This window comes from Callospermophilus lateralis, chromosome 9 (genome assembly GCF_048772815.1).
Source record: "Callospermophilus lateralis isolate mCalLat2 chromosome 9, mCalLat2.hap1, whole genome shotgun sequence".
NCBI lineage: Eukaryota > Metazoa > Chordata > Mammalia > Rodentia > Sciuridae > Callospermophilus > Callospermophilus lateralis.
In genome coordinates this window covers 3,141,871-3,281,985 of record NC_135313.1, presented here as the reverse complement: position 1 = coordinate 3,281,985, position 140,115 = coordinate 3,141,871, and the positions used below count along the sequence as shown (strand labels likewise).

General features: G+C 56.7%; 2 protein-coding genes and 1 non-coding gene across 4 annotated transcripts; 2 read left to right on the top strand and 1 right to left on the bottom strand.

Moving 5' to 3' along the window:
- Window positions 1–59,963: 59,963 nt before the first annotated feature.
- Mlph (melanophilin) lies at window positions 59,964–101,270 on the top strand. The gene is made up of 13 exons (XM_076866308.2): window positions 59,964–60,045; window positions 62,430–62,563; window positions 76,694–76,912; window positions 77,053–77,165; window positions 80,802–80,905; window positions 83,035–83,239; window positions 85,090–85,229; window positions 93,170–93,355; window positions 95,193–95,285; window positions 96,160–96,237; window positions 96,609–96,623; window positions 98,791–98,952; window positions 101,195–101,270. The coding sequence occupies exons 2-13, from the start codon at window positions 62,454–62,456 to the stop codon at window positions 101,219–101,221; spliced, it is 1,452 nt and encodes a 483-aa protein (XP_076722423.2). The 5' UTR covers window positions 59,964–60,045; window positions 62,430–62,453; the 3' UTR covers window positions 101,222–101,270.
- A 15,546-nt stretch (window positions 101,271–116,816) lies between these two features.
- Rab17 (RAB17, member RAS oncogene family) lies at window positions 116,817–133,664 on the bottom strand. Of its 2 annotated transcripts, XM_076866130.2 has the most exons (7): window positions 133,472–133,664; window positions 133,216–133,352; window positions 129,460–129,619; window positions 122,374–122,525; window positions 121,433–121,558; window positions 117,838–117,931; window positions 116,817–117,586 (listed from the first exon to the last, which is right to left on the bottom strand). In XM_076866130.2, exons 3-7 carry the CDS (start codon window positions 129,614–129,616, stop codon window positions 117,477–117,479), a joined length of 639 nt encoding a protein of 212 aa, XP_076722245.1. In that variant the 5' UTR covers window positions 129,617–129,619; window positions 133,216–133,352; window positions 133,472–133,664; the 3' UTR covers window positions 116,817–117,476. The 2 variants fall into 2 exon arrangements, with proteins under 2 accessions (XP_076722245.1, XP_076722244.1); XM_076866129.2 differs by lacking the exon at window positions 133,472–133,664 and having other exon boundaries at window positions 133,216–133,440.
- Trnaa-agc (transfer RNA alanine (anticodon AGC)) lies at window positions 125,489–125,561 on the top strand. The gene has a single exon. It is a non-coding gene; the product is annotated as a tRNA-Ala (tRNA).
- Window positions 133,665–140,115: the final 6,451 nt, after the last annotated feature.

The window sequence follows — 140,115 nt, the reverse complement described above, 5'->3', positions numbered from 1 at the left end:
CACAATTCCATCCAGAACACCCTTCTAGCAGAAATGGAAGAGTTGTCCAGTGCAGGAAACGGACTGGACCTGAAGAAAAGGCAGAAGGTGCTAATAGATAGTCTGCAGAAAAATCTAGGCATGTCCTCACCTGACTGCAATCCTGCTCATCAGCAGATGATTCCACATGACGAGCCTCCAGTGATCGTTTTGGTGCCTCATTCCTAAATATGAGAAGCCAATCAATTCATCCAATAAAATCCTTAAATCCCTAAACAAGAGAAGAAGGAAAATCAAGAAAAGAAGGGAGGGAGGAAGGGAGAGAAGAACTCAGAGGAAACGCAAGGCGGGAGAATCGAGGGACACTCACCAGGGACCCAAGGAAGGTACTGCATACGGGAACAAGAGAAGGGACTTTAACAAGAATGAGAAATTTTACATATTAAACTCGCCACAGCAAAAGGTGAAATCAATAGCAGTTTATGCAAGATTTACTAAAACAAAAAAAAAAATATATCCCTAAGAAAGAATAGTAAGAAGTCAAAGAGAAATAATAAAGCAGGAAATAGAGGAAACTACATCAGGAGATGAGCGGCTGAGAACCAGGAGACACAGAAAGGAGAACAGAAAACACACCGCAGAAATCACAGGCAAATAATATGAAAAGAAATACCAGGAATTGAGAGGAGGGCGTGAGTTTCCAACCAAACAGTGGAACACTGAGAGGAGAACCCCCAACAGGACACACCACCGTGGCACGTCACAATACTGAGAGCAAGACAGAACACTGAAATTCTACTGAATGTTAACAAGAAAGACAAACAACCTTGGGCATGAGGAATAGGCTCATCCTGAGTGACTCCACAGTGTGTGGAACTGCAGTCCTCAGGCTGCGCCTGCCCTGGTGACTCCATGGTGTGTAGAACAGCAGTCCTCAGGCTGTGCCTGCCCTGGTGACTCCATGGTGTGCAGAACAGCAGTCCTCAGCCTGCACCTGCCCTGGTGACTCCATGGTGTGCAGAACAGCAGTCCTCAGGCTGTGCCTGCCCTGGTGACTCCATGGTGTGTAGAACAGCAGTCCTCAGGCTGCACCTGCCTTGGTGACTCCATGGTGTGTAGAACAGCAGTCCTCAGGCTGTGCCTGCCCTGGTGACTCCATGGTGTGTAGAACAGCAGTCCTCAGGCTGTGCCTGCCCTGGTGACTCCATGGTGTGTAGAACAGCAGTCCTCAGGCTGCACCTGCCTTGGTGACTCCATGGTGTGTAGAACAGCAGTCCTCAGGCTGTGCCTGCCCTGGTGACTCCATGGTGTGTGGAACAGCAGTCCTCAGGCTGTGCCTGCCTTGGTGACTCCATGGTGTGTAGAACAGCAGTCCTCAGGCTGTGCCTGCCCTGGTGACTCCATGGAGTGTAGAACAGCAGTCCTCAGCCTGCACCTGCCCTGGTGACTCCATGGTGTGTGGAACAGCAGTCCTCAGGCTGTTCCTGCCCTAGTGACTCCATGGTGTGTGAAACAGCGGTCCTCAGGCTGTGCCTGCCCTGGTGACTCCATGGTGTGTGGAACAGCGGTCCTCAGGCTGCACCTGCCTTGGTGACTCCATGGTGTGTAGAACAGCAGTCCTCAGGCTGTGCCTGCCCTGGTGACTCCATGGTGTGCAGAACAGCAGTCCTCAGGCTGTGCCTGCCCTGGTGACTCCATGGTGTGTGGAACAGCGGTCCTCAGGCTGCACCTGCCTTGGTGACTCCATGGTGTGCAGAACAGCAGTCCTCAGGCTGTGCCTGCCCTGGTGACTCCATGGTGTGTGGAACAGCGGTCCTCAGGCTGCGCCTGCCCTGGTGACTCCATGGTGTGTAGAACAGCGGTCCTCAGGCTGCGCCTGCCCTGGTGACTCCATGGTGTGTAGAACAGCGGTCCTCAGGCTGTGCCTGCCCTGGTGACTCCATGGTGTGTAGAACAGCGGTCCTCAGGCTGTGCCTGCCCTGGTGACTCCATGGTGTGTAGAACAGCGGTCCTCAGGCTGCGCCTGCCCTAGTGACTCCATGGTGTGTAGGACAGCAGTCCTCAGGCTGTGCCTGCCCTGGTGACTCCATGGTGTGTGGAACAGCAGTCCTCAGGCTGTGCCCGCCCTAGTGACTCCATGGTGTGTGGAACAGCAGTCCTCAGGCTGTACCTGCCCTGGTGACTCCATGGTGTGTGGAACAGCGGTCCTCAGGCTGTGCCTGCCCTGGTGACTCCATGGTGTGTGGAACAGCAGTCCTCAGGCTGTGCCCGCCCTAGTGACTCCATGGTGTGTAGAACAGCAGACCTCAGGCTGTGCCTGCCCTAGTGACTCCATGGTGTGTGGAACAGCAGTCCTCAGGCTGTGCCTGCCCTGGTGACTCCATGGTGTGTAGAACAGCAGTCCTCAGGCTGTGCCTGCCCTGGTGACTCCATGGTGTGTAGAACAGCAGTCCTCAGGCTGTGCCTGCCCTGGTGACTCCATGGTGTGTGGAACAGCGGTCCTCAGGCTGTGCCTGCCCTGGTGACTCCATGGTGTGTGGAACAGCAGTCCTCAGGCTGTGCCCGCCCTAGTGACTCCATGGTGTGTAGAACAGCAGACCTCAGGCTGTGCCTGCCCTAGTGACTCCATGGTGTGTGGAACAGCAGTCCTCAGGCTGTGCCCGCCCTAGTGACTCCATGGTGTGTAGAACAGCAGACCTCAGGCTGTGCCTGCCCTAGTGACTCCATGGTGTGTGGAACAGCAGTCCTCAGGCTGTGCCCGCCCTAGTGACTCCATGGTGTGTGGAACAGCAGTCCTCAGGCTGTGCCTGCCCTAGTGACTCCATGGTGTGTGGAACAGCGGTCCTCATGCTGTGCCTGCCCTGGTGACTCCATGGTGTGTGGAACAGCAGTCCTCAGGCTGTGCCCGCCCTAGTGACTCCATGGTGTGTAGAACAGCAGACCTCAGGCTGTGCCTGCCCTAGTGACTCCATGGTGTGTGGAACAGCAGTCCTCAGGCTGTGCCCGCCCTAGTGACTCCATGGTGTGTGGAACAGCAGTCCTCAGGCTGTACCTGCCCTGGTGACTCCATGGTGTGTAGAACAGAAGTCCTCAGGCTGTGCCTGCCCTAGTGACTCCATGGTGTGTAGAACAGCAGACCTCAGGCTGTGCCTGCCCTGAGTGACTCCATGGTGTGTAGAACAGCAGACCTCAGGCTGTGCCTGCCCTAGTGACTCCATGGTGTGTGGAACAGCAGTCCTCAGGCTGTGCCTGCCCTGGTGACTCCATGGTGTGTAGAACAGCATTCCTCAGGCTGTGCCTGCCCTGGTGACTCCATGGTGTGTGGAACAGCAGTCCTCAGGCTGTGCCTGCCCTGGTGACTCCATGGTGTGTGGAACAGCAGTCCTCAGGCTGTGCCTGCCTTGGTGACTCCATGGTGTGTAGAACAGCAGTCCTCAGGCTGTGCCTGCCCTGGTGACTCCATGGTGTGTAGAACAGCATTCCTCAGGCTGTGCCTGCCCTAGTGACTCCATGGTGTGTGGAACAGCAGTCCTCAGGCTGTGCCTGCCTTGGTGACTCCATGGTGTGTGGAACAGCAGTCCTCAGGCTGTGCCTGCCCTGGTGACTCCATGGTGTGTGGAACAGCAGTCCTCAGGCTGTGCCTGCCCTGGTGACTCCATGGTGTGTGGAACAGCAGTCCTCAGGCTGTGCCTGCCTTGGTGACTCCATGGTGTGTAGAACAGCAGTCCTCAGGCTGTGCCTGCCCTGGTGACTCCATGGTGTGTAGAACAGCATTCCTCAGGCTGTGCCTGCCCTGGTGACTCCATGGTGTGTGGAACAGCAGTCCTCAGGCTGTGCCTGCCCTGGTCACTCCATGGTGTGTGGAACAGCAGTCCTCAGGCTGTGCCTGCCTTGGTGACTCCATGGTGTGTAGAACAGCAGTCCTCAGGCTGTGCCTGCCCTGGTGACTCCATGGTGTGTAGAACAGCATTCCTCAGGCTGTGCCTGCCCTAGTGACTCCATGGTGTGTGGAACAGCAGTCCTCAGGCTGTGCCTGCCCTAGTGACTCCATGGTGTGTAGAACAGCAGTCCTCAGGCTGTGCCTGCCCTGGTGACTCCATGGTGTGCAGAACAGCAGTCCTCAGGCTGTGCCTGCCCTGGTGACTCCATGGTGTGCAGGACAGCAGTCCTCAGGCTGTACCTGTCCTGGTGACTCCATGGTGTGTAGAACAGCAGTCCTCAGGCTGTGCCTGCCCTGGTGACTCCATGGTGTGCAGAACAGCAGTCCTCAGGCTGTGCCTGCCCTGGTGACTCCATGGTGTGCAGGACAGCAGTCCTCAGGCTGTACCTGTCCTGGTGACTCCATGGTGTGTAGAACAGCAGTCCTCAGGCTGCGCCTGCCCTGGTGACTCCATGGTGTGTGGAACAGCGGTCCTCAGGCTGCACCTGCCTTGGTGACTCCATGGTGTGTAGAACAGCAGTCCTCAGGCTGTGCCTGCCCTGGTGACTCCATGGTGTGTGGAACAGCGGTCCTCAGGCTGTGCCTGCCCTGGTGACTCCATGGTGTGTAGAACAGCGGTCCTCAGGCTGCACCTGCCCTGGTGACTCCATGGTGTGTAGAACAGCAGTCCTCAGGCTGTGCCTGCCCTGGTGACTCCATGGTATGTGGAACAGCAGTCCTCAGGCTGGGCCTAATTCTGAGCTCCTCCATCTCATAAAGCAATAGTTTGCCATGAGCTACTTCGAGTCCAGGTGCTGAGGTAGATGACACCACACCTTGTTTGTACAAGTGAACAACCACCCTCTGCCCCACACCACCATAGGCGTGAATTGGTAATTAACTTCTATGTACCAACTTTTCAAACTAAACCAAGGAGCACCTGGTCTACCACATTGGGAACACCCAGCACTGGAGCTCATCAACCTCACCAGTTCCAGCCTCCTCACTAGAGACCCACAAAAAGAAGAGCCCCCAAAACAGGACACTGCCACCCTCTTACCCCGTCATCTGGTCCCTCATCACGAGCCTTGCCCAGGAAAATCACCACAGCAAAAGCCCCCTATCCTTCTGGGCTTCCACAGAGCGTGGTCTCTCCTGCTTGTGAAGGCCTCACGTGGCCCATTACAAGCTGACACCTGAGCTGACACTGAAACTAGTGTCCATCTGGACCTCCTGCCTTGGCAACTCTGCAGAACTGATGGGTTAAAACTCCATCTGACCCCCTGCGGTGGCGCTGACTCTGCCTTCTCTCTGCCTGTGCTCTTGGTCAGCATCCTGTGACCCTGCGGCCACTTTAAATTTCCCTTAGTTTTTCGGTGGCCTCTTAACATGCCATTGTGTGCAGGACGATGTGTTACTTGAGTGTTGCGGATATTAGAAATTAAGATTGGAATAAAAAATCTTGTGTTTGACGGGTTTATGGCCCTCAGATGCCCCATGAGTACTCAGTAGTTGTAGCTGCTGAAGTGGCTCAGCCTGTCCATTCATTGTCACTTGATAAATTCTGACATTGTGGAAGGGCAGGAAGTGTGTGGCCTCCCTCACTGGCACCCCTCGTTCATAGCAGGGGCACATACAGGATAAGAAGTCAGAAAGCCTAGGAGCCAGAGGCAGCACCAGAGGCAAGGAGATGCCCGGACAGTGCCTCCGAGAGCCTGGTGATATCCCCAACTGGACGCAGAGATGGAATGAAGACACTGTTGGTGAGGGGCCCAGAAAGTTCCTAGCCGTCACATTCCAGGAGTCCACTAAAGGATGCATCCCACCAAACTGAGGGAGAAACCAGGGAGGAGGAAACCACTCCAGGAGCTGGGCTCCACAGGAAGTGCAGAAAGAGGCTTCCAGGCAGATGCTAAGACCACAGCACCTTCAGGAGCGTCAAGATCAAGGTCAAAGTCCAGCTCAGCAGGCCTGGGCCAGAACAAGAGGGCAGGGTTTCCAAAGGGAGGCTGGGGAGTTCAGGAAACAGGTTAGAGCTGTGCTTGACAGTGAGGGAAAGGAGTCTGGGGATCATGCAGAGCATGGACGCAAGGCCAAGCCCCGGAGGGGTCCTTGTTCACACTCACAATGGTGAACACAGAAGGTTATTTAACCAAAGCTCAGTTATGAAGGAGCGGGAGGGGCTGGCCTAAGTCAGAAGCCCTCATGTCCACAGAAGGATGTCAGAACATGCTCATAACAGAGGCAGAACGGAAGAGGCGCGCATTCCACAAGATAGATGGAGACCAAAAACTCAGAAGGAGCTAGAAGCCTGGAAGTGGCTGGAAGTGGCCTGGGAAGGCGGGCGGAATTGCTGGATGTGGGTTTGCATATATGAAACAGAGTATCCCTTTCTGAAAAGGAAGAAAGCCAAACTCACTAAAATCAAATAATGGAGCTCCTGGTTTCACTGTCATTTTCAATTTTCTGAAGATGATTAAAGGGTGGAAAGTGAAAAGGGGGTTCCAGTGACGGCACCAAGTTTATCTGTCCCAAAGTCCTACTTTCACTTTGGAGAAATAGATTTTTTGGGGGCTTAAAATTTTTCAGGCATCAATTTGTATATGCATGCCTGCTCCATTTTTATCCTTTGAAGGAGAAAAGAAAAGCCCGGCATGTTCTCCAAATCCACAGCACCCTTCAAAGCTGCCACAGAGGGTGACAGTGCGGGTGGCCAGGCAGAGTCACTGTCTGGCTGTGGGTCCCCAGGGCTTGCCCTGAGGGAGCCTGCTGCGAGGAGAGCCTCATGGAAAACGCTTTCTTCTCTTATTCCACAGCTGAGTGTCGCGGTGGGAACACACAGACTGTGTTTTGCCAAACAGATTTCACAAACAGGTAGGTGAGCCTGGCCCTCGGTGACTTGCGCATGCTGGGGGGTGGCTTGGGGTGCTGCACAGCATACACGCGAGTGCTCACCATGGAGACCCATCGTACCTCAGGGTGGCCTGTGCCATGCCACAACGCCTTCAGGGCTGTTTCAACCATTCTGAGACAGGGGCCTTAATGAAGGAAGGGTTCCAGAAACTTCTAAATATCACAGTTAATACCTGCTTGATCAGTTCTAAATGAACTGCCATTTTATGTTCTCTGGAATTTTTTCTGTTTAGAATAGTCCAAAAGATCATTTCAAGAGTTGCTCCAAAATGTCCTCTATTTTTTCAACGAAACCCACTGCAGCTTTGGCGTCTTCAAATACTGGAGCTGACACCCATCAAACAGCCCCAAAGAAGGTGTTGTGTGGTGGTCTCAGGAACACCTCCGTCCTGCCGATCTCTGACCCTGCACAAACCGCAGAGAGCAGGAGGTGCCCTGCTGACGAGGCGTGTCCAGGGCAGCGGTGCCCCATGGCTCTCTGCAGCGTGCAGCACTCCCGGCTCGCCCACTGACGGGAGAGAGCCTCCAACCATCACTGACAGATTCCAGGCCCAGCCCCATCCTGCCTGAGAGCACAGAGCCTGACCAGGAACCAGGAAGGACAGCTGGAAGGGAGGCATCGCCCACCTCTGAACCAGCGCGTTCAGGACAGGGGCTCTTCCCAGGCTGTGCACGTGTGGGGTCCAGCTGCCCCGACGACCCACGACCACTTGCCCGCAGCAGGAGGAGGAAGTGGACGCTCCAGGGTCAGAGCTGTCGGATTCAGGGATGGCTTGTGGTCACGCAGGGCTGACTCCTGGTCCAGCGGGCGCTGGGTCTGAAGCAGTTGTGCGAGATCATCCCTAACACAGGGGCTTCTGCACCACATCTGTCTTTTCCTAAACGGTCTATTTTTGTGCTTCTCTGGGTCAAATCTTACTCTTATATCTGCACCCCAGAGTCTGAATTAAAATTTTTGAAACTCATAGCAAAAAATACAACATACTGATAAAATGAGTCTACACTGCTGATACCAAGGCCTACCAGTGCCGGGTGCTAGGCCCAGGACTAGGCCCAGGAGTGCTGGTGGGACAGTGGGACGGTGGGACATGTGATGGCCCAAAGGTGGGACACAGGTGGCTGAAGGGGCAAGGGCAGGATGGGGCAGCCCAGAACACATGAATTAACCTCCTTCTGGCTCCCTGTAGGCAGGGGCAGTTCCTGGGACAGGTCACCTTGGCCACAGGCTGGAGCAAGTTCTTGGTCAGGGAGGAGGAAGGGCTCTGAGGAGCTCACCTTTCAGTCCCGCAGGGGACAGTCTCCAACTTCCAGGAATTCACTCAAAATTGGCCTCCTTGATCCACCTGACTGGATTTACCTGTCTACACTGCCTGCCTGTCTCATTCTGGCTTCACTGTTATCTAATGTATCACCTGCCTCTACTTGATAATAATTTTTTAAAGAATCTTAATATTACAGTACGGTGCTGGTTCTTTATTTGTCATGTTAAAAATATATATGTGTTGGGCTGGGGTTGTGACTCAGAGGTAGAGCGCTCGTCTGGCACGCGTGAGGCACTGCAGTCAATCCTCAGCACCACATAAAAATAAAAAAATAAAGATACTGTGTCTACCTTTAACTAGAAAATTATATATATATATATGGCCAAGAAAAGGTATAATGAAGAAATCTTCTGAAGCTGTTGATAAAATTCAAGAGGTTCAAAGTAGAAGTTCAGAGAATTCAAAAGTCACAGCCACCCATGTGGAAAGGGAGGGGCACAGGCCACAGCTGGCCAGCCCACGCTGCCTGCAGGGATGGACGTCGGGAGGAGCTTCAGGGTCCCCAGAGTCAGGCCAGTCAAGGGACCATCGCATTGCCACCACCACTTGTCAAACATCCACAGAGCAGCTCCGAGGGCCCGGGACTCAGCTGTTAAAGACTGACTGGACTCGTGTCTGGGCAGCCTCAAGGCCAGTCCCCACGTTTGATCTTGGAGATGCAAGTGAGGTTGGGCCAACCAGCCCCTCCCTCCAGCCCTGTCACTAGGCTCGGGTGACATTGTGACTTAGGCTGTTACAGAGCCAGTAGCCACAGCACAATGGTCCGTCCCAGCCGGGACAGGCTGGTTTCTGTTCATCCCCTAGACATGAGGTCCTTCCCTCATTTCTCCAAGGTGCCGCCATCCCAGGCCCTAAAGCGTCTGTGACTGGGAGTCTCCTACCTGCTTCGAGCTGCTCGGCCAGTGGAGAGACAGCAGGCCTGCCCAGCTTCCAGTCGCTTCTGGGTTGGGCTTGGCTCTGGTGTTCCTCACTACAGCAGTGCCGCCTGCCGCCCAGGAGCCTCCCCGCCTCATCCTCATGTTCCCAGTCTCTGTGTCACTGTGGAGAGGCCTGGTCTCTGGAAAGAGGGCCCCAGGTCAGGAAGCCTCATTGGCTATAGGCTCTGAGCACCCTGGGTTGGGGATAACCTGTGACCCCCATGAAGCAACAACGGCCAGCAGCGTGGGCCAGCCCAGTGCTACACCACCTCCTGCTTGGCCTCACCCGACCAGGAGAACTGCACGAGAGCCTGCCCTCCCCGCCTTCCGCAGTGAGGAGCCTGAGCTCCAACAGGGAGCAGCTTGCCCACCTTCACCTTCTAACAGTGGTGAAGCTGAGATGTGCCCACAGGAGGCCCAGCCCTGCACACCGTCCCCCAGAGGGGACAGGAAGAGAGATTGCCCTGGACAGAGGCCAGCCCTGAGGTGCTCAGCCCAGGCACAGCTCCAGGCTGGCCTCTCCATCCCTCCTGCATGCTGAACCTTCTAACACCCCCCATACACACACACACACACACACACACACACACACACTCCTCTCAACACTATCACACTGGCTGACAAGAACGGGAAGAAAATCAAGTTCCCCGTTCCTACCATGAGCCAAGGTGCTGCCAACCAAAACCATTTCCCTCAACTCAGCTGGACATTGTTGGGTGGCAGAGGAGGCCCACTTGGCCAGATCTGTTTGAAGGACTGCGGTGGACCTCTGCTGCCCAGGGTCAGTCCGAACCACGGTGCATTGGGAGGAGAGCGTCCAGCCACACCAGCCCGTGTGCCTCCACAAACCTGGAGGACTTGGTCATCGAGGCAAGAAAACATCAGGACTCTCCAGGCCACAGGAAGATGTGGCTGCAGAGCCACATGGAGCCTCAGCCCCAAATCCCAGCCCTGCGAGCCCTGGCGTCCACGGCCTCACTGTCCTGTGGTTCTCCCCGAGGGCTGCTCCGTCCTCTCTCCTCACCAGCATTTTCAGCCTCGAGGTGTGGACAGCCTTCTCCTCTCTAGACCTCTGTCAGAAGGCCCGTGACAGGGAGACCTGCCTGTCACAGAGCAAACCAACCTCGGGTGTTCCCTCATGTCATCCACACCGTCTCAGGGACTCTGAGTCACAACCCTGCCACGCTCGCTGGCTGCAGCCCTCGGCTTACATCTGATCTGTGGTAAGCCATTGTTGTAGATTGTGGCCGCCATTAGAAGATGGCGCCGGCTTCCACTGTGGCCTGTGGTAAACAACTCCTTTTATAGAGAGTTGGCACGCTATCCCTTGCCACCCTATGAGAAAGATCCACGTGGTGGCTTAAGATTGGTACGTGGGAGGCTTTATTAGGCTGTGCTTGGGCACTCGGGAGTAGGGGGGGGTCACTAGAAGATACTTTAATCAAGGCCTGAATAAACTGCTGAAAGAAGATTCCTGAGTTGCATCTTCCTTGCGGGCAAGGGGTCACGACACTGATCAGAACCTCTGGAGCTCCTCTGCGGGCCCTCAGAGAGCCACCGGGATCACCAGCCTCGAGAGAAGGAGCATGGGCCCGATTCAGGCTTGATGTACAAAGTTAAAGGCAGAGCAAGCACAGGGTTGGCAGCAGAATTTTCTTCCCCACTAGTCCCAAAAACATGTTGTCCCCAGCTTAGTGGAAACTTCCAGCACAGGACGTTGAGTATCCCTGCTAGACTCTGGGGTGCTGATGCCCTAATCCACCCCAGTTGCAGGACGGAGGCGCCCAACCCAAGCAAGCCTGCCCCTGGCACCACTGCAGCCTGTCGCCCGGTCGCTCCCCCCGGCCGGCCCTTGCTCTCCACTCTGTCTCCACAGCATCTGACTTCCTTGGTGCTTCCTCCACTGCCAGCCCGCACTTATCCCCCAGGCTTGAGAAGACCAGGATATCAGAAACCCGGACCCGCATCAAGAAGGAAGACTGACTTCAAGGCAGAAATTGACGAGCTGATTCCAAAACCCATAAGAATTGACAAGGGACCCAGATATCTTGAAAAAGCAGAACAAGCTCTTCCTGGTTTCCAAACTTACAGTAATCAGTAGCCGCCAAGGCAGTGAGGGGCTTGCCTTCCAAGGGACACTTGGATTAATGGACTCCAACGGGGACCAGGAAAAAACCTTACATTTGTGTTGGGCAAGGGTTCCAAACCATTCCAAGATGAAAAATGTCTTTCCGATCAATATTGCCGAGACAACTAGACATCCAAAGGCAAATGGAAGCCAAATAGAAATAAACTCAAAATGGACCAAAGACCTAAGTGTAAAGGTTAAAACTATAAGATGCTGAGGAAAAAAATAAGGGGTGATCGTCACAACCGAGACAACTGAAGAAAAAAATAGATAAACTGAATTTCATCAAATTTAAAAATCATGTTTCACAAACCATTTTCATAAAAGTGAGGAGACACCCATAACAGGAGAAAATATTTGCAAATCATAGATCTGATAAAGGATTTGTAGCTAGAATATACAACTAGCTTTTACAATTCAACAATAAAAAGATAACCTGATTTAAGACATGGGAAGAGTGCCAGAAGATATGCAGATGGCCAATAAGTGCAGGAAAAGACCCTGAGCATCACCAGCCACAGGGAAAGGCAGATCAAAGCCCCAGGGACACCACGGAACCTCCCCTGGGACAATGACATGGTGAGTACTGGCGGGAAGATGAGCTAAAATCCTCACACTCTGCTGGGGGAACAGGAAGCAGTAGTGCACCTCTCCAAACAGTGAGCTCCTCACAAGTTCAAACAGAGACTTACTGAGTGCCTCAGCCTTTCCTAGGTAGATACATTCCCAAGAGAATTGAAAATGCGTGTTCACACAAAAGCTTCCACGCACATGTTCATAGAGGTATTATTAACAAGTAGCCCAAGAGTGGGAACAGCCAACGCCCGTCGAGCCCTGAGGAGGCACAGGGCACGTGATGGCTGCGCAGAGGGTCAGCAGGGCAGTGACACGGAACAGCACAATGAACCCGAAACCACCACGTGCGGTGAGTGCTCGCTACACACATGGCTGAGAAGGCCACTCGACAGAGGCAGAAAGACTAGAGACGGCTCGGAGCTGGGGCAGGGGGTGGGAGAACGAGGTGGGACGGATGGGAAGGGAGGAGAGAGAAGGTGACAAAGTGGTGCAGATTTTGTCTATCCACCAGACAGCAGAGAAGCACAGGGCAGGTGCAAGGCAGGGGCTGCCCCTGGCCTGAGGAGGGGACTGGATTGTACACACGGCTCTTCAGAGACTAGCCGTGGGACTTTGGGTTGGTCACTCCATCTGAGGCCCAATTTTCTCTACAATGAAATAACACCCCAACTTTCTGGACTCAGGTTGTCACAGAGATTGGTTCAAAGGCGTAAGCAGAAGAGTTCTGGAGGCCACAGAATGTTCAAGCAGGTGCCCCACGTAGGAAGCCTTGGAATTTCTCCTAGTCCTGCCTTCTTTGCCTGGAACTCTCTACACAATCGCCTCCCGGGTGTTCTGGACAGAGCAGACCCTCTGCCAGTCAGCAGGTCTGGGCTCTATGCTCATGCGTGGCCCCCTCTGTGCACTGTGGGGAGACTCTGAGCCCCTCGTGGGCAGGACAGTAGCTCCTGCAACCTTGTGCAGAACAGGGGAGGGGACGCCGAGGTGGGGAGGGGACGCTGAGGTGGGGAGGGGACGCTGAGTGGGAATGACAGGGACAGACAGAGCCGGCTCCTGGAGGCTACAGACAGGAATGTGGGCTCTCTGCAGTGACTGCGTGGGACAGGGAGTCCATCCACAGGTGGGTGGGGACAAGCCCGGGTAGATGACACAGCACTGAGTAACTGCCCGGGAAGCAAGCCGAGGAGGGCCAGGTTCCGTCCCACCCGGCCACCACAGCCAGACAGGAGGGGCAGGAGCGCAGGGCGGAGACGAGCAGGCATGGTGCAGTGAGCACTCGGAGGAACTGGCACAGATGCACCTTGTTCCAACTGCTGCCGCAGCCCCGCCTCCAGCCGCGAGGTGAATGATGGCCACGGGAGAGGCGCCAGCAAGGGCGGCCACTGAGTCAGGATTTATAAGCAACGGTGAAGTTCTTTTTCCACTGGCCACAGTCATGAATGGCCACGACACTGTAAACAGTGACCGTAACCATGAGCGAGCGTCCCCACCTCAACGTCTCCTTGGCACCCCTCTCCCGCCCTGGGCAGGCACCCCGCTGACTTCTCACCTGCAGTTCCCACCCCCAGGAAGCAAACAGGATCACCTGGAAAGACACACAGACGTGCAGTGCACCTGCCACACACCCCTGTCTGCAGCCTGTCTCCGGGACAGACTGAGGAGGAGCAGGTAGGGAGCCTGGTGCCCCCGCAGGACTTCTGGGCAGCAGCATGGCTGGGGGCCTGGCGGCAGCTTGGTTTCCTTCATTCATCACTCACTTGCTCAGACACCTGAGTCCTCCCTGAGGGCACCGCGTGCGGACTTGCAGGGCAAAGGATACAAACCTGCACAACTGCACGTCGTCCTCGATGTGGAAGAGGGGCTTTTGGAGCCTCAGGATCCCTTGCCCCCTTTATCACCTTCAAAGTCCCAAGGAGTACCCTCACAGAAACATGCCTGTAATCATGCCCATCCATGCCTACCTGTCGGAGTCGGCAACACAGAAGCCTCCCCTGGGAGGGCTGCCTAGGCTAGGCTCAGAGCTGTTGGGACAGGTCATAGCTCTGCACTGTGGTTACCACACCACTGGGCCACCCCAGACCTTGGGGTCCATTTCAGGTCAGGAGAGCCCGTCTCCAAGCTGCTGCGGGCGCTAGTGGTAAAGGCTCACATCTGCAGCCTCCCCTTGGGGGATGCTCCATAGCAATAAGAGCCACCTCCCCAGAAGAGCCAGGAAGTTATGTCCCCTGCAGAGGGGAGGCCCAAGGCAAAGGCTGGCAGAGGCATAGGGCAGAGCGCTACAAGGCTCTGAGCCACGTGCAAGCCCTCGTGGCTGCTCTCCCCCTGAACCCCTAGCTGCCGTCCTGGTCCTGCCCTTTCCTTGACTGTGGCCCTCACTCCCTTGCCAATGTCGCCCAGGGCACAGGTGGACTGGCATCAAAGTGCCTGAAGATGCAAGTGATCACAGGTGGTCGGCCCTGAGCTGCTATCAGACCTGCAGTCCCCACCCACTCATCCTTCCAGAGGCCACTGTGGTCAGACCGCGCCAAGCTCCTACTCTCTTACCTTAGGGGCAGGAGTGCAGGTTCACTGTGGGGTGCCTTCTCCAGGATCTGGGGCTGAAGGGTCCCAGTAGGAAGAACAGAGGAAGAACTGAAGGAGCCTGCAAAATTCAAGGGACAGCGAAGCAGGCCTTTGCAAAAGGCTCTGAGCAGAGCGAGGGCCGCAAGCCCGGGCCTCCCCCTGCACCACCTGGGGGCTTACTGAAACCCTGCTCCCGCCGTCCCAGTCCACCTCCCCACCCCGATTCAGCCAGGCAGGTCTGGTGGACCCTGAAAGGCTCCCTGGGGAGGAGACACCTAGGAGTCCTCCGAGTGGAGAGGCAGTTCTGGGGCCTTGGCAGAGGTGACTGTGTGAGTGAAGACGTGGCCCTGAGGAGCCATGTGGTAGGTATGGAGAACCCTGTGCTCTGGGGGCAGCTGGGACAGGAGGCTGGTGGCAGGTCCTGATTGAGACGGAACGGGTGGAAGGTGAGTGGATGCCCACGATGGACGTCTGCTACACAGCCACACTGGTAGGTTCCAGAGGGCCCTGTGAGCGGTCCCCAGCTCTCCAGGGGTCTCTCCTCTGCCTGGGGTCCCCCCGTACCACCCTGGGAGATAATGAGTGAGCCCTCCGCGTAGCATGGGACCACTGGGACGTCACAAGTCTTCCCAAGACTCAGAGTGCCTTCTAGAAGCTTCCCTCACTGCCCTCTGTCCACCCCAACATGTCTGTGGGGTAAAACGCAGATTGACAAAGAGAGGGCTGCTTTCCTGTATGATCCTGGGACTCACGTCCCTAGGGTCCCCAGGGCAGGTCTCCGGGCTGTCACATGCCACAGGGCAGTGGGGCCCACCCTGGGGGACAGTGCTGCAGGCCTCTCTTCCCTGGCCCTCCAGATGGAGTGGCATGTGCCTCCACCTCTGGGGGATGCAACCCGGGCAGTTTTGACAGCTGGGCGTCCCCAGAGGGGCAGCCCTCACGTGCTCCAGAGGGCTCTCCAGCTGGGAAGGAGCTGCCCGTCCTGAGTTCTTGAACATTCCCTGAGCATTTACCATTAACCAGCACAGGCCAGGAGCCGACGGCACCAGGGAGCCACACACGTGGCCCCAGCGCTGGTGGAACTCAGAACCGAACACAGGATGGACAGAGGAGGTGCGGTGTGGAGCTTGGGGCCTTTTCTCCTACGTCCACATGTACCATGACGGGAAGCGACACGCCCAGCAGAATCCGTAGGAATGCAAAGCCACCCCTAGAAAAGGGAGGAGGCAGATGGGGCGGGCTGCAGTCCTCATTCAGGGACTGCGCTCTGTGCCGTCAGCCAAGGCTGCCCCTGCCAGGGTGGCTGACTGTTAAAAGATGGAGGGGACAACGTCTGCAGACTTCTAGCCACTCTCAGCTGATCAGGCAACTGAAGGTTTCCTCTCCTCTATTGCTGGGACACACAGACCCAGCTTCCCCTGGACAGCACGCTGCCCAGACCGTCCAGTCTGCCCCACCTGACGATCCTTTCAGGAGAAGGTGCTTTAATGGGTAGTTCACCAAAAAGTATCCGGAAGAGCACAGAGCCGTTAGGTCTGCCCTCAGAGATGCACCTGTGTAAGACAAACGCACTTTTTAAAAAAATTTACTTTTAATATCCCAAACTGATAGGAGAATTTTAAAAATCATAGTAAGCTCCTGTCTTCCAATTCTTCAGGATGGGGGCTTTCAGAGGTACCCCCTCAGGGCAGCTGCACTCCTGTGGCCCCCCAGGCACCTCAAACAAAGGGACTCCCTGGCTTCCCCGTGGAGGTGTGTTCCTTGCCAAGTTCTCAGCCCCCAGCTCAGGGCCAAGTGACAAAAGTAGGTAAGGAAGCTCCTGTCTACAGACACATCCAAACCAAGCTTTGTCTCAGATGCCCTGTGAGAATTCTTCCTATAACCAACTTTCAAGATGTCACCTCTCCGTTCAGAGACCCATCATGTGACATTCTGCCCAGCGGATTTCTCATCTCCCCTAATTCCAATGACTGTTTGGAAGAAGTGTGTATGTGCATAGTGAGGAATCCCAGGTCACTTTAGAAAAGAAAGTCTGCTATGAAATATGTCTTAATCAATTAGCCATCTAATTAGCACAGTGTGTGGACACTCAGATTCCAGCTCTCAACTGACTCCGCTGGGCCGTTTCCTCCCTAAGGGACTGAGGTCCGGCATCTCATAGCTTTCTGGAACCTGGAGGAGTTCAGGGGCGCGTCTAAGGCCTGACATTCAGAGCTGGCCAGGTCCTAACTCCCTTCCCCACAGCTTGGACATCTGGCAGATCTGGGGAGCCAAGGAGGCCCGCTCCTGCTCTCCTGGCCCCTGAGGATCCACACGGCATCCAAGCCCAGGCAGCCGGGCTGATGGGTCACATGCTTCACGTCCCAGTCTTCGGCATCCACACCTGGTATGTGTCGGGGGGCGGGGGTGTTTATACCCATGTCTCCCAGGGCAGGTCTGGGGCTCCTCAGCTGGCCTCCCCCTCCAGAACCCTCTCCCTTCCCACGTGGCTATGGTGCGGGAAGAACTCGGAGGACCTAGAGAGAACACCCTGTCACCCTGCAGAGAACAGGCAGGATCGCCAGCACTTCAGAAGGAGCCAGAAACCTCACTCGTTGTGTGAAATCTGAATTTTAAGACGTTGGAGAAAGTTTCGTTTGAAACAAAACACGTTTCATGGGCCTTGTAACCTCCGCTGGGGAAGGGAAGGCTCAATCCTGTCACCTGCTTGCTGGCAAGGAAGGGCCCGAGGGTCTTAGTTCCTCCTGGCCCTATGTTTCTGATCTCTCTGCTTCTCCTCACTCCCCACCCCACCCCAAAAAAATCCTGAGTTAAAATTTGTGAACTCCTTACAGTGTAAATTTATTAGAGCATTAACTAAATTATAAATGTGTCTATTCAAACAAGGGCCTGGCCAGTGAAATTTTAACCAACTACCAGATTTCCAACTGTTTTCCATTGACCCATATATTAAAATAGTAGAAGGCTTTGGTCTCATGAGATTTTTGGAAAAGTCTGAATCCAGTAGGAATGACGCTCCGGTTGTGGAATTTCCCTAGGCAACAGGCCCCAAACAGAAAACGCTAGCGCTCCTGAAGACCAAGGCAGAGCTGCCAGTGCCCCCCAACCCCTTTCCTCAGCCACTGTCTTTGCTGCTTTAGTTTTACTATTGCTTTGAGACAGTCCTGTGCATTTTATTACTATGATTTAAGTAGCATCCCAACCCCTTTGCCTAATGTCAGCATGCTGGGCCCTTCTTTGGCATAGGGCTGTGCCCTATAGAAATGCCCACCTTAGAGGAGCAAGCATCCTGCTTCAACACCAGGGTCTGGGCAGTCAAGGGACAGCCCATGGGTCAGCTGTAGCAGGAGGTCAGAACAGACAACAGGTCAACCCCATAAGACTGACCCAGGAGGGGATCGAGGTCAGCATCAGGGTCCAGCCAAGGGTTCACCAGCCTGGAGACTGTCTCCAACACCATCACCCAAAGGGAGGTGGAGACGTGTGTCCAAAAGAAGCTTCCCCGTCACCACGACACTCCACATGGCGCAGAGTGAGTTCCTCGACCGACAGCAGGGTCGCAGGCAGCCAGCTCAAGTTGGAAACACAGCATGCAGAAAGCGCGTCTAATACCCTCCCCTGCAGAAGGTCCTGGCCCAGCCACACAGCGCTCTGTGGTTGAACCCCTCGTGGTGGCAGGGCTGCCTGGGAGCTGCGCTTGCTGCCACTGCCTGGCATCACAGGAGAATCAGACCACGTACTGCTAGGCTGGAGAAGACAGCGTCAGAATTCAAAGTTTGTATCACTTTCAGCGTGCGTCTGAGTGTGTGTCTCTTCATCATCATAAAGTTAAAAAAACTTAAGTCAAACTCAGCAGGGACCCTCTGTGCCTACTAAATGAATACAGAGTAAGAGACGGTCCCTCCTTCGACAGTTTATTACCCCTCCTTTTAGTGTCATGGAGCATGGAAGTCCCTGGAGACCCAACATGGTGGCTGCTCCCTTCGTCTTCATCCACCAGGCTCTGTGGAACACCACTCCACGGGGATTTAGGTGGAAAGAGGAGATTTTCCAGGAGCTTAGGGAGTGTGGTGGGCCAAACAATAGCACCCCACAAATATATGTCCATATTCTGATCCCCTCATCTCAGAATGCAACCTCACTTGGAAAAGGGGCTTTTGCAAATCTTGAGACAAGATTATCCTGGATTACCTAGGAAGACCCTCAATGCAATAAGCATTGTCCTCATAAGAGATCAAAGAGCCTGCGAGTGTGGTGGTGCACACCTATAATTCCAGCCACTCAGGAGGCTGAGGCAGGAGGACCGAGAGTGAGGCCAGATTCAGCCATTTAGCAAAGACCTCAGCAATTTAGCAAGACCCTGTGTCAAAATAAAAAACAAAAAGTGCTGGGAATGTGGTTCAGTGGTAAAGCACCCAAGGATTCAATTCCCAGTACCAAAAAAGAAAGAGAAAACAAAGAGTGAGAACACCGGCACTGGAAGAGCAATCATGTGGAAATGGAAGAGAGATTGGAGTGCTGTGGCTAGAGGTCCAGGAACACTGGTCCGTAAGAAATAGTCAGGAAGGATTCTCTCCTGGACCCTCTGGAAGGAGCACAGCCCTTCCCGTACCTTAATTTCAGACTTCTGGACCCTGAACTCTGGAGGAACTTTGCCAAGTTTGCAGTGGTTGGTTCTGACAGCCACAGGATACTTATAGAGTAGGGTACAGAGGGCCAGAGGAGGGACTTTGGGCTGGGGGTGATTTAGACCCCTGAGCCCATCCCTGGAAGCATCCCCAGAATCAAAGTTGGTGAATCAGAAAAGGGCCCCTACACAGAGCAGTTTTTGAGGACCTAGGACCCTGGTGGACACTGTCCATGACCCAGACTGGCTTGCTGGGTCTTTGGTCGTCATGGGAGTGGATGCGCAGACTGCCAGCCCCAGACGTCGTCTGCCAACTGTGCAGCCATCAGGAGCTGATCAGCCTCGTGGGCTGAGTCCTCACGGAGCAGACATTCAGCCAGCCCTGGGGGCGGCCCCACATCGCAGGCGTTCACCTGCCCAGATCCAGGAAGGAAGGAGCTGCTCTACTTGAACTTCAAGACCAGACTGGAACACGGTAGACCCCCTCCAAGCAGGGAGGATTCCAGGGGAATCCTAGTTTAAATTTTAAACTAAAAAAAAAAAGAAGAAGGAGAAGAAGATGATGAAGAAGAAGAAGAGCTTCAGTTTTAAGCTCCTGAGCAGAAACTTTCCATTTCCATCTTCTCCCCAAAATCACCTTTTAGCAAGGAGAGCAGGGATATAGGGACCCCAAAACGTACTTCCAGTGAAGCCAGGAAAGATTTCTAACCAGATCACAAGATGAAGGCAGGAAGCAGGGAGAGCAAGGAAGGGGGGGTGAGAGAAGCTGGAACTGGAGGCCCTGTGGGAGGGAGGCCCAGGAGGGAGGCCCAGGAGCGGAGGGCTGGCTACTGCAGGACCCAGGGAGGCCACAGAACTGGAGGTGCGGGGCCAAAGACTGTGGGTCCTGCACCAGGCCAGGGCTGGGGTGCCTGCCACTAGGGCATGGTTCCAAACCTGCACACGGAGCCCCCCGCCAGGCTGCACACCCACCCACCCTGGGAGATGGGAGGTTTATTCCCAGGACAAAATAGACCACAGGATCCAAAGCTGCAAGGACATGGGCAGAGAGAGACGCAAGAGAGGCCAGACTGAAGCCAGCCAGTAAGGACTCGGTGCACTGGACAGGAAGACGCTCCAGTCCTGCCCTCTTGCCCCGAACCCCAGCAGCACCCACCCCAGCCAAGGAGGCAGGGCATGTCCCTTCTCTAGAGAGACCAACCTGCCCTGGAGGAAGTGGCCTCAGAAACCCACAGCTGGGGATTCCAAGGAACACACCAGCTGGCTTCCAGGTCACCCCTCAGTAGAACCCAAGTCAGCCACCTTTAGGGACTCTCCCGCCACCATCCTGAGGCCCCAGTTTAGATGTGTACATAATGTAAAAGTCAAAGCCCAAATCACGGGGGAGGACTGTGAATTAAAGCCAACGATGAAGACAGCACAATCAACCTTCAGAGAAGCAACCAAGAGCCATTTCAAAGATTTTTAAAGCAAGATATTTAATTGTAACTTGGTTGTTAAAAATACAAAAGTCTTAACATCAGCAAAAACGTAGCAAAGGGAATAGACAGTAAAGCCAACAAACCTCCAAGAAAGAACAAAACTAAAAGGAATTGACAATGGAAAATAAAGATATCACCATCAAAGCACCAGTCAGCCCCAGAAGCCGAGAGGAGACATTAAGAAATCAATAACGCATGTCAGCTTCCTGGAATCAAAGGGCTTGAGTTAGCAAATTGAATGGGACTGAAAACAACTAAGCTGCTACCTTTAGCCCATGTCCCCTCGCCAGGCCTCCTTAATGCCCATTTTGGGAGAGGACACTCTCATGTTCCCAACCACCTCCCTCCCTCTGTTGATAAAGTTGACATTCTTGTCTCATGGTTTTAAAAGATTTGGTAATATTGACATCTGATGCTGTTTCCACATTGGGTAAAACTTCCAAAAGTTGAATCTAAGAGTTAGAAGCCCACAGTTAGAAGCCCACATCTCTTCTAACCAGAGATGCACCCCCACCACCCGCTCAGTGAAAGTTTGTGTCTCAGGAGGGCAGTGGGAGCCCCGTACTGCTCTGCCACACTGCGCAGCCCAGGGGGACTGGGAGTGCAGTACTGCTCTGCCACACTGTGCAGCCCGGGGCGGGGGGGGGGGGGACTGGGAGTGCAGTACTGCTCTGCCACACTGTGCAGCCCGGGGCGGTGGGGGGGGACTGGGAGCCCCGTACTGCTCTGCCACACTGCACAGCCCGGGGAGGACTGGGAGTGCCATACTGCTCTGCCACACTGTGCAGCCCGGGGCGGGGGGGGGGGGGGACTGGGAGCCCCATACTGCTCTGCCACACTGCACAGCCCGGGGGGGACTGGGAGCGCCATACTGCTCTGAGAGCCAAGAGTCCAACTAGAAAGAAACTGCCTCTGGACACGGGTCCTTTACAACTGCACCAAGTGCCTTACCATCTGACATTCTCCAGATTCCCAGTGGCTCCTTCTGCTTCCGCCTGTCCTCGTCCCCCAGCCTTGCCCAGGCCTGTCCCACCAGCAGCCCCCACGGAGGGCCTTGTGCTCCTGCTGTTGAGCACACGGTCCTGTAGAATCCAGGCAGGCTCTTTCTGGTGTTTCTTTCCTTTGAGGGAATGTCCTCCAAGCACTTCTCTGTGCACTAGAGGTCAACTTCCAGAGCCCTCCCCTGTGTGAAGTGTCTTACAGCTCCAGCAATAGCCTGTGGGTGCAGGGTGCAGGGTGCAGGGTGCAGGGTGCAGATGGACATCGCTTTCCCTCAGAGCTCAGGCACCCAGGGCTGCTCATGCGAAGTCTGGAGCCAGCCTAGGGGTGCTGTCTTTGCCGATGGTCTGTCTTCTCGTTGTCTCCCTGTCACTGAGCGGCCTTCCCTCCATCTCTCTGTTCTTGACTGTTGTATCCTGGGGCATGGAAGACAAGTTAGGAATAAATTGAGAAATAAGACAAGAAATGCCATAGGGGGGACAAAGTCGTCTTCTACTGGGAGCTGAGTGGAAGGCCGGGCTCACAGGGAAAACTAAATGAGGAACTCTAGAAATGCGGGAGCCCCAGACGCCATGGGGGGACAGGCCAGAAAGGGCAGCTCCATAGCCAGCAAGGCCAGACACCCAGGGTCAGTGGCCCTGGGGTCAGACAGACCTCCTGGTGTGGGAAGAAAGCAGAAAATGCTCCCAGCAGACAGCGCCCTTCCAAGAGAAAGACAGGACTTCCCCTGCCAGCCACCTCCCCCAGTTGGCCAAGCAGAAACGTCACTGTCCCCCCTGGAGAAAGAACAACAAGAGGAGTAGGAGTGCCCCCCCGTGGGGTCCACTGGGGGGCTGCCCTGACCGCAGTCTCTGAACCTGCTGCCGACGGCGCCACGCCCCTGATTCACCCTCCGGCTTTTCCTCCATGTTCTCTGTTTCTGTCTTTTTGTGATATTTCTGCAAGATTTCTCTACTCATCTTCCAGCTCTTGAATTGGAGCTTTCCATATATTTCTAATTTCACAGCACATTCTTCTTATTACTGTTCTAGTCTCATAGCCCTATGTCCCTATTTCGTATCTTTTTAAAAATTAACCTAAGATACTAATCTGGGTCTGGGTTTGAGTTTTTTGTTCCTCTTGCTGGTTTCATGTATGAGAAAGAGAAAGAAAGAGGAGGGGGACATCTGTGAAGCCGATGCCCGGGCATTTGTGCGGTGACTGAGATAAGTTGGCAGTGGACCCTGTGATCACTCAAATCAGAGGCAGAGGAGCCTCCGCAGCTGGCCTCCAGATTCTGAGTGGCCCCCTCTGCAGACCAATCTGGGCTCTTCCCTCCTCCTTCAGAGCCCTGGTGAGACACATCTGCAAGGCCACTCAGGCAAGCTGCGAGGGTGGGGCACTGGCCCGACTACGGGGTGGTATGGCTGGAGCTGGGGCGCGTGCTCCTGCGGCTTGTTCATGTGCTTGCTCCTGCTCAGCTGCACCCTGGGGGTGCCACTTCCGTGTGGGAATGGACCTGTGACTTCACAGGTCATAAAGAGGTGTGAGAAGGACCACCAGCCCATGTTCTCAGACTCTCCAAGCACAGCACGGTCAGTGGTCCCCCGCCCTTTGAGAGTGCGATGTCCTCCAGGGGGGCAGGGAGGCCGTTTTCAGAGGCCTCCTCTCAGTGGTGACCCTGACCCTGGCTGCACACTCCACGAATCCAGCCAAATGCTCTGACCCCCGTCCTGTACTGAACACCCGCAGTATCCAATGCTCCACGTGATGACCAGTCATTCCCACCATCCTCGGGGACCCTGGCCCCTCGGTGTGTCTCAGTGATTGAATCGTCACACTAGTCATGGCTTTCCCTCCAGGGACATTCTTCTGAGTCACCACCATTCCAGTTGTTAACATCTAGGGCCAGAGACCATCTGTAGCCCACATACCAGGCAGGTAGGACCCCCTGCTGGCCAGGGGGTGGCAATCTAGCCCCTGAGCCCAGTCCTTCAGGCCTCTGGGACGTGGAAGCAACGCCAAGCCTGCAGAGATGTAGTTTGGCAAAACTCCTGTGACCACAACGGGACGGAGAAGGGGGGACATCAGGCCACTCTGCAGGTGAGAGGGAGGCAGAGGGAGAGGGGAGCCTCGTTCTGCCCGCCAATCAGGGAGCTCTGCTGCAGAAGCCGCCCCATTCTTTCTGCCCAGGAAACGCAGCTGAGGTACGACACAGTTCCCTGCCACTGGTTGGGGCTGTGGGCGGAACACTTGGCCTCAGCTTGGGAGAAAGGCAGGGCCTCAAGTCCCCCCGCTGGGCTGTCCTGGTGCTGCTCCTCCTGGGAGGGGGGACACCTGGTGGCCTGCCCCCGTCTGCCTGCCCAGCTCTGGGCTTTCTCCATTTTTGGAGTGTTCCTCTCGTTCTTCCCTTACCTTGGCAGCTCTCTGGGAGGCCTGGCATCCCTGCATACCCACTCGTTCCTAGAGCCAGACAGCAGAAGCTGCTCAGGAGAGGGGCTGGGGACTGGCAGGCCCCACTGGCGTGATGGAGTTGGGGTAAAGTGTAGCTCAGGTCCTGGGTGGGACATGGTCAGTAATGTCATCCTGCATAGGCTTGGCTCTGGGTGCCCATGCTAAACTCTAGGCATCACAAAATAACTCCTGATGTTCCCTTAGAGCCAAGCCCTAGTTGGGTGCGTGATTGGTGGATTGGGTGGGTGGTTGGTGGGTTGGTTGGGGGGTGGGTTGGTGGGTTGGTTGGGGGTGGGTTGGCTTGTGGACTGCAGGGGAGGCAGGACAGTCTGAGGGAGAAGAATGGATAAATGCCAGGGCACCGGAGAGGAAAAGGCATTGGGGCGAGCTCTTCTACTGAGGGTCCCGTGTCAGGTCCCACCTTCTCCACACCTGCTACTTTCTTAGTCCCGGGGTCTCCAGGCCCCAGGAGGCTGGCCCTACTCTTGGGCTCTGCAGCTTTACAGACGTCCATAGGGGGCTCCTCTACCAGACACCCCCGTTCCGCTTTCCTATTCCCCAAATCTGTTGAAGCCCCTCAGCCTTCCTCAGATCCCCTCCACTCTCTCTCTGTTTCTGGGTTAGTAACTTTTACTGCTGCTGAATGGGGCTGAAGACTGTGTGAGGGGACAAAGGCCAGTGGCCCCACCCTGTTGACCCGTAAGTCCTCAGCACATGTTAAGCATGGCTGTCAACAGCCGCCCTACACTGGGCTTGGAAGTGAATGAGCACGAGGTTTACCTGCCTCCCGTGCAATGGTGACCCCACAAGGGCTCTGTCCCCACCATGTCCTACCTCTTTACTCTCCACCCATCCCTTGGCTTCATCCTGAAAGCCAGCCCCTGGACACCCCGTCCTCACAGTCAGAGGTGCCCCGACTCTGACACAGGACTGGGAGCCCAGTGGGCTCTGCCCTACACACAGTCCCACCCAAAGAAACGGCCCAGCTAAGAGACCCTGAGAAGCAGGAGAGCCACCATCACTGTGTGTCAAAAGCACCCTGGGAGAAGCCCGACACCCAGCACACAGCCTGGCTCTCCTGCAGCTCCGCCCACACCTCCTGCCCCTGCCCCAGTGCCCTGCTCTTCCTCCCGCTCTGCAGCTCCCCTCACCATGCGGCTGCACTCCTCCTGCCTCCAGCTGGGCCGCCCACACCCACACCACCAGCTGGCCATTCATGACCAAAACCAAAAAGGAGGCTTGGTCCCTGTGCCTCTAGAAAGGCGGTGAACTCAGGGCATCTGAGACTCCTGACATGACCAGAAAGGGACTGCCCCTGAGTGGGAGACAGTGTCCCCTGGAGGCCTCTATACCCACCTGGAGAACAGGGCCATAGGGCCCAGGGGAAGTCTGCTCAGTCTCCCCCCATGCATTCCATGGAGGAATGGGGGCGGGGGGCCTCTGGGGAGAAAGTTGGGGAGGAACTAGTGCGGGGGTGGAGGAGAATCACTGTCGCTGGGGTCCCACTGTTGCCTGGGGAGATGGAGTGTTATTGCACCAAATGCAGCTGTTTCCAAGATGTTCCCAGGGTGTTCCCTGGGGTGCGAATGTCCACCAACACTCCATTAGACTACAAAAAGTGGAGCAAAAACCAAGGCTGTAGCAGCTGAATGAACCACTCAATTAGCATTTATCAAGCACCTACTGAATACTTGGCCTGGGGACAGGCAGAGTGTAAGGTACAGAGATGCAGAAGGCTCCCCTTCCCTCAGGAAGCCACAGCCACCATAGAAAGCTGGATCCATTAGACCCTCTGCATCCAAGGGCTGCAACCTAATATGGTGCAGCATCTACTGCTCTGGTCCCCTGGGCACAAGCAGACATTGAGCGGCACCCTCAGAATGACACTGAATAGCCAAAGGTCTCCAGAAGAGGTTCTTGTCCCTGCTCACATCATTCCTGGCACACACCAGCACCAGCAAGGGGTTGCACCTCCTCATTCGGAAGTGACCTCCAGATCATCACAAGAGCCGTGTGAGCAAGAAGGGGGAGGATTCAGTCCTGAAGAGGCACAGACGCCCGGTGCTGGGCAGAAGCTCTGCGCCCCAACAGTGCACGCCTACCCAGCATCAGTGTAGCTCATTGCAAAATCACAGGTAGCTATGAAGAGACCCCCGGAACTCTGGCCAGCAATAAAAGCCAGCAATAAAAGCTGCAGATGCCACATCCGGGCACTGCCACCAGGGCTTGGTGGGCAGCAGACTTAGGTAGGATGGGAAGAGCTGTTGAGAGGTGGGAGGGCAATCAAAGCCCTTTGACCCGGGTGGGCCTGGACCCCCGGGGAAAGGCAGGTGGGGCAGCTCAGGGAACTGGATGTGGCTCACCCTGGACTTGGATCTGTGGTCTCACAGGCTGCTGCAGCCTCCACTGCCCCGTATGCCAGGCAGCACCCCTGGGCATCAGGTGTCTTGCCAAATGTGACCCTGCCTAACCCCTCCTGCAAAGCCCTGGACCACCCTACCTTACCCTGCAGTGGCGATGATCCTCACACAGGCAAAGGTTCGAAGTGGGCGCACTGGGAGGCCTTTGAGGGGAACCCAGTGGGAAGAGTTAGAGGACAAAACAGACAGATGCCGGCCGGGCCCAGAGCCCACCCGAGGCTCGGTGAATGCCAGGGACCGACCCGACAGCCATGTGGACTGCATCCTTTGGAGAAGAAAACACTGCATTTTTTTCCACTTATTGAGCAACACCCAGCCCTGATTCCCAGGCTGAAATTTCCACAGATGTTCCTTTGGGCTTGGTAGTTACAGTGTTGCAAGGGCGACTGAGAAGGGGCACGGCAGCTGGGGAGCAAGGCTCCCGGAGGACACACCTGGGCGGGGCATTGGAGGAGAGTCTCAGCTGGAAGACAGAGGAGGGAGGGAGCGGAGGGAGGAGGGAGAGGAAGAGAAAGAGGAGAGAGGGACAAAGGGAGGCGAGAACTCAGTGAGGGCGCTGGCCTGACCCATTCCAAGCTGAAGTGGACAAAGGGAGGCGTTCTGCAGCCTGGGTCACCCTCGTGTCCTGCACGAGACATGTGGCAAACGTCCCTGTGTCTCCTAACAGGCTCCTCACTTCAGTCCTTCCGAGAAGCCGAGGCCAGGAAGAGACGAGGTGCAGGGGGCGGGAGAGCCTGCAGGTGCGAGAGCGCCCACCCGGCCAGGGAAGGGCGCCAGGCACGGTGGCATGCCTCTAGTGCAGCTGCTCGGAGGCCGAGGTGAGAGGATGCTTGAGACCATAAGGTCAAGACCAGACCAGGCAACGCCGTGAGCCGCCATCTCTGGAAGTGGAGAGAGAGAAGGAAGGAGCAGAGCAGGGCTGGGCGGGAGGAGCCTGGGACTCAGCACGGATCCCAGAAGAAGAGGCCATGAGCCCAAGTCTCCCATTGGGGTTCCCACGGCTCATAGGAACTGGCTCAGCTGCTGGTCGGGACGGCCTTGGGAACCTTAGAGAGAGCCAGCAGGCATCCCGCGGGCAGCAGTCAGTAAGCAGTGTCCCTGCCCCAGGCAGGGCCTGCACCCCAGCCCCCTGTTAGTTATTAGTTGGTAATAACTAATGGTTATGGCCTCGGGACTCATGGCCCTTATGGCTCTGGACCTTATGGCCTGCCTGCTTCCCGCTTGCCTCTCCCTGCACCCTGTCCTGGCTCCACACCTCCACACCGCGTCTCCAACAGCCCCTCCTTGCAAACCCAGGGGCAGTCCTCCCACCCCAGTTGCCTCTGCACCGCTCCATGGCACTGCTGTCAGAAATGGCCTTCCTGACTCACTCCCTGGCTGGCCAGCTCTCTCTTCCACCAATACCAACGCCCCACGGGTCCAGACCATGGCTGCTGTGTCCACCTCCAGCTCCTAGCACCTGGCCAGACACACAGAGGTACTGAAGGATAAAATAGGAATGGGCTCAGAGGTGGGGTCGGCCTCGCACGCGTGAGGCCCTGCTTCCCTACCCAGCACCACCACCAAAAAAAGAAAAGAATGAGCGGAGTGAGATGCAGAGAGATCTTGTCAATTTATTCTACCAAGACAGCGATTTCAATTTATTAGAACAGGAAATATTCGTATTTTTGTTTGATTGATATCACAAATCATTCATTTGTATTAAAACAATAAAACCGCCATATGCACTCATGGTTAGCGAAGCTATTGTGACCCAGGCTGGGGGACACTGTCAATCTTACTGTGGCATGACTTTCTCACCAGGGGGTTTGCAATACAGAAAATAACTATTATTTCCATGTCTCTGAGAGGCTTTCCAAATAAAAACATTCCTTAATCAGGAGGGGAAAAAGATATTTGGTATCAAGTCATACGGTTTTGTTTTTGGCTAACAACATAGAATTCAGTTACAGTAGATGAAATTTTAGCATCAGTACTCATTAATTGCCAAGTTGCTGAGGAGTAGACAAACTCCACATGGAGCTGCTTTCACTTTACAAAGTTGCACAAACAGAGCCTTACCTCAGCTGCTCAGGCTGCTTCAGAACACTGATAACTAGGAGGTCTGTAAACACAAGCGCTGCTGGTCCTCATCCGGGAGTGCAAGCCCACAGATCTGGCGTCCAGTCAGCCTTGTTCTGCTCACAGCCCTCTCCCCTGTCCTCACGTGGTGGAAGGGGTGACTGAGCCCCCTTGGGACATTTGACAAGGGCACTCATGCCTCTGTGAGGCCTCCACCCCTGTGACCAAAAACCCCCACCTCCTGTGACATCACCTGGGGTTAAGGTTTCAACATAGAGATTTGGGGACACAGGCCATAGCAGCCCTCTTCACACTAGGCCAACTACTAGGACAAACATCTGAAGCTGACTCATGGGGAAAAATCCAAATGTATGTTGCCAAATAATAACTAACAAAGTCCAAAGTCGTCCTCGTGACACTTCATACCTGAATCCCTCCAGAGAGAAACAGCCTTTGGAATTCAAAGTGCACAGAGAGAGGACTAGGCTACCATCCTGGAGGGCCAGGGGACTGGTGAATGGCAGCCCAGCACAGCAGTGGGGTGGGTCCCCTGGACCCCCTCTGCTCTCCTCCAAGGCCTCTCTGGCCCTCTGCTCTTGCCCCTCTTGCTTCACAGCCCTGCAGATTCCCCAGAGCATCCTGCGCATGTCCTCTAATCCACCAAGATACGAGCTTGCTCCACAGAAAAAGAAACGCGGCAGCCCTGGGTCATCTGGTGATGAAGTGCCAGGAACCTGCCCTTCTCTCCCACTCCCCTGCTAGGGCTTCCCTGTCAAATGCAAATAGCCAGGACCCCCGGCTCACTCCCCGCCCACCCTGACCAGCCTCCGCGGCCAGGCTTATGCCCTCCATCCCTGTCCCCATAAGGCCACAGAGGCCCTGGCCCAACGCAGGCCTGACTCCAGCACCCGGGCAGAAAGCAGAGCCCCGGTCCCAGCCACATCTGGAAGTTCCCAAGGATTTCTCTGGAATACATTTCTTTCTTTCAGTGAAGGCAGAGAGGCTGGGCCGACAGCCATCTGCCTGCTCTTCATCCTGCCCCCAGCCCTGCCGACACAGCCAGGAACAGACCCGTCAAGATCCCCACCCTCGAGGAGCACAGGGGTGACCTGTCCTCCTCTTCACCTGTCTTCAAGGGAGGTCCTTACTCTCCCCTCCAAGGGGTCAGCGCTACCCTGAGGACAGCCCGTTGTCCCTTCCCTTAACAATTGTTCCTGGGCAGGTGACAAAGCTGAGCCAGCAGCCCCAGGCTGGAGCAGGACCCGCTTCAAGGCCTGTGGAGCGCCCTGGCCAAGGGAAGGACCTCAGGAGCAGGGTCATGAGGCTGTGGCCCTCAGGGAAGGAGCTGGGACAAGGGACACAGGACCCACACCACCCTCCCGATTCCCAAGGCAAGGTGCCCCAGAGCATTCTCTGATCTGGTGGAGAATCCATTTCATTCCAGTATTTTGGGAGAGGTGTGATGGACAGCTTTCCATCAACGACAAAATAGCTGAGAAAAATCAACCAAAAAGGCGAAGGATTCCCTGGGGCTCAGTGTCACAGGTGCCGGCTTGCGGTCACTGGCCTCAGGGAGGTGTTTGTGACAGGCAAAGCTGCTCAGCTCATGGCAGCTGGCCGAGGGAGAGAGGAAGGCCTGCCTCCTGCACCGAGGCCCCCTGCTCAGCCTCCACCCCCACGCCCACTACACGGGGCCCAGGATGGCCCCACCCACTGATGGCCAGAGCCTCACAGCCCAAGCACTTCCCCAGGGCCTCACCTCGGAACCCTGGGCCTTGGGGCCACAGCTTCAGCACAGGAGCGTCTGAGGGACGCCTTAGGAAATGAGGGGTAGCCCGGAAGGTGCTAGGGACCCGAGTCACGGCACCCTTGTCAGTGTCCCCCGCCCCGTGGCATTAGAAGTCCCATGGGGGTTCGGGAGACCCAGCTACATCAATGCTGTGGGTTGGATAAATGTTCCCCAGAGGCCCGTGTGTCGAGGGCTGGGTCCCCAACCCACAGGGCTGTTGGGAGAGGCCAGAACCTTCCGGAGGTGGGACCTGGTAGAACGTCCTTAGGTCACTGGGGGCATGCTCTCAGAGGGGATCATGGGGCCCAGTCTCTCCCTCTTCTGCTGCTGGCCATGAAGTGAGCATTGTTCAGCTAGGAGTGCCCTTCCACTCTCATCTGGCAGAAGTCCCAGGAGAAGCCCGAAAGCAATAGGGCCACCTGGTCGGGGACCACAACCTCCACCTGTGAGCCAAGATCACCTTTCCTCCTTGTAAGCAGATTGTCTCAGGGATCTCATTAAAGTAGTGGAAAGCTGATAACAGTCACATGACTAGATCCCACCACTCACCAGCCCCACTGAACTGAACAGCAGGGGCCTGGGCTCCGTGACACGTCTGCAGCGCGTCAGCGTCACCCACGGGACTCCCAGGACAGTGACAGCGAGGCTGACCAGGCCCAGAGAAGTGAAGAAAGAGGAGAAGGCCCGGTCCTCCCCATACCTGGACACATCTGGACACGGTGGTCCTTCTGGTCCCTCGACATTTCCTGACCTGAGCAGATTTCAGAGACTGCCAGAGAACACAGAAGAGAAGGAAATAAGACTTCCCCTAGAATGCCAGCGGAGGGACGCTACCTCTGTGACTTAGAGGAAAGAAGAGACTCGTACATCTGCAGCCCAGCTCCGAGTGGGAAGCTCTGTGTATCCATCTGCTCCTCGTTATTTCCCTCCCACCACAAGAGTACGGGCACGTCTGCTCTGTGGGACCCTCGAGGGAGCTGGGCTGGGGAGAGGGCGGCCAGGACTCCGCACACCCAGCCTCCTCAAGGTGCCTCCTTGCCTCCCCTCCTCCCCTCCCCACTCCTCTCCTCCTCCCATCCCCTCCTCCCATCTCCTCCTCCCATCCCATCCTACCCTCCTCCCATCCCCACTCCTTATCTCTCCCCTCCTCCCCTCCTCACTCCTCCCCTCCCCACTCCTCCCCTCCCCACTCCTCCTTTCCTCCCATCCCCTCCTCCCATCTCCTCCTCCCATCCCCACTCCTCCCCTCCTCCCCTACCCACTCTTCCCCTCCTCCCATCCCCTCCTCCCATCTCCTCCTCCCCTCCTCCCCTCCTCCCCTCCCCACTCCTCCTCTCTCCCCTCCACCCCTCCCCACTCCTCCCCTCCTCCCTCCCCTCCTCCCCTCCTCCCCTGCTCCCCTCCTCCTCTCCCCACTCCTCCCCTCCTCCTCACTGTGTGCTGAGCAAGCTCCCTGCCCCCTCCTGCAGAGCCTGGGAAAAGTCCCTGTGCAGGTGGCTCCCTTGGGACCTGTACATCTCCAGGTTCCCAGTGTCCCCTAAACTGTCACTTTTGTCAAAGATTAAGAAAAGCAGTTTCATTTTCAAGAAACCTGTTTCCTTCTTGGCAGGAGCCACTGAACATTGAGCAAAGACCAGGGAGAGAATGAGCTGGAAGTCAGCGAGGAGGTGCCCCCCAGGGCTTTGAGGTTCTGAAGGGCGGGCCCTGGTCTCACGGGCTCTGCGGCCATCTCTGTTTCCGTGACACTGCCGTCCAGGCTCACCGCCCTTGGAGGGTCCAGTGGTCCTCACAGCTCTGGTGCCTTCCTCAGTCGCTGTCCTGGCTCCTCTTTGGTGCCGCTCAGTCCCTTCTCCTCACGCCCAGGCAGCGGCACTGCGGGGCGGGCTCCACACCCAGCTGGCGGGTTTGTACCTTCGTGTTGAGGTGCGGGCTGTTCTGGTTGGTCCTGGGAGACCCCGACCCACTGGAGGGTCCACTCACAAGGGGAAAGTGCGTCACACCCAGGACAGGAAGTCCTCCAGACCCAGGATGTTCCTCATGGACTGTTTGACACCAAGCCCCAGGACTCGTCACCTAGTCCTGAATAGAAATTAGAAATACAGAGAGAAGATGGCGTCTCCCAGCGTCCCTGCTGGGACGTGGAACAGGGTCTGTGAACAACTCCTGGGGACAAAGGGCCTCAGGGTGAAAGGCACCCAGGGTGCGCAGTGCCCGGTGAGCCTGCTAGAATGCAGAAAAGCAGGAAGAGATCCAACAGAAAGAGAAGGTTAACCTCGTGAAGCCAGAGCCCCCGGTGGGACCCCGACCCCTGGGCCAGTCACCCCTCACCCACCCGATAGCAAGGGATGTCCATGTGAGCGCAAACCTCCCGGCCAGACGAGACCCCGATGGGGAACATGGTATTTCCCAGCCCTCCGGGAAGTCCACCCCTCCGGAGCACACATATGCCACCTAACTGTGTTCCCTCGTCAGAATTTGGGCCTTGAGCCCTGGGGGTGCTACCCCCACTCGAGAGCCCCTATTCCACTCAAGAGGGCAGATCCTCACCTTCATTTCCTAACCAAGATCCTCTTCTTTGCTAGCACCTGATGTGTCCTTAAATTCTCCTCTGTGGTGTGTCAAGAGCCTGGAAGGACCCAGTGGAAGTCTCTGCCGCTGGAGAAACCTCCTGGGACCCCCAGTGGTGACAGTCCCAGGTCCAGAGGATTTCCCCCCCTCCATTGCCTGAGAGTTCTGTGGTTTGGTGGCTGGTTCCGTATGGAGTGCATCTGGAGGGGTGAGGTGTCAGCTGAGATTTTTCTATTTTTGTTTCATGCCCACAGATGTCCCCTGCTCCAGCTCTGTTTGTTGCAAAGGCAGCCCTTCCTCTGTGAGGGCCCTCACACGGTTGTCAATTCAGCTGGGAATGCGGGGCACGCGGGGCGTGTGGGGATCGTTCCTGGTTAGCTCTGCAAGCCCAGGGGAGGCGAGGTGGAGAACGCTCAAGGTGTGAGGTGGAGCAGGGGACACAGAAGGAGACCAAGTCCCTCTTAGGCCAGGGCCGACCCCTAGCAGCACCAAGGCCATTTCTTCTGCCATCCAGCCCCACTGTGTCCCCTTGGGACACACAAAGCCCTCGATAACCCCAAAGGGTTTCCTCAAAGCCACCCAAAGATAAAACATCCCAGCACGTCCCCCTGCACCCTGCAGGACCCCACGGCTGGTCTGGTGGCTGCACAGACACAACCACTCCTCTCTGCACTGGAGGGCCAGGCACTGGACTCCCCCTACCCACCCCACCGTGGGCTCTGATGCCACCCGTCCCTCTCTCCAGAGCGGAATCCTCCTGTCCCAAGGGGCCCCTCCTGGTCTGTCTCTGGGAGAGCAGGGCCTCTCCCTTTTGAATGGGAGACCCTCCTGCGGCAGCTGAGGCCCATCTCCTCTCCAGTCCCCTGCGGAAATGAGAAGCAGCTGGGAAACATCTGCAGCAGTGAGCCTCTTGGAGACTTGGCTGCGCCCCGGTCCTCCCCAGAGCTCGGGAGCTGCGGGAGGTTCCCTCTTCCCCTGCAGCGGCTCCTGCTGGCCCAGGGGCAGGTTTGCTGCTAACCCCCAAGTCCCCACTGCCAGCCTTTCAAACTGCCTCCTGAGTCACCCAGGAAACAGCGAGGCCCAGGCCAGGGAGTGAGCACCTACTGTGTGCAGGGCACACTCCAGGGACAGAGTGTGTTCAACGCTGTGTCTCCCCTTCAACCCAAAGGAGGTCAAGCCACTGGGCAACACCGGTGACAGTGGCCTGAGGGCAACGTGGAAGGTGACAGGAGAGAAGCTGGGGCCTGGGGCGGCTCCTCCAGTTCTCTGCTAAGAGAGGGAAGGAGGAGAGAGAGGGAGGACCCAGGCTGCAGAGGAGGGGCGGGCCCCGTGTCAGGGGAGGGCCACCCCGACTTCACAACCCTTCCTTGACACGGGCCCTGGTGTGGCATTAACGTCCTTGAACGTACCCCAAGGAACAAGGACAAGCAGAGTGACCGTCACCTTGGGGATGAAGATGTGAGAATGCAGATTTCCCCAGGAGCTGCCGTGACCCCTGGGGGGCCGCCTGGAGATGAAGGGGACACAGCAGCCCTGAGAGCCTGTGGGGTGGGGAGGACACAGGAGGCCCAGGACTGCCCCAGGGGTGGGGCCAGAGGGGTGGCCTCAGGGGCCTCGACCGGGCAGAGGGGCTGCCCAGGGCTCCAGGGCACTCTCAGCTGAGGCAGAGCCACACCCCATCACGCCCACTGGTCAGGCAGTGGGTGCTTTGAGGTCCTTCAGGGGCAGAAAACAAGCCCAGCACCCTCCATCGGGCTCCTCTTCCCCTGCAAAGGTCTCTCCTAAGTTCCTTACGTTCCCAGCACAGAGCCCAGGAGCCCGGTCCCAACCATCTAAAGCAAAGCCATTCACCTAAGGAGAGTTCAAGGACAGCAGGGCTTCAGTGACAGCTGGACCCAGGGATGCTCTTGGGACCTCAAGCTCCTCTCTCCCTCCCCCTCCTCTCTCCCTCCCCCTCCTCTCTCCCTCCCCCTCCTCTCTCCCTCCCCCTCCTCTCTCCCTCCCCCTCCCCTCTCCCTCCCCCTCCCCTCTCCCTCCCCCTCCCCTCTCCCTCCCCCTCCCCTCTCCCTCCCCCTCCCCTCTCCCTCCCCCTCCCCTCTCCCTCCCCTCCCCTCTCCCTCCCCCTCCCCTCTCCCTCCCCCTCCCCTCTCCCTCCCCCTCCCCTCTCCCTCCCCCTCCCCTCTCCCTCCCCCTCCTCTCTCCCTCCCCCTCTGCCTGGCTCTGCCTGCTCCCTGAGGCACTGGGCAGCAGGCCTCCTGCAGCGCGCAGCACAGTGGCCACCAGCAGCCCCACACCCACAACTGCTGGCCTTCTGTCTCCTGGGGTTCACACAAGACGGACTGGCCCTGCTGGGGTCATGTGTCCCTGTCACCAGGAAGAGGGGACACTCGCTTGGCCCAGCCTGGACACAGCCATGGTGCAGCTGGATGAGAGGTGAGGGTCACAGCCTTTCTCCAGTGCATGGAGGATGGGACCCTGGAGGAGGGGAAGCCGCCAGAACGCACACTGGCAGAGCTCCAGAGACCCGCAGCCCACCGGCCTCTCACACGACATCGTCACAGCAGCCCAGGGGGGAGCAGGGCAAGGACCCCAGTCATCGGAACAGGTAGGCGGCTGTCCAGTGCAACCCAGCACAGCAGGACCCGGCTCCGCAGCCCTCCCCACTGGGTGACACCGTGGCCGCCCAGCTCCCTGCTCCCTCACAACTCTCCACCAGCCCTGGCAGCTCTCAGCCTGGGGGTTCTCTAGGGACACAGCTCGCATGGCCTCCATGTGGGCAGAACTACAGGGCTGGGCCCTGCCTTCCATCCAGCACAGGCTACGATGGGAAAGACCCCAGTGTGTCACCCCTTGGAAGGGACAACTCTGAAGCACACCCACACAGTCCCCAGAGACCACAGTGGTCACCTGCTTCTTCACACACCCTTTCTCACCACCCTGCTACCAGTCCATCCTGGAATCACCCCAAAAATAAATGATTTAAACTCAGATTTTTGTTTCAGGTCTGCCCCTGAAGAACCCGGACCAGATTATTCGAGACGCACTAATAAACTGCAGCCAGGGAAGGAGATCTGGTAAATCCTCCTGGTCAGCGGGACGTCAGCGCCACCATCCCAGGACAGCAGAGAGTGGGGCACAGCCGGCGGCACTGCCCGCCCCACCCTCTCAGATACAGATGCGGCCACCTGGCCATGGCCCTCTCTGAAGCCGCGTCCACGCACAGGGGCACAGCCTCATGGACGGTCAGTCACATCTGTCCCTGGCAGAATAAACTGCAACGTTACAAGTACCGTCTGCCCTCCCTGTCCCCAGCCTGTGGGCTCACAAGCCCATAAAGCCACCCAGCAAATGTCACTGTCAGAATGTGCTCAGGTCCTGAAATGACGGATTCCGCCCCTGCTTGCCAGGTTGCTAAGGGTCACAGCTATAGAGGGAGAGGCTGGAACTGGCAACTGCTGCATCTGGCCCAGCCACCCAAGGTAGGAACGGAGACACAGGACACTGAGAGAAGCCTGTGCGGAGCCTGGCCCACCTGGACGAGGCTGTGCTAAAAATAGTGGTGACTCAGAGAGGCCGGGAGGGCCCAGCCCAGTGCCAGCAAGAGCAAGCCCTCCCCCGCCTGAGCGCCACCTAAGCTGTCCAGGGAGCCTGTGTACCGTGTGCGCAGCCCTGTGGGTAGGGAACACACAGTGCACGTCCGTCCACACGGCCCTGTGAGTCACATGGCCAGGGAGGGCCTCGGGCCCAGCTCCTCACGTTACACATCCGGAACCATCTGGCGGAGGCTCTGGAGCCCACTTGGAGTCCCTGGGTAAACACATCCCGTCACCTAGGAAAACAGAATTTCATTTTCCATAGTGATGAAACACATGTCTAGGGGACAGTCAGTAAGATGTATACCCAGCTAGGGGACAGCGTGGCTTTTGCCAATGAAATACAAGGATGCCTGGGGTCTTCGCACAGCATAAAGGAAAGAAAAGAGTGAGCGAGAGAAAGAACAAGGCTAAGGAGAGGAGAGTCCAGTGGGGTCACGTTCAAAACAAGCAACGCTCCCAGCTCAGCCCTGATTTATACGCAGGCTGAGTTCCAGGTCTGTTTCCAAGTCAGTGTTTGGGGCTTACAATGTATTTTCCCATAGAAACTATGTCCGTTGGTTGTGAAGTTAACCCGCTGATGTCTCCAGTATCCCCGTGTTCAAAGGGCTGCCGGCCACTCTCCCGTCTCTTCCACAGCATCTTGCAGCGCTGCTCCTGCGAGGAATTCAGCTCTGTGCACAGATCAGGTCAAGGGGGCCCCTCTCCCTTGCAGAAGGTGGAGGGGAGAAGCCCCAGCGCTGCGTTAGAGCATCCACAGGACCACTGGTGGGTGGGGACAGACAAACGGAGGCTGAATCTCCAGACCACCTCAGGATTCCAACCTCTCTGGGCCTCAGTCGCCTGGCCTCCAAACCGTCCCTGCCTTATGCTGTTGTTCCTGGAAGGAGAGAGAGGTAGGAATGATGTAGCAGGCGATGTACAGTGCTTGGCCCCAGAAAAAGTGCTCAAAAAAAAAAAAAAAAAAAAATGGTGGCTGTTCTGCTTACTATTGCCGTGTCTAGAAAGGCAACCGCAAAACGGAAAGGCAGAAATGAAGAGGGTTTGAGGAGCCATGAACTTTTCCCAGCACAGGGCAGGACCACGTCTGTTTGGTTCCTATGCCTGGTCCATGCAGACCCTAGCAGGACTTAACGATGGGTGGGCAGACAGATGTTGGATGGACGGACGGATGGATGGGTGGATGGGTGGAGGGAAGGATGGATGGAAGGATGGAGGGACAGACACATGGAGGAACGTTAAGTACCTCTGTGTGCTCTGCCCACCGTTGCCTCTGGCCACAGTCTGAGTCCTACCCCAGACCCCCCCAGTCCTGTCCCAGTCTCGGCCGCAATTGCCTCTCACCCCCCAGTGGAGACCCTCTAACCCTGGGCTCAGAGGGACCTTCTCTGCCTTATCTCTTCCCTGGGTCCTTCCCTCACTGCTGGTCCCCGAGGCCATGTCCATGAGGAATCTCCATGGCCGCCTTCCGCCCGCCTTCCCTTTCCTCTGCCCTCCCTCACTGCCGTTCTCCACCTCCCCGCCACGCCCAGCCGGGGGCTCTTCCCTCACCAGTGGGTCAGGCTCACGGGGCCTGGTGCTATTTTCCTGGGGGATCCTGCCAGCCCCAGATGCCCCCTCTCTCTTGTTTTCTTCCTCAAGTAGACCTGTTCCCCTCCTGAGGAACTTCAATTCCTCATGTCACAGGCTTGGAGTCTCAGAGTCATGGTCACTCTCTCCTCTCCTCCCATCCCCCATCTCATCAGCAGGAAATGAGGGTGGCACAGCGTGTCTACACACCCCCGACTTTCTGCCTTTGCCGGACGGGCCTGTTGCACTGGTTGTTTGTTATGACCCCACCAACAGACAAACTCCCCGTCACCGTGGCCGACATGTCACCAGCTACTCTGTCACTGAGTTAGCCGCCCATCGTCATGTGCAAACCATTTCAAGATCCAATGGCTCAGAGCAACCACCATCCTGTCGCCTCTCGTGGTTCTGAGGTTGACCGGGTTCCAGGGCACAGGGCTTCAGCTGGGCCAGAACGCCCAAGATGGCACCTTTGCAGAGACGGCCAGAGCACTGGGCTCAGCTGGACGCTAAGACAGCTGGGTGTCTTTCTCCCTCTGTGTGACCTCGGGTCTTCTCCTTCTCCAGTTGCTCAGTCCAGCAGAGTAGCTGGAAAGGCATCGGTCAGCAGGCCTCTTAGAGCTTGGATCCATATCACCTCTGCATCTCAGGGGAGTCCAAGGGTGGGCCCAGGTCAGGATGGGAGGCCATTCCACCGGGTGTGAGTACCCAGAGACGTGACTTACCCGGCCCTCTGCTCAGACGGCTACCCACTGTGGTGTGCCGCCGATGGCCTCTTCCACCTACAGCCAACGTCATTTGCAGCTTGTGATCTCCAAAGTCATCATGAGAGTCACAGGAAACAGGAGAGAGAGCTAGAGGAACGACCATGGCCTGTGACTGCCTCTCAGGAAATGGACCTTCACTCCCCCTCGCACGCCATTGGCCAGGATTCATGCTTGACCACCAGCTTGACTGCAGGAGAACTTGGAGTGAGGCAGGTGGATGGTGACTGCATCAGCCCTACCTGCCTCTGCCCCATCTCCTATTTCCTGAGGAGGACACCCAGTGTGGGTGGGTGGACAGTCCACTCACGGCTGGTAGGAGTGGGTACTGGCACAACCTCTCCTGGAGGACAACATGGCCTCCTCACCTCACTTGCTGGAGGCTGGGTGTGGAGACCGTGTCATGCCCAGGGCCCTTCTGGCTCTAAGATTCAGTGGGCATTACTAAGCCCTGGAGAATGAGGGCTTAGTAACACCAGAACACCAACCTCCATCTTCTTTCCAAAGTGTCCTGTGGTATTGGCTGAAACAGAAGGAATTCATTCCTCCCAGGGGTGGAGGCTGCTCTTGGGAAGGCTGGTTCCCACCTAGTTAAGGAGAACACGCAGCACGTTGTGGGAGGCAGAAGTAGCCACACTGGGCAGGTCCCGACACTGTGCCCAGTTCAGGGTGCTCTGTTAGAGCAAAGGCGGAGACGCCAGGGGAAATCCAAGAACAACAAAACACTTGACCTATAAGTGAAGCCGGAAGGGACAGGGATTAACGCACCAAAGAACAGGAAATGACTCAGTATCAAGTGCCTGCAAATGGCGAGCCATCAAGAGTGTGGACACAGGATCCAACAGGCTGGGCTTGGGCATTGGCTCTGTCACTTGCCAGCCATGTGGCCACAGTCACATTACCTAACCTCTCTGAATGTCACTCTTCTCATGTCTAAAACAGACAGTGTGGCAGCTTCCTCGTGGCCGTGCAGGTGGGTTACGTGGGTGCCAGGCTCCTGTGTGCCGGGTCAACGTGGGTGTTGCCAGGGTAGTTACTCCTGTCCCATCTATGTTGGAAGAACACGGTTCCTACAAGTTATTAGGTCAACTGAGAGGAGAAATCCACAGCCAGCCACGCTGACAGTCAAACCCTGGTGTGCCACCACAGGCCCTTTGAGCCTCAGCCAGCTTCCCTCTCCCCAGCCGCACTCCTGCCTGACACTGCACACCTCTCCGAGATGCGTGCCTTTGGTTTGGCCTGGTCGGAGCCTTGGGAGTGCAAGCAACAGCAGTGAACCTGGGTAAACCCCGGCAACCAGGGATGTGCTGAATCCAAGGAACACTGAAGACCAGGACTCAAGAAGGGCCAGAGCCAGCAGCTCTTGGAGAGAAGGGCACGTGGAGGCGTGTGCTCTGGGCCTCGAGACTCAGACGGAAGACAGTCTGGCTCCGCAGAGAATGAATGCCCGGGGTCATTGTTGGTGTGACTCCCACGGGCACCGTGGGGAGGGGACCAAGGTAATGAGGCAGGATTGGTGTTTCTGGCAACGCACCTGAGCCTGATGCAGTTGTATTGCCTGTGAGGAGGTGCACCTGTTGTTAGGGTGTAAGAGATGACCTGGAGGCTTCAGCCACAGCGTGGCTGTTTGGTACCACTCAATGACCTGCTGAGCACAGCACTCTTGACTTTACAGGCACTACTCTTTAGGACACATTCCAAATAGACCTTCAAAAAAATCCCTCTTAAAGTTTTAAGCAAATAGGTTTGACACATGGCTAAGGCCAGTCACAGAAGATGGGTCATAGATTAGTGCAATTTAAGGAACATAGCCTTAAAGTTGTTGTATTGGTTTAAATGGAGAAGTTCTGGTGAATCCAGGGCCCTGAGGTCCAGAGAGGAACGCTAAAGGAGTAGATTGACAGGTGTGATACAGCAGGAGGCCGCAGAGGCCGCAGCAGGCTGGCATAGCCAACAGCTGATACGAAGCCACATAGACCCAGGACTGACAGCTCCTTCTATACTTTTGAGAATTTTTCGGACTTTTTTTTCTTCTGAGGCAGGTCTGGCTATGTTGCCCAGGCTGGCCCCAAACTCCTGGGCTCAATTAATCTCAGTCAATCCTTCTGGGAATACAGGCATGAGCCATCAGGCCCAGCTTTGGATTTTAAAATGTGAGTAGCTAACTCAGAATTTGCCAATGGATGGACGAGCTACGCAGAGCAGCCTGCTGCGGGCATGCGCCTACCGACCACCAGAGGGCAGTCAGAACTGGGAACGCTTCCTCCTGGGGTCCAGCCACCCTGCACTCTCTCTCAGCAAGGAGAAAGAGGAAACCAAACCATGCTGCAGTGAGACATGGACTTGCAGGAAACCTGTCAGCCTCTCCCCATCGGAAGGCCAGTGTTCCACTGCCGAGGGTTTTTAAACAATATTTTATTATGAAAATGTCCAAACCCTGCACAGCCAGGTCACAAGGGTCTTGGGGGAGCAGCTGCAGCTCCCCCGCCAGGGTCAGCCCTTGCCCTGCACGTTCCTGCTGGTCACAGCATCTGCCCCTCCAGCCCGCTCTCCAGCCACCGGTGTTGGATCCTAAGGAGGTTTAGGAAATGAGCAGGGATGTGACTTTGGAAGGTGTCCTGGTCACTGGCCTGAGTGCCTTCAGATGCACATTCTGCACGTTCTTTCCTCTGCTCTGCTCTGCTCTGAGGGACACTTCCCGGGCCCCTCCCTGGATGGGCTGACAAGAACAGGCCCTGGGGGAGGGCTGAAGGCGGGAGCAGAGAGGTGGGAGAGAAGTCCCTCTGCCACTCTAGGTCACATCTGAGGCCCCACTGTCTTCCCCATGCCCGGCTCCCACCAGGGCACACATCCTGGGACCCGGAAGCTCCCTCTCCCTTTGTCACCCTGGGCCTCAGAGGAGAGTGGCTGCTGGCTCTCCCGTTTGTCTGCAAGGCCTCTCCACTTCGCTTTTAGCTTCCTACCTCTTTCCACGACCCACGGAAACACTCCTGTGCATCTCGTGCCTCTGAAAGGAGGAGCGGGAGCCAGGATGGAGCAGGAAGCTTCAGACTGTGTTGGAGTCTGATGCCACTGCAGAGGGCGGGGGGGGGAGGGCCGTCCAGGGACTCAGAGGCTCGGGGGACCATGCTCCGGGGGAAGGTAGGGCAGCCCTGAGGGAGAGCGGCTAGCACTAGTCTGCAGCTGCCCACAGAGAGGGCCTCGGCTTGCACGCTGGGGCCATGCTGACAGACGGAGTGGACAGCTGCTAGCTGACTTGCTCCTCCAGCTCTCCAGCATGCTCTTTCTGGAAGGGAAGTCCGTGGTCACACCATATCTGCCACAGCAAGCTAATCTTCGGAAAAAATGTCTAAGCTACATCTTGATCCCATCCTGGAGGAACTCCATGTGAGTTAGAAGTGACCACAGGAGCTGATGTATATGATCCCAGGGCCAAAGTCTCCCCAGTACTTCAAGTAGTGGATGAGCCACATGAGTCACAGAGGACCCACCCACTAGGGTGAGTTAAAATACCTACCAAGTGCAGAGATAACTCCCATGCAGTTTCCATGGAATATGCTCTAAAACTGAGCCACCGACTCCAGGGGGCCAAAGCCTCCCGCGTGGATTTTGGATAACCTGTTCTTGTTGATAGGACACAATTATATACAAAAAAAAATGCACTCATCTTAAATGTGAATTTGACAAATATGCACACCTAGATACAGTGAGTACACACTCTGAAGAGTTTCCACAAATGCACACAGACATGAGACCATCACCTCCTGGGGGATACAGAGTATTTTCATCACCCACGAAGACCCTGGCACCCTGCCCCAGCTGGCTGTCCGCTCCCACCCCAGACAGCCCCGTCTCCATGCTGCACAATAGACTTGGGTTCCCTGGGATACCCTCACACCCTAGGCACCAGTCAGTGTCTGGCTTTCTTCATGTGGGGAACATCTGAGTCCACTCCAGCCACTTGTGAGTCACCAGTCAGCTCTGCTTGGTTGCAGAGAGCATTCCACGGCATGAGCACGCCACAGTTGGTTTACCTAGTCTGGAGTGCCCACCGCCACAGTTGACATCTGGAACAAACAATCACAGACATCACTGAGCTGCAGCCCCTCCCTCCCTCCTTCCCGTCAGCCCATAGCAACCACTGCTGTGTTCTCCACCTCTGTGTTTTTCTCTTTGAGGATGAAACCATGCAGTGCATGAGCTTTCAAGATCGACATTTTTAATTTGGCACAACTCCCTTGGAATTCATCAAAGTCTCAGGTGCCTATAGCTGGTTCCTTTGTACTGCTGAGCAGTATTTCAAGCCTTGGGTGAACAGTTTGCTCCACTGTTCACCCACTGCAGGACATGAGTCATATGCAGGTTGTTGCTATCGAGAGTAAAGCTCGGATGAGCAGGTTTTCATGGGTTTTTGAATTTCTGAAAGAAATGCCCCACGGTGCAATCCCTGGGTCGTGAGGTAAGGGCGTTGGTAGGTTCTGCAAGAAGCTACCGTATTCTTGTCCAGAGGAGCCATGTCATTTCCGTTTCCATCAGCAAGGGGTAAGCTATCCAGTTTCTCTGCACCCACTCCAGCATTTGGTATTGACACTGTTATTTTTTCATTTTACCGTCTTCAGAGGAGCGTGGTGATGGTGTCGTGGTGAGTCTCCTTTGCCCCGTGGTGCTGAGCATCTCCTCTAGGAGCTTAATTGACTTCTTTGGTGCGGCATCTGCTCGTGTCCTTAGCCCATTTCTCCTTAGATTGTTTGAGTTCCTTTTAGTGATGAGTTTTGGGTCTCTTCATGTTCTAGATACTAATCCCTTCTTGGATGTGTTCCCTGGGGTGTAGCTTTTCTCCCTTCCTCTTAACGGCATTTCTCACGTGCGAGTCCAGTTTTGCTGAGGTGCGATGCATCCATTTTCGGAGTGTGCCTTTGTCAGGGTCGCAGCCCTTTCACAGCAGATCAAGCCATAGCTCTTCGTTGAATATTGGTCCAAAACAGAACCCCCTTCTTTGCTTTTTCCTAGAAGTTTAGTGGTTTTATGTTTTCAATTTGGGCCTGTGATCCACTTGGAGTCGATTTCTGTGTAAGCCTGAGGTCTAGATAAGGTTCACATTCCTTTTGCCCGTGAATGTCTAACTGCTCCACGGCTATTTGTGGAAAGACGGTTCTTCCCTCAGCTCGCCCTTGCACCTGTCAGGCTGCTGGGGCATGCTCCTGTGCGTCTGTCTCTGAGTCCTGCTGTGTTCAGTGGCCTCCGGGCCTGTCCCTCCAGCAGCACCACGGCTGACTGCCGTGCCTCTATCATAACACCTGACATTGTAACTCATTTGTAACTCAGAAAACAAAATAATTCCTATTTGGCTTCTCTCACGACCTTTGAAGATGCTGTGAGAGCTGCGGCACCAGTTAACACTGCCGCAGACGGTGCTAGACCCAGGCAGGCCCAGGAGAGGAGTGGGGGCACAGTCCCTGGGCAGGGGAGGGGAATGGGAAGGCCCACAGGGTTCCAATACCTCCCACAGGTGAGTGGGGCCCAGAGAGGGCTCTCGTTACAGGTGGCTGGACATCTGACACACCCGACTGGAAGTTTCATTAGAGGCCCTGGCCAGCTGGACAGGCTCTGGGGACATAGGATGCATGAGCTACCTGATAATCTGAACAGAGCTTCGGCTGGTGATCTGTTGCCCAGGGTTACCTAGTAGTGATGCCCAGACAGCGGCCTCGGCCTCGGCCTCTCTCCTGATGGAGGAGCTCCCTCAGCCACAATGGATGCAGGCAGAGAGCTGGGGGATAAAAATCCCAGCGTCCTCAACCCACAGCTGTTAGCTCTGAAGCACATCCTGACCCACAGCGGGCGGAGCTCCACAGCCCACTGTGGGAACTGGCTTGATGGTGCCAAGAAAACCTTAGCGAGATAGAAAGAAACTGGGCCAGCGACCTGGAGGCACAGGGAGCCCGGGGCCCTTCCCGCTCGGCCTTTCCTGCACTGGGCGTGGGCACCCATGTTGCCCTGGCTGCAAGAGTCTGGACCCAGGCACCTGCTGCTCCCTGACGATCCAGAAGGTAGAGGATCCTGCTCTGCAGAGAGCTGCTGAAGCTTTGGCACTTCCCGGTCTGAACGGTTGGGAGGGGAGCGAAGGTCAGGAGCTGTTTATTCCTGTCATAAAAATGAGGAGTGGGAAGGAGGAGGAAGAAAGGCCTCAGTAGTGACGAGTCTCCTTAAACCCAGACAGTGGTGGAGTCCCTGGGGAGGCAAGAGGAGGGGACCTTCAGCTCTGATCAACACCCAGAGAGCAAAGGAAAAGAACCAAGTTAAAGACGCGCTCCGCACACTGGAAATGCTCCCTGAAGGCTGCCCGTATGAATGTGGCTGTGGGCTCTGTCTCCTTCCATGGGTCTTCTAGGGTGAGTCTCTGAGGCAGGAAAACCACCCTGGGTTTTACACACTCACCGTCGTCTTCATTCCAGAGGGAGTGGCAGAGGGGAGGCAGGTGCCCCGGTCAAGCCGCTCTGGAGGCAGAGCTGGCCCTCAGGGCTGCCCACCAGGCTGGCCAAGGGGCAGGATGGGGCTCTGCACTGGGTAGGGTGGTGTCCCTAAAGGCCACTGCTACCTGACTAGGGAGGCCTGACGGGGAGGCTTCCCAGGCCAGCCACCTCCCCCGCGTTGCACCAGGGAGGTCCTGGCAGGAGCGTGGCTGACTCCAGAGTGCAGACGTCGGAAACCACTGCCCCAGAATCAAGCAGAGACGTCACAGCTTCCAACAACTGTCAGCCTGAAACCAGACACCCAAAGAGGTGGCAAGCCACTGAAGAAAGGATTATGAACATTAAAGCACCCAAGACAGGGGTCTGTCTGCAAGAACTCTGTGAATGTGACCTCAGACACTGACGGACGTCAGGCGGACAGCCTGGTGTCCACTTGAGCACCCTCCGTGAGGATGGGCAGGGCTCCAGATCAGAGCTGGGCAGATGGTGCAGTTAGCAGACAGAGGTCAGCTGTGGGCAGCTGGTGAGTCTGGCTGCTCTTCCCAAGTGTATGTGATCCCCGGTCCTCACCCAGTAACTCATGTTGGCCAGTAGAGGGCAGCAGAGCACCCCAAGTCCCCACTCCAGCTGGCTTGGAGTGGCCAGTCACCTAGGCCTGCACCCAGGCTCCGCTGCTCCCAGGAGACAGGCAGGGGCCAGCAGGTCGTCAGCTCTTGCAGCACTGGCCTTCCTCCTCCTGCTATGGACACACAAGGCAGGCTTGCTCCTCCAGCTGTGGCCGCTGCCCTGGGGCACACTCGGAGCTTGGTGGATCACACTCCAGGGCCACACAGGCCCTGAGGGTTACAGCAAAGCACCTGGCACTGGGCTCAGCGAGGCAGAGGGGGCTGAGCAGCGTCTGCAGAGTGAGGTGGGCATTTGGCTGCAGGGAGAGCAGCAAAGGGACAGGTAGGGGCACAGCCCGGACAGTGGTACGGGGGCCCGAGCTCTGTGAAGGTGACTTGAAGGGCAGGGAAACGTAGAGGTCCTTTCAAAGGTGACTGAGGGGGCCCGGGGCACTCCGCCAGTAGGCCCCGCTCAGCCGTCACCAGGTAGGGGCCACCAGAGTTGGCCCTCACCATGTCATCCCCAGGGATACTGCAGGGACCCCAGCGGCCTGGTGACCTAGAAGCCGGGCAGCAGGGAAGCACAGACGTCACCCTTGCTCTCAGACAGGCCTGTGCAGGACCCAGCTGCACCAGCACTGCCTAGTTTGTAGATTGTAGAGCCACTCCATGAAACCCCGCCTCCCTTACTCAGGACCTTTGGGGACCTGGTGCCTCCTGAGGGCTGTGGGAGCAGCTGCTGACTCTCCAGTTCTGGAGGCCACACCCTCGTTTGCTTTACCAGTCGTAAGGTGGCTTCTGCTGTGACCAGCCCGGCAGGGAGGTGACGTCTCACCCCTTGCTGGCTTAGCTCTGCCACCTCATCAGGGATCCCTGGACAGCAACACTGCTCTCTGTCTCCCATCCAGACCCTGGCCCGGAGCCCCCAGGGCCAGGACGAGAGACTGGGCTGCGTTCCCAGCACCCTCACCTCCTCCAGGGGATAGCCCTGTCCCTTTGAGTGGGGGCTGGCACTAGGAGAGGGGCAAACCTAGGGCATCAGGTTGAGTTTCCTAGTTCTCAGGCCTGGCACCCACAGGCACAGGTGGAGTGTGGGGTGTGGCTGGAGGGGAGGGGAGCGCGCACACACACACACACACACACACCCGTCTCTAGGAGGCAAGTCCCCACAGCCGGTGGCTGAGTTGGCCAGGCTCCCAGGCAACTCCAGAAACCACACAACTCAGGACAGACACCCACAGAGTCCCACTGCTTCCCAGGAAATGCAGGCCCCACCCCTCTGCCCCTCCTCCAAGCTAGAAACTGTGCCTGGCCCTTCCCAGGTGACCAGCCCTCCAGGTCGCTGCCCCAGCTGCCCAGCTGTGCAGAGTGATGCCCCTAGACGGGTGGGGTGGGGCGGGGCGGCCCCAGGGCCAGAAAAGGAGGCGCTGGGGTCCCAGCTGCTAGTTGAGGTTGGAGTAAGGGGAGAGCCCTGGGGGACTGTGGGTAGGTCCCTGGAGGCCTCTGCAGGCCTAGAGGCCCTGGGGCCTGGGTGGGCCCTGGGCCCTGACCCTGTATTTGGGGGTGGTGGGAAGGCACCCCACCCAGGGGCTGCCTAAGCAGGAAGAGCGGAGCCCAGTGGGATGGCTGCCAGAAGGGTTTCATGGGTGGCCACACCACAGCTCGGGCCACCCACAAATCAGGCACCAGCACCAGGGGAGAGTTAATTAACCTATTTTTTTTTAATTTAATACTAAAAACAATTCTGTAAAAGCACTCAAATAACTGTTATGGGAGAGCGGGAACTAAAGCCCCAAGTGTCCACAGAAAATCCCCGTCGGACCCCAAAGCCAGGCAGGAGAGCTTTGCCACAGTGGGGGTGAAGTGAGGCCCGGGCACAGAGCGCCTGGGGTGGGCCCTTCTCCTGCAGAGACCATAGGGGGCAGCGCTGCCCCACCGTCCCCCAGGCCTCCCGAGTCACGCGCTCTCTCCTCCCCAGGCCCTAACCCTAATCCTAACCCTAACTAGCCCCTCCCCGCCTCCCTGGGCATCTTCTTCACTAAACCATTTGCATTTAAAGCTCAGAAAACCACTGGAGAACACACCAGAGATGGGTGTTTCTTTTGCTGCCATAACAAGCGGTTCAGAGGGTCACTGTCAGTCTGGGAACACAGCTTAGTGATGCTATCGGAGCATCAGGCTTGTCTGTGCACCTCAGGGTCCTTTCCATGTTGACTTCCACCCGGGCACTCTCTCCTCTGGGAACAAGTACCCCAAACCTCTGTCTCGTCTCCTCTTGGTTACCAAATAGTTGCTGCAGCTCTACACCTTACATCTGAGTTCTGGGCAGGAAGAACGGGGAAGCATGGGTGGCAAAGGGTTTTCTTCTAGTGAGTACTCTGTTTGTTCTGGAAGGGACCTGCTCCCCAGAAACCTCTCCCATCACCACCATTGTGCAGAAGTGTGCACCCTCCCTACGAGGGAGCCGGGACAACTGCACGCTCCAAGACTCTGTCCCTCAGAAGGGACACAGTTGTTGGTGGACAAGTACCTGCATGTGCCCTGCCTGACCTTCCAGCCGAACACATGATCTCCACCTTGTAGACAGAGACATCGAGGCACCATAAGGTCGAAATCCTTCTGAAGGTGGCACAGCTAGTGGGTGGCATTCTGGTCTCCTAAGTCTTAATGGTGCATTAATCAATAACTTGGGGTTGATCAGTGATGTGCTTTAGGACCTGGACTTGAGGCATGTTTATGATAACTGCTTCAGGATCCTCACAGACAGTCCCTGCATTGATCCACCTAAGGGGTGTCCCCTCGGGTTGTCTTCCGTGTGGTTTTTCCGGGTCTGGACGTGACCAGTGACTTAGCACTGTGTCCTGGTCATTGGGGCTATCCTAGCTAAGTCTTGTATTTTAACAGTCCGTCGCCCTTTGGGGTTAAATTTGGGGTTGGAGTCTCATGTTCTGAAGGGCATCTGTGGGCTTCCCTTCCGGGGACAGCTCCTTTTCTGTACCTCGCCATGTTCTTAGGGTCGGCTCCATTGCCCCCAGATCCACTCTGCCTCGCTGTCTGTAGGGGCACAAGGTGCCTCGCTAGGCCACGAAACATTAGGTAACTTGGGGTGGGGTCTGAAGCACTAGGCCTGGCTGTCCCTGTGTCACCAGGCAGAGGGCAGGAGACCCCCCAGCTTCCCTGCTGCCGCTGTGAGCAGGCTCAACTGTCCCTGGTGTCCCATCACAGAGCAGGGCTGGGATGGCCCAGATTCTTACTGCGGACCCTGCTGCCGGCAGGACACGCTGCCCTCTGAGGCCCACGGGGTTGTGGGGTGGGGCTGAGCCTCTTCTGGATCTCTCCCAGGTCCCCTTTCCCAGCCCTGGGCCGGAGAGAGAGGCTTGTCTGGATTCGTTTTGACCAGGGCCTGTTGGAGGTTCTAGCTGCCGGTCTCTCGGCATCCAGTGCAGGGCTCTGTAGAAGATGAAGAGAAAGCAGGAACCTCGCCGAGTGACCAGGCCGTCATGCTGAGGTCTCTCCGGTCCAACCTCATCTACCCAGGCTCCTTTGATGGTTGCCTGTTGAATACGGAGTTGGTTTGAAGGGAGGGGCAGGCAGTGAGTCTGCGGCTGCTGCTCCAGCTCGGAAATCCAAAGTCCTTCCTGAGCCCACCTCCCAACCCGTCTCCCACCAGCACCCACCAAATGCCAAAATTCTGCACCAGTGCCAAGGGCCGGCTGGTCCACACAGGGAGGATCCTGCACAAGGGCTCAGCGCCAGTCAGACGCTCACCTTGGTGAGGTGGAGCCTCTGCACCGGGGCTCACAGGGCTTCCCTGTGGAGACCAGGTGCAACACCAAGGTGACCAAGGACAGCAGCTGGTCTCCACAGTGGGAATCCCCCAGCATTGCTATTCACTCAGTGTCCTCTTGTAGTAGATGGCCTCTGTTGAGAAATGACATCATCCAAGGTTCACACATGGCACCTAGTCCTGCGACCCATATGCATGCCTGTCTTCCCCAGTCTTCCTCTCTCAATCTTCCCTGATCCTGCGGGGCCAGAGCACTTGACATGAATGCCTGGGCCTGCTGGAGAACTGTCTCATGCTCCAAGTTCCACTCCAACCTGTCAGCCTTCCACGTCACCTGCCAAATGAATTGGTACAACATTCCCACAAGTGAGGCATATGCTGCCTCCAAAGTCCAGAGAGTCTCAGCAGTGCTGTGGCTCTGGCCTCGTGGCAGAGACGGCAGAGTGTGACTTGTCCTTCACTTTCAGGGACATTTCCCAGCATGCCTACAGCTTTAGTTCTCTGAAAACATCACCAAAGTCCATCCCTTTGAATCTTTGTAGGATTTGCCACACAAATTCTGATGCAAATGTGTCTTACCAGGCATCCAGCATGCTTTCAAATTTCCTGTCCACAGGGTCCAAATGGGAAAATATCGTCACAACTTTGGACCAGTATGCTCAGAGTGTCTGAGGAATCTTTGGTGAGCGTCAGGGTGGGCACCACCGGGATCACAGGGAGAAGATGTGCCACTGTCCCTCCCACGGAAAACCCTTTTCAGACCCTCTCTCCTGGTGACCGTGTGGTGCCTCCCCAGATCGGTGTCAGCCCAGAATCTACACCCAGGAACTCTCCAAAGTTCATTTCCTTTCCCCCAAGGATAATAAGTAGCTGTTTTGGTTGGCTTTTCTGATGCTGCGACGAAAAGATCCAACCAGAACAACCGTAGAGGACTAAAGGACTAATTAGGGCACCTGGTTTCAGAGGTCTCAGTCCATAGAACGTTGGCTCCACCCTCGGGGCTCAGGTGGTGTGGAAGAAGTGGGGTGGAGGGAAGCCTCTCACATGGTGATCAGAGGCAGAGAGAGACTCCGCTCTCCAGATACCAAATATATACCCATAGCCACACCCCCAATGCCCACCTCCTCCAGCCGCCCACGGCCTCAGCCACCACTCAGTTAATCCCATCAGGAGTAAGATCGTTTCTCCTCCAAGCCTTCTTGCACTCTCTCGCATGTGAGGTTTTGGGGGTCACCTCACGTCCAACCATAGCAGTGGTCATAGGTACCTTTGGGGAAAGGAATGTAGAGTATTTATAGTATAAATTGTGGTGATTAGAAGGTCCTTCCTCAGAGGGAGGTGGGTTCCGGGTGGGCCTGAAAGCTGGTGAGACCTGAAACTGGGTGAGGCATCTGAGGTCAGAGTCTTCAATTATTTGCACACATCCATTAAGAAGTCCCCTAGTTCACTGCTGATCTTTTGAGTCCCAAGGAAGCCCATGTTCTATCAGCCGTCCCGCAGACACGGTGGCAAAGGGATCCTGGTTGCCTTTCTGGGTATTGTCCAGCGTGAAGGTTTGGTGCCTCCTGCCCCTGACAGCCAAGCATCACTACCTGAGCTCTGCTGGTCCGGGTCCTGACATCTCCTCGGGCCCTGGCGAGTGCAGGTCCATGGCACAGTCTCCTACCTCAACGGCACTACAGAAGACAGCCAGCACCCCACACACCCTGTTGGCGCGTCCCTTGTTGCCTTGGTGAAGAGCGTCCTCTGGGCCTGGCCGGCAGCACAGTCAAGTGGTAGAGGCTCCCATCCCACGTTCAACCCCCTCTCACGCTCCGCCTCACGGGGTCTGGTGATCCTCTGCAGAGGCAGGGCAGCATCTCGCCCTGGCTCACCCCGCCGGCTGGGCAGAGCCGTCTCCACAGTGTCCTTGTCAGGAAGTGAGATCCTGAGAGGTGGGAGCATTGTCCCAGATCCATGAACTCAGTTCAGTTCGGTTCAAGCCCAGTCCCCACATTTCCCCCTGATGCTTGGTGACAAATGTGAGCTCCAACACGGGTAGGTCCACGAGAGGCCATGCATTTCCAGAGCAGGAACTTTATTTCCCCTCTTGGTCTAGGCTGGGACCTGGCCCTAGAAATCGGCCTCACAGAAAGGAGAGGAGATGGGGTGGACCTTAAGTAAAGCAGGCAGCGTGCGGTAAGAACCCACCAGAGCATCTCTGACAAAGGGAAGGGCTGCTTCTCCACGCCCCAGAGGCCTAAACCATCTGCCCAAATATCCCCAACCCAGGTCAGAAGACAGACCCCCTGTGGAGGCCGAGTTTAGCAGAGAACCCTGCTCGGGGTGTGCCTTGTAACAGTGGCATGGATTTGTAAGATGTCCATACATGATACCCAGTTAAACTTGAATTTCAGACAGACAAATAATATTTTAGCACAAGTATGCCCATACAATATTTACTGTGATATTCATGATTTATCTGAAATTCAAATTTGACTGGGTAGGCTGTGTGTCATCTGGAGATGCCACTTTTGGGAATGATATTTGGGGTCTGGTGCTCCACACAGTCTGTTCCCCAGGGGTCAGGAGATGAGGATTTCTTTTTCCCCCCGCACTGGGGATTGAACCCAGGGGTACTTGCCCACCACGCCACATTCCCAGACCTTCTTGTATTTTATTTTGAGACAGGGCCCTGCTAAGTTGCTGAGGCTGACTTTTAACTTACAATCCTCCTGCCTCAGCCTCCTGCGCCACGGGATTACAGGCGTGTGCCTCCACTCCTGGCAGGAGATGGGGATGTCTTGATAACCACTCTGGAGGCCTCCTGGCTTGTGGCCCACACCGAGGACATAGACCTGCCTGAGCCCCTCATCCCTCTTCCCACGCCTGTGTGAAGTTCTTACGATGTGAGTGAGTGATTTTAAATTTAAAAAATGGGAATCAAGTGTTTCCAAAGCCCTGAAATACAATTTGCAGTTTGATAATGAGTTGCAGATAGGGTTTTAGCCAATTTGAAAGGTTAACTTTGGAAGGCTGGAGGAGAAAAGTAACTTTGCACTCAGTACGGAGGCCCATACTGTGTTCCAGGAAGCAATCGGACTGGGTTGGGTTTGTGGGGTCAGGCAGCTGCAGAACCTGGCACAGGGAGTTGATTGGGTTTGGGCTTCAGTGGTGGTGACGGGGAGGGAACTGACCCTGAAGGCCCAGCTTGAGTGAGGGGTCGGGGTCGGGGCCGGGGGCCACAGCTGTGTCTCTGGGTTGGTAAGGTGCCTGGGGATCTGGCCCTGGTGAGGGGTGGGCAGGGTGAGGTGCTACTGGAATCTCGCTCCTGCTTCTGGGTTGGGCTCCAGTTGATGCTGACCACCACGCCCTGTGCTGGCATCAGACTGAGCTGAGAGAGTCTTGTGACATATTTCACTGTGGGGAGAGTCATTATCAAACTGCAAACATTCTGGAAAGTTCAAACAAGACATTAATGTGAAATATGAAGTGCAATTTACACCATTGAAATTGAAATTAGGTCATTTCTGTGAATTATGGAAGTGGAGGGGTGGAAAGAATTGTTCCCGTAATGCCTACACTATCCATTGGGACTTGGGGTAGGAAGCTGCCAGCCACTTGCCACAGGGCAGCACACACTGAGGCTGACTGGCAGAGAACCACTGGCGAGCTCTGCCTGTGTGTTTCCAGGTCTGCCTGCAACAGCTTCTGTGCCCCTGACTGACCTGGCACCCAGAGCTGGTCACCAGTGCAAGGCCTGGGGCATAGTGGAGGTCCAGGCCCAGAGGCTCAGCCCTGGGTGTGAGTTGGAGCTCAGCTGTGTGCTTCAGCTTCCTAAAATCCCCAACCCAGCCGATCCACAGAGGGTAAGCACTAGCTGATTGTGATCCTGTAGCTCGGGCCCCCAGCCTGCTGATACCATGAAATCAGGCCCTCACACTCGCACAGCACTTGCTCAGCACACAGTAGGTCTTCCCTGAGGACCCATCCCCTGCTCTTCTCCTGTATGAACACACAACTGAGATTTCTGGAGGCAGGCCTCCTGGACTGGAGCACAAATCTGTATTGTCCGCCCCATTCCTGAGCCCTTGCTTTCTAAGTTAATTAAACCATTTCAGAGAGCGCCCTGCTCACTGGCCATGTCTCACAAGGCCACAAGCCTGCGTGTCCTGATGGTTTCAGACTCGAGGGCTTCACCTTCTCTGGCGACTCTGGGTGACCGGGGGTCCTCCCAACCCATTGTAGAAGGCATCTCCCTGTGTATTCAACCAAAGAGATGGCATACTGACAAGTAGGTGTTCTGCCACAGAACATCAGGGCACAGGCATTTGAAATAAAATTCAGCAAAGCTTCAAGCAGAAGGGGGAGTGTCCTGGCGCCAGCACACCCCTCCTGGGCAGCGAGAGAGATGGTCTTGGATCAACCCAAGGAAGAGCAAGAGGCTGAGCTGAGTTGGGGTCGCTGTCTCAAAACACAGTGCCAACAAACCATAAGAGCAAAGAAAAAATGACGGCTGTGCAGATGGCTCAGGTCTCAGCCCTTCCTCCCTGAGTCCCACCTTCCCCCCAGTCCCTTCCCCACGGAACCAGGAAAGTGCTGTAAGCTCAGTCCACCTGGGTGGGGAAGGGCAGAGTTCTGTTTGGAAAATGACCATCAGGCAAAGTCAGAATGAGCAGCAATATCAAAATACACTACCATGTGATCACGATTACCGAACAACGTGTTTTCAGCAAATATTTACTGGCACTTGCACTATGCCCCAAGCACTGTGCAGAGGGACAGCCAGGACAACATCACAGCCCCTGCCGCCCTGAGCCCAGAGCAGAGAACTGCAGGTGTTAACCAGGGAACCACACAGACATGGAACTGAGGGCGAGGCTCTGCAAGACCGAGACAAACAGGTGGTCCGACAGCAGGGATATTGTTTCAACAATTCAAAGTGGCTTCAATTTTAGAATTTCCCTTAAAAATCACATACAACCTTCAACTCAGCAATTCCAATTGTAGGATTTTATAATGATAGATGCGTGCATGAACAATGACGTCTGTATCTGTACACTATTTCTACACCATCAATATCTATGTGTTCATGATACTCAGAATTGCCTGGAGTGATATTTGAGGCAGAATTATTTTAAAAGAACAAAAAAATGAAAACCAATAGAAGACTGGTAAGTAATCATGGCAACCCATGCAATGGCTTCTCTGCAATTATTAGAAAGGTGAATTGGATCTAGATCGAGATAGGTGTAAATGGTTCAAATGAATGGGCACTACAGTATTAAAAAAAAAAAAATTTGTCCTTAAGAAACTTACATTTTCAATACCAACTTTTAAGGGTTAATTTTACAACCAATAGTAGTTAGTATAGGGTAAGGAAGTGAAAACCAGATCCCCATGGGCTGTGGCATGGCGGTTTAAGCATGTTCCACCTGTTTACAGGCTCACACAGCTGGGTGGGTGGTGGTAGGGAGTGTCCTGTCCTCACCTCTCAGGGCCTGAAGTGACCAGTTCACCTCCAGTGTGGCGGGCTCAGCAGGCAACTGATGCTCTAACTGGAAGGGCTTGGTGGCTTCTGAAAGCTTTGGATTTGTCCAGTGCTATCAGAGGCTCCCTGAGGCTGGTTCCCGCTCTGCTAAGTGGAGACAGTAATTCCCTCACCCAGAACCTGTCCATTTATTCATACTCCATCCTATTTTGCAGATGTGGAAACTGAGCTGTCAAAGCAGTTCCTGGGGAAGAAAGGTGCCTTTGTTGGATCATTTTTAAAGGACAAGTGAGGGAGGGAGGTTAGGATTCTCTGACGCCCAGACCTGGAGGAAGAGGGTGAAACTCCCCTAAAGTCCAGGGCAGTGCAGGAGGATAAGCTGGCCAAGTGGAGATGCCAATTTGGCTAGGGACCGACTGGGTTTGAAGTGCCCCTGAGCATCCAATCGCTGACCCTAGAGTCCGGAGTAGTCTTTTCGGGGCCGCCCCAGGACGTCCGGGCTCCCTCAGTCCTCTCCGGATCTTGACTGGGCTGGGACAGGCCTACTGGCCCCCGCAATTGGGGCCCGGTCTGTGGCAGGAAACCTTCAAGTGTAAGATGCCACTTACTAATTGGTGGGTCTGCGTAAGGCGCTTTTCGGAGCCTTTCTCCCTGCAGCGATAGAAAGGGAATTAATTCAAGGAGGTACCACGCACTCCCTGGGTACTCAGCAAGCTGGTGCCAGCACCCAGACAATGTTGTCGCAATTGTGCGCGACTCGCAGGTGCGGCTCACTGTCTCCCTGTCATCGCTTTTCCCCCCAAAACTAGCTTGTAAGGAGCCCCAGGGTGTCTGCTCGGCTGGGTCTTAGCCAGAGCCCCAGGTGCCCAGAGATCCGGGAGCGGGGCGAGGCGGGGCGGGGCGCGGAGCACGTGACCTAGGCGGGCGGCACGGGGGCAGGTCGGGAGCGCCTGACCGTGGGCCCTGGCCGCCGACATCCTGGCTGACAGATCCTCATTCTCACTCTCAGGATTCGGAGGAGGAGCAGCTCCAAGGACCCGCTGGGGGCTGAGCGTCCCCGGGGAAAGAGGCTGGTGAGTGCACTGAGAGAGGGAAAGTTGGACCTGGTGGGCTCCGGGACAGGGAGCCCAGGCTCAGGGAGAGTCCGCCAGCCTGCAGCCCCACAGCGTGAATACACCCCACCGCTTCCCTCCAGGCCCTGGTCCAAACCGGTGAAGAGCGCAAGCCCGGCCAGCGGACCCACACCCCAGGCTTCTCCGGGATTCCTTGATCAGACTGACCTGAATCTCTGGGGAAGCCCATTTTGGGGAGAAAAAACAGTTGGTTTTAACCCTCGCAGGGCAGTGCAGGCTGGCTAAGGCTGCTGTCCCCCAAGAGACTCAAGCTGGTCACCCAAGGTCCAGGGCCACCTGGGACAGACTTCCTTTTGGGCTGCCCAGCTCAGTTTGGGGAAGGGAGGCCGAGGACCCTGGCATGGGAGGAGGCTCTCTGGCCCTCTTCTGGACTCTGAGAGCCACAGGATTATGGAACCATCTTTGGCCGGCTGACAGGCTCCCTGGCCCCTCTTACCCCTCGTTGTGGAGAGATGAGAGGATCTGTGGGCAGTGAGCACTGCGGGCATTGTCCCCACTGGCCCCAAGACCCTCGGGATCAGAATCTCACTTGCAAACCCCAGAGATTTCACTGGCACCATTTCTGCGGACCCTAAGTGAAGACTGAAACCCCCCTCATTTCTCCTGACACCTGGGCGCCTTTCCCCGTCCTGTTTTTCTTGGGAAGTGAGTGTTATCTTGCTCACAGATTTCCTTCTGAAGGGCTGAAATGGTAATGGGGGTCAAGACCCCCACTGGCACAGTAGGTGCAGAGGCTGGCACCGCCCAGAGCTGCGGACCACAGGCAGCTGGGCAGTCATGCTGGCCTCTCAGTTCTGAGGGGCCATCACTACCGGGGTGCCCATCCCTCCATGGGGTCATGGGACCTCAGCAAAGCCAAGCCTTTCCTGGACAAGAGCCCTGACCCTGCCCATGTCTCCAGGCTCCTCGGGACCTATCCAGGAGGCATATGTGGCTAATTCCAACCTCGCCCAGCCTCGGTGTCCATCCAAACAATGCGACAATGGCAGGTGCCCCTCAGGACCTGGGGACAGTGCCAGGCACACCCACAGGGAGTCCATGGCTGAATTAAGGCATTAGTGACTGAAAACTTAAAAGCAGCCAAGTGTGTGCCTAGTGGGGTGGGGTAGTGAAGAGGTCCTGGAGCTGTAGGCTAATGGAAAATGGCCTTGGTGCCCTTCAAGGGTGATGGGCAGATGGGGTGGCCCAGATGTGCCCTGGTCTGGGTGGCTGGGGAGCCTTCAGGGGAGCCCACCACTGCCCCCACCCCATCATGATTTCTCTTAATTTTGACATCCTAGCAGCACACTGGGCTGGAGGGCCAGAGAGGTCATGGAGCCCGACCATTGTCCACAGAACAGTTGAGAAAACTGAGACCCTGGAAGGAGAAGGAATCTGTCCCCAATGGCAGGGAAGGCTGTGCCTGAGCGGGACCAGAGCCCAGCTGCCAGCTCTCTGCGGCTGTTCCTAGGTCTGGACTCGCTGAAGAGATGGGAGCGAAGGCTTTAGAGGGGCAGAACCTGTCTGTGGATGAGTGAGAAACTCTCAGAGAGCTGGGGAACAGAGAGAATGGACAGGGTGGATGGGCAGCTGAGCTGCAGGACAGCCACCTGCATGAGCCATTCCAGAGCCTCGAGTTGGTGCCTGGTGCCCTGCAGGGCAGGGAGCAGCCCCCTGGGTGGAAACGCGCTCGTTTTGCTGCTGAGGAAGGCTGGGCTTTCATTCTAGCAGTGGGCATCAGGCCCTGCCCACAGAAGTGACCACCGAGGCCAGCTGTGAGGACATAATTTGGGAGAGCTACAAAGGCTGAAGGCAGAGGGCACCACAGATGGCACCTCTGCCCACACCCATGTCAGCAGGAACACAGCCACACAACACACGTTGCCACTGGCTGGCAAGTGCCCTGCCATTGTTAGCCCGGTATTTAATGAGGGACTTTGACTTTCCAGTTTCTGTTTGCTTGGGTGGGTGCCCACTCAGAGTCAGTGTCCTCCAGTTCCTGGAGGCGGCAAGCCCCAGAGTTGACTAAGCCAGGTCTTTGCTAGGAGAAACACCATTAGAGATTTCCCTTTGATTCAACCAAAATATGAATTGCAGCCTTTAGTGGATGGAAATGACAAGCCCTTGACATTCAGTGATCCGAGCTGAGGCTGTGCGTTCCAGCTCCGCTCTCTCCTTCCTGCTGGTCTGTCCCCAGGTCACCTCCCTCTTCTCCACTCTGACCACTAAACCATTGGAGAAGACGGACGTCTCCAAGATTTGAAATAGGATTAACTCTGAGCAGTGCAGCACACACACATTGAAAGTGTCTTGGTTCAGGAACCTCGTGACTAGGGGTTATCTGCACAGAAGCGGAACGAAACAGCCTGGCGGCGTCCCCGCTGCGCCAGCACACGCCCATCAGCCCTCCCTGCAGGGCAGCTCAGAGCAGCTCTGCACCACACAGGCCTAGCACCTCCCGGGCCGCCCGTGCCCCTTGACAGTTGTGGGTGGACAGGTGCCGGATACAGACCCAGGCTTCGGGGGCCACAGGGGAGCACGACCTGCTGAAGGCTGTGGGTAAGCCTGACCGTGGGGGTGGGGGATGCCCCTACCACACTCAAGTGACCTCAACCTGAGCTGGCCTGGGACAGGCAGAGGGGGCTTGCAATATGTCCCCCAAATGCCACCGACTTGGTTGTGCATTTTAAATGCTACGATCGAACCTATTATCCATCTGATTTTAGATTGCTCTCCAGAGATTGACTTTTTAAAGTGTCCAGCTGCTGTATGGCCCCAGTTCACCAAGGGGAGGACTTGGTGGATAAAGTTCCACCCTGCTGGGAACACTGGCTCTCAACCACTCTCTGTCCAGGAACTGTGCTTGAACAAGCAGGGCCCCTGTAGCAGGCACAGCCATCAGAGAAGCTTGCAGAGGCTCCCTGGCCTCCCGGCCTGCACCTCCTCTCACGAGGGCACAGGCCAGAGCTAAGAATTAGCACTAGAGCAGAACTCTCCAGGGGACTCCCTGCCTGAGAGGCACCAACACACTGCCCTTGGCTTAGCTATGTGGGGTGCGTGCTTTTCAGATTCTGAATGGAAATCGCACAGGTTTGATTTAAACAGCACAGTGTGTATGTGTCCTTGGACTCAGGGCCACTGCTTGGGCCTCCAGTCATAGAGGCTGTTGCCCCCCACGCCACGCTGGTTCACACCCACGTCCCAACATGAGGCTGCCCCCAGCCTTGCTCTAGGCCAACTCTGATGTCCTAGCACCAGCCTGGACCCTTCCCCTGCCCCATTCTGGCAGGGACCACTCAACACAGGTGTCCAGTCCCTCCCTAGCCCGCAGGCTCTCTGACCCCTCTTACGCAGTTCCTGACTTTGTTGGTCTTTGTTATTTGGCTGGGAAATGGGTTTAAGTCCTCAAGAAAGACTTGCTGAGGTCATACGCTGGGTTTCTGGCCTCTGGTCATCCAGAACAGGCCTTTGGGGTCATCCTATGAGGAACAGGCATCAGAGGGGAAGAAACAGGCTCCTCCGTGTGCAGTGGGCAGCCCTGGGGGTCAGTTCTGAGGAGCTGTGACCTTGGCCTCCCTCTGAAAAAGGCAAGTTTGCAGGATAAGAAACATGCACTTTCTGGGTTTTTTTTTTTTTTTTTTTTCTTTTCTTCCTCACACCTAAGGACATAAGCTTCTTATATCAAGGCCTGGAATTTTGACTTCTACTTTAGGAGGAGAGAGAATAAGGACTCCTCATCTGAGGGTCAGCTGCTCATCCGTTCTGAAAATAGAACTTCAATGAATGCTCTCCTTATGATACTCTTTTTTTCCCAAAATGAATAAGCCCCAGTCATGCATCAGATAAGAACTGCTTGTTCACTTCTAGAAGCCAGACACCATGTGTTCTGGGAGCACCAGGAATGCTGGCTTTCCACTGTGCACTTTCCTGTCTAGAATCTGAGTTCAACTGGCAATGTGCAGTTTGCTCCGGACCACGGTGAGTTTCTACAGTCGGCATGCATGGAGCTTAGAAACCTTGTGGTGTGGTGGCAACAATTTTAAGAAATTATTTTCCACCAGTTTTAAGACACATTTTTTTTCTAAAATATTTTGGTTGGCAGCCATGGACCTCTGAAAATTTTCATTTTAAATAATATATGCTAGACAATGTCGCTTTTCATGATTGACCTCTTGTGTGACCAAATCCAAGTACATTTCTGGGGCGAGGCAAATGCTTTTAAGGTTTTCTCAGAAAGTTTGGCACGCGAGGTGGCGCTGGAGCCGGATGCTGGGCGAGATTCAAAGCAAGAGCTGGTCTCTGTGGGTCCCCAGCTCCCACTGGAAGAGCACTGACTATGCACCTTCTCTGATGTCCCAAGGAAATGGGTTTAAGTCCTCAAGAAAGGCTTGCTGAGTCACATGCTGGGTTTCTGGCCTCTGGTCATCCACAACAGGCCTTTGGGGTCATCCTAACGTGACCTTCCCTGGGACTCCCAGTGCCTGGAGCCCAGTTGGTCTGATTGTCACAGCAGAACCTCAGGTCACAGGGTTCCCCTGCAGGTCTGCAGCAGAGTTCTGTGCTGGGGGCATGGAAAGCACCCACTGTGTGCCCAGCTCAGACAGACACTGTCCCCACGGAGCTTAACAGTAACTTGTCTGGCACCACTGTTAGGAGAGACAGGGTGCACGGGGCAGGGGACAGTGAAGGAGTGGAGATGGCTGGGACGCCTCTGTAGGGGAGTGGGAGGAGCTTTGCAGTGTCCCCAGGAGGCCCTCCCTCCTCCCTCCACAGTGGCGCCTCCAGTGTCATACCCAGTAGCAGTGTTGTCTGAAAAGCCAGCAAGAGCACTGTCCTCTGCTCAGCCACCACCACTGCCACCCCTGGCCTGCCCCGTGCCCATGGCCCACCCCTTAGTCCACAGACCAAGGTCCTCTGTGGCTTGAGTGCATGGGTCTCCCCTGAAGCTTTGCCACCCGGAGGGGCCTGAGGACCAGCAGCATTGGCCAGCTCTACTGTGCAAACTGCCCAGGGACCTTGTCAAAATACAGATTCTGAGCCAGAATGGGTGTGTGGGCCCGGAAACCTGCATTCCTAACCCGCTCCCAGGGGATGCTGCAGGCTGCTGGCCACACTTTGAATTGCAAACGAGTTTCTAATGTTCTGCTTATCTTGGTTTCTGACATTTGTATTTTCTTTTCTGTGTCTTTTTGACATTGATGGGGATCAGGTGTGGCAAATTTCAAAGTCTCAAGTTTGACTTTCCAGTTTGTGGGTCATCTAGACACATAGCCCCAGCACAGTGAGGGGGACTGGGTTATCCAGGCCCCTGAGGGCAGCAGCTGGCCATGGGTATGTGTAGGTAATCCTCACGTACACCAGGGCCCAGAGTTCCTGTGGGGCAGCCTCCCTCAGCTGACCTCTCTCAGCAGGCAACGCTGGCTGCCCTGGCCACCTGCCCAGGTGTCTGCCTCTCCCTTACCTGAGTCACTTCTGCCTCACCAGGGAGTGCCTGTTGATGTCCCCAATTGCAGCACAATGCCCTCATGCGGGCATCATGCTGTGTGACCCCAGGAACCTCCCTGCCAAGTGACAAACCTTGGGGAACAAGCTTTTATCAGCTTTGTCACTGGGATCAAACCACTGACTAGAATAGCTTAGAGGAGGGAGAGTGCATGGGGACAGTCGGGACCACAGACAGCAACTTCACTGCTCTGGGCCTGAGGCGGGGCAGCACGTCCTGGCAGAAGGTCCCCGTGGCGGGAAGCTGCTCTGCTCAGTCAGGAAACAGAGAGGGGACGGGCTGCAGGGAAGGTGCCCACTTGCAGGGCAGCCCCCACAGACCCACCTCCTCCAGCCACACCCACAGCTACCACCCCATCCAGTCCATGCAGGACTGATGGGGTCCAGAGCTCACAGTCTCAGCAGCCTCTAATCCAGCCATAGAACCCCCACGTCAGAGGACAGTGACCCTCACAGATGATGCGTATCTCCTTGCGCTTCCTGCCTGGCCATCAGCCCCCAGACCCTGCCCCCAGAGCCTGGGAGGATGTGGAGAATGGACCCTCTCTCTGGGAAGCCTGGGGGGCCGCATTGCAAAGCCCTCACCCAGCAAGGGAGCCGCGCCCCAGGATGGAGAAGCATGACGTTGTCTCCCTGTGGGAAGAGAATTCAGTGGCCCTGCATGTGTCCCGTGTGGAAACTGTAAACAGGGGCTCATTTCGATTTGGTAAACTGGGCAGGATTTATTAGATGACACCGATTTCCAGGCAGGAAACTGAGACACTCGGAGGAATCGTTGCTGTCCCTCCTCTTACTCGAGGACTCGATTGGCATCTGTAGGCTCCCTGGGGCTGACCAGTTGTGACCCTGTGACATTCCAGGTGTGACTCAGACAAGAGGCAGAGATGGGGAGAAAGCTGGACCTTACCAAGCTCACGGATGAAGAGGCGGAGCACATCTGGGAGGTGGTGCAGCGGGACTTCGACCTCCGGAGGAGAGAAGAGGAGAGACTAGAGTGAGTGTCGGTGTCTGGGCCATGAGCCCTGGTCCTCTGACGTCCCTGAGTGCTGTCACTTGGCCACTCCTGGGTAGGTGCAAGGCCAGAGGTGCAGGGTGAGTGGCACTGCACAGGAAGCTGTGCTGTGGGAAATGGCTTTCCTTGGGGGCCTCGGGCATCTGGCTTTTCAGTCTCCTGGGGAGGAGTCAAGGGCAGCTCCCAGGTTGTGCGGGCTTCCCTGAGGGCACAGAGCTGAGGCCGACTCAGCTGGGAGGGCGCAGATGAGCAGGTTCTGGAAAACCAGGAAGTGCTTTCGGAGGAGCTGGAGTCAGGTGCCTACCAGGTACCAAGTGGAGGAGTGGGCGGGCGGCTGGGCGCACACCCTGGGGAGCTGGAGAGCTCTACCATGCAGATGGCGCCGTAGGACTCAGTATTTTCTGGAGGTCAGAAGCCTAAAAGCAGGATGTCCACAGAAGTGGTTCTGTCTGAAAAGCCACTTCCCGGCCTGTTCCAGGGTCCGGAAGGGCCTGGATTCCTTGACGGACTGCCCTTCCTCCTCTCCAAGTCCTCCAGCATGGCATGCCCCCCCCACCTCCACTGTTCTCTCCCCCCCCTCTTTCTCTCCTTTCTCTCTCTCTGTCCCTCCCCACCTGCCCTCCCTCTCTCCTCCCTCTTTCCTCTAAGGACACATGTGATTCCCTCTTGGGGATTCCCAGGCAGACATCCAAGAAAATCTTCACTTCTCAAGATCCTTAATTTAATCACACCCGCAGAGTCCCTGTCACCTTGCAGAATGGCATCTGCAGCTTCTGGGGACTCAGATGTGGATGCTTTGGGGGGGGGGCCATTGCTCAACCTACTTCAGTACTGAAAGCTGGGGTGGGGGAGGGGTGCTGCAGGAAGCCACCAGGAGGGAGGGATTCAGAGGGAGTGAGGCCAGGGCTCTTGACTTGAGCACAGGCTAAGAGACAGACTGGGAAGGAGCTGCCAGGAGGGGAGTCTGCTCCTGAATCACCAAAGGAAGACCTCAGAGCTTAGCCCCACCCACGCAGGCCTCCATGGGGAGGGACCTGGTCAGTGCCACCCCTCAGAGCGATCCTGCTCCCCTTCTGCCCGCCCGGGCTGCTTGTCCTCTCTGGGTTTGCATAGTTGTCCAGCTCCCAGGGCTGGCCTCTGGGGAGGGCCCATCCTGCTGTGCAGCCACGAGCCAGCCCAAGCCTGGTGCGCTGCAGGCCTGACCCCACTCCTCCAGCAGCCAAGAGACCCAGAGCTGCAGGCCCCGCCCTCTCTCCAAGGGCAGAACTGGGTCTTGGGGCCTGCCCTTTTGCCTCCTCCCGCCAGCCTCTGCTGGCCCACTGTCCACAGTCCGAAGCCCTTCCTGTCTTTTCTATTTGGTCTGTAGAAAGCTCAATGTCCTCTGGATTTTTTGACCGGAGCACTGGCTCTCTGCCTCGGTCTCCAGGCTGTGCCAAAGGGAGGACTGAATGTCATCTCCGCCCACGGACACCCTGGCCTTCCCTCATGGGAAGAGCCGCCTTCCCAGGGGATGGCTCCTACCCCATCTGAGCGCAGGCCTGGCTCTTGTTGGCCTTTATTTTAAATGGCAGCTGGCAGAATGCAGGGGAAGGGGATCCTGGCTCTCCAGGGAGCAGAAGGAGGGAACCAGCAGGAGTCCCAGGCAGGCACTGTGTCCCCAGGGACTCTGGTGAGGCCCTCCCCTCCTTCAGTGGTGGGTTATGCAAAGTGGTTTTGCAGAAATCCCACACTCTCGCATGCAGGCCACTCTGTCTGACATGAGTCTTTCCTGATTCCATGCCCCATTGGTCATTTCACACTGCAGAGAAGAGACACCCAGGTAACCTGTCGGTGCTCCTAGGGAAGGGGCCTGAGGACCCGTCTCCTGCTGAGCCAGCCGCAGACGGGTCTCTTTGCCATTGGCTCAGAATGAGCAGGTCAGGGCAGTGCAGTTGGCTGACTCTGCTGTCTTCTGGAGGCCATGTGATTAGGGAATGGGCTTGTTAGCCACCCCAAATGCTGTCACACCACAGAGCATCGTGTTAGAGTGTAAGTGTGCAGGGAGGCCACATAGGGAAGGTCAGCCTCAAGGTCAAGAACACTGAAGCCCCTGTGGCCCTTACCATTCAGATCCAGACCCAGCGGGTGATACCCTTGGTGGGTGAGAATCACACCAGCAGTGGAGGGTGTGGTGCCGGACCGCCCAAGTTTCTTCCTCTTGGTTTTGTCTTAAATATGCCACAAAAGTAGAGCAGCCTCTGCCCCTAAGAAGCCCCCTTACACTTTCCAGCTGACCCCAGGAGTGGCAGGCCCGGAACCATGTTCACAAGGTGGGTAGATGGGCACCACCGAGTCAGACCATGTGGCTTCAGTTCTGCACAGTCTGGGTCATGCTGACACTCGGACAGCATGACCTTTGAAACAGGCAGGAGCAAGACTGGCTTCTCACCACCCAGACTGGGTCTGCAGTTTGCAGACCTGGCTAGAGCTGCACAAGTCTCTAATGACACTGAAGATCATTTTATTTTTTTATTTCATTTTTTTAGAGAGAGAGAGAGAGAGAATTTTTAAGAATTTTTAATATTTATTTTTTAGTTTTCGGCGGACACAACATCTTTGGTTTTTTTTGTATGTGGTGCTGAGGATCGAACCCGGGCCGCACGCATGCCAGGCGAGCATGCTACCGCTTGAGCCACATCCCCAGCCCTGAAGATCATTTTAAAATAACAAGCCCCTCCCCGCAGTCTGTCACCAGTGTTAACCTGCCACCTCACCGGGGTCAACGCTGTCATCCTGTCTCTCTTCCCTGGGTTCCCCTGGGGCCACTACCGTGCTCCCCGGTTCCTGATTCCTTAATCTCTGAATCACAGTGGACTGAGTGAGGACCCAGAGTAAGTGGCAGGAAGGAACTTAGCGACTCAGGAAACGTCCAGCTGAGCTTTTGATGTATTTGACCTTCTCTAGAAGGGACAATGAACTCCTGGACCTGCCCAAAGAACCTGCCATGGCTGTTGGCAGAACAAAGATGGTGGGAAAGTTGTGACGTCGATTTGGTCGCACAACAAACCATCTGCCTCTGGGAAAGAGCCTAAGGGCTGTGAGATGCACAGGCACTCCCTGTGAGGGCCCAGGGACAGTCGCCAGGGAGTCAGTGTGCCAAGAAGTCCCTTTGCCAGATAGACCAATTCAAAAGCAATCAACCAGGAAAAAAATGTTAATTTTCATATTTACAAAGTTAGCAGAGATGAGTTAGTCAGGTGGCTGCTCAGTGTCCCTCCCTCCCCTTCATGTGAGTGTCCAGCTGCAGGGATGGGTTTCGGGTGGGCTCTGGCAGTGATGCCCACACCTGTCCCCTTGGTGTCAGGGCAGCGCATCTTTGATCGTCTCCTCTGTCAAAGCCAGTGGCAAATGAGCTGGTCCAGATCCCTAATGTGCCAGAGAGCAAAGGCCCTGTGGCTGTGAGACCTGGTACCCAGCATCCTATCCCCTTGGTGAGGCCTGTGCTCTCTGCAGACTGTTCTGAACCACTCCCCAGTAAAGCCCTCAGGGAGGACCTGTGGCCACCAGAAGGCAGAGGTCACGTCCAGTAGTGGAGGCCAGTCTAGCTGTGCTCTCCTGGTAACCCATGCACAGCCAGTCTTGCGGCTACAGGGCAACCGGGGCAGCCTTCTTCTGAAGGGCCAGCAGGGATTCTCTGGGCTTCAGCTCCTGGGTGGTGGGTGCTGCCGCTGAACCCTCGGAAGAGCTCTGCTTGCAACCGGCAGGGCGGCCGTCTTGCTTCAGAGCAGACCCAGGCAGTCGCCGTCCTAAGCGACTGGGGACCAGGGAGCCCTGCTTGCTGCACTGGGTGCCCCAGTACCCCTGCTCCCCTCCAGCACACGGGACTGTGGGCCAAAGACTCAGAATGATCTCAGAGGTACAAAGCTGGGATGTTAAGGCCACTGGCATCAGGAGAATGATTTAGGGCAGAATCAACTTTGTCCCCTCTCCTGGCCCCCCAGTGCCGGGCAGGCGCCGTGATGAAAACATGTCTTCCTTGGGGGAACTTTGAGAAGACATGCAAGGGCCTCCCTGCCGAATGTGCTGACTGGCACCTGTGGCTCGCGTGGGGAGAAGGCTCCAGTGGGGTGGGGGGAAGAGACCGAGTTCAAAGGGGCAGCTCCTCTCTCTGACAGTCTCAGCCTGTGCTCTCCTGCAAACCAGGAAATGTCCCCGGTTCACCCAGGGGAGGGACCAGCTGGATCCAAAGACCCAGCCCTGGGGAGTGGGCTTGACCATGGTGACGACAATGGCAGGGAGGAGAGCCAGGTGGAGGACACCAGGAAGGCTGGTGGCAGGCCACACCCACTTCTGGAGCAGGCCACACCCACTTCTGGAGCAGGCGCCAGAAAGGCTCCTTGGAAAGGGGACTCTGCTCTGTTGGAAAACGACGCTTTAGTCTTTCTCCTTTTTTGCATTTAGTTCAGGTCTCATGTCACAGGCATCCCCTGGGGACAGCATGAAGGTGAGAGGGTTTTAGGTGCAGCCTCCCCATGGAGGACCAGAGCACAGGGCCAAGGACGGGGCCTGCCCTCTGCAGGACTGTGTCCCCTAAGAGTCCAGCCAGCTCTGCAGAGGGGACCCTTTGTTATAACAGTGCTGTCAGGGACTTCCCAGTGGAGTCAGAAAAGCCCCATTCCTGCCTACACTGGTTGCCACAGTGCCACGCGGCCCTTGCCTCTGGGCAGAGCTTTGGTGTAACAGGTCCTCTTTCAGGATGAAGGGACCGTGCTGAACCACACAGGTACTTATATCCTAGTGTCATCGGACTCATCACAGATTCCCCAAGAAGCAGGGCTCCCCTGAGAAGGGAGATTGCACCCACACCCTTTGTCCCCACCATCCCAGTCCCTCCCCAAAAGCTGCAATGTGGGAAGAGACCCTGGTCTCTTCCCACATTGCCTCCTAGCTGCCCAGCCCACCCTGGGGCCAGTACAGAGAGCGGTGGGTCAAGGGCCAGCCACCCCGGGGTACCCTGGGAGAGCACATGCATGGCACTCTCCGAGACCTTCATCCTGACCCTGCTCATTGAGGTCACCCATTCCCAGACTCCTCAGATCTGCCCCTCTGCTGATTCATATCGACCCACCGCATCCCGGGGGGTCTCCTGACTGCCCTCCTCCCCCTCCACACACCTGCTTAGTCAACTCTGACCTCACCACGACTTGCAGACCCCATGACTGCACTATGCCCCAGTCCATTGGCAGCCTTCCCATGGCCCCTGGTCCTTGGGGCTCTCTCCCTGGGTTCGTGGCCACTGCAGATGCTCTGGCTGTTGCTCAGGCAGTCGCCCTTCCAGCCAGGACTTCTCTGACTGACCACTGCCCTGCACAAGGCCCTCAGTTGGAGGGGCGCATCCCAGCCTTGCAGCCTGCAGGTCTCCGGTCTCACCTGCCCCCCGTGCTGCACGGCCTCCTGATCTGTGCCCTGGCCAGCCCCAGTCCTGCTCACCACAGTGGCTCTTCCTCCTCTTCACTCTCCTCCCAGAGTGTCCCCTAGCCTTGCCCTGACACCTCCTCTTAGTAAAGATAGAAACAGAAACAGCCCAGTTAAGCCACCATATTAATATCCCGAAGGCCGCACCTTCCGTGATAAGAACCATTAGCCCCGTGGCTATTTGAACTAATTGAAAGTAAAGTAAGAATTCAGCTCCTCAAAAGTGTGCTGCAAGTCCTCCGCGGAGAGTCCCCCAGGAGAGACTCAGGCAGGTGGAGGGAGACCTGTGGCCCCAATGAGTACCATGCTCAACGAGGGGAGCAAGAGTGGATCTCGGGGCAGCCTTGGAAATGCTGGTGTTGTAGAAGACAGTGGCACGGACAGTTCCCAGGCGTGTGAGGAGGAAGGGGGTCATGACAATGGGGCTTCCTCTCATTGTATTTTTAAAAGCCACATTTTTAAATCTTGAGATATCAGGCTCAGCCTCCCGAGCCCTCTCTGCGGCGAGTCTCCACAGCTGCGTGTTGGATTCCAGCCCCCCAGTGTCTCCCTTGTGGGTCCTCAGCTCCTTAGATATTCTCTCTCCAAGGGTCCAGGCCCTGGCCTCACCCCCTTCTCTGCTCTGGGTGCACCAACCCCCACCAGTCACCTCTTCCAGCCCTGGGTCGGTTTTCGGTTTCTGTTTTTGTCTGTCGTTAGCAGTGCTGGGGTGGCACCCAGGGCCTCAGGCATGCTCCTGTGCTGTGTCCGCCCTTCCTGGTGAGGCAGCCGGGCAACACCCAGGGTGACAGAGCACCTTAACTGTGGCTAAGGCAACTGAGCAGCCAAAGTTTTAATTTTCTTGTAACTTAAACTTAAGTAGCCATGTGTGCCTACCATGGTGGCCAGACTGTGCGGTATGGCCAGTGGCCCCCCTAATCCCACCAGCTGAGACCTCGCCTCTGAACAGACTCAGCAGACAGATGCCTGCTCAGCCCTGGGCCAGTGCATCTGACCCGCGTCTCGGGCTCCCCCTTCTCCACCAAGGCCCTCCTTCTCTAGCTCTGCCTGGTGGCTGTGGTCAAGCTCCCAGGACTGCAGTTCCTCCCCCTCTTCTCCTGCTCCACGTTCACAGGTCAGCAGGCCCAGCAAACTGTCCCCACCCCACCCCCTGCTCATCACCCTCAAGGCCAGCCCCGGTCCTGTCACACCCTGTCCCTCGTGGACACCAAAGGAGCCCGTCCACTCGTCCCTCTTCCCCCTCACTGCCCTCTTGTCCTTGCTCCCAGCTCATGATCCCTGGAGAAGGCCCCGCATTGATGATGGAGCTGGCCTCCTCACTGCGGCTCCTGAGACCTTGCCCTGCTGCCTGAGACCTCCTGTCCCACTGACCCCCCTCAGCACTCACCTGGCACAGGGGAGCTGCTCACTTTGCGTGTCTCCCACAGGTGTCTGCACCCGGGGTTTCTCTCGCTTGCTGCTTTGTCACCAGCACCTGCCACAGTTCCTGGCCACAGACAGGCTCAGAGGCTGCCTTTGAATCCACACAACAATGACCACTTTGGGATTCACCTGTGCTATCTCATTTAATTCCCAAATAGCCCCTAACATGGCTACTGCCGTCCTCCCCAGCGACAGACGAGGGAGCAGAGGAGGCAGGCTCCCGGCTGTGAAGATGCCCAGGGGTGGGGACCTCGGGGCGGGCACGTCTGGCTGTGTGCTGTTTTGTATTCTTATTCTCATCTTTTTTTCCTACAAAAATTTTATTACACCTAATCTAGTGGCTCCTCTGTGCAGAATGCCCACTCTGTCTTGGAACTCCTCCCCTCGCCAGGCTCCTGTCCACCGCAGAATCTTTCAAGCCTCTTTCCGTCTATAAATCTTCCCGCTGTGGAGGAAGCGGTTGTCAAACTCTGCAGTCTGGAGCTTGCTGCTTGTCCGTGGCGTGGTATTGAGGTTCCTCGGTCCCCCTCTCCCTCTGGGTTCAGAGGGAGTTGCACAGGATGGCTTTGGGAACCTCCCATCTTCCTGGCGGGCTGTGTCCGTTCCTGTGGCTTGGGTGTTGCAGAGGTTCTCAGTGCAGCAGAGGTCATCATCATGTGTTATGACTTCAGAATATTGTCACAAAGTGCGCCAGAGTAAACTTCTGGGAGGGAGCACCCAGCTTGCTGATCCACGGCTCTGGGGGAGTGCCCAGGATGCCTCGATCCCCTGTCCTGGACCCAAAGGAGCCGGCACTGGGCAGGAGGCAAGGAAGCCCAGCCTGGACTCTGCTGGAGAGTCCCACACTGGGTCAGGCCTGCCCACGTGGTGCCAATTTAAAGTCCCCTCTCTTGCTGCCTCCTCGTTGTTGGGGTGGCCACCCAGCTGTAGTTTTGGTAGAAATTACTGGATGTTCCTAAAACCAGGCAGAGTGAGGAGGTGACTCATGCCCTGGGGTAGGACTGTACCTAAACGGAACACCCTGTTTGACAGGGCACAGCCCGCAAATCAAACATCAGGCCTGCTCACCATCCCAGAAAGACAAACAGGTGGCGACATGGATTTTCAATCTCCACAAACAGATGGAAATTCTGAAGATAATCTGTGAAAGCCCTCACAGTGTGAGACGTGGGGCACACTGTGGCTCATTTAAAAAGAAGAAGAAGCAGAAGAAATTTGAAGTCGCCCTCAGCTGGGCCACTTGTCACCGCAGACAGGCCACTCCCAGGGCTGCATAGCACAGGGCCAGACAGGAAATCAGCTGCCAGCACGGGCGGGGATGGCAGCTCTCCTCTGAGATCAGGGACAAGAGCTGGGGGGGCTCTGCAGCCCACCGCTCACAGGCCACCGCGACTTCCTTTGTGTGTCCTTATCGCCATCTCGACCTCCCGTCTGCAGGGCCTCCAGGGCTGGCTCCTGTCAGCTCTGACGCTTGTCCATGCACTCGCTCTTCCGTGGGTGCTCCCTCTGGCCTGGTCAGCCCTCCTCCGTGGTGCTGCGGTCAGCAACGAAGGGCCTCCTCGGGACTCACTCTCCAGTCATTTCCTCAGGAGTGGCATGGAGTGTGCCTATGTGTGAGACCCTGCTCTGCTCGCCTAGGGGGGAGACCTCAGCTCCACACTCCTCCCAGGGCTCCGGGGTGCTCCCGGGGCTGGCAACCACCACCTCCAGAGGATGCCCATGTCCTAATGCCTGGAACCTGGGAGGTGTCGGGCTCTCTGCAGAGGGAACGGAGCTCACAGGTGCAGTTAAGGACGCTGATCAGCTGAGCGGGACGTGGAGACTGTCCTGGATTTCCTGGGTGGGCCCAGTGTCATCAAAGTGAAAGGGAGCGGAGAGGAGGATCAGAGAGATTTGCTGTGTGAAGACTCAGCCCACCTCTGGCTTTGGGGACAGAGGAAGGGCTGTGAGCCAGGGAGTGCCCTGTGGAAGCTGGCAGGCCAGGGTCTGATTCTCACCTTGGGTCCCCAGGATACCTTCCTTTCAGCTCAGAGAAGTCTCCGTGTGGGGCTTAGGCCCTCCAGAACTACAAGAATAAATGTGTGTTGTTTCAAGACAGGACATTTGTATAAATTTTATGCAACAGCAGCGGGAAATGAAGCCCCCACCAAGGCTGCTGGCTCCCAGCCTGCAGAGAAGCAGCCACCTCCTGCCCTTTGCCCTGGGAGGTGGGCTGCCCCGCCTGCTCCTGCCAGCAGAAGGTCTCTGCCCTCGCACAGAGGGGCTGTGTCGTCAGGTCCATCTAGCTGTCCTCCTGTGTGAGTGTCGGTCCAGGTGCATCTAGCTGTCCTCCTGTGTGAGTGTCGGTCCAGGTCCATCTAGCTGCCCTCCTGTGTGAGTGTCGGTCCAGGTCCATCTAGCTGCCCTCCTGTGTGAGTGTCGTCAGGTGCATCTAGCTGTCCTCCTGTGTGAGTGTCGGTCCAGGTGCATCTAGCTGTCCTCCTGTGTGTCGGTCCAGGTCCATCTAGCTGTCCTCCTGTGTGAGTGTCGTCAGGTGCATCTAGCTGTCCTCCTGTGTGTCGGTCCAGGTCCATCTGGCTGTCCTCCTGTGTGAGTGTCGGTCCAGGTCCATCTAGCTGTCCTCCTGTGTGAGTGTCGTCAGGTGCATCTAGCTGTCCTCCTGTGTGAGTGTCGGTCCAGGTGCATCTAGCTGTCCTCCTGTGTGTCGGTCCAGGTCCATCTAGCTGTCCTCCTGTGTGTCGGTCCAGGTCCATCTAGCTGTCCTCCTGTGTGAGTGTCGTCAGGTCCATGTAGCTGTCCTCCTGTGTGAGTGTCGTCAGGTGCATCTAGCTGTCCTCCTGTGTGAGTGTCGTCAGGTCCATGTAGCTGTCCTCCTGTGTGAACGCCCTGCTCCTTTTCTGGTCAGGAGCATGTTCAGGTGTCCTTCGGGTGGTCGCTGCTGCTGCAGCTTGGCCGGGAACTCAATCACGCTCCACCGAGTGCAGAGGAGACGCAGTTCTTCCATTTCCTTACTTACTCGTGAGTCTCCCCCTTAGGGAAGGAAGCAGAGACTCATGGCTTCTGATCCCCAGACTCCAGCACTTACCTGGCCTCTGCTTCTGTCTGCACCCAGTCCCCCTCCTTTGGCTTGGCTAGACCACCTGTTAGACTCGGGGGAGGGTCTTGTGGCCCTCAGGATGACACAGTTGATGGGGTCCTAACACCACGAGCTGACTGCTGGCTCTTGTGCTGATGGTCCTGGATGGGCATGGGGTCTCAGTAGATGACACCCACCACTGAGACCCTGACTCCAGCCAGGCACCCACATGCTGTGGCCTCTTGAGACCATCCCAACACCTCTGCCAGTCCCCTGGGTGCTGAGCACCTCTCCCATCCTGCTAGCTCCATCTAAGGACCGAGAGACCCTAATCCAATACCCTACTTCCTCCCTCACCTCCACGGTAGGGCCCTGGTAGCTGTGGTCACAGCAGGGCACATCCCAGGCTGTGCCTGGAGGGGGATCCCCACCCCCGCTCCTCTCCCCCTTACTCTTGCACATTGCCACCTGGCTGTCACCTGGACTGCATCCCAAGAGCCGCAGAGCAGGACACACAGGTCTGATTGCTTCATCCTCCTGAGGTCGGCCCTCCTTCCCTCCTCCCCTCCTGGCTGAAGGGGCTCTGGCCTGTCTTAGGAAAGTCTCCTCCCATCATTTCTGTCTGAATTTCCTAGGGACTTCACATGTCCCCGAGTGCAGAGATCTCCCTGGACTTCACCCACAGCTCTCCTGTGACCACCACCCACAGCTCTCGACCTGGGTGTCCCAGGGTGACTGAGGCCCACACGCTCCTCTCCTGCTCCCTGGGCCCTGCTGCCCAGGCTCTGCTGCCCTGGGGCGTCGCTCTCTCCTGCCCCACCGTCTCCTCTCTCCTGCTCCTGTCCCCATCATTTTCTCTGGCCAGAGCTAACTTGACTGCAAAATCAGTGGGTCCCAAACTTATTGACCTCAGGATCCCTTCATAGTCACTATCCAGAATGCGAAAACATGTTGTTTCCGAAGGTCATGTATACCAGTACTGACCATATTAGAACCTAAAGCTGGGCAGTTTAAAGGCATCCATTCATTTAAAAATAGCAGCACTTACATGCTAACGTAAATAGCATTTCTATGAAAACTAACTCTTTTTCCAAAGCAAAAGCATGATGAGTAAGAAGAGCAGCATTGATCTGTTTTCCAAAATCCCTTCAAAGCCTGGCCTATGGCCTCGGGTTCAGTGTGCTGTGACGTGTCCTCTGAGCAGCAGCCTTGGAGTCTAGCCTCACATCCGAGGCTGGACAGAGAAATTCACGGGCCTCATCACAGGGTTGCGACTGTGGGTTGCGTTACCTACTGAGAAGCCGGTGCTTAGTAGAGTCATAGTTTGGCTTCCATGTGGAGTCTAAAAAAGACCTGCGGCCCTTTCCTTTCCTGTTACATTAACCCGTGGGTCCACCTGCACAAAAGAGTCTTCCACCCATATGTTGTGACCTGTCATCAGAAAATGCCAGTCCCGGTGTCTTGCAGGTGCCCTTCCTGCTGCCCAGAGGAGACCATGTGTGTCACGTGGCCACTGATCTCGTCGGAAACCTCTGGGTGTGGGAGGCTGTCAAGTTCATGATGGAATTTCCCCAGATCCTGCTTTGTCATTTGAAACTTTCGGTTCTGTCCCTGCAACTATTGCTGCGGACCTCCTCCTTGAAGAGGCAGGCTCACTGTGCCCTTGGGAGGAGGTACCTGTCGGACACCCTCTTCAGGGCAGCTCATCTCAGTGGTTCATTCGGGTGAGAATGGTGTTCTGTGGTGAGAGTTTTCAGGTGGGCTCACGATTCAGTCACCCTGTTCTCACCTCTGAGCACCACTGTGCGAGCATCCCTGTCAGGAAGTGTGCCGCCCGCTGTCCCCACAGAACCAAAACGGGTGTCAGGGTCAGCGTTCAGAGGGCTTCCTAACTAACTGGGGAAACCTCATTTCTCCTGTATTGTGTGTTAGCCTCTGCTCGGCCACCTGGGCGCCGAGCCTCTCTCAGGGCTGAAGCCCTGGCGGCTCTGTCCCTGCTGCTTTGGCACCTGGTCCCGCCCAGCAACAGAGGGGGAAAGAGCAAATGCGTCCTAGTGCTGTCATGAAAACTGCTCTGACCGCGTGAACTCTCCTGCAGGACCTTAGGACCTCCTGGGGTCCCTGCGCCACACTTTGAGGACCACTCCTCTGAATCTCTGGATTTCATTTCTGCAGGAGAGAGTCCCGGGACCCCTTGCCATCTACTATGGCTGGCTCCCCGCCCTCGTCGGCCTGCACGGCCTGTGGTCCTCTTCCCAGTCTGCGTCCTCCCTGCTCTGCCCTCTCTCACCCTCTTTAGCTCAGCAAGCAGAAGGGCTTCAGGTCTTCTGTTCCTGATGTAAGTCACGTGCTGGGGAGTTCTTTACCCCCAAAGGTGACCTTAACTTGTGGCTGCGTGCTGGGCTTCTGCCTGCTGGTGTCTCTGTGGCGGGGTGACACCTGGCCCGCCTGGTGACTGCAGTAAGCACAGCTGCAGGTTGCTCTGGCCCCACAAGCCTGTCCCCACCTGAAGCTCCAGCTTGGGAGTCATGCCCCAAGGTTGACGGCTGTCTCCTGGTGTCCCCACACGGGACCCCTCCACCCTCCCTTTCTGCTCTGCTGGGAAGGAAGTTATGTTTTAAAGAACCTGAAGCAGAGTAGAATTAAGCTTCCCCCAAACCCAGCACCTGAACTACATCAGTCCCCAGCTACACCCCAGGAGCCTGGGTGATATTTAAAAGGACTTCACCTCCTGCAGATCCTTGTCCTTGTCCCCGCTGTGCGGAGCCCGGGTCTGGTTCTGCTGGGATGGGGAGCAGGGAGCACTCCCTGAGAGGGAGCCTGGGCAAGCCCTGCCTGGGGAGGGGGCGCTTCGTGGGGATTTGGCAGGACTGGAATTGCAGGAGACTGGGCCTTCCCACTGGCTCCAGACACAGGTGAAGACTGTGCTGTCGACCCAACTCCATCTGCACTGCAGTCAGTAGGTGACGGTATCCCCCCAGAGTCTTGCAACTACTGGTACATTTTCCCCCTTGTTTACAAAACCAGGAGAAGAGTCTCATTTTCATCCCCATGAGCAGCACAGTGTCCCTTCTTACTCTCAGAGGACAATTTCCAGGTCACACAGTGCATGCCTGAAACCACGGGTACTGCTGAGCCTGTACACACTCTGTCTACTTGTGTGCATACATTACCTTTGGGGAAACTTGATCTGCAGGCCAGCACAGTAAGAGATCAACAGTAATGACTAGAATAAAATGGAATAATTATAACAACCCACTGAAATCAAAGTCATGGGAACGTGTGTCACCGCTCTCTTATGACACCATACTCACCCCTCTTCTTCGTGGACCATGGGTAGCTGAAGCTGGGGATGAGGGGGACTACTGCGAACCTCAGCCAAAGCCACTTCAGACCAGAAGTAGCCTCTGAACTCCTCTTCACCTTTGCCACATGCTGGGCTGTCCCCATCAAAATTCTGAGAACTTCAGAGTCCTCAGGGGACAATAGCACCCAGTCTCTCACTAATTATTGCCACTCAGAACTCATTCATTTTACCTCATCTAAAACTGAAAATATTATGTTTGGCAGACATTCTCTGAAACCCAGAACAAAGAGAATGCATTCATCATGACGGGGAGTGTGTTTTCCAGCGAGTGCAATCTGGCAGGTTCACCAGGAAGCTAATCATCTAAACTCAGTCAGCCAAGAAGGTGGGCTAGAAGACACAGTTTTCCTGGGACTTCCAGGTGCTGGATGGTCCCACCTGGAAACCCGCCAAGCCAAGCCATTTCAGCTTTGCTCACAGGAACATGCCTGTGGCTCAATTCCTGCTCCCCTGCCGGAGGAGCCCCAAAACTTCTCGCTGAGATAATGTCACCTAGCTTTGCCCTCAGGACTCTGTGGCCCTGCCATCTGAGCACTGGTGCAATTGTAAAAGCCACAGAAATGCTTAAATGCAGTGTCATTTCTCTGAAGATCATATGTCTTCTCCCCAGGGACGGGGTAAGGACAGGGCTGGCACTGTGGCAGCTAAGGATACCTGAGGCCACTGTTGCCTGACTTTGGGTCTCCTTCTCCTGCACATGGGATAGTTTGTGTGCGCACACACCTGCGCACGCCTTTAAGCCTATTGTAAAAAGAAGACACCTGATGTCTTTTTGTCTCCGTCTTTTCTCAAGGGAGTTGAAGGGCAGGATCAAGAAGGAAAGCTCCAAGAGGGAGCTGCTGGCGGACACGGCCCATCTGAAGGACACCCACTGCGCCCGCTGCCTGCAGCCCTACCGGCTCCTGGCCAGCAGAAGGCAGTGCCTGGACTGTGGCCTTTTCACCTGCAAAAGCTGCAGCCACAGCCACCCGGAGGAGCGGGGCTGGCTCTGTGACCCTTGCCACCTGTCCAGGTGAGCTGGGGCCTCCGCCCAAGCGGCCTGATGGTTTCTGGGCGGGGTTTTCCCTGGGTGGGCTGAAGAGGGGTGGCCCCACTGGCGAGTGGCAATTGCATGTACCTGTGTAACACGGGCCTGTGCTCCTCTCCCTGCAGAGTCCTGAAGATGGGCTCGCTGGAGTGGTACCACGCACATGTGAGAGCCCGCTTCAAGCGGTTCGGGAGTGCCAAAGTGATCCGGTCCCTCTACGGGCGGCTGCAAGGAGGAGGTAAGGAGAGGGCGCTCTTTCCATTGCCGGGAGTGATTTCATGTTTTAGGGCCTTTAGACAGAGGGAGAGAGAGTGTGTGTGCACTGACCTTTCCGTTGACTCCTGCCTCTGGCGGCCTGGGTGACCCTGGCTGCTTTCAGCCAGAGCTGCAGCCCTCTGCCTCCCTGGTCACGGGAAGCCCACATGCTGTCGACATCCCCACCATTTGAAATGGTGTTTCTTTCCAGAGCTTCACACCACACTGAGAACACACGGTCAGGTCTCCATCCTGGTCTAGGAACGTGTCAACGTGACACCTCTTCCAGGCCTGGCCACCTTGGACATCTGGTTTTGGAGACCTGGGCATCCCAACGCTTCTGATGCAAACCAAGACAGAGAAATTTATTGTAATTCATCATTGATTTTGGTGTTTTGAATACAAGTGTTTATTCCATGATGAACTTGAGCTAAGAACGTGATGACTCCGTCATGCCCCGCGAGGCAATTGGAAAGAGAACAGAACAGGGGCAGGAGGGAAGGTTGCCTGAGTTTGAACTGAAGGCGGAAATTGAGCAGGGTTTGAGGGAGGATCTTGCTTTGTCCCTGTCACCTGAGTCCTAGGTATATCATTAAGCCTGGTGTGGGCTCTCAGCACCCTGCAGGACCAAGGGGAGACCCCTGGGGCATGCGGCAGGTGAGGGTTCCAGCAGCTCTGCACATCCAGAGTAGATGCTGGGCTTCTCGGTTGGGGTGTCCTTACTTGGCCCCCGCCCAGGCATCTCCTGTAGGCCACCCTCTGTAGAGGTGCCTTGTCTGCGCCTGTCCCCTAAAGCCCCCATTGACAGGGAGAAACAGAAGCAGACATCCAGCCCTCGGAGGATCTGAGCTCAGGCTGGGCCTGGCACGAGTACCTCTGAGGCATCTCAGCCTGTCCTTCATCTGGGACACAGAGGCCACCCGGGGAAAGCCCACCTGTGGGAGTGGTCAGCCCTGGAGTGCAGGCGGGGTGATGGTGGGGACACAGGGGTGTGGTGAGTCACCCAGCCCTGTGGATAACCATGCTGAAACAACAGTTGGGGCCAGGACAGCTCCCATGCCACAGGGAGAGGCTGTCACCTGTCCTTGTGTGGCTGCTGCCATCTCAGTCTCCGGCTAGCACACAGCAAATCCCACATCCTGTGCCCAGTGAGGTGTTCTCTCCAGCAGGGCAGCCCCTGCACAGGCTCGAGGACAAAGATGACGCACCTAGCAGCAGAGAAACCTTGCTACAAAGCCCCCGGGGAGTCTCTGTGCCAAAAGGCCCACAGCCACCAGAGAACCCCTGGAGACCTGGAATGCTGATTTCTGAGGGCCAGGAGGTGGCGCTGTGGTGCAGGAAGAAACAGCTGGCCCCTGCAGCGGGATTCCCGGGGTTGCCCTCTGCCCTGCAGGGCAGGTCTCAGCCCTCCTCACACTCCTCCCAGAGTGGTGCCCACCTGGGCTGCGTTTACCTGCTGGGCCCCTGTAAATGCGTCATATTAAGACCACACAAGGAAGAGGGGTGGATGGAGGAGTTGTGCCTTTAAAAAAAAAAAAGTATTCAACTTAAAAAAAAAGTTAGAATTTTGGAGTCTGACCCCACAGAGCATGGCTCAGACCTTGTCCAGCAGGTGGATGGGCTGTGGTGTCTTGTCCACCTTCAGGGTAAGGCCTGTTTCCTGGTCTTCCACACGGGAGCGGTGGGCTCTGCGTGGGAAAAGTCTGAATGTGGGAAAGAAAAGGACCTCAGCTGCCTGCTCTGTCGGGAACGGGGAAACGCTCGGGTTGCTTTAGCGTGGTGCTCAGATCCTTAACGTGGCTCAAACCCTCGCCCCTAGTGCAGAGACATCGGAGCCATAACTAAACAGGTCCTGAAGCCCCGGTGCGTCACTCAAGGTGGGCAGCAGCCGGCTCCCCCTCCAAGCCCGTGTGGGCCTTGCCCACGCCTCCCCCCCCCCCCCACTGCAGGGACCCCCTGCCTCTGTATCTGCTGCTGGAGGCTTGGGTGAGTCTCTGTCTAATCAGTGACCTAGAACAGAAACAATGACCGGGCCTGCCTTCTGCCTTTGCTCTTGGGGCCTCCGCGGCATTCGTGGGCGCAGGCTGTCAGAGCCCAGGCACGGGCAGCAGGCCCCTTTGAAACTCGGCAGTTTTAATCTGTAGATGAAAAGACTTAAGAGTGAGCCAGGCTGCCGCCCCACCCCTCCTCCCACTAGGCCTGTGCCTCACACGGTCCACTGAGGCAGACAGGTGGGGGGTTCCCTGTCCCCTGCTAGTATCTTCCCTGTTGTCCCTCCATAGGCAGCAGGGCACCACTGGCCTCGACAGGACCAGGCACCTGGACCAACTTCACACACCCATAGACAGGGTCACTGTTGAGTCGGGACACAGCTGAGAAGCCAGAGCAGGCCAAGGATCAGGTCAGAGCTTTCAACTGCTGTGTCCCTTATCAAGGAGCATGAGCAGCACTTGTAGCCGGGTGGACAGGTGGATGCACGATGAGGCGCCCATGGGGAACACCATCAGCCCTCCCTAGGCTGGGGAGCAGAGGGCAGACACTGATTAATAGAAACGAGGGCTCAGAGGAGGCCACAGAGGTGGCAGCCAGTCCCCTGAGGAGGGGACACTGCAGGCTAGTGCTCCTGTCTCAGGGGCCATGAAGCTGAACCCGCCGTCACGGTGAAGGGCCCTGGGGCGGGAAGCCACAGGAAGCGGCACGTGCCTGCTCCCTCTTCATCTGCCCCAGAGACCTCTGAGGTTCGCGGGTGCCAGTCCTGCGTCGCAGAGCAGAACGGAGGGGTCCCTCCCCTTTTCAACTGACAGGGACCCTCCAGTGCACCAGAATTTCCTGCTTACACAAACCTGAGACCCCTGCTTTCTCACACCTGAGACCCCTCAGACACAGAGACCAAGGGGAGGTAATCGGGTAGGGTGTCCAGGGACAGCAAGACCTGGCCTGGGCCCAGAGGCCACAAGCTACAGGAGGCCAGCTGTGCCCTCTGTGGCCCCAGAAATTGGAAGGTGGTGACCCACCAGGCTTTCCAGCTCCAGTGCCCTGGGATTCACTCACTGCATAGCTCTCTGTGTGGTCTAAGACAATGGAGCATCGACCAGGCTGGTGTGAACTGAAAACAGGAGAAGATGGAGGCTGAGCCAGGGAGGCTGAGCCGGGGAGGCCAGGCCTGGGTGCTCAGGATGAAGAGGGGCATGCTGAGGCGGAGCCTTACCTCCCCCAGCTGCGCTGATATGCAATGATGAGACTAGATGAAGAGGTGTCATCAGCCTTGTTCACCCATCACAACCCCAGGGACTTCAGACTGACCAAGAAGGGGTCAGTAGTGAAGGGTGAACACCTGAAGATGTGGCCAGAAGCCACTGGTGAAGCTGGTGCAGAGTGGGGGTCGTCTGCTGTGAGGCAGGCCAGCTCCTAGCTGAGGTCTGAATGGGTCTTGGAAGGAAGCAGAAGGCCCTGCCTGGGCATTTCCCAGTGAATGAATGGATTGGTGGGGGAGGAGAAGGGGAGGGGGAGGGAAGGAGGGAGGGAGGGGAGGGGATGGGGTGGTAGGTGGGTGGTGGCTGGACCGTGTGTGCCCCTCTAGCCGGCCCCTCCAGTGGAGTCACGCAGGGCTCTGTGGCAGGTGGGCCTGAGTCCAGCGTGGGAGAGAGGAGTGGAGACAGCGAGCAGACAGAGGAGGAGGGAGAACCGGGCCCAGAGGCCCAGGCCCAGCCCCTTGGCAACAGAGTGAGTCCTCCCAGCACCCGCCCTCCCCAGGCACCCTGCCTCCCCCCTCTCTGACCCCAGGCTGCGATTCCTGAAAGTCTGGTACCTTCTGGTTCCCCAGCTCCTACAGCTGAGCATGAAGAATCCCATTCCTGCCAAGGGCATCCAAGACCCAGATAGCTGTGGGCTGGGGGAGCCTGAGGGCAGGCCCAGAGTGGGGCCAGAGCGGGGACAGTGGTGGGCACAGTGGGCTTTCGAGCAGGCTGCCTTCCTGTCTCAGAGAAGACCGGGCAGGTTCTCCTCCGGGACATTTTGGTTTTTATCACCAACCTGAGCCTTGTCTTTGTTGGTGTTTGCTTCTGATTTTACTTATTTCTTAACTTATTTTTGGTGGTAGACACAGCAATTAGGTCCTGGGCTCGGGTTGGAGGAGGGGGCTGGGCAGGCAGGCTGGGGTTTGGACTTACAGCCCAAGGTGTCTAAGGGTGGTGCTGCGGGGCTCAGTATGGGCCCCCAGCCACATGGGGCTCTGCAGGTTTGTTCCTAGCACAAGAGATAGATGTGCCCACTGAGGAGCTCCACTGCCCTAAGGCAGAGAGGGCTGGGTCTGGACCTGTCTGTCAAGCTGACCGCAGTTGAGTCTTGTTCATTTCACACCCGCAAAGAAAAAGCGCCTCCTCTCCTTCCGTGATGTGGACTTTGAGGAAGACTTGGACCCTGCCTCCCAGGACTTGGACTTGGACCCTGCCTCCCAGGCCTGCTATCAGCCCCCGAGCCCGCCCTCGGTCCCTGTGGCCACAGCAACTCTGCAGGTCAGCAGGCTCTGCCCCTCCCGGGAACTGGGGCAGCATTGGCTTGGGCTCCAGGTGGAGTGGTGCTCTGGGAAGTGTTGAATAGCCATGGGTCATACCAGGTTCTCGATCCAGGGAACAGTTGGGACAGGAAATAAAGATACTTCAGGCCCTCCCGGGACTGGGCTTTCTGGAGAGCCTGGAGAGGTGGGCCAGGCAGGGGCGTGAGGCTGAGCAAGCAGGTCAGGTCATGGGGGTCAGTGCCCAGGATCTCAGGAGGGCAGGACAAAGTGGCATCTGCCTGGGGCCAGACAGGGCCTGACACTGTGCCGGAGTCTCCATCGCACAGTAGGGGACCATATGCTTCATTGCCCAAGGAGGGCCAATCTTGGGAATGAAAAGGGTGCTGTTAAATGACCCCTGGACACCCAGCGCACACAGGGGCCACCAGGTGAACCAGGATTTGGGGTCACTCTGCTCATCAGCTGTGAGGCCTTGACCCTGGACAGCACTCTGAGGCCTTGTCCCCTCCTCAGGAAGAGGGGTGACCATTTCTGCCTTACAGGGCATTTCCAGGGCTGGACACTGTGGATGGCACTCGTGGGATGCCCCATTAGCAGTGAGGGTATCTGTGGGCACAAGAGCCAGGACAAGGCCCAGAGACAAGTCCAGCTTCCCAGAGGCCCAAACTCCAGCTTCCAGTGTCCTCCAGACTCAGCAGTGCCAGCCAGGGCTGGGCAGGACCGTCTGCCCACTGTTGGGAGGAGGGGACACCAGGGCAGGGCCCCAGGTGCGAGCGCCCATTTGGACTTTGGGCCCAGGGTCCTGCTCCTGCTGCAGGTTGGGCCTGGTGTCAGTACTCCAGGGGTCTCCAGGGCCTGGCCACTGCTTCCTTCCTGCCCACCCACCAACACTCAGGCCACAAAGGAGCTGTGGTATGTTGCTTCCAGAGGCCCTCAACACCTTGTCTTCCTGGGGACAGTGGCCCAGTACAGAGACCCCTCTGTTGGAAAGCTCAGGAAGTTCTGTCCCCACAAGTAGAGGCAGTAGCAACACACACACACCCGAAATAAGCGGAGATTCCCGAATGTGGCCTCGGGGTGAGCCTCGTATCCCTGGGAGCACAGACCTGAGCTTCCAACAGAGGGGCTCTGTATGGGCACTGTCCCAGGAAGCCAAGTTCTGCAGGCACACAGTCCAGAACAGCAGCAAATGGCCAGGGTGGCCCAGGGTCCTTGACAGTCAGCAGAGCAGGTGGATGTCTAGGGTCCGTCAGTCACGTGAGGCCTGGCCCCTCAGGACTTGGGCTGGAAGGACCCAGTTCCTAGGACTGCGGAGGCTGACAGCCCCTGTCCTCAGTTCCTCTCAGGAGAGCCCTGCTCCGAGGGTGCCACTTCCCAGGAGGATGCCATCCTGGAAGAGGCTCATGCTAGGACCTCCAGATGCCACCCCCATCCAGAAGAGCATCCAGACAGCCCCCCACCTACTGGACAGGATGCCCTTGCTGAACCGTGCCTGCCTGGGGACTCCTGCAAGATGGCCCTGGGGCCTGCTGCTGTGCCCGGTGGGTGCTGTGGTCCAGGGTCTTCCAGATGGGCTCTGGGTGGGCCAGGGGTGGCTGAGCCCCTCCCCTGTCCACTGGATTAGTGCACACACACTGGGTGAGTCAAAAGAGCCCCTTCTCCCACGCGATTGACCCGCGTATGCTGCCTGGCAAGCACCGAGGACCCCGGCTCTCCCTGGGCTGGGTGCTTCCCTGCGGCACCTAAAACACCGGCAGAGGGGCTGACCATGCCCGACTCACACTGCTGGCTGGGGTAGGGACATGCAGGTTTCACAGAGTGGCCACGGTCACCCGGTTGCCAGGCCAGCCCCCCCAGGCCTGAGGCTGCACTTGGCTATGGATGGAATGGGTCCTGTCTGGGCGCCCCTGGTTACAATCAGGGACCCTGGAATAAGACAACCTGAATTTGTTCCATTTAATTTTGTCAAGACAGTGTTGCTTCTAAATGAAATCTCTGCCTTCCTGGGCCCCAGGGAGCATGCAGGGTTCAGGAGTTCAGACACCCCGTGAGTCAGAGCAAATGAGATATAAATGAGATCAGAGGCAGCGCACGGACTGCGAGCAGCTGGGAGCGGGGAGCCTGTCCAGTTCCATCTCATTGTTCTGAGACCACAGCCTCTCGGTCCTCACACGGACTAGCCTCGGGGGCTTTGGAAGGTGGGGCTGCACTCCCTGTCCCCAAACAATGAACAAATGAACCCCACAGGCAGCCCAGGGATCGAGCCCTGGTGGCTTTTCATTCCCTCCTGTGACCCCCTCAGGTCACCTGGCACATGGAGGAGGCAGGCAGGCGAGGGGCCCACCCCAGCCCTTCAGCAGGCGCCCGTGCTTTGTGCTTTCCAGCGTCTCTCAGATGAGGAGGGGTGTCTTCCAGGGAGCTGGCAGAGGGGGCGCCCCCGAGCTCGGCCTGCTGTCTCTTAATGGAGCCGCGCAGGCTGGAGGGCTGTGGAGAGATGGGCCTGGTGTGCTCGGCCATGAACGTCCACCCTCCGGCCTCGGCATCCTCATTAGAGAAAAGACACTGGTTGAGTCTAGCCCCACAGAGCGAATGAGATGGCCGTCTCTGTCGACCCCTGCTGCATAACAGGTTGCCACAAATGTAGCAGCTTGAACAACACTCGGTGATCTCAACCCCAGGGCCAGGCGGGCCGGCCGGGTTGGCTGTGTGCCTCTGCACAGGGTCTCCATGCCTGCTCGGGGGTGGGCAGAACCCACAGTGCAGCATGGTCCCTGCACGTCAGGGGCAGAGTTGGGCAGGTGCCCTGGGCTCTGGGGAGTGAGCGGGTGCACAGTACCCTCCGTGTGACTTGCCCGTGTTGCTGTGTGTGGTGCCAGCTGGGGGCGTGGAGGGCACATTCTGGTCGGGACATGGTGATAGCAACATTACCTCTCCCTGGAGCCCAGAAATAAGCATCTCCAGCCACACTGTGGGGCAGGACCAGGAAGGCCTGCGAATCCTGGGTCTGACGGAAAACAGCCGCAGAGGCCATGTTGCTGGGCAGACGTCCTAAAGTCACCCCCACTGTGGACACCTCCCAGCCCGCTGCCCTCCACACATGTGGGATTAGGTGTGGTTTAGGATTGGGGATCATGTTAAATTTGCTTTCAAACCTGAAAGCTCTGCCCCCCAAGCTCTGGGCAGGGGCTTTTGTTCCCTGAGGACCTGGCGGGGTGGGGGGGGGGTGCTACGGATTCCGCCCCTTCTCCCTGTGACTTCAGAGTCCCCACCCAGAGCAGCAGAGGAACCTAGTCATGGCTTCACTTTGGTCTCTGGTTCTTCATCTGGACAGAGCACGTGTGTCGACTCCGAGCTTTCCCTCCAAGTAGTCCAAACCCTCTCTCTCTCCAAGGGATGAAGCCCAGCCGGAACGAGCAGCTGCCCTCGCTATACCTGGCCAGCGTGGACAGTTCTGACGAAAACAGCATCTGGGCCACCGCGGCGGCCGCCCAGCACAGCAGACGGAGCGGGCAGACGGCAGCTCAGAGCCAGGTACCGGGGCTTGACAGAACCCAGGCTTTCGAGTGTAGAGGCGTGCGCTTCACACGCGCCATTTTAGAGGAACTAACCCTTCGGTACTTACTTGCAAAGTGAAATCACCTGTTCCGTGCAGATACAGCATCAAATGCCTTTTTTATTGAAGTGAATTCACATAAGATAAAGCTAACCGTGTTATTATGGCAGTTCCTAAAATAAATCAATAAAGTAAATAAAAAGATAGCCGTCCTGAGGTCCAGCACTCCAGTTCTGGCTTTGCCCCCAAAAGAATGGAAAACAGGGACTCAGAGGCATTTGTACCCCCGAGTGTGGACCATGATGCGTGGCTGAACTGGGGAGCAGCCCACGTGTCCACCCTCAGCTGGATGCACAAGCCGGTCCACAGGGTGGCATGCCATTCAGCCTGTGAGGAAGGGGGTCTGGCAGCTCTGCGGTCGAAGGATCCAAGTGCTCCGCTGCTCCTTGTTTGCGGCAGTATCTCTGGAACCCCTTCTCCGTATCTATTCCTCGTACTTACTGTTGCTACAGCACTTGCCCTCCCTATGTCCGTCAGTCTGCGCATGAAGGCAGTTGGCCTAAACCCCTGCTGGCCAGCAGCGTGCCCTTCAGTGAGGAGCCCCCAGCCTGTCTTGGGGAGGTCTCTGCAGGACCCCAGAGAAAGCCCTCTGAGCCCACCCACCCTCAGACCAGGGTTCCTGAACCAGGACTCACAGACATGCACTGGCCCAGAGCCACCAAGGGTGTTTAAGTGGTCCACTTGGCCGCGGCTGCCTGTGCTTCTGCATTCATGGTTGCCACTTTCTGGGGGACACAATCAGGAAAGCACAAGAGGCCCCGTGGAGGAGCCCCCAGAGGGCTGCATGGGGAGGGGAGAGGACATGGAGCGCCGTCCATGCCCTCCCGCCCTGTTGCAGACACTGACTCAGTTTCTCCATGAAAGCATCAGCGGGGCCACCAGGGCTCCCCTTAACCCCAGGTCTGTCTGTGGTGCATGTCTAAACTGCATCTGTTGGTTTGTCACATGCAAGTTGAAGCCCCAGGGGTTCCTGCCAGGACTCCCGTGCATACACATCTAGGCACCAGGAGGACCCACACCCGGAGCCCAGGCAGGGTCTGGAGCCCCACCCCGTGGGATGCTGTCACCGCACAATTTTTTTAAATCCCCAAAATATTTTCCCAGAGAACTGCTCCACAAGAAAAAGAAAAGTTTTTTTATCAAATAAATATAAAACCAGAATCCAATGCACATCCAGGCAATGGGAGAGGCTGGGAGGGAGGCTGGGAGGGGTCCCGCCCAGACCCAACCCAACCTCCCCTGTCCTCCATGCCCTCAGGATAAGCAGTCAGCAGTCCTCAGCGACAGGACCTGACAGAGCCTCTTGTCACACAGGCTGCCCTAACTTTGTCATAGAGTGAAGGAGAAGACCACCTGTGCTGGTTTTACCTGGAAAAGAAACCCAAGTCTGTCTTCAGGCAGGAGGTACTTCTGCAAACTGACCCAGGGCCCCTCTGCCATTGGCCTCTTTCCCACACAAAGGAACCCGGAGACTGTCCTGTTGTTTGCATTTCAAAAAGGCGGCTCCTGGGTCCTGAGCTCTTAGCCCTTGATGAAGACTTACAAACACTTGAAAAGGAAAGAGAAAGAAATCCTGAAAGAACATGCAGAGGAAGGAAGGGGACAGATTTCCCTTACCACAGGGTGCTCTACACCCGCAGTCCATTCTATTTCATTTTGAGACTGGGCCTCACTAAGTTGCCGAGGCTAGCCTCCAACTTGAGATCCTCCTGCCTCGGCCTCCTAAGTCCCTAGGATTACGAGTGTGCCCACCACCCCCAACTCTTCCCTTATTTTCAACATGGAGAATTAAGCTGCTTATTCTTCCTTCTGCCATTTTGGCAAAAGGCAAAAGGAGATGTGTTGAAGTTCCTTGTGAGAGCCCAAGAAGCCACTGTGCCCTGGGATTATCTAGAAGGCAGCCAGAGGCTTTGGATACCAGAGGGAAGCCCTCTCCTAGCTGGGAGAGTCTGGACACAGCCAGGGTCCTGTCGGAAGGCAGCACCAAGCCCCTCACCCCCGCTGACCTTCCAGCACTGGCCTCCCCCAGCTAGCCACCTCCCCAGTCCAGCCACCCGCCCCCCTCCAGGGGTGCTCAGCAGGCGTGCTCTGGGTGGGGCTGCTTCCTCTCCTACATGTGCCCTGTGTGGAGACAAGGCCATCTACCCAGCAGCTCCTGCGGGTATTGATCGCCGCCCTGCAGACGCTGACAGCGGCCGCGCTGGTCTCTGCGTGCAGCGGCACTCAGGCAGGCGAGGGCCACAGCCAGCGCACACCCCGGCCTGGACGTTTCCAGCGTCTGCGCCTCTCCCACTCAAAGCCCTCGGTGCCGTGGAGATGAGACTAATCACCTCCCAGCAATGCGCGTGTCCTGTGCCACTTCCTTTGAAAGCTGGGGCGCGAGTGAGATAATGCAGGGGCGCCGCCTCTGCCTGCGGCAGCCAAAGAAAATTGATTTTCCCTTCTCCATCTGGGAGCTAATAGACTTCGGGTGACTCAGGGTCTGGTGACTCAAGGATGAGGAAGTGGGGCTTTTGGTCATTTTGCCATGTCACCTGGAGTCACTGCTGGCCAGCGAGTGACCCAGGGCTCTTGCTAGCTAATGGCTTCGGTTTGGTCACTGTGTCCTGCTTGATTCACACCTTCCTGTGCCGATCGGTGTAAGTGGTGACGATAGCTGTGGGCAGTAATGACATGTCAGAGCCCTCGGTGTGACTTCCTCGTTTGCTGGGCTTGGTCACTTCCCTGCGTCTCTGGTGACCTTCCCAGGCCTTGGGGTGGGCAGCCTCGGCTTTCCCTCCATCTCCTGGGAGTTCAGGGCTCAGAGGTGGTGGGCACAGGGTCCTGCTGCTGGGAGTGGGCTGGCCAGCCCCGATCCTCCAGCTGAGTGAGTGTTGGCCATGGAGCACCTGCTGGGCACCTGGAGAACACGGTTGTGCCTCCCCCAGCCCAGGTCACAGTGTGGGGCTGGGCCAGCAGGACAGCCCGCAGCCCCCAGGTTGAGGGAGCCCAAGCTGTCCACACTGGCTCTGCCTGAGGTCTACAACTCATAGCCTTGAACCCACGTGTGCACAGAGGTCACCCGCCCCGTCCAGGCCCACTCCCGTGCCCTGCACTCAGCTGTGAGAGAGCTCAGAAGACCCACAGCCTTCTCAGAGGGCGGCTGGGAGGCAGAGCCAGGGGAGAACTGCCTGGCACTCACTCGTTCCCGCAGCCCCTGCGGCCAGGCCACAAGCAGGGGCACGTCTCAGCACGCGGCGCAGCCTGTCTGTGCCCCTCTAACAGAACACAGCAGACTGTGATGTGAACTGGGCAGACACTTGTCAGCTCACGGTTCTGGGACTGGGAAGTCTGACAGGGGCACCTCTGAGGACCCACCCACCTCTCTGTGTACCCTGCAGTGCACACGGGCTTTCGGGGACACCTTTGGCCCCTGGGCAACGGCACAGCAGTAACCAAGCGCAGCCTCGCCCAACGCAGGCGTGCAGGAGTGCCTGGGATCCCGCGTCTGAGGCGGCGGCGCAGGTGCAGAGCAGGTGGGCTCAGGCCGCCCTTCAGCCAAGCCGCAGCCACTCGCCCGCCTAGGGCCTCGGTGCCCTCCCTGCAGCACCCCAAGTTGCAGCTGCACACCTGTCATGGGCTGGGCTCTCGAGGCTTCCCGTCAGGTAGACGTTTCCCTCCCGAGCTTAGAGATGAGGAGCCAAGCGGAGCTCTCAGGAAGGACTGGCCCACCACTTGCCAGGGAGCCCAGGGACAACACGGGGTTGGGGCAGAGCTGTTCCTCCCTCAGGAAGCTTCCACGAAGACTCCATGGCCCCATAGAGCCACAGGGCCCACCCGCACCCCAGCCCCCACCTGCCCACGGGCTCCTGTTGGATGCTGGCCAGGTACCCTCAGGCTCCAGCTCTGCCTCCTGGGTGGACACTGTCCATCTGTCCCTCACCTCCTCTGCCCTCTTCCTGCTCAACTCCTTCCTCCTCCTGCTGACCCAGGACTACGGTCCCTCGGCCCACCCATTCCCGTGGCCTGCAGGAGGCCTCTCTTGCTCCACTCTGGTAGGTGCCTCCTCAGTTTGTCCTCCTCCTCACACAGATCCCTGGGCAGGGTCAAGTGAACCTGATGTCATGGATGAGCCCAGGGCTGCAGAGGGGCCTGCTCCCCAGGGCTCACAGGACCTCCCTGCTGGGCCCTTTGGGCCCAGGATCCCTGACAGTGAGGTTTCTGACACTGGGGAGCAGGCCCCTGAGCATCATGAGGGTGCTGGATGCAGGTGACTGACGTCCTGGTTTGCAGGGGACCTAAGGGGGACAAGGGACTTCTGGTGCTCACACCTGGAAATCCCTAGCTGACGAGGGTGTGACGGTCACCCTGACCATATCCTGTCAGGTGCGTTAGGCAGTACACTGTGCACATGGGTGTGTGCGGAGGTCGGAGGCCCATGTGTACCTCTGCATCTGGGGAGACAAGGTGGAGGCGACACCTGCCTCTCTCAGGTATCCATGGATGCCCCCCCCACACCAGCGGCCTGCCCTTGCTCGTGGGCCTGAAGCTGCTCATTCCCTGTAGCCTGAAAAAAGTCTTGTTCTGAGAGCAGAGCTTGCAGGCCACCTGTCACCCAGGTCCTCTCCTACATGTTCTCTCAGGAGACTGGGCTCCTGAGCCTCCTCAGAACATAGAATCATGGAAGAGACCCAGACAAGACGGGCCACGGTGCAATCTAATCAGCTCCTGGTGTCTCTGTGAGGCCCGGGCAGTGAGGCTTCTCCATCTGTCTTAATAGGCTTCGTTCAAACAGAAAATCAAATGGTCGTGAGCAACATCCTCCGCTGCCCAGGAGAGTGGGCCAGGAGGGATGGATGCTGCCTGGGGCACGGGCACCTGACGGCTTCCTGGTGGAGAGGCCTGTCCCTCCTTGGGGCGCTCAGTGACTCACTCCTGAAGGAGGGAGGCAGCGAGGAGGAAGTGCTGAGGTTCTCCTGGGGGCAGTCCCTGAAAGTCGGCTTTGTGGGACCAGTGAAAAGCGGTGGAAGTGTGGGTGGGCGGGTGGGTGGGGAGTGAGCGAGGGGAGGAAGGCACTCTGTCCGGGCGGCCCTGCTACTGAACCTGAGACCTAGAGAGAGCCGCGACTGGGGAGCCGCTGCAGGCCGGGCCCTGGCTCCTGCCAGTGTGCACCCTTCTGGAGTGAGGCTCCCGTCAGGGAGAAATAAGCAACCCAACGGGAGCCGAGGGCCAGAGGGACTGGAGCAGGGTGCCATCCCGAGTGGAGTGTGGGGGCACCCCGCCAAGAGGTGGGGCTGCCCCCCGTCAGAGGAGGCTCGAGGCCGCTGGGCGGCCATCGGCACAGAGTGCTCTGGCCAGAGAGCAGCCCGAGGCAAGGGGACTGGGATGGGGTGAGGCTGGGCAGAGAGGCCTCTGGGTCCATTTTCTGTTGCTCTCACAACATACTCAAAACTGGTGATATAAAGAGATGTGTTCCCCGAGGTCCTGGGCTGGAGCACCCCAGAGCAAGGCGCTGGCACCCGGGGACGGCCTCCTCACCACCTCCTATCATGGCAGGTGGCTCACACAGCTGGGCAGAGAAACATGCTAGCCCAAGCTCTCTTCTTACAAAGCCACCAGAGCCATCTTGGGAGCCCCCATGACCTCTTCTGATCCTAACTCCCTCCCAGAGGCGCCACCTCCAACACCACCTGGGACCGAATTCCTAGGATGTAAGCTTTGGGGACCCACTGAAGCCATCGCAGAGCAGACCACGAGAGCTGAGGTAAAGGACGGTTTGGACTCCAAGGCCATCTTCCAGCTCTGCCTGTGACTCTGGAGAGAGGGGAGGTTTGGGCGCAGGAGAGCCAGCTGAGGGATCTCGCCGGGTCTGTGAACAGACTGGGGTGCCAGGTGGAAACAGGGAGGCCAGGTAGGAGGCTGGGATTAACAGGCAAGAGAAGGTGCAGCGGAACCCAGCAGGGCAGCGGATCCCTCGTGCAGGGCAGCAGATCCCTCGTGCAGGGCAGCGGATGCCTCGGGCAGGCAGAGCCAACAGGAATGGGTGTTGGATGAGAACAGGGGGGGTCCAGGCCGACTCCCGGAGCTTCCGCCTGAGCAAACCTTAAAGGACGCAGTGGCCCTCTATGAAGACATTCCAGTCACCTCACTGAGTGTCAAAGATCATTCACTGTCAAAGATCGTTGAGACGATTTTGCCATTTTTGTACCTTTATCACATAACTCTGATACCTTCTTGGAACGGACACATGGACCCCTGCCTGGAAAGCTCACGCTCACAGCAGGAGAACCTGCCGTAGGCCCCCTCTGCCCCAGATGAGGCACCAGGGGAGCACACACTCCTTCACGCTCACACATCAGCGCTGCCTTTGTGTGACCAGGAGCAACGGGGCACAGAGGAGACGTTCCACAAATAGCCGTGAAGGGGTCCCCAGCCGGCGTGGAGAGAGCGCAGGCCCTGGACGGGACCTCTTCTCTGAGAGTCAGCGGGCAGAGGTACTCAGGACTCCAAGCCCCCGCCTCCCACCCACGGAAAAAGCTCGGCTCCACCAAGTGAGCGCCAGGCAGCCCTGGGCAGGAGCACAGTCAGCGTCAGTTCTCCCTTCCAACCTCTTTCTGGGCCAACTCCAGATAGAGTCCTAATGCCACTGATGAAAGTCAAGGCTGGAATTGCCAACGCTGAAAAGCATTTCAGGCTGCAGAGAAATAACTGAAGTCTAGATTCAGACTGGCCCTCGGGTGCTTGGGTTAGCTCCGAGCTTCTCGCTAACCAAGCCAGCATTCAGAGACGTTCTGGATTCTAGAAATGACACCTAAGTTGAGGAAACAGGTTCCCCTAGGCTGGCCAGCCCCCTGCCTCTGAATTCAAGCAGGGTCCCTTGTGAAGGATGGGGCCTGCCCTGAGAGGGCACTCCACTGCCAGATCTCAAACCACCCCTCCCCCCCCAGTCTCATGAAACTCACAGCCCCACTGTGCGCGGCAGCCCCTGGGGAGTCTGGGAGCCTGTTTCTACTGGGAGGTGACATGGGAGTGTGGCACAGCGCCTCCGCCTGTCCCTGGACCTCGCAGACTCACCGTAATGGGAGACCTGAATGTTCTTGTGGGCAAGCAAGTCCAGGACAGAGCCTAGCACCCCAGGATGAGGGCCCTGATGCACGGCCTGCGTGTCTCAGTCAACACTGGAGACAGGGAGAACCCGGGGCCTGGGTCCCTCCCCAGCCAGGTGTGAACAGCCCAGGGCTGTGGTGATGGTCAGTGGCTCGGCTCCAGGGCTGGGGGAAATGACAGGCCTGGGGCCCTTTTGGGAAGCAGAGGGGAAAGCTCCCATCTTGCCGGAGCAGGTCAGCCCCAAACAAGAAGGCAGTCCTGGCAGAGCTCCACCAGGGAGCGCCCGCAGGACGCCGTGGAAGTGGGGTCCGCCAGACTCGAGGTCAAGCCGCTCATGAGAACCTCCAGGAGGCGCTGTGGGGACCAGGTCCTCAGGCACAGGGAGGACGCTGATGGCTGCTGGGGCCAGGGGAGGGCTGGGGAGGGCTGCGGAACTCGTGTTGATGGGGACAGTCTCAGGAAAGATTAGGGACCTGTAGGCAGGTGACCGAGGTGGCTGCACAGTGGTAGGAAGGTATTGGTGACACAGAGCCATAGACTTAAAATGGTTAAGATGGTAAATTTCATAAATGTTTTGACTCAATAAAAAAAAAGCGCTTAAGGGAAGGGAGGGAAGAGAAAATGGCAAGTCTTGAATGGCCATGGGTCATGGTGTCACCTCAGGCCTGGGGACAGGTTCCCTAGAGATGGGACCTCAGCTCCAGCAGGGGCCTGGGCGTGTTGGGCCAGCCCAGCTCCCAGGCCGCTGAGCGCCACTTGCCTGTTCCATCAGGGTCCAGCTGCCGGAGCAGGCGCAGACGCCGACAGAGAGGAGGAGGCCCTGAGGAGGAAGCTGGAGGACCTGACCAGAAATATCAGTGACCAGGGCACCTCGTCCGAGGAGGAGCAGGTCAGGGAAGAAGAAACCCAGCTGGATGTGGCCACCCCCGGCAGGGCCCTCCCCAGGCCGGGCCCAGAGGTGAGGCCTCCCCAGCAGTCTCTGTAGGGTACAGCAGAGGCAGGAGCATGGTGGACAGTCCCTGCTGGCCAGTGGTGTGTGACTGAGCCATGGGCTCTCCCCAGGTCAGGCAGCCAACCATGGAGGGTCACCAAAGGCCCTTGATAAGAGCAGAAGGGAGTGGCCCATTCTGGGGACCTGGAGACCCACTGCACCCGGGGAGTTCAGAGAAAACAGTGTCCTGTGGTCCCTCCTGATGGAAGCCAGCCCAGCCCTTCTCTTCCCAGGTGTGCACAGCCACCGATGCCCAGGAAAAGGGCCCCGGGGGCCCCGTACAGGCCAGCTGGACCACGGATGAGGAGCTGTCGGAGCTGGAGGACAGAGTGGCCATGACAGCTGCCCAAGTTCAGCATACTGAGAGTGAGGTAGTCCACCTGCGGGGAGTGCAGCTTCCCAGACAGACAGGGACCCAGGGGCTGGGGCCAACCTGTGGGCTCGGAGACCCCGGCAGTCCACCCAGAGGCTACTGGAGACCCTGCCCGCTGGGGAAGGCAGAATGAGGTCTCCCACCCACCCCTGTCCCTGGCTGAGGCCTGGGTGATGGGCAGGCCGGGCTTTCAGCCCTGGGGAACCATGTGGATGCCCACAGCTCCCTTCCTATAGTGGGCTGGACACAAGCTGAGAAGTTAGGACAGCCGGACGCAGGATGGGGCTCAGCCCAGGGCCACCTGGGGCTGAACTGTGGCTGCAGAGCTTGAGGTGAGGGACATACCTGGTGTACAGGCCAAAGGCCAGAGCCATCACAAGAGCCCCCAGGGACAGCCCTGGGCAGGTGGGCACTGCCCTCCCCTCCCCCGGAGCCCTCCACCCAGACCTCAGGGACAGCCTGTGGCCCTGGCCCTTCAGCAAGCACCTGAGGAAGACAGGCACGTCCCCCCGCCCAATCATGGGGCAGGAACGGGGTGGGGTCAGGACTGTGCGGTCATTAAGTCCCTCCTAGAATGTGGCAGGTGTGTGACAGGCCCGGGGACACAGCCAGCCGGGCCTTTGTGGAACCCGTGACTTAGTGGGAGGACACAGAGCTATGAAGACATCCAGCAAGGCTGACCCCACAGAGTGCCCGGAGCGGGGCTGTGAGTGGAGGCCAGGGAGGGACGCCCGGAGGAGGCGGGAGTCCAGGCAGCGGGAACGGCGTGTGCCAGGGACAGCGTGTGCCAGGGCCCAGCAGGGGTTGAGAGGGGCACGTTCAGGGATCAGCCCAAAACCCCAAACCAAAGCAGCGATGAGGGGCAGGGAGGCAGGTCTGGAGGAAGGTGGACGGCAGAGGCCTGGAGGCCACAGAGCAGACTGCAGGGAGGGGCTGGGCGAAGCTCGGTGCCAGAGCACAAGGTCACTCTCACAAGGCCCTGGGTTTGACCCCACCCCTGAAAAGGAAAAGAGGCAAGAAAGTTAAACCTGGGGGGAACACTGGGGGGCTCTGAACGGCCCAGGGTAACAGCTTGCTGTCTGTCAGAGGGGAGGCCCAGGAGGGCAGGGAGGTTCTAGGGTCAGGTCTGCTTAGGCCAGAGCTGCCCGTACCCGAGTGTGCCCATGCCTGCGGGAGCCAGGCCTCCTGAAACACCCCCAGAAAATCCACAGAGCCTCTCCACCGGCCTGGGTGCCCCACAAGAGCACGCCTCCCACACCCAGAGGGGACCTCAGGCTGTGCGTTTGATTGGGCGCCAGTCTCCAGGGGAGGCCACTATGGTGGGCTCTACCTATGAGCTGGGGACAGCTGCTGTCTCTGACCGTGACTCTGGGAGGGGGCATCGCAGTGGTGCCTGTCTGGCCGTCTAGTCGTCTGTCTGCTCTTGTCCAGGTGTCAGAAATCGAGGCCAGGATCGCAGCCCTGAGGGCCGCGGGGCTCACGGTGAAACCCTCGGGAAAGCCCCGGAGGAGGTCGAACCTGCCGGTGAGTGGAGGGTCCAGGCCTCCCGGGAGCCACAGTGCCGCCGCCTCCTTCAGCCATCTGTGCTGAACAGCCAGGCCCTGTGTTGGCCTCCAGCTGAGGCTGTTTTGACATTTTCTGTTATTCTCCCTTATGCAGGGACCCCAGCAGCTTGGGAGGCTGAGGCAGGAGGATCACAGGTTCAAATCCAGTCTCAGCAAAAGCAAGATGCTAAGCAACCCAGAGACCCTGTCTCTAAATAAAATACAAAATAGGGCTGGGGATAGGGCTCAGTGGTTGAGTGCCCCTGAGTTCAATCCCTAGTTCCCCTGATAAAAAAAAAAAAAGAAGAAGAAGAAGCCTAGATGATAAAACCTGGAGTTGGAGAGTTTGATGAATGGCCATTTTAAGATGGTGGGCAGATGAGGGTGAAGGGACCTGCCCTCTATCAGGATCTGAACCCAGCACCCTCCTCCCAGCCCAGTTAGGAGGCTTCCTACAAAACTCTGCTGGGGAGAAAATTTGGCACAAGGATGAAAGATGCTTTTAAAGGAACTCCCAAGGGGGATTTCCAGGTCAATGCAGGATGCCCAGGGAACTTTGCAAGAAATGTCTAAGTGCAAACATATCCCATGCAACTTGGGACACGCTTCAACCGAGATCATTCACTGCTGATCTTGAATTGTGAGTTAGCTGGGCATCCTGATTTTAATTACTAAGTCCAGCAGCACTCATCCCAGAAACATGGAGCGGTATGTGTGGGTCAGAAGTGCTCGCCCAACATTCTTGACCAAGCACAGAGAGCATCCAGCCTGCGTCCGACTGGCCGCCCCAACTCCTGCCGGTGGCTTGCTGCTCAGCGGCCGTCACAGCCTGAAGTCTCTTCCTTGCCCTTCAGGTATTTCTTCCTCGAGTTGCTGGGAAACTTGGCAGGAGTCCAGAGGACCCGAGTGCAGATCCTGGGAACAAGGGCAAGGTGCGTCTCTGACCCCCACCCAGGCTGGACGGAGCAAGAGCTCAGGAACCACTACAGAGTGTGGGGTGAGGGGCTCATACGCACCCCGAGAACAGCTCCTCGGGCGGCTCCTCCCAGGCGCCCGGGCAGGAATTGTGTAGGAGTATTTGTTGGGGACACCCAGTTGGGCAGTGGAGAAGAGGCCACAGAAGGGACAGAGTCCAGCCTTTGACATCGAGCAAACCCCATGTAGACTCTTTGGCTCAGTCCTTCAAGGAGCTTCGTGGACACAGAGGCCACCCCTGTAGGTGGTCCCTCCGCACCTACCAGCCATGAGCCAGAGGGTGCCCGGGGCAGCACACACCCAGGCTCCCGTGCCCCTCCCTGCCCAGGCACTGAGGGTTCCAGTGGCCTCATGACCTTCTTCCTGAACACCCAGGAAATGTCCCCGGGATGTGGGGGCCTGGACCCTGGGGAGGAGGCCACTGGGCTCTCTCTTCACTCCTAGGAAGGCTGGAGACGGAATTCCTTAGCACATTGAACAGAGGCAGCCCTCTGAAAAGAGGGAGAGAGAGAGTGTGGGTCCAGCAGCCATGGGGAGCCAGGAGATGTGTCAGGCACAGTTAAATATCCACGGCCCCATTTTACAGAGGAGGAGACTGAGGTTCACAGAGGTTGAGTCTAGGTCACATGGGGTAAGGGAGTACCACTGAGATTTGAGCCCAGGTCCTTGGGGCTGGACCCTGTGCTCTTTCCACCACTGCTGAGAACTGAGTGTCTCCTGGAGTCGGGCATTTGGGGCTTGACATACAGAGACATGCTCTCTGATATGACAGAAGTTCAGATACCGCCACGGCACAGAAGACAGCTGACTTGGTGAAGTCACAATCCAGAGAGCATTAAATCCCAAACTAGCAGAGTCCCTGCACATCACACCTGGTGACGCCCACAGCCGCTCTCTTTCTTCCAGGTGACAGGGGCGTCCTGCCTTCCCAGGAGGGGCTATTCCCTCAGATCTCCAGGTAAGAGTGCCTGACCGTGGCCTATCGTGGCCTGGGACCGGCTCAGGGGAGGGAAGTGGCCAGTCGGGCTGGGTGTGCTTCTCTGAAACCTGTGGCACAGTCTTGCGCCCGATGCTGCTCTGCCACTCGGGCCCACTGCCCTGGTGTTCCAGGTGGTTGGAATCACTGCCGGGAGCTGGCAGAGGTGCCGTGGGTGGTGACAGAGCCTCTGGTGCTTCCGTGAGGGTGGCATTTGGCCTTTCTTGAATTCTCGTGGAGCCAAGGACATTAGCTTTGTCCTGGAAGGATGGGGTGGGGCCTGGGGCCCCTCTGCGCCTGCCAGACGTGTGCTCCACTCGCCTCAAAGCCTAGCCACGGCTCACAGAAGCAGGCGGCTCCCCCGGGTTGGGGGCCACACTCGGCCACAGCCATGCTCCTGGCACACAGGGCTCCCCATGCCCCTCCTCACTCCCAAACAGCCCTCGGCTCCCCTGCTGCTGCCCAAAGTAGGACTGCCCAGCGCAGCCCTGGAGACTCAGGTCTGCCCACACTTGGGAGCCCAGCCAGCCTCCTGTGGGGCCGTGATGCACTCTCCTTCACAGGGGACAGCGCTCCTGGAGTCCACAGGGCCCCTGAGAGCATGGCCTCCACCGCCGCCCCGCCCCACAGCACTGGCACATCTCCCGCATCCCACCCACGCCGTGGTCACAGGGCCCCTGCCCAGCTCCCTCCGTCTGAGCTCCTAGCACAGCTAGCTCAATCCAGAGAGGGCCTGAGGGCCCCTGTCTCAGGGCCACGAGCCAGGGGGACTTTGACAGGGAGGTGACTCCAAGGAGCCACCACTGGGGTCCCTGGAGTGCTGCAGGCTGACCTTCGAGGTGAGTGTCCAGCCTGTCCCATGGACGGACATCCAAATGGAGGCCCATGCTTGCCGCAAGAGAACAGGGACTCCCCGGGAGTCTCTCTGTGACTGCTTTGTGAAGGGACAGCCGTGGTCTGTTAAGGCCTCTCGTAGGGCCTCGTGGGTTCCAGAGCACCAGCTGGGACACCAGCTCTAGGCAGGAGACAGAGAGGGCCTGAGGTGGGCATGTCCCTGAACACAGCGTGCAGAAGAGATGTCCGCAGTTGGCTCCAGGGAGCCCTGTGTCCTGGCCTGCTCTGCTCCTCGTGGACACCTGCTCGGGTCAGCAGGTGCCCACCTGACATGCAGGAGTTCACGAGGCTGGCTCTACCCCCCCGACCCAAAGCAAATGCTGGCTGGGATTGAGGCCAGGGCCCAGCTCCACACTGTGGCCCTGAGCAGACCCCTGCCCTGAGGTCAGAATCCCAGGACCTCACAGGTCTGCTGTCCTGTCACAGATCAAAGGGAAAGGAGGACCCAGGACCCATACAAGCACTCCTGGGGCCACAGCCGGGTTGGGGTCAGTGCTGGCTCCAGAGCAGAGAGGAAACATCTCGACTGTTGATTTGCACAACTGCCAAAATGCTTCACTAAAAATGTTTCACGCTGTGGAACTTCCCAGAAGGAGCTGTGTCCACTTTGGGTACTTTTGAGTTTTCTCAGGTGGCAGAGCCCTTGTTCAGGGTGGGTTTGTGGTTCACAAAATGCTTCCCCTTTTCTGTTTTCCCCAAAGGCAAGGACGATGAGTCTTTTGATCGGAAATCCACGTACCGCGGCTCTCTGACACAGAGAAACCCCAACGGGAGGAAAGGCACGGCCAACCACCTCTTCGCGGTAAGTTCTTCTCTCACTTTCTGAGGAGATTTAAAAGTCTTGTCAGATTGACACGTTGGTATGAAGTCTTCAGAGAGAGGGAAATTGGAATGAACTGATAAAATTCAAAACAGAGAGCAGGGTGCACACCTGTAATCCCAGCCACTCAGGAGGCTGAGGCAGGAGGATCACAAGTTCAAGGTCAGCCTCAGCAACTTAGCAAGACCCTGTCTCAAAAAATAAAAAGGGCTGGGGGTGCAGCTCTGCGGTAGAGCACCCCTGGGTTCAGTCCCCAGTATTAAAAGAAGAGAACCAGAACAAAAGGTAAAATCTGCAAAAGGAAATTGGAAACATTGTTTAAAGATACAGTGTCCTGATGAGGAAGAAACAGCTCAAACAGGCTGTGTCACTGAGTGACCACTGTGTCCCTGGGAGAGGGAGAGGGAGAGGGAGAAAGAAAGAGGGAGAGAAAGGGGCCGGCTCTGCTCCAGGAAGGCACGCTATGAGGTGGTGGGGACCCTCCTGGGGGACCCTTGGGCCACCCAGTGCCACAGGGTCTCCTCAGCTGAATCAGGGGTGAGGTGTTGGGGTCGAAGGCTATTCCCAGACTTATGGGGTGTTCGCTTCCTGGGCTCCTCCTGAACCCCAGATGTGCACGTGTCAGGAAGAGGGCTCACCAGATGACACCAAGGAACTCTCGAGAGTCAGGCTCAGGCCTTTAGAACCACTTGCTCTCATGAGAACTGAGCAGGGCCCCAGGAACCCCCTTAATGACCTAAGGAGCTCCCACCAGGCCCCACCTCCTAAAGGTGCACCACTGCCACATGGGACCATGCTCCAGTGTGTAAACCTGGTCCAGGCCACGGCACCCCGGCTGCCCTCAGCTCCCCGCCCACGTCTCACCAGCTCAGCCTGCTGGCCACCACTCACCCCCCAACAGCCACTTCAACTTGACACCAGTTACAAGGGCTTGAGAGAGGGTCACCTGACCCCAGTCTTTCCAGAAGTGCCCAAGGGGACTGGGGAAGCAGCTCACAGGCAGAGCCCTTGCCTAGTGATGCTCGACGCCCTGGGTTTGGTCCCCAACACCCTAGGAAGGAAGGGGAGAAGGAAGGGAGAGGAGGAAGGAGCCATCCAGGGAAGATGGAGCTCCCATTGCTCTTCTTTCAAAAAGTCGCCTGGGAATTCTCAGAGCAGTTCTTGAAAATGAGGCTGAACCTGCCGTGTCTGTTGGGGGAGGTGTCCTGCCTGGGAAGTCCTCTGCCTGCAGCCCCGTCCCTTCCCACAGTGGCCCATGGCAGGTGCTGTGCTCCATGGCTGGTCTCAGGGTGCCAGTCAGAGCTGCCCTGAGGCCAGCACGTGGCCTGGACTCAGAGCCTGCCCAGTGGGCACTTAGCTGAATGCCACCATTGTAGCTCCTACGCCTGCTCCATTCCTAACCAGTGTGGCCTGGAGGGGCTCAGGCGTGGCATGCCGCAGCCCAGGCTTCTCTGCTCCTCCAGAGAACTCTGCTCAGGCCTTTAGCTTGAGTTCTTCAGACTTCTGCATAAAATGCCACCAAGTGAGGTAACTTTCAGGGCATATTTCAAATCCCTTTCCCAAAGAGATGGCAGAAGGGGGACAGAGGCAGAAACCACAAACAGCAGAGACGTGCCAAGCTGGCCAAGGGCGGCCTGATGAGGCAGGTCGGTTATGACCCTCCCTGTGTGAGCATGCTCATGTGTAGCATGAGTGTGTGTGTGCATACCCAGTGTGGGCACCTGCAGGCACGCCCAGGAATGTGCCCGTGAACATCCCTGAACGTCTGAGACAGTGCACTGTATTCATGTTTCTCTGCACATGCCTGCGGACCTGCCACTTGCCTCTGCACGTGCCTGTGAACCTGTCACTTTCCTGTGTGTGTGCCTGAAGACCTGCCACTTGCCTGTGTGTGTGCCTGAAGACCTGTCACTTGCCTGTGTGCGTGCCTGCGGACCTGCCACTTGCCTGTGTGTGTGCCTGTGAACCTGTCACTTTCCTGTGTGCGTGCCTGCGGACCTGCCACTTGCCTGTGCGTGTGCCTGAGGACCTGTCACTTTCCTGTGTGTGTGCCTGAAGACCTGCCACTTGCCTGTGTGTGTGCCTGTGAACCTGTCACTTTCCTGTGTGTGTGTGCCTGCGGACCTGTCACTTGCCTGTGTGTGTGCCTGCGTGCTGCTGTGTGCATACTAGTGCCTGGGAGTCTGCATACACACTCACGTGTGCATGTGTTTGTGGTCTTCAGAAACCTGTGATGGCCCACCAGCCCTGACAGGAAGGGCCCTGGGCCCAGGACAGAGCAGCAAGGCAAGCCCACTGGGCCTCCACACAGCCGCTGTGTCCTCCACGGGCTCTGGGCTTCCCGCTGCACACAGTCCCACCTGCAGAGAGAAATGAGAAGAAACATGGGTCAAGGCGGCTTCTGACCCGTGATTCACAGCAGAGAGGATGTGCCTATCCTCCAGGACAAGGCCGTCAACCTGGAAGGACACCCGGAAGCCCTTTTCCACGCAACCCGGTCCATTTCCCTCTTGGTTTATGGTACTGCTTTCATGAACGGAGCAGGGGACAGGCCATCCAGTGAGGGCCACGGCCAGACATGTGTTCCTGAGTGCATGGGAGCAAGGGCAGAGGGCACGTGTCTGCACGGGTGGCTGGAAACCAGGAGTCAGGACGAGTGACCGAATGCCACCCACTGAATGTCGAGGTGACCCCCACCCACAGGCCCGTCTGCAGTTCCCTGTGGTCCACAGACAGAAGCCATTAGACTGCTCACCACAGGACGCTGTCCTGAAGTTGCTGCCCTTAGGCATCACCCCGGAGCTTTGGGGGACTTCCCTTTCTAGACAACTCACCCTTCAAACCCAGCTTCCTACTCACAACATGAGCCTTGTCAGTTTTCTCAAGAACTCCGTTTCAGCAACATCTACGTCAGAAACGGCCTGTGCTAACAGTGTCCCTCGCACCTGGCCGTTCCACCACTACAGCTGGCCATGGTCAGGTGCCCAGTTTCTTTGTCTCCATCAGGTGGTACAGCACCCTTCTAGGGGCCCAGAAGAACCCCATGTTTAGTTCACACATGAGCCAAAGCCACGAACACCGGTTTCCTCCAGAAACAAGGGTGCTAGGTCCACTCAGAAACATGCGCATGGAGCCCACATCCACTTGCTGTGGCCACCATGACGGAGCACGTCATGCTGGGCAGAGTACAATCAGCTATTCTCTAGGTCAGGAGGCCGGAAGTTCCATCACAGTGTGGGCGGGGTTGGCTCCCTCCCAAGTTCTCAAGTTCATAATGGGTTCTGGCTTCTCCCGACTTCTGGGGGTCCCAGCTGGGCCGCAGCCCTCAGCCTCACCTCCACCCTCACACCCTCTTTTCCTGTGTCTGTCTGTCCACCCCCTTCTTATAAGGCCACCAGTCCTGGGGTGTAGGGCCCACCTTAATCCAGTATGCTTTACTTAATGAGTTACATTTGCAAAGACCCTATTTCCACATGAGGTCATATCCTGAGGTCCCACGTGAACGCCAACTGGAGGGGGTGACCTCTGCAGGGCACCATTATTGCCACCATGTACCACAAGGAGGTGAGAGCTCAAAGATCTCCAGGCTGAGCCCTGCACTGGGAGGAGAACCTGAAGGACGGGGCCGGGGCCCCTCCCGGAGCCCCTCCAACCTGGGGCTTTGCATTGCAAGGAGCCCAGGTGAAATAGTGGGTGGAGGCCCAGAGCTTCCTCCAGCCTCCGGAAGTGCAGGGGCCTGGCCATGCCCTCACATGCCCTCCACCCTCGCTGTGCCCTCTTTCCCTCTTGACTGGCAGCCACTCCTCAGACTTGCAGCAGGTGCCCCCGGCTCTTCGGTCCCAGCTCTCTGCGAGTGCCCCAGCCCTGAAGCCACAGCCCCCTGTTCCAGACACCCTAGAGAATGCACAGGGCCAGCTTCGTCCTTGGTGTGGCCAACCCAGAGGTGGCCCATGCCAGATGAAGGGACTCTGCTGGGCCCAGCAGGGGCAGCAGGCTGTGTTGGCCTACTTGGGTGTTCTGATGACCCCACATTTAGTTCTGCTCTTCTCCCATTTCACAAAAGGGGTTTCAGAAGCAGGACTACGGGCCCTCCGTGGGGCATGAGGTCCTGCCAGGTAGTATACACACCTGTTACGAAGAACTTGCCAGCAAGAGATGCGCCCAGGGGCCACACCCAGCTCCCAGTCCTGCCACACCACTCCCTTGTACACTGCCCCTGAGACCAGAGGCCACAGTACTGGTACAACATCTCCCTGGTCCATTGCACAGGAAGCTCGCCCACCCCTAACAGAGGTGCAATGAAACTTTAAAGGTGGGTGGGAGAGCAGCCAAGGAAGGAGCTGCAGGGGCTCTGGAGGGTCTGTCCTCTGCAAGGCCGCCTTGCCCTCTGGCCCACAGTCCTGCCCCCAGGGCTCCTCCCTTGCCTCCCGCATTCCTCCTCTGATTCCTTCACAGATCCTCTCCCTCTGTCCCTGTCCTCTCCTCACCTGCGTCCAGGCTGTCCAAGTCCACGGCTGAGACCTCAGTAAAGAGCTTTAGACCCACAGAGTGGCCCACGTCTGTCCCTCAGGCCCCAAACACCTGACCTCAACTGGCACATCATGACCGTGTCCCCAAAGGTCCTCTCTCAGCCCCCTGGCTCTGGGTCCAGAAACCCCCGACCCAGGACCTCACCACACTCCCATCCCCTCCCTTCTGCCCCAAGCCCTGCCCGTGTCTCCCTGTGGGGACTTCCTGCCTCCCCTCGGAGCCCCTCAGAGGGCAGCTCTGCTCCTGTGTAAGGCTCGGGAAACCTGGATCCCCAAACAGAAATTGTGAGGAAGGAAAGTTAAAGGCAGCAGATAAAGATAAACATATTCTAAATAAAATATCAGTGAGTGAAACCCAGTGATGTATTTAAAACCTTAACAAATAGCCATTCCAGGAGAGTCAGGAGTTTTTAATGTTAGGAAAAAATCTGTTATTGTAGTAACAAACTAAATGAGAAAACCACTAAGTCCACTTCAACCAATAGGGAAAAGCATGCGATTACAAACAGCAAATTATGACAAAGAGTTTTGGTCCCAGGTGCCCACAGCTCTGGGAGGGAGGTGGGGTTATACCTCCTCCAGGAGGGGACTCACATGCACAGGTTCAAGTTCATATGCACATCTCAGGAGGCCTAGATGAAACCCTGACCAGGCCATGCTGGACCAAGAGTACTCGGCCCTCCCTGCCCCAGATCCATGGCCCAGGTACAGAGGTGGGGGAAGAGCTTGCCCCTCCAGACTGTGTTCAAAGCCCTTGTGGGATCACTTCTCCAAGAAGCTGGGTGCAGCCTGAGATGGCTTGGCCAGGCTTGTGGCCCTGGGGCTCTGGGCAGCTACAAAGAGCAGTCACAGCTCACACCTGGCCTTTGTTCTGTGCCACCTGCTGCCTCCCAAAGCAGCAAGGTGCCCACAACTCACTGCAACTAATCTGCTGTGCTAAACGGAGGATTCATGCTCACACCTGCACACACTCACACACTCTTCCACCTGCACACATTCACTCTCACACCTGCACACACTCACACACACTCTCACACCTGCACACATTCTCACACCTGTACACACTCTCACACCTGCACACACTCACACACACTCTCACACCTGCACACACACACTCTCACACCTGCACACACTCACACACACTCTCACACCTGCACACACACACTCTCACACCTGCACACACTCTCACACCTGCACACACTCCTCTCACACCTGCACACACATACTCTCACACCTGCACACACTCACACACACTCTCACACCTGCACACATTCACTCTCACACCTGCACACACTCACACACACTTTCCCACCTGCACACATTCACTCTCCCACCTGCACACATTCACTCTCACACCTGCACACACTCACACACACTCTCACACCTGCACACATTCACTCTCACACCTGCACACACTCACACACACTCTCACACCTGCACACACTCACACACACTCTCACACCTGCACACATTCACTCTCACACCTGCACACACTCATACACACTCTCACACCTGCACACATTCACTCTCACACCTGCACACACTCATACACACTCTCACACCTGCACACATTCACTCTCACACCTGCACACACTCACACACACTCTCACACCTGCACACACACACTCTCACACCTGCACACACTCACACACACTCACACCTGCACACACTCATACACACTCTCCCACCTGCACACATTCACTCTCACACCTGCACACATTCACTCTCACACCTGCACACACTCTCACACCTGCACACACTCACACACACTCTCCAACCTGCACACATTCACTCTCCCACCTGCACACATTCACTCTCCCACCTGCACACACTCTCACACCTGCACACACTCACACACACTCTCACACCTGCACACACTCACACACACTCTCACACCTGCACACACTCTCACACCTGCACACACTCACACTCCCATCGAGTCTCGCTCCAGCTCCTGAAGTCTCAGGCTCCATTGCCCCAGGCGGCCCTCGGGCTGGCACACACCCATGGGGACCACCTACCTTCAAGACAGGTCCACACTCTACCACACGATTCCCACCCAGGAATTCAGGTGGAATTTCTCAGAAGTGGAGCCCAGGCATTAGGAAAGTTTTTAACGCGTCCCTGTGACTCCAATCTGCAGGGGAACACTGTGACCCACCTGACCCTTGCAGAGTCCCTTACCCCACCCAGTCCTTACCAGATCTCTCAGGGAGCCCACCAGCCAGAAACCCTCGTGACCTGGAATAGACAGCCAGGTCTGGAAGGAGGAGAAGGCGGGTTCCCAGAGGGCGCCATGTTGCCCCAGAGCGTCCCTAGAAGTGTGAAGGAGGCCCAGACAGTGGCCCATCAATCACCCGCTGCGCAGACCCAAGAGGGGCAACCCGATGCGTCTCCTCCAGCTCAGCTCCCTCAAGAAGACGGGATTCAGTCGCACTCAAAAGACCTTTAACGTAATCTACAATCACTCAGAACACGATGATTTAGGTTCTAAGGCCCACATTAAATGGCAGAATGTCCTATGGTTATTGTGACATAAATATGTAGATATTTTCACAACTGAGGACGCCGTGGTTACAGCATGAGGTGGGAAGAATGAGCCCCACATCTGTCGAACTGCAAGAAAGTGCCTGGGAGGCTCACCTGGAGAAGAAGCACCAGACCCAAAGCGGGCGGCTTCTGTGAGGTTGTCGATGCTTTTTCTTTTGTGTGTGTGTGTGTGTGTGTGTGTGTACTAAATTTTTCCCAGTGTGTATGAGTTGCATTTGTAATAAAATGAACTTGTGTTTTGCAATAAAGATCAAGCTGCTTGCTTTAGCGGAGGATCAGCTTGTATTGAACATTAGCTGTGAAGACTGTGGGAGCCTAGAAGACGGACTTTTCGTGATGGAGTTGGACGGAAGTGGTCTGCTGGGAGCCAGTGCACCCGCCGAGGAAGGGCTGCTGCTCAGCAGGGCTGAGAGGCCAGGCAGGATGCAAGTGGCCGCACTGGGCGATGGCGACCCCCGTCCTGCCTTCAGCCAAGATTCTGACTCAGAGAAGGGCGAGAGAGGTGTACAGAGGAGCCCTGGGCGGGGGTGTCTCCTGGTGAGGGCTGCGGCTCTGGAGCTGATGTCTTGTGGCACTTGACTTTGGAGCCTGGCCAGAGGCGAGCGCGAAGAGGGAGGTTAATGTGCTTTAAAACCACTTGGCCCAAATGAAATTATATCATTCAGGAAGGAACAAATCACCTCGCTGATGAGAGTTTAAAAAAAAAAATAGAAGAAAGAAAAGAAAAAAGATGAGGTCCTCTCCTGGTGTCGCCCTTCAGGGAGACGGCGCATTTAGGGACGGCAGGCAAAGGCGCCGGCTTGGGGAGGGCATCTGGGGGCGTCAGCTGCTCCCTCATGGATTATAAAGGTGAGCAGGCTGCCACCGGGCCTCACTGTGCAGCCAGGGCAGCTCCGCACACGGAGGGAGATCGATCGGTGAGTAGCATCAGGTGCTGGAGAGGCTGGCGCGGCTCAGCCGCTCTGTGAGATCTGTCCTTTGTTAGGCGTGGACCGGGTTTACCTGAGACTGGCCTGTTCTCCTGGCAGCCAGGCTGGGGCTGAGCAGGACGGGCAGTGGCAGCTGCCCTCAGGTCTGTGCGTCCAGCCACCTGGAGCCCCAACACTCAAGTGCTCTTCTGGTGGAGAGGTGAGCCGAGGTGTCCACAGAGCTCCACTTGGGAACCCTGCTGGGCAGGGCAATCCCCAGCTCCAGGACACAGGTCCTTGGGGTCAGGACCCGGAACTGCTGACGTTCCAAGATGCCCTTCACCTGGCCTGGGTCCTATTCCAGGGGACAGGCAAAGGGGCCAGCCCAAGTGGGTGCATGTGCTTATTCCTCTTCAAGGCAGCACCTCCATCCTCTAGGTTGGGGATCCCTTGCCCTGTGTGGGACTCCCCAAGAAAGAGGTGGACATTTTATTCAGTGCTGATGGACAGCTCTTTCTGTGGAGCTCAGAGAGGGGCTGGGTCAGCTGAGGGGTCCTCCTCTGAAACAGACAGGGCTCTCGGGCACCTTCCAGTGGTAACAGAAATTCCGAGGTGGGAGCAGGGAGGAGGGGTCACCAGGCTCTTCAGCTGGACACTGCTTATGTAGGTGGGCAACTCTACTCCAGCATGGCACAGAGGGTTTTGGGGTCCCTGCTCTCATCCACAGCAGCCTGCTCCCGCCGTCTGTAGGGGTGTCCTGTGTGTGAGAAGAGGTTCGGGTGCTGCCTGCACCTCAGAGCTTCAGCAGACTGGATCTAAGACTGGGTGGGGTGAGCATGCTCAGAAAGGACCCAGGATGCTGAGTGTCCTGTCACACCCGACTACCGGCTGCTGTCCTCTGACGGGGCAGGGCAGCGGGTGGGCCTCAGTGTCAGCAGGACTTGGGCCAAGAGTGGTAAAGGACTGAGCCCTGAGGTCCCAAATCCAAACCCCACCCTCTGAGGTTGGCGAGGTGCTCCTCCACCCCCAAGGCTCCCTGGGCTCTGTGGGGCCACCTCCCCACCCCCCAAGGCCTGGAAGGCTCCTCCTGGTTCCTAACACAGGAGGACAGACAGACCCGAGGCTGCTCCAAGACAGCCATGTTCACACGTGTTGCTCACACACTTCCCTGCTGGGGCTGCGTGTGTGCACACACACACGCACACACACACACTCACACACACACACCCGTACAGCACAGCCCACTCCTACACATGTGCACACACTCGGACACTTACGCATGACTCTCTCATGCTCTTGTGACCTGAGTTCCTGGGCTTTGCACGCACACACTCTGGTGCCTATATAACCTGGCCCTCCCCTCTGTCCCCAGGCTGTGCCCTCCTGGTGTGGCATCCCTCAGAGGGGCCTTGTTCAAGAAGCCAGGGGCATGAAGTCTCTGAGCGGCTGCTTCCTGTGTCTGCTGCTGCTGGGCCTTGTCCTCCAGGGGACTGCAAGACGAGCCCCGCAGCACTCCATGGAAATCCGCAGTGAGTGCTGGGACCGTGGGTGCTCAGGACCCAGGGGTAGAGGGCTGGCCACCTCCTAAGCCACACTCTCCAGCTCTGGGGGCCAACCTCCTGCTAGGACCTCCTGGGGACCAGCCCTCTTCCCAGGATAGCCCTGTCCCCTCCCTCCATGCCCACCTCTGCCCAGCTGGGCCTGGTCTCTCTTGAACCTGGGAGGGGGGTCAAGAAGGGCAAGTGGACCCGGTATAAGTCTGAGTTCTTATTTCCAAAGCCACATTACTGTCTCGACCCTCTGGGTGCCCTTATCTCAGGTGGGCTCCAACATGGCCTGGTGACCAGGCAGCCTGGGGCCATGTGGGGATGAGCCTGTGGGGCTAGACCTGCCACCTCCGGCACACGACCCACCCTGGGGGTGGGGGTCCCACGCGGTGCTGTGCTCTTCCCTTGGTAGCTCCTGACATCAATCCTGCCTGGTACAGAGGCCGGGGGATCAGGCCTGTGGGCCGCTTCGGCCGGAGGAGGGCAGCCCTTCGGGACGTCCCCAGGCCTGGGCTGCAATGCTGGTCCACCTGCCTCCCCCTGGAGGGTGGTGCCAAGTACCCTCAGGATGGCTGATGGCCCGCTGATGAAGACCCTGAAGACACAGACCCCCTGAGCCTCCCCACCCACCCTCTTCCTCCTGGCTCTTTCCCTTCCATGATAATAAAGGCTCTGGCCTGGCTTATTGCTATCTGCGACTGTATGGTGACAAAGTGGGAGGGGCCTGAGTCGGGAGCTGGGACTGTCCTTGGTCACCTGCAGCCCACAGCCCCCCACACCTGAACAGCTGCTCAGGAGCACACTGCACAAGACCGTGGGCACCATGCACCACTGTCCCCAGAGGAGGCAGCACAGCCCCTCAGCCTGGTGCTGTCCCTCCCCAAGTCTCAATCCTTCTCTATCTATCTCTTTTTTTTTTTTACTTTAATTTTCATAGCAGTTTTAGTTTCACAGCAAAAATGAGCAGAAGGTTCAGAGCATCCTGCTTCCTGCTGTCTCCATGTACACCGCCTCCTGCCCCCAACATCCCACACAGAGGGGGCACATTTGTCACCATGCTACATGACACACCATTGTCACCCAGAGCCCACCTACACTGGGGTTTGCTCTGGGTGCTGTGCGTCCCAGGGTTTGAGCCCATGTGGAATGACAGGGTCGCCAGTGTCCTGTACACAGAGCAGACTCCTGCACCATCAAAGCCATCCTCCCCTCTCCCTCGGCAACCCTGGCAACCACGATCCTCCTTCCTGCATCCTCCTGGCCTCCCTTGCGGCTCAGAGGGGCACTGTGTGCTGTCCCTACTCAGCCCTGGGAGACTCCAGCACCACACTGTGTCCCTTTCAATTACACAGAGATGTCACCATGTCCCCGCTCAGGCATAACTGCTCTGGTGTCAGGGACACACCCACACTACTGGTCAACTGACCCCTTCCTGGGCTTCTCTGAGGCTCAGTCCCACATCTGAACCATTCCTGAGCTCAGAGGGTAGGGCACCTGCTGGATGGCACAGGCCCTTCCCAAGCCTTGGGCCTGTCTGGACAGCCTGGACCTGTTCAGAGGAGTCTCCCTGGCCACAGGACTCCTGTCCACCTAGGCTCAGAGGGCCATGAGGCAGGACCCCAGCTGCCTCTGGCCCGGACCTCCCACCTGGGGTTAACACAGACACTGCACCTCCCAGCCACAGGGGATCCCCCCACCCTGGTGCCCCCCAGGTGGAGTGTGCCTGTGGGAACTGGGCCTGCTCCCAGGGAAGGCAGGTGCTGGGTCAGGCTTGGACGGCTCATGGCCCAGAAAGCAAGCAGTAGCACAGCTCCCCAGACAGCTGAACAGATCAACAGGACCCCTGCCCACAATCACCCGGGACCCAGGACATGAACACAGGTGGAGATGGATCCTCACTCAGGGGCTCCACAGCAGCACTGCTCGACGGCCAGAGGTAGAAAGAACCCCGTGCCCACTGCCTCAGTCAGGGCTGGCTGCTCCAACCAGGCGCCACAGACTCGGAGCCTTGGACAGTCAGCTGTTAACTCTCCCGGTTCCAGGGGCCAGCACACCCGCCATCTGTGAAGCCACTTGTCCTCACGTGGTGGAGAGAGGGCTCCTCTTTGAAGTTTCTTCTCCAAGCGCACAGTCCCGTCCCCGAGGGCTGCGCCTTCACAGCAGGGTCCCCTCCTGAAGGCCAGCTCCTGACAGCACCACAGAGGGGTTGGGACTCGGGGGTGCATAAGTACCCCATAGTGCTCACAGAGCTGGCTGGAGCGGAGCGGGCGCTGGCGCATGCTGCAACAGGACAGGCTTGAAAATGAGACGCTGCGGGAAAGAAGCCAGCACTGCCCACAGCCACGGTGCGCTTCCCAGAGTGAAGTCCCAGAGGGGGCAGATTCACAGAGAGGAGAAGCAGGTTCCTGGCGGCCAGGGGGGGCTCCTTCCCGGGTGATGAACTGACTTGAGCTGGATGGGGGTGGAACAAAAGGACCAGCGCACTGAAGACCCTGCGCTGGACTCCCACAGGAGGCCACAGCCCAGGGTGGGCACAGAGCCGGAACTCAGTGCAAATGACCCCTGGTGACGGGGCTCTGGAGTCCACAGGAGCCGGGGCCTCTGAGGCAAAGAGAAGAGGGGCTCTGCTTAGGAGGGCAGCCTGGGTCCACGGAGCTATGCCCAGGAGTGAGGAGGACAGTGTGGCAGTAGGAGCAAATGTGACTCCATTGTGTTTTATGACTTCATCATGACAACCAGGCCAAGTAGAAGGGTCATGACTGGAGCAAGATGTTCTTTCCCTTTTGCTATAGAAACCTTTAAGAACACGGAACTACCTAATGGGGCATTGTTTCTGTAACTAGGGTAATGTGGCTCTGTTTCTGTAACTGGGGTGACTGGGATAACTGTGATTGGTTAGGCTTCCCTCCGCTTGACGGCACTCTCCCGCTTCTGTAACCTGGCTGGCTTGCGTTGGCTAGACCCCCGAACATCCCTTTTGCGGTTTTCAGGCTTATAAGGAGCGCCTTACAATTGTTCGGGGCTGATCAGGGGAACAGCTTTATGTTCTGGTCAGCCGCCACCAGTGGGCTTCAATGAAGGCTTGATTTGATGATACGTGAGTGGTCTGGAAGTCAGCTTATGAAACCCTGGGACCAAGCTTTAACTATAACAACAGGACGACCTGTGGCCGCGAAGGTCACTAGGAGGAAATCACCTGGTCCTATTTGGCTCAAGGGAGGCCAGCTCATCTGTAGACAGCTGGAACTGACTGGGAGCCTCTGGCAATACCCCAGGCAGGGGGACACCAGGCCTGGGCCAGGGGATTGGCAAACCAAGGGACAGAGGGCCAGTGACCACCATTCACAGGCAACAACCTTGTCAGGTGGGGCAAAGACCTAACACTTCCCTTGCACATCAGGGATTCAGGGACCTGCCACCCAGATGAGGACTGAGGAAGGAACCCTTGCCCCATATGGTCAGGAGAAGGCCAAGCCCACCTCGTCCTCTGACCAGCCTGGACTGGATGCCCACTCCCTCTGGGGTCAGGGAAGCCAAGGCTGGAGACCAGGCATCTCCGAGGTGCCGGGCACTCACCTGCTCCTCAGGGCTGCCTCACCCATCCCCCAAACTCATGAGCCGAAGCCTAATGCCCCTACCTTAGATGTGGCCTTATCTGGACATTGCTGAGCTCAGGCAGGAGCAGGGTGATGCCAATCCAACACAGGACAGTGTCCTTAGAGAAAGGGGGAATCAGGACGGCAGGACCAAAGGGAGAAGCCACGTGAGCCCAAGGTGGGGATCAGGAGATGCAGCTCCACCAGGGAGCACCAGCCTCATAGCAGGAGAGCCCTGGGGCCGGCAGGACCACCCGCCACCCCAGCCCAGACTCGCAGCCACCACCCCAGCCCAGACTCGCAGCCACCACCCCTGCCCAGACTCGCAGCCTCCAGAGCGGGCGGCCACGCCCTGCCTGCTGCTCATGCCACCCAGCCAGGGCATCCCAGGACACAGATCCACCTTCTCTGCCCAGACAAGAAGAGGGCAGGGTTTATGCTCCCTACAACTCGTGTGACGACAGCTTCAAACGCACAGGGAAGTTCAGAAATTATTGTGAGGCCCCCAGAATCTCCTGACCTGGACTCAGCTATCATCGCTCTCGGCTCTGGCTTCCTCCTGCCCTCCTCTGTCTCTACCATTTGTAAGTAGCTGTGGACACCAGGACGTTGCCCCTAAGTATTCCAGCATGCTTCTCCCCAAAATAAGACAATTCCCTACATAATCACAAAACCATACCTGAAAAAATGTAATAAATCAATAGTATTTTTATCTACTCCATATGCAAAAATCCCTAAGTATATATCACAAAAGTCTTAAAACTTTTTTTTCTTATCAGGTTCCAATCTAATGTCACAGTTATTTCTCTCACCCTTGGCTCCTTGTTTTTGTGTTTTGTCGGGACATTGGTTTCTTTCTTTTTTTTTTTTTTTTTGGTACTAGGGATTGAACTCAGGAGCACTCAACCACTGAGCCACATCCCAGCCCTATTTCCAGCCCTATTTTGAATTTTATTTAGAGAGGGTCTCACTGAGTTGCTTAGCACCTTGCTTTTTTCTAAGGCTGGCTTTGAATTCATGATCCTCCTGCCTCAGCCTCCCAAGCCTCCGGGATTACAGGCGGGAGTCACTGCGCCCAGCAGGGCATTGATGTCTGGAAGCACCCAGTGGGTCGTCTTGTGGAACAATGCACATGTGTGGTCTGGTGACAGTCGTCTCTCCCTCTCCTCCCTGGTGTGGCTCCCATTCTTCTGTCCCTGTATTCCTGTCATCAGAGAGCAGGCTTCAGGCCTCAACTGGACGCAGGTTACTCAGGGGGCACGGGTGCCCTGGCCCTTCCTCTTGTGTCGGCTGGTAGTGCCCACCCACCCCCCACTGAACTTGACTGGGTGGTTAAGGACAACCTGTGTGACACAGAGAATTCTTCCCCGTGTGGTCCACGAGCCACGCGTGGCTGTCCTGGCCCTGTGGCAGTGTCCTGATTCCCAGTTAGCCCAAGCCCTGATATCCTTCCCGGGCCAGCTGTGACGTCCTGGGTCCACGGGGTGACTCTCTTACCACCACCCACCTTGATGCTGGATGCGTCCCAAGAAGACACTTCTCTTTTTGTTGTTTAGTATCTTACAAATAGTTTTTGACGGACACTTGAATCATCTTACCTTGGACCCTTGGGAGCCCCAAGAAGGGAACCAATGATAAAAGAGAAGGAACAGGTGTGTGAGTCATCGCCCTTGGGGACAATGGTCTGCCTTAGTCAACTTTTTGTGGCTGTGACCAAAATACCCAACAACAGCAACATAGAGGAGGAAGGTTCACTTTGGCTCACAGGTTCAGGTTAGTCCAGGGCGGGCCCCTCCACTGCCCTGGGCCCAGGTGAGGCAGAAGGGCATGGCCGGAAGACAAGGTGGAGAAGCACTGCTCCCACCACAGCAACCAGGAAACAGAAGGGGCCGTAGGAAGGTGCCCTTCCAGGGCAGCCCCCGTGATCCCCCCCTCTAGCCACGCCCCACCTGCCCACAGTCACCACCCAGTCAGTCGGCTCAAATGAGGACGAACTGATCAGGTTCCAGGTCTCCAAACTTAATCATCTCACCTCCGGACACTTCTGCATCAGCAGGAGCTTTGGGCGCACACCTCATGCCTGAACCCTAGCAGGGTCCGTCCATCAGTTAGATAAGAAATGGCAGGTAAGATGGGAGGGGACGAGAACAGAGGAACAGGCCCGGGAGCAGGCAGGACGGCGAGGAGCTGGGGAGGGCCACTTGCAGCCCTCTCTGCCTCCTGCCTCCATACCTCGACACACAGCCGCTGGGGAAAGTCCAAGGTCCAAGTCCAGCCCAGGACAACCGTGGCACCTGCCCAGGCTGTGGCCAGGACTGCAGGGACCCTACAGCTGGCCTCCCTAGAGCCATGCAGCTCCCTAGAGCCATGGGAACATCCCCCACCCTCTGGGTTCATCCCCAGCACCCTAGATTCTGGGGTGGGAGGGGAGGAGGGTGGGGCACTGGCAGGGCCCTGGGCAAGCCTGCCATCACCTGCCCGCTGTAGGGGCTGTTCTCAGGAAAGCCAGCTGTTCTGTCTGAGTCAGGCTTTTCCCTGCTGCGACTGAAAGACCCAACCAGAGCGACTGTAGAGGAGGAAAGGTTTATTTTAGGGCTCATGGTTTCAGAGGTCTCAGTCCACAGAGGCCAGCTCCATTCCTCAGGGCTCAAGGTGAGGTTGAACACAGAGGAAGAGTGTGGCACAGGCAAGTAGCTCACATGGTGATCAGAAAGCAGAGAGAGAGAGAGAGACTCTACTCTCCAGATACAAAATATATACCCAAAGCCACGTCCCACCTGCCTCCAGTTACCACTCAGTCCCCCACCAGGGGCTGATCTACTGATGAGATTAAGGCTACACCCCAGTGGTTCCTCCTGCAGACCTCTTGCATTGTCTCACAGGTGAGCTTTGGGGGGACACATCACATCCAAACCATAACAAGTTCCTTTAGGACTGTGGGGCAAACAACAGCTTCTGTCCCTTGGTTGGCACATGCCTGTGCCAGGCATTGTACCAGCACCGGGGACCCTACAGAGGCAGCCCCTGTCCTTACATGGCTTCTCAACCTTTGCTAAATTCTAAGCTCACCTGGGACAGTTTAAAATCCCAGCACAGACTCATCTCTTCAGAAGATTGGGCAAGATGCAGGTGCAAGTGTTCCTCCTGTTGCTCCCCAGGTGATTTTAGGGCAGCGCTGAGCCTCACCTGCCCAGTGGGGGAGGAGAAAAGGGGGCTGGATTGCACCAGATCCATCCTGGAGAGACCATGGAAGGATTCTGGATGGGAATGAGTCAAAGATGCTCGGAATAAATCCTAGCACTGCGAGGCCAACTCAGGGAAGCAGACAAGCAGATAGAGGGCACCCTAGAATTTTCCCACTTATTTCCCAGGGTCTCTTCTAACAGTGGGCTTGGTCTGCTCTTTAGCAGAGCCCTGACCGCTCAGTCTGCAGGACAGCTAACAGCAGGGATCTCCTTCAGTGGTGCTGGAACGCCCCCTGGTGGCCATGGGCAACCTCGGCCTCCTGCCACCTCCAGGGTGGTCCCCAGTGCTGCTCAGGGCCCCTGTGATGGCAGGGACGCCAGGACACATTGCCCAATGTCACTAGCAGTCAGATGACAGCAATTACATAGCACTGTCTTTAGGTTCCCCCTATGACGTTGTCTAAGAGTATGGGTAAAAAATTAAGGCCCCCTTGGTTCTCTTTCTTTACCCTTTTCTCGTGCTCATGAGAGGAAAGAGCCTGGTGCACTCTGGTCTGCCCTGGTCCAGTAAGAGCCCTTCCTCAAGAAGCTTCTTTGGGGCCCATCAGAATCACATCAGCACCAGGACACGCTGACCTTTCCCACCTCCCCAGAACGGAAGTGGGATCCCCCAGGGTCCTGTGGACTCAAGTGTCTCCCTCCAATCAGGGCAACCACGCCCGCAGGGCCCTCCCTGGGACTAGCGGTACCAAGTGTGGCTGGAGTGCTGAGAGGCCCGGGCTGGGCGGGTCTGACGGGATGATGGGGTGTGGGGAGCTGCCAGAACCCAAGGAGGAAGAGGCTGCTGGAGGGTGGGGGTCTCCTACCAGGACACAGCCCTTCTGAGTGACCTCCCTAGGCGGGTTCTAGCCAATACCTGGTGCCCGTGTCCCTCCCCAGTCTCCCATCACCCCCACCGCTGGTTTCCATCTGGGATGCCCCCACCCCAAGGCCAAGTCCCTGGACTGGGAGGTGCTGTCCATGCAAAGTGGGCAGAGCAGACAGCACCCTCAACAGGTGAGGCCCGACAGGGATGAGAAGTCCAGGGTCACGTGGGAGGGCACTGTGCATCGCCCCTCCTCAGAGCCTTAGAGGCGCACAGCAAGGCCGTCTTCCTCAGTTGGCAGCAACGTGGTGATACTCAGACTTTGCATCTGCTTACCAGGGAGCCAGAGATGAGGACAAAATCTCCCCAATGCATCCCCCTTTGGAATATCTTCCCCTTGCTGCATCAGGTGTCAGGAGAGATCCAACAGAAAAGTCACCAAGCTGACCTCCCCGAACGGGAGCCAGGCTCCTCCATTTAGCCAGGCAGCCTCTGTGGGGGCCATGTGTCACCTGGCATCAGAATGACGATCCGCGCCGCCCCAGTCACACCTGCACATCTCAGCCTCCTTCCGGGTGGCTCAGGAGCCCCTGGAATTCCCCCGACCCTGCAGTCCACCAGGCTGTGCCCAGCTCACCCTTCCAAACTCGCCCAGAGCCAGATGGTTCAAAGCAGTTTAATCCTTATAGAAAAAGATGCTTCGACAGCACAACTTCCACGTCAGGGTACAAGTCGGAGCCTCTGTGCTCCCAGCAGGACTGTGGCTTCCTACGTCCACCTCAGCAGCCTGCCACTGGCACCTTCCCCAGGGCCACCGCCTGAGATTAGCCACCCAGGTCCATCACTCCATTTCTTCGGGTACCACCACCTCCCGGGGGGCCTCTTCCTTCTCTCCCACCTCCCAGAGCCAGGTGGGCCCAGCCCTAGCCAGCATTCCCGCCAAGGCCAGATGGAGGTGTCTGTCCACATTGCTATCATCAGAGTCCTGATCTCTGCTTCCTCTCTGTCTCACACAAACCCTCCACGTTTGGTGACAAAGCAATCAGTTAGGTGACTGGGGTGTCCAGGAACCAGACAGGATCTGCCACGGTGGGCAACAGTCTTCTGGGAGCCATCTGACACCATATCCTCCCCTGACAATCACCCCCAGCTTTGGGAACTGGGTATTATAAAGGACACCAACTTCTGGAAGCCGCCAGCCCTCAGGCACAGTCCAGCACCAGCCTCGAAATACAACTGATGAAGAGCCAAGCCGAGAGTGGCTCACCCTGGAGACCCCCAGGCCTGGCCTTGGACGTCCTTCCATGGCCCCCTGGAGTGGCACTTCTAATGGGCACAGCATTTGGCCTGCCGGGCAGGACCCGCATTCAGAACCACGGCTGCGTCCCCCTGTGCGCTGTGGCTCTGCCTGGCCTCCCTCTGCAGTAGCTCTTGCGCTGTGAAGGACACAAGGGAGAGTTGACTGAGGAGAGTCCCCCGGGACCGCACAGTCTGCGGGCAAAACAGCCCAGACGGCCCTCCTGACAGCCGCTCAGAGCCCGGAACCGAGGACTCCATGTCCCTCCTGCTCACCTCCTGTCCCCAACAGACAGACTCTTGGTCCCAAGACTCCAGAGAAGAAGACCCAGTGGAGCGGGTCCCGTGGGAGCCCCGGCCCTCGCCTGGCCCGTGGGCTACCCTCACTCACCCACGGTGCTGAAGACCTCGGACACCTGGAGGTTCAGCTTGGCGGAGGTTTCCATGAACAGCAACTTGTGGCTCTCAGCAAACTCCTTCCCTTCCTGAGGAAAATGATGGTTTATGAGTTCCCCGAGGACACTAACGACCTCCAACCCACGCCCAAGGGCAGCCGCAGGCCCTTGGAAAACCCCTCCCCACGTTCTTCTAGTCCCAAGCCCCAGCCCTTGGCCACCTGGAGCAGCAGGCCCAGGACCAAGAGGGAGGGACACCGGGAGGGGACGGGTCACACTGGAAGAGGCTCCTGGAGCTGGACAGGGAAGGGCCCTCCTGCCATGACTGTCCAGCAGACAGAGGCAAGATGTCCAAACCGAGGGGACAGAGGAAGCGGGGGACGCATGGCAGGGGTCCTGCTCCCCACAGGGTCAGGCTAAGTGGAGAAACCAGAGCAGAGACAGCGGGAAACCGTGACCAGGAAGGAGAGAGGCCAGGGCCAGGCCTAGGAGTCAGGGTTGCCCAGGATGGACTCTCCCACGCCCACTCTCCCCAAGCCCCCCAGCCCCTCCCAACAAGCAGGAGCACCTGGCGGCCCCAGACCACTCACCTGGGGACCCCTCCCCATGCCACCTCACACGGAGCTGGCAGCCGGGTCTCTGCCCACAGCCTGGGGTCAGCTCTGCGCTCCCCTCCCCTTGGCTTCCCAGCCAGGTCCTCAGAGTCTCCAAAATTTCCCTCTCCTCTCGCTCCCCCTTCTGCAGCTTCTGCTCCAGGTTCTCATGGCCGCCCGAGCTCTCCAGCCCCCTGGCAGCCACTCCAAGAGGTGAGCCCTGCAGGCCAGTTGCCTGCCAAGCCCACCTCCTCCACAGCCGCTCCAGCTTGGGTGCCCCTCCAAGGCTCCAACTGATGCCACCTGCTCTTGCTCCTCTGCCTTCTCCTGGACTCCCTGGACTCTCCAACCCGCTTCCCTTTCCCCTGTCACCTCCAAGAAGCCAGGTCCCTCTCATGAGAGGTATGTCCCACCTGTGCCCTGAGTCAGCCCACCCCTGCCAGTTCGTCTCCTGAGGTCTCCAGGTGAAGCCCATGGTCTTCTCCCCCACCGTCCCCCACCCCTGGCACGTTGTTTCTAAATGAATTCCCCCAAACTAAGAACCAGGCTCCTCTTCGAATGGCCGATTCCAGGGCTGGAAAGAACACCATGAGTCCGAAAATTCGGAAGTGCTCACAGTGACAGAGCAGGTGGAAGGGACAAGGGGAACTCCAAGGACCCCCATTGGCCAGAACTGTGAGCCGCTGTTCCTGCCGCAAAAGGCCATCAGCGGGAAAACGGAGGTCTGAGCCAGAGCTGTGCAGGGTCAGCCGGGCGATGGTCCTCCAAGGTCACGTAAGACGGTGACACTGCAGAGGCTGGAGGACAGCACTGGGATTGCTGTACTCTCTTTGCAATGAGAGAGTCATTTGGAAATGGCACTTCAGGGCTGGGGTGCAGCTCAGTGGAAGAGAGCTTGCCTAGAGTGTGGGAGGCCTTGGGTTTGATCATAACAATGATTTAAAAAGTTAAAAAGAAAATGATAAATTTAAAAAACTCATTTTAACAATGCAGCTCTGACCTGGGGTGCACCTCCCTGGGCTCTGCCTGTCCTGCCTGGCCCTCTATGGCCACCAAAGCATCTTCAGCTCTGTCCTACCTCCCTTCCTCCCTCGGAGCAGGGGGAGAAGGCAAGCAGTGGCCTGGGTCTCTAGGCCTGTGGCCCAGGGGAGCCCCAGAGATGGTGTACAGCCCAGTCCTGGTGGATGCTCCCGTGGGCTCCAGGCCGCAGCGTGTCTGGGCCACAGGCGTTTGGCACTGCCCACAGCAGAGAGCCTGGGAAAGCAGAGTCAATGGTGCCCCCAGCCGGGTCCGGCAGAGCTGAGAGCCTCCGGGTCTCCCTACCTGACTGCTCCCCCAGTCACCACCAGGTCCTGACCCTTCTCACACCCTCTAGGGACCTACTGCTGCCTCCAGACCAAAGCCCCCATGCCAGGGGCTCTGCTTCCCGAGCCCAAAGGGCCTTCTGGGCAGGACCCTGCCCCTCTCCTGCAGCCCGTCCCCCACCCCTGCCTCTCACACATCTGCTCTTTCTCTGCCTGCCACACAGAAAGCCTGTCCTGGAACCCAGCTGCACGCACGCGTTCACACACGCACTTCTGTATGCACAGGAGAGCCCACGCACCACCCATATCCACACGTGTCTTCCCCCACACACCTGGTGCCCAGTATCCAGGCAGACGGGCTCCAGGACCCCTGAAGACACAAAAGCCCTGGTGCTCCAGGCCCTTCTGCAAAATGGTGCGTTAGTGCATAAACCCTGCACGCCAGCTCCGCACTGCGGTCCGTCTCTAGATCACGGTGTCGCCTGACACAGCACACATGCTGTCTAAATAGTTGTCAAGCTGTGTTATTTAGGGACTAATGAGGAGAGAACCGTTTGTACACATTTAATGCACACACAATTTTTTTTTTAATCCATGGTAAATTGAAGCTGTGGATGCAGAACTCACAGATGCAGAGGGCCAACTGTATACACACACAGCTCCCACAACACACATGTGGGTGCCCACACATACCTATACACACAACAGCTGCACACCACAGACCACCCAGATGCACACACCCACACACACAGGGGTGCACACGTTCTACCCACGCACACAGATGCTCCCAGGCCGTCCACCTGCAGGCGGGCTCAAGGACACGGGCAGCCTGGCCCTCCTCTCAGCCCCACCGTGCCTCACACACGTCTCGGCAGCATTTATTCTGCTGTGCATCGTTTCATAGAAAAACTACAGCTTTTTAAATTTTCTGTCCCTTGTGCAGTTCCTACCAAAGAAGTTTGGATTTATTCTCTTGACCCTTCTTCAACAATATATTGAATACAAAGAAAGGAGGGGCGGAGGGGTGGGAAGGGCGCCAGGTAACCAGGACAGGCCTTGAGGCTGGCGGGGAGGCCCAACTCCCAGCAGGCAGGGACCCTGCAGCCAGCTCCCCAGAGGGGCATGGGTGGGTCCCCTGCACCCTCCAGAGATTCCAGACTGTTAGAGTCTGTAAACAAGTCAAGATGGCGCCTGGCATTTTGCAGAGGGAGTGGTTTGTGAAGTAACGCCAGCGAGCCATTAAGTGTGGAGATTCCTTATTGGTTGACTGCTGTATCTAGTTTATGCTAATTAGAGAAGCTGTGTGGAATGTATATATACCCCTCCTGTCCTGCAATAAACGGCTCCCACTCCTGCTGTATCAATATACACAAGTTGCTCACCCCCCCCCCGACCCCCGATTATTTTGCTGCAGCCAGACTGCGGCACCAGACTTCTTTGGCCAAAAGGGAAACTAAGGTGGAAAGTATGTGGGGGGGGGGGCGCACAAGCATGCACAGCTGTGAGTGTGTGTGAGCGTGGGGGTGTGAGTGGGAAATGTCCCTGCAGGTGTGTGTACCTACGTGTGCGAGGTGCGGGCATGTGGGTGTGTGCATTGGTGTGCCTCAGGGTGTGGTGTGGGCATGTGTGTGTGAGCCTGTGTGACAACCCAGGGCTGCAGGGTGGGGGCTTCCTCCTGCTGGCTTGAGTGGCACCTGGAAAGTCACCTCCCGCTGCTCGCCGAGGTCCGTCTTGTTGCCGACCAGCATCACCACGCCCTCCCCTGGGTGGAGCTCCTTCTCCAGGTCTGCCAGCCACTGCCGGGCCTTGTGGAAGGAGTCCTGGAGGAGAGAGGGCTGTCGGTGGGCCTGCGGTGGCCTCCGGCTCCAGGGCGGCAGAGCAGGCCTGGCACAGGCTGGGGGATGTCCCAGGATGCCATGGGCAATCCCAGTCCTACAGGGCTTCTCAGTTCCTCCAAGGTGGGTGGCCGGCCTGCTCCCACCCTGGCTAGTGACTGCAGCCAGGCAGCCAGCTGCAGGGGCCCAGGGACGGGGACACAGGGTGTTTGGGCCAGGGGCCTCCACCCCTGGAACTTTTTGTGCAGGAAAGTAGGGGGCATCCACCACTCCAAACCCTGCTCCTAACTGCATTATCCCAAAGACCAGGTAAGGAGTCTCCACCTGGCCCCTGTAGCCCCTCCTGCCCCCCAGCAAGGAGGAAGGAGGCCCTGCTTTCCTCACTGCTGGGCCACTGCACTGCCCACCCTCTCTGGATGCCACCCGGCTCTCCAGGCCCCTCTCACCTTCCCCCAGGCCCACTGCCCCCCAGCATGGATAGTTCCTACCTCCCAGGCTGGGCCTGCAGCCCCATGAAGCCAGCCCCTCCCTCCCATCTGTAACAGCCCCCCCATCTCAGCGCACTAGTGGGTGTGGAAGACACTGCCCTGCGTGGGGCCTGCTGGGCCACTCATGGAAGAGCAGAGGCAAGTGCAGGGTCAGGGGAGTCAGGTGGCGGGGGCGCGTGGATGTGGCTCTGTAGTTGTGATTGCACCATAGACTGTGGGGCCAGCCCAGCGCGAGTCCTTCAGAAGACACTGCGCTGCCTGGGGGACCAAGGTGGACCCGGAGAGCCCGGGGCGTGCCTCGGGCAGCCCTACCTTCCTGGTGATGTCGTACACCAGCAGCGCGGCATTGGCACCCCTGAAGTAGAGGTGGCAGACGCTGTGGTACTTCTCCTGGCCAGCCGTGTCCCAGATCTCAAGCTTCAGAGACGAGGCTCCCAAGTCCACCACCTTTGTGAAGAACGCACCTGGAACAGGGCGGGCGAGCGTTCCCTGAGAGGAGGAGGCTCTCACTGGGACCCAGACAGCTCTGTCAGCGACCAGTCAGCAAGGCTGGCCACGTGCTGTGCAGGAGCTCCTGGCCAAGCCCAGAGTCATCTGTCCGTGCACCCGGTGCTTGGTAGATTCCCAGAGGCTCTGGGCCGAGCTGCTGGCCCACGAGTGCTGGCCTGCTCAGGGACCCAACTCGAGGCTCTGAATGGCACAACTTGAAAGAGGTGTCCCATGACCAAGAACCCCACACAGCTCCGCTCCCAGCATTGCAGCGGAGCTCTGGGGACCCTGGAGCCCCTGCACCTAGGGCCTCTCTGCTCCCCTGCCTGTCCTGCAGGGAGGCCCTCAGATCCCACCATCTGCTGGCCTCGCCAGCCTTCCCATCACCACTGGGTACCAGCCGACCCCTCTGCTGCCCCTACTTGGTGTCCCTTCACTTCACCGAGAAAACTCTCCAAGTCTGCAGAGGTCACCAGTCCTCAGGGGAGCCAGGGATGTCCTGCTGCAGCCTCTGGGAACCCTGCACACACCCAGAGGCCCACGGAGCCTGGTGTTCTCTGCTCCCAAGGGAACAGGGAGGCCGTGGAGGCAGGACTATCTTATTCCCGCACCTACTTAATCAAGGCATGAAGATCTACTTGCGCATACTGGGCACTCCGTGTTTCAGTTGAAGACTTTTTTCCCAAGCTTTCCAAGGTGATGTGATTTTAAAATAGTCATTTAATAGCAGCAAAATGTTTTGTGCCATAGTGTGTGGCTTGTGGGGGGATCTAGAGGGGAAGAGTGAGGAGGGGGAGATGTCAGGGCATGAAGGGGTCAGCAGAGACCAACAGGCTCCCACCAGCACCCTGGCCACCCACCCAAGTCCACATGTTCAAAATTAAAACTTCCACTCCAAGGGCAGTGTGTGAGTGTCCTGGGGCTGCAGTAACCAATGGCCACAAACTGCGTGGCTTTAAACAAAGCAGATTTATTCTTCCAGTTCTGGGGGACAGGGTCTGCTTCTTCTGGGGAATTGAGGCTGAAGCCATTCCCTGCCTGTCTTCAGCTGTGGGGGTGGCCAGCCTTCCTCGGTGCTCCCTGACCTCTAGACACATCACCCCAACCTGTCTTCAGTACACATGGCCTTCCCTCTGTGTTCCTGGGTTCTCTCCTCTTTCTACAAGGACACCAGGCACTGGACTCAGGGACCATTCTAAGTCCAGGAAGAGCTCATATCAACTCATAACGTCTCAAAGACCCCAACTCCAGTAAGGTCACACTCACAGGCTGTGGGGTTAGGACTTGGTGATATCTCTAGGGGACACAGTTCCACCACAGACAGAGCCCAGGGCTGAACAGAGACTTCCAGTGTGGAGCAGGAAGATCCTGATTCTCTCCTGGAGAATGGAGCTGGGGTAGGTCCTCCAGAGAAGCAACTATAAGCTCTTCCGCCCACTCATCCACATTTTCCTGCAGGGCCATGGACTTGAGATTAGACTAACGAGTTCAGTCAAGCAGTGGCCCTCGTCTGGACAGCTGCAGCTCACACAGGCCACTGTCATGCCTGAACATGAACCACCAGCCCAGCAGGCTCCCATTCGTGGGCCCTGGGTGTGGTCCACAGCTGTGAGGACCTAGGCAACTTGCTCCAACTCCCCACGTCTCAGACAAGCAAATGGTACCCGCTGCCCAGGTGGCTATAGAACTGCATGAGAAGACAGGGGGCACCGGTTCTGGTGCATCAATTTCTACTTCCTCTTCTGGTCTTCTTGGCTCTCCCTGGAGTCATCACCCAGCATCCTCACCTTTCACCCACACCCTGTCTGTCTGTGCACCAACATTTCAGATCACATATCTGATTTTGAACTTGCTGTATTTAGAAGTTATCACAGCCAGGCACAGGTGGACGTAAAGCTCAGGTTCACGTCTTCCATTTACCAACCTTAGCTGCTCAGCTTCTTTTCTACTTTAAAAATGGTGCCCAAGAGTTGTGTTTAGATGGGTGCGAAACCTGGACAAATTTCCAAGGAGTGCAATCTAAACAGTGATGGCACCAGGTGGGTGTTTGGATGCTCACTGAGCCCAGAACGACGTCTTCCCTGGAGACGGAGGAAAGCGCTATCACTCCAGCCCTACTTTGCCCTCCACACCCCAGGTCAGGCACCAGCCAAGGTACGTGCAAGCTGTCCGAGTGTGGAGGGGACACCTGATCTCAAACCTGCCTCCTGAGCCTAGTGTTCGGGCATGTCCATGGGATTGAGGGGTGATGAAGGTGTGGGGAAGGCGAGGGGGGGAAGCAGTGGTCTTCCGTGTGTGAGCCAGCTCCATGGCTCTTGGAGAACGTGTTTTCTAAACATGGCAGTGTTCGCATGACCCGAAGGTAGAGCTTGGGGCCTCCTGACATCAAGAAGTCCCTGTCAGACACCCGTGCTGGCCCAAGTGAAGAGTTGGTGTTTTTGACAAAAGTCACCTTGGACTCCCTGAAAAATAACCTAGGCAGCCATTACCATCACGACCCCCAGGCCCTAAGGGTGCTCCACAGAAAAGCTAGTGGGAGACTCAAGATGTTGTGTGGCCTCCAAAATCTGTGATTTTTAAAGTCAACTGAAGAAGGGAAGCCACCAAAAGCAGGTGAAGCTATAGGGCTTAGTTAGGTTCTCGCTCCCTTCAGGCAGGCCCCAGTGCAGGTTTCTGAGGCCACCTGGGCCTTAGGGGCTTGCTGCAGCCCAGGAGAGAACACAGAGTTACCATCTTCTGCTTTCAAATCACCATTGACTCCGTTTTCTATATCTGCACAACTAAAGTCAAACGTGATTGAAGAATACATTCCTGCACAGGTGTGGTGGCACACACCTGTAATCCCAGCCACTGGGGAGGCTGAGGCAGGAGGATCACAAGTTCAAGGCCAGCCTGCGCAACTTAGCCAGATGCTGTTTCAAAATAAAATAAAAAGGACTGTGGGTGTGGCTCAGTGGCAGAGCACTGGCCTAGCCTGTGAGGGGCCCTGGGTTCAATCCCCAGCACCACAAAAATAAATGAGTAAATTTCTAAGAAACCCAGACATTCTTGGAGGTTTTACCTGAAATGATATGAGGTGGAAGGCAGGTCATGTGGGGCCAGAAGGAGCCAAGAGCTGGAAATCTTTTTTTTTTTTTTTAGAGTCTCTAGAATCTGCTTGTCCAGATAACACAGTGGCAAGGTATTAATGAGCTGTAATGTCACCTGGGGCCACCTGGGGCCATGTCTCACCAAGGCCCAGAGAAGTACAAGCCAGTTTCCTCCTCCTCTGCCTGCTTCTATAAGCCCCCGTGGACACTGAACAACAGGACCGGAATTCAGAGTGCGAGAGGGGATGCGCTCTAACTTGTGTTCCATCGCCCCCAACTGGACTGTGCCTGAACTCAATTTTAATATCATTAAAGTGTTTTGGCTTTGTTACAGAATCTGCTCATTTGAATGCTCCCTGTAATGCTCGCCAGTTAGTAAAAATTATAACCTGCGTAGAAGGTGAAGCATGAAATGCACATCTCTTCAGGGTCCAAGCACATCAGCAGAATGCTGAGTTCCACAAGGAAGTGAGCTGGTCACATCAGATGTGTTCTGCACCCATTTGTCACTATCCCCTTGGTGTATAAAGCCCAGTGGGCCTGGGGGAAGCTTGAGGCACCTCCAGGACAGCCCCTGCAGCCAGGGAAGTAGGCCAGAATGCCCCCCACCTGGGCCAATGAGACCCGGGATGGGGTGATCGCCGGGGAGCGCTGGGTGGTCCCAGCCCATCCTGGCCAGTGGCTACTTCTGCCCAGGGCAGCCTGCCCCCTCCATCATGCGCTCTCCTATGGCGGGACTGATCCTCTGTGGCTGGGGTAGCAGGAGATAAAGGGAAGATGGGCTGGTGGCCCCTGGGAGACCCTGCTCTGGCGCTGCTCCTCTGGACAGCCCTTTGGTTTCTCAGCTTTGGGGACTCAGTTTGTCTGTCACCTCTCCTCCTTTTCCTTGGGGTGGGCCACGTCTTTCCCAGGGATGGCCAGGGAGCCCCATCCTGAAGCTCTGCAGAACCACTCAGTGAGGGACCCAGGGACGTGTCAATCTCCCAAAGGACCCTGGAGCTGGCCCTGCCCTGAAGTGGCCCCACCTGGGACACCACAGGCCCTGGCCCCATGCTTGCTCTGGGGACGAGGACAGCACCCACGGTCACCATAGAGACACACCGCCTGGCTCTGCAGTCCTCACCCTCACTGATAAAAGCCACACGTGAACAAAGAACGGGTCAGTGCAGAAGGCTCTGCCCAGCACAGGACCCCTCCCCAAACCAGAGGCTACAGGGGGTCACGTCCCTCCATCTCCTCACCTGAGAAGCGGGAAAACACTCTTAGCAATAATAAAATAACAGGAACAATATCAAACCTCACAGAAGAGACAAACATAACATACAAAGGATACAATATTTGTTTACATTATAATGTGACAATTATAATAATGTAGCAATTTCCAAGGACAGCCGGAGCATGTGCAATATCTATCCCGAGTCTGAAGCCTGTGGAGACTTGCATGACTCAGACACTAGGACAGAATCCAGGCCACTGTCCCCACAGGAACACTGTTCTTGCGTCCTAGAGACAGGGCTCCACCTGGTGTATAAAGGTGAACAGGGAACTGCCATGCCCAGCGAGCAGGGTGGTCGCAGGTTGACCTAATCTGGATGTCCTCTGCCTCCCTTCTAGACGACATCCCACAGGGACAACAGTGTGACAAAGGCCACAGCACCACAGGCACAGTCCTGCCCAGATAAGAGGTTCTTCCCTCCACAGAGACAAACCCAGGCCTGGGGGAGGGGACAGCCACTGGAGGATGGCCCCAAGGGCTGGGGAGGGTCCACCCAGGCCTGCCCCTGCAGCACAGGCCTGGACTGTGAGCCAGGACCTCTCAAAGGGCCCAGCCCATGTCCACCCTGCTGACGCTGGGTGTCCCCCTAAAGAGAAGGTGAACCAGGGACAGGGAGGGCCAGTGGAGGCAGACTCCTGGCCCCCAGCTGCCCGGGAGCAGGGCGGTAAGGTGATGGCTGAACCAGGCCTGCGACCCCCACACACAAGGCCTTCAGATTAGGAGTTTTTCCTTAAAAGAGGAAAAAGTCCCCAAGAGGACGGGTCTAAGAGGTCACCAGATAACCTATAATGTTGTGAGAAGCTGTGGGTCAGGGCTCAGTCTGGAGTTTTGTTTCTCCGGGCCCGCGGGGGTAAAATAAAGTTTGTGGTTCTGTCAGAGTGCTGCTTGATGCTTCTCCACCGTCCACTTCCCTGACAGCAAGGCCTCACCCGACTGTCGGAGGCTCTGCTCCTTCTGGGTCACCCTGAGGCTCAGTGAGCAGTGCGTGCAGGACCCTCCCAACGCAGGGAGATGGCCCCCGTGCATGCAGCCCCACCCTCCACTCCCTGCACGTCGCTGCCCTGTCTGCGTGCATCCTCCATGGGGCCTGCTGCCTCCAGGGTGCTGGCCCTGCAGACAGCTAGGCTAGGTCACGAGCCTGTCAACGGAGCTGAAGCAGGTATTTCAGGCTTTGTGGGCCACAAGGTCACTGCTGCAACTACTTAGTGCTGCTGCTACTTTAGGATGAACAAAGAAGGAAGCCTGTCGTTCACAGAGCACAGTAACCAGCAGGCACAGCTGTTCCCACAGGTTCCCACGGGCAGGCTGGGCCCGTCTGGCCATGAGCCATCACGGCAGACCTCGAAGTCAGAGCCAATCAAGCTGGCAGGGGCTAGCACCTACTTCCTCCCTCCCATATCACGTCCCTGGCCACCCAGGGACATGGCCCTCACCGTCTGGGTTTAGTCCTGTGGTCTCCCATCTCAACTCAGGCCACGATGCTGAATTTTGAAAGGAAGCCCGAGTCCCATACCTTGGGCGAATGGCGTGGGGGCGAGGATGTTCTTGCTAACAGAGAGGGGTGCAGCCTGCACAGCTGGCCTGAGTGGACCCCTGAGGCTCTCCTCAGCTCCCTCTGGAGAAGTCCCTTGCTGGTCACTTCCCACCCTTCACCCCACTCATGGCCCTGCGGCCTCCAGGAGCCACGCCCTAGGGACAGGGAAGGGCGCCCACTCTGCAAGTGCCCTGTGCTACGTTCCGTAGCCATTCCTGTTGGTACGCCTTCATCCCGCTGTGGAACTCTCCGTGCCTAATGCAGGCCAGAGACGGTGTCCACGCTCAGACACTCATCAAGTGACTGAACACACGAGTGAGAGAAGCCGGTGCTTCCCTGTGGCCGAGTGCCCATCTGAACCGAAGCCCTGCTGCTGAACACACTGTCCCACCCTAAGCCGCCTTTGGAGAGGACAGGCATAAAGAGCACACTGGAACTGGGCATGGCAGCCAGGCAGGATGCACCCAGAGGAGGTAAAGGGGCCAGCAGCCTGCAGATGCCCTGAGACACTCACCTCTGAGGCCGTGAGGTGCCAACCTCCTTAAGATGCCCAGGAGAAGGTCTTCCCTCCAGGCCTCCACCCTCGTGGCCCACAGTCCCTCCCCAGTCCAGGCCCGGCTAGGAAACCAAAATCCAGGCAGAAAGGGAGCCTCTTTGGGGATGAATTAACTAGGGAGTGGGGTTTGCAGACCAGTCGGGTGGCTAACTGGGCAGATCCAGGCAAGTCCTTCCTCTGGGTCGCCCTTCACCAGACCATCTTTCCCCACAGCTGACCCCGAACCTCCACCCCATGCAGACCCCAGCTGGGCTGGTGCCTGTCTCAGAGGCAGGGCGTGTACCTGCCCTGCTGGATTCTGTTCCGCATGCCTGACCTTGATGGCCCCTCAGCTGTCCCCACCCCACGCCTGGTGTGCATGCTGAGCACACTCAGCTGGGGCCCAGAACCGCGGGGGCTCCAGGGTGCCCACCCAGCCTGCCCCCGTGGGCTTCCCGCTCTGCCCTGCACTCACATCCCACAGTCGGCAGGACACTCTTGAAGTCGTCCTTCACGTACCGGAGCACCAGGCTGGACTTGCCCACGGAGCCACTTCCCAGGAGGACCAGCTTGGACACTCGGGGCTGGCCAGGGGCATCCCTGGGCGGGGTGAGTCCATCTGCCTGCGCCATCCCCTGCAAAGAGCCACAGACTGAGGCAGGCTGGGTGTCTGAGGCCAGGTCCTGTCAGCAGGCTCGCCCGGCTGCTCCTGGGGAGCACGGACGCCCTGAACAGAGCCGGTCAGCGGCGCCCTGGGCGGGCACCTGCCCACTCTGCACCCAGACCCACCTCCCCCGTGTAAGCCGGGCCAGCAGGGTCTACTTTGTATCCGTTGTGAGGAGCAAAAGGAGCCGCGCCTGGAGAGTGACCCTGCAGACGAAGGGCACAGACCTGACCGGGAAGGACCCTGCGCAGCTATTTGCTGGCACACTTCCTAGTTTCCAAAACCTCTCCCTAAAAAGTGCTGTCCCCGGGCCTCGCACATTTCAGTCTTTCTGGTTCTCTAGGACCTTGGAACCCAGCACCAGGCACTGCAGAAAGCCAGCTCCACAATCCAAATAGGTGCATGTGAACCTGCACATTTGTCATCTGTAGAAACTTCTGCCCACACACCCCAGCAGAGAAGGGTCCCGGTGTGTACCCACACCCACTCCTGCAGTGACCAGGTCTGGCCCATGGTGGGCCACCCACACCACCACCCTCCCCGTCAGGCTGAAGCAGTCTCCATAGGACGGGAGTTCTCTTGCCCTTTGCCTTCCTTGCAAGGGGAACCAGGTGTCTGGCAGCATTCCCCCCAGGTTTCCAGACCAGAGTCCAGAGCCTGAGCAGGCCCCAGGAAAGATAAGAAGGCCTCAAAGTTCATCAAGTCCACTGTCAAACTAACCGGGGAGTCCACCTCTGCGGGGCTCTGGGTCTCCTTGCCTTCCCTCAAGCAGGTGCAAACCTCTCTCTGCAACAGTCTCCTCTGGTCTCACAGCTGCTATCCACTGTGTCCAGCCCCCACACATACTGGTCACCGGAACAGACAAAAGTGCCTGCCAGGTGGAGCCTGCACTTCCCCTTTCTGTTCTTGGTTGAAAAGACCTGGTTTGATCTGCGTTGATTTGTGTAATTATCCGTGACTCCTCTCTCACTGGCTATAACTGCTAACAAGGGCAAGGACTGTGCCCATTGAACATACGGTAGGTGTTCAGCATGTAGCCAGGAGCCGTAACTGGACAGATGAGCTGTTTCTGCCCTGTGGCTTTTATGACAGTCACACCTGGCACTTGTCAAGGAGTGGCTGGGGCAACTGCAGAGGGAGACCAAAGGCCACCAGCAGGCACTGCAGGAGCGTCCCAGGGGCCACACGCAGGCCACCCTGCACACAGAGCTCAGATAGGGCTGTAGGGTGCAGCCGACAGACCCTCCACCAAGAGGAGCAGGGCAGCCATGCCCTCTAGCCCCACCTGGCCATCTGCACAGAGCCCACGAGGCTGAGCAAGAAACCTGTGGGACCCGCGTGACCCCATCCTAGAGCCCAGCAGCTCTCCCGGGTCACTGTTCCAGCTCTGCCCCCTCGCTGGGCACCAGCGTCCTCCAGCCACTGGCAGAGAGCAGCAGTAAGTGCAGTAGTGGCCAGCCTCCCAGGGGGACCGCCAGACTCCCCGCCAAGAGAGGTTCAGCAGCCAGTCCTACTGAGAAACTGCTTCTTCTTTCTTCCTGTACTGGGGATTGAGCGAGATACCACTTTTAAGAATGAAATCTTTTAACTTTCCAGCTCACCCTTGTTTGTTTGTTTGTTTGTTTTTTCTTCTGTGTGTATTAACTGGGATGAACTCAGGGCTCTCTACCACTGAGCTACATCTTCAATTTTTTATTTTTTTAATTTTGAGGCAAGGTCTCACTAAGTTGCCCAGGCTGGCCTTGAACTTGAGCTCCTGCCTCAGTCTCCTAGATAACTGGGATCATGGGAGCACCCTCACCCCACCAATACTTATTTCTTTTATTTTTTTTATACCAGGGATTGAACCCAGAGGCACTTAACCACTGAGCCACATCCCCAATCTTTTTTTATTATTATTATTGTGAGACACGGTCTCTTTAAGTTGCTGAGGCTGACTCTGAACTTGTGATCCTCCTGCCTCAGCATCTTGAGCCACCGAGATTACAGATGTGTGCCACTGCACCTGATTTAATGCTTGTTTCTTGATAGAGGTACATAAGCCACTCTCTGAGGAGAAACCACCTGATTGAGCTGCACTGGGATCTATATAGGGAGTCCTAACATCCACGGGAGCACATTCCCAAGTACCCAAAGTTGCTCCTCCAGGTTTCTTTGCTATTATTCCCACAGAGTAATAAAATCCATCTTAAAATTCAAGAAAATCTTTGGCCCAAACATGAGTGGATTATCCTGGATAGGTGGAATATGAATGCATGCCCCACTGCTGGGACACCAGGTTTGTATTTCTTGGATAAAATACATCTCTGTGCTTAAAAAAAATACTCTTCACCAGGCACAGTGGCACACACCTATGATCCCAGTGACTCAGGAGGCTGAGGCAGGAGGATCACAAGTTCAAGGCCATCCTGGGAAAATGAACAAGACCCTCTCTCAGAAACAAAATAAAAAATAAAATAAAACAGCTGGCATTATGACTTCTCTCTATATATATTTGGTGCTGGGGATTGAACCCAGTGTGGGTGTATGTGTGTGTTTAAATATAAACATATTGTCAATATGTAAAAAAGGAAACTACCTATAGTCCCACACCCTCAATACAACCACCAAGGAAATTTTGCCCATTTGATTTCCCCTGTACCTTCAAAGCAAACTGAATCCCACGGTTTTAACATAAAGCATACATCCTGCCTTAAAAAAAAAAAAAAAAACCCAGAGCCTTAACACAACATCAAAGGCAGTGGTCCACGAGCTACCTGTGCTTCCAGGCCATGTGTGTGTTGTCTACACAGCTCCCTACAGCCTCCTACTGGATTTTCACTTGACTTAATCTCTTTTCTCTGTAATAAGTGAGACTGCAGTAAGCATTTTCAAGTTGATAGTGTGTGGTAAGCTTTCAACAATGGGAGGTTGGAGCTCTCAGTTCAAAGAGAAAACTGGGAGTCTGACCTCTGACCTGGCTCTGGAATTTACCGGAGGCTGTCCAAAGTCTCTCTGAGGCCAGGAGTCGGGGTTCCTCTTCTGGTCCTGACTGGGATGCTGCTTCTCATGAGCACACCTGCCTTCCACCAAGGAGAAAGCAGGAGGCCCACCCCAAACCGGTCTTCACTGGGGGCGGGTCTGGTTTAAGGCTGCGGGGGCTGCTCCTCCTGTGTCCTCCCCCCCAGGCTGGAGAAGAACCTGCATAGCTGCCTATGCCTCGATTCCCTCATGATCAGAACAATGTGGCCACTTCATGCAGAAAAGTAAAAGCAAGACACCGTTAAAAAGAGAGTTCTAATGAGAAAATCTGGCGAGCTCACGAGATGTGAGCATCTTGACGTTACCAAAACAGATCCCTTGGAGGGGACAGCCTCTTACAGCAGTTCACACTCAAGGTCTTTACCGGGACACCTTCAGAGCATCCCATCCAGAGAGCCAGCCAGCATCCAAACAAGGACAGGTCTGGTCCCGAGGAACCAAAACCAAGGCCTCTGCTGGTCCCTTTGGTGATGCACACCAGGACGTGTGCACACACAGACACACAGACACTCTGCAAAGCACGCAGAAGCCCCCACACGGGCTCACCTGTTTCCCACGGTTGTTCACTCCCAGAAAGCCCGAGGTCGTCCCCAGCAGGTCCGGAGGCCCCACCTGTCTCCCTTCCTTCTTCCTCCTGGCCTGGGGATAGCTCTGCTTCCCTTTCCGGGTGGGCTGGGCGGTGGCTGTGGCAGGACAGGAGGCTCTGCTGTCACCACAGCCTTGGGCAAGGGGTAGCTGGAGGTCAGGTCCCTTCCCTTCCCTTCCCTTCCCTTCCCAAGGCTCCAGAGCAAAGTCCACTCACGGTCATGTGGTCAGCTGGGGCAGGGACAGGCCAAAGTCACGCCCCAGGCCTGCCTTTCCAGTGTCTGAGCTCTGTTCTCCCTGGTTTGAAGGTCTTTCCTGACCCTCCTCAGAACTCTCCTGATCCTGTTGCCTTGAACACCAACAGCCCAGGAGAAAAGAGAGCTTTTTGGTCAAATAAACTTTTTCCTCCTACAAACCGCTGGCAGCCAGTTGGAGGCGGCCCAGGTAGGCGGTTCAAAGGTTCAGATCTGGGCTTGATGCCCCAGGAGGTGGCCTCCAAGGAGGCAGAGTGCAGGGCACTGGAGAGACTCTGGGGTAACAAAATAGTCTCTCTTTTTTTTTTAATATTTATTTTATAGTTGGACACAATACCTTTATCTCACTCATTCATTTTTACGTGGTACTGAGGATCGAATTCAGGGTCCCGCGCGTGCGAGACGAGCGCTCTACCGCTGAACCACAACCCCAGCCCACAGAATAGTCTCTTCCAGAGATTTTCAGCCTCCAGGTGTGGCTGGGGTGGTGAGTTTGGCCAGAGGCCAAGGAAGATAAAAATTGGTCAGTTGTGAATGGCAAGCCATACAGTTAGCCTGAGAAACTCCCTTTCTTGATGCACTCACCTGAGTCTCACTGGAGTCCCAAGTCACTGGGCACTGGGAAGCAGGCACAGCGGCTCCAGGGTCCCAGGCCCTGCGGGTGGAGCTGCAGCTGGAGGTACCTCTGGGGTCCCTCTGCAGCATCCTGGCAGGACCAGTTTCTCTTCTGGGCCCTGCGGGGTGGTTCTTCTCCAGGACACAATGTCCCTTGAGGTGTGGCCACCTCCCCAGCTGGTCTGGCTGCCTTGGACATTGAGAAGCCCCTGCCTCTTGTCATCCATCCTGATCTCCTGCCCCAGACTGGTAACTAAAGGTCTGGGAGCCAGGATTCTCTTGTGTCACTCAGGATAGAGCTGGAACGTAAGGATGCACTTTTCTTTTCTAACTTTGAGGACAAACTTACGAGTTAAAGATCTTTTTTCTTTTTTTTAAGATAACCTCAACATTTTATTATCTTCGTAACAAAACAATGAAGCTTAGAACAGGATCACTTGGCCCTTTCTCTTCTATCTCCTCCCAGTTGGAAACGCTTGCCTCTCTTAAAATAGCCAGGGTTCTCTTCCATCTGCAGTGAGGCTTAGCTCAAGCCCTAGCACCATCTTCTTTGTAGATTTAGGATTCTTCTTAGTCGGGCTTAGTCTGCCCACCACAGCCACTGTTTCCTGTCATGACGCCGCCTTCCCGTGCACACAGCAAACCCTTGCTCTTCTTGTTCTGGGTCACTTTGGGGGTTGGTGTTTACCACACTTCTTACAGAACATCCGGCTCATCTTAGGATCGTTCGCTATGTTTTCGGGAGCATTATCAGCAGGACGAGTTAAAGATCTTGACCATTTATTTATATTATTTGGGGGCGTTGAGGTTGAGCTGGGGCTTCCCACGTGCTAGGCAAGAGCTGCACTGAGCTCACGTGTCTGCATCAAGGCAGGATAACATGGTTATTATGCCCATTGAAACTGGCCTTTTGGGAGATGTGACTTGCCTCTTTGACCCTGATTCTGGAAGATCAGCAAGGTCTTCAGACTGCTTATAGGACTTGAGCATGAATTATCCATTTGGATTTTTAGCCTGGCCTGTGCAGGGTCTTAGTCCAGCACATGGCCTTTGTGGAATTTTTATTTAGCAACATGGATGGTCTTCTCCCATCGTCTTGAGGCAGTTTGGGCACGGGCTGAGAGGAAGACCTGAGCACTAGTTTTGTACAGAAATGCAAAGAGACAAAGTTGTTGACAGCCAGCTTCTCAGACCCCAAACGGGAGCTGTGTGCCTGCAGCCAGACAAGGGTTGAAAGCCAGGCCTTGCCAAGAGCACAGCTTTGGAAGCTGCCAAGCTCGGTCTTGGCTATGAAACAGTACCCCCACCTTGGTAAGGAAAATCCAGACCAAGGAGGTGGTGGGCCACAGGGAGGGGCTGCCAGGCTTCAGCTGGGATGAGGAACAAGGGCAGGAGGCTGCGTTCCCAGAGCTACCAGGCACTTCATGCCATGGCTCCGGGGAGGGGCAGGTGAGGGGCCTCCAAAGATTTCAGGAAGATCTGAGGAGACTGAGGTTGGTACGGATCCCCATGGACATGCCAGTGGGTAGCTGGAAGTCCCTGGAAGGCCCCCTTGGGCCATCCCTGAGCTGTCACCAGGGCCCTAGTGACCCTGGGGATCCAAAAATCAGGTCCTGCCACTTGCCCCAAAAACCAGACAGAAAAGGTCATGGGGAAGAGTTGGAGAGGAACAGCGTTGGCTACCCGAGAAGATAATGGGACCTGCATCCTCAGCCCTGTCATTGAGGAGCTGACAATGACTTCAAGTCCTATAGAAAAGGAAATGAGGTTTAGATAAAGAATTTTGTAAAAGAAAATGTGGTCACATTTTCTCATTTTTAATGTTCCTTTTTAAATTGAATTCTTGTTTTTATAGTATCTGTCCTTTTTTAAAATTGACAATTTCACTTGACTTTTGGAAATATCAATAAATTTTCAAACAATAAAAAAAAAAGAAAATGGAATGAGGGGTCAGGTGCAGTGGCCATGCCTGTAATTCTAGTGGCTCGGGAGCCTGAGGCAGGAGGATGGCGAGTTCAAAGTCAGCCTCAGCAATGGTGAGGCACTAAAGCAACTCAGTGAGACCCTGTCTGTAAATAAAATACAAAATAGTGCTGGGATGTGGCTCAGTGGTCTAGAACCCCTGAGTTCAATCCCCAGGACCCGCCCCACTGGAAAAAAAAAGAAAAGAAAAGGTAATGAGGAGCAGGGTTGGGGTTTGCACAGCTGCCACATCAGGTGGTCTTGAGTGGCTGCCTTCCTCCATCACAGCTCAGGAAGGCTCAGACCGGGCTTATCAGACTGTTGCTATTGCCTTGGGGGCAGGGGTAGTTCCAACTCTCAGAGATGCTTATCCTTTAGACCTGATGTTCCTAGAATCCAAGGTGACACAGATCAAAGGAGATGGAGGTTGAGCCACCCATCGGACACTTGCAGGCCAAAGTGGAGAGGTGTTGCGCTTGCTACCAAACTAGCGCAGAGCCGGGGAGGCATGAAAGGGAGGTCTGGGGTGGCCCAGCCCAGCTCCTTCACTGTGGTCACAGGTGCACCTGGGCTCTTTTCTGCAGGAGCTCCGTGCTGTCCTCCACGGTCCATCCTTGGAGCACTCACTGAGGGCTCTGGGGCCTCAAGGGACAGACTAGGCTTTGCTTTGGATGGAACCCTGGGTCTTGTTCATACTAGGAGAGCACTCTGTCACTGAGCCATGTCCCCAGAACCATTAGTGTGGCTTTATTTTATGTTAATGAGCCAGATCTTGTCCATGAGGCCTCATCTAATGGAAGACTGTGGGGTGGATTCTAAATTTTACTCCCAATTGGTGGACTTGCTCCCCTCTGGTAATATAAAGGGTCTTCAGGTCAAATCTCACCTTGGGGTGAGACATAGAAAGTCCTGTGGTCCATTCTCAGTATACAGTATTCAGCTTTGAATGTAAAATGACTTGGGGTGTAAGAAGGGCAGCCGGAGCGGAGAGCAGCATGGAAAGTGGTAGGTCGGTTTGAGGTGGCTAAGGGAACAGAGCACCAGGCAACCCGCGAAAGAGCCACCAATCAGGCGGCAACAGAACCACCTGTTAATCAGCGGAGTCTCCTGACCAATCCTGGACCTCAGCAAACTCCCTTGATCAACCCCAGGAGGACAAGGGACTCTAAAAACCTCACTTTCCTGTCCCAAGCCCTCCCTTCCTGTCCTAAGCCCAATAAAAATTCCAATCCAGCTGAACCTGCGCCCAATTCCCCAGACCCGCTCTGTTGGACCGAAGGGTCTCGCCCTGGAGCGAATCTCAATAAAGCCTGGTTCAGCTGCTTTTAATCTGCCTCCTTTTGGTCACGGTACCAAGCAGGTAACGCAGGAGTGTAAAATCCACAGCCTCTTGACTGACAGGAGGGGAGAAGGGCCGGCCTCCTAGCCAGCAGAGATAAACTGTATACTTGCCAAAAGACACTCAATCCAAGGGGACTCTCCCACCACAAGAGAACAAGGGGAGGTGGGGACAACCAAAGGTGTATTTCTTGAAATAACCCATAGGAGACAGTAAAACCTAGGTGATATTCTGGAAGATTGTATACCTCCTAGTTCTCAGCCAATGGGGGAAGGACCTTGAGCCCCAGGGGTTAGAACGCTGGTTGTCCCCAGTCTGGGTGTGCCTGCTCCCCCAGGCACCTGCTCTTGCAAGACACCAGATCTTGATCTTGCAAGACCATCATTAAAGCAAGGCCTGGCCTTTGCTGCCCGGTCTTAGTCCGTTCTTGGGGCTTGGGCAGGTGAGCGGGTTTCCCACATTGGAGGGCTTCTTTCTGCTCCTGTCTGAGGTGGGTGCTGGTGAAGGGGCAGGGACCATGGCCCCCGCTGCCTGGCAGAGTGGACAGGGGGTCTGTGGTCCTGGGAGCTACACGGGTCTTCTGCCTTCGCCCTGTCCTCCGTGGGGAATTCTCCTTACGCTCTAGGCCCTGTGGTGTCCTGGCCTGCCCAGTCCTGACCTGCCCAGTCTCTTGACCTCTCCATTCTCTGTCCCTCCACGGTGCTCCAGGTTCTCTCCATGCACGCATCCTCACCAGTCCCTTCTGCAGTCTCACACATCAGGCTCTGGCCAGGGGTGGCCCTGGCCGCTGCCTCCCCGGCTCTGCGCTAGTTTGGTAGCAAGTGCAACACCTCTCCACTTTGGCCTGCAAGTGTCCGATGGGTGGCTCAACCTCCATCTCCTTTGATCTGTGTCACCTTGGATTCTAGGAACATCAGGTCTAAAGGATAAGCATCTCTGAGAGTTGGAACTACCCCTGCCCCCAAGGCAATAGCAACAGTCTGATAAGCCCGGTCTGAGCCTTCCTGAGCTGTGATGGAGGAAGGCAGCCACTCAAGACCACCTGATGTGGCGGCTGTCACAGCCTCCAGCTGTGCAAACCCAACCCTGGTCCTGTGATTGCCTCATTCAAACCTTGCCTGGAGGCACCCACGATGAGAAGCCTACAGCTCTCCTGTGATTCAGAAGGTGCTTCCACGGTCAGACTCAGACACTACCACCCCCACAGCCAGGCTGAGCAAGACCCACAGCAGAACATGGACTTGCATTGTGCACACCATGACCATCATGGCTTGTGCTAGAAGTTAAGTAAAAATAGCACAGAAACAGTTTACATGCAGGGCCATAATTAATACTATTTTTATATGGTTATGCCAATCTTTAATTTTCTCTGAAAGCATGTCACCAATTCTGCTGTGACAATTTTCCTTATGCCATTTAAACAGACCCCATCCTTGGTGCACACCTTCTCCCCTGGAAAGAAATTCAAAATCACAGAATTGAGCAGAATCCTGGAGTCAGTGGGGCTGCTGGGGACCATCTGGCCCGAGTGTCCACTCAGTGGTTGACAAACCCCTGCAAATCCTGCTGGCTGAGTCTTCAGACTCTACTCAAGTATCTTCAGTGAGTGGGGAACTTCTGTCCCTGGGGACAGTGTCACAGGGCTGGGGCCTGCAGAGAAACTGAAGCAGCACAAAGACGACTTGAGACATGGCTCACAGTGACAGGATGAGTTTGTTGAAGAGATAGGAAAAGGGAAAGGGGACACCTGAGGGGGAGAGTAGGTGTTCTCGGAGAGGAGAAGGACCACGTGCCTCTCCTGCTCTCCAGTTTTACTGGGATTCCAGAGAAGTTTCCAGAGAGTCCCACCCAGGTCACCTCTTGACTTTTGACTGACAGTAGATGACATCACGCTTTCAAGTCCACACTGCCATGGCAACTCCAGGTCACCTGGGCCCCTGCCAACTTGTTCTAACTGGATTCTTAACCACACATTCTTTCAGATTTTATGGTTATTAGGAACTATCCTTATCTCCACAGTTTCCAGATCTGGTTTCAAAATTCTCCCCTTCAGGGTAACTTGGATTCCTCTTATCAACATTATTTTGTCTCCTGCAGATAACAGGTAATTTGCTGAGGATTTGACGTGTCCTGTCCACTAAGGCCAGGCAGGGCTGCAGGTGAATTGCTTCTGGGAAAAGAAAGCGTGTTGGGGTCTGCACGGTGGGCCAGTTTATGGGATGACTTTCTTAACCTCCTTCCCATCCAGATCTGCTTTCTTTAACTTCCCACCCTTTGCTCTCCTGGGTCACAGAGAGCCAGACCCCTGCTCCGTGTCTGGATCAGTCCTCAGCTCACTGCGCACCCCAGGCCCCTGCCCCCTTGTTCTTGTGACGGTGGCTCACATCATCTTTCAGGTAGAAGTAGCAGGATGACCAGACTCTGGCCAGTGAAGAGAGCCAGAGGTCCTCTGGGGCAGGGGTCTGTGGGGAAGGGCTGCCTCCCTCTCCTCCTTGGGTTTCCTTGCAGAGCTATGGCTAAGGCTAAAACTCAGCGTGATAGTTATCTGATGTCCAGCTCTTCCAGAATGTCCTTATCACTGAAGGCCTATGAGATAAGCAAGGTCGTGGAGGCTGCCTTTTCCTGAAACCTTCACCCTGGCTTATCTAATGGAAAATTCCAGAGGGATTCCTGAATGCCAAGTCAAATTCC

Bases quoted from the DNA above. Each gene is read 5' to 3' on its own strand.
- Mlph (XM_076866308.2), top strand. From the start codon at position 62,454: ATGGGGAGAAAGCTGGACCTTACCAAGCTCACGGATGAAGAGGCGGAG. The intron at 85,230-93,169 runs GTACCGGGGCTT...CTGTTCCATCAG, and splicing joins AGACGGCAGCTCAGAGCCAG to GGTCCAGCTGCCGGAGCAGG. The intron at 93,356-95,192 runs GTGAGGCCTCCC...GCTCTTGTCCAG, and splicing joins TCCCCAGGCCGGGCCCAGAG to GTGTCAGAAATCGAGGCCAG.
- Rab17 (XM_076866130.2), bottom strand. From the start codon at position 129,616: ATGGCGCAGGCAGATGGACTCACCCCGCCCAGGGATGCCCCTGGCCAG. The intron at 122,526-129,459 runs GTGAGTGCAGGG...GCCCTGTTCCAG, and splicing joins TGTCCTGCCGACTGTGGGAT to GTGCGTTCTTCACAAAGGTG. The intron at 117,932-121,432 runs GTGCCACTCAAG...CATTTTCCTCAG, and splicing joins AGCGGGAGGTGACTTTCCAG to GAAGGGAAGGAGTTTGCTGA.